The following is a 144,179-nucleotide window of genomic DNA, read 5'->3' on the forward strand; positions in this document are numbered from 1 at the left end:
AGAAACGTCCTATCTCCCTTACATAAATTCATTATTATATATGAAACAAAAGAAAGCAGTTTTCGTTATGACAAGGAAAGAATGGATAATGCAGCTTCTTCTGATAAGAGCCTTCATAGATAAAAGTTCAGTAAGTATACTTCGGATGATGCTTTCAGGGCTGGATTCCATTTCCTTCGTCTAACTTCTGGCTCTTCTGAGCCTTATCTATTGATGGCGTCTTTCCAGTTCTTTAGTTTCATTTCTATTTTCTACAGGAGATGGATACCAAAAGAAAGCAGTTTTGTTCCATAATGCTTAAGACACCATTTGTACCAAAGTACATAATAATTAAGAGTTTAAAATGAATTTTAATTAACGCAATAATAAGTAAAATCTACTTAGAATCAGCATTAATATTCTAAGCTAATATAATAATTAAGAGTTTAAAATGGATTTTAATTAACGCAATAATAAGTAAAATCTACTTAGAATCAGCATTATTATTCTAAGCTAATATAATAATTAAGAGTTTAAAATGGATTTTAATTTTACGCAATAATAAGTAAAATCTACTTAGAATCAGCATTATTATTCTAAGCTAATATAATAATTAAGAGTTTAAAATGGATTTTAATTAACACAATAATAAGTAAAATCTACTTAGAATCAGCATTATTATTCTAAGCTAATATAATAATTAAGAGTTTAAAATGGATTTTAATTAACGCAATGATAAGTAAAATCTACTTAGAATCAGCATTATTATTCTAAGCTAATATAAGAATAGTTTTTCATTGCTGGATTTTATTGATGTGGAAGGACGTATATTGCTGGAACTAATAATTTTCAATAGTTAAATAAGGTATTTTTTGTCAATAATCCTTAAATATATAATACTGCTCTTCTCGCAAAAGTAATTTTAACAGTTAATTTCGTATTAAAATTATTTAAGAACAAAAAATGAATTCGCATATGTCATTTGTACATATCCATCCAATAAATCAATAAACTGGCAATCAATTTTAAATTAGTTTTTTTTTTTTTAAATACAGTACACTCCCGATTATCCGCGGAATTGGGTGGCGCGGCCGCCGCGGATAACAAAAATCGCGGATAATCCGAAAAAAGCTAAAAACGGGTATAGCAAAAAAGAAAACAGTCATTACAACTTTGAAAAATCGTTTTATGTACAATAAAACGCAAAATAAACAGCAGGAAATGTTTAACTAACGCTTAATCTTTTAGTATATCACTCAAAACTAACCTAAAATGCATTTTGTTAATGAAAACAGAAAAGTGCTTTGTATTTACGAGAGGCGTCAAGGATGCACAGAAAAATTAATACATATGTACTGTTTTAATACTGTAATGTATTATCTAACTACAAAAGCATAACTGTAAAACTGCACCTTTTTGAAAAAAAAAAAAAAAAAAAAACTTTGTGCGGCAGGCGCGGATAATCCGCACCGCGGATTACCCGCTCGCGGATAATCGGGAGTCTACTGTATTAGGAATTTAAATTTTTTAAGCGATGGTAAATGCATTTTTAAAATTTTTTATAATATTTAAAGGAATGTGTTAAATATTGCTTGTCATGCTTTTTTTTCAAATATTTTTGAGATTTAGAAGTGCATGGAAGAAGGGATTTCTTATTTGAGATCATCCATTGATAATTTTTTTTTTCATATGAAGAAAGTTTACTAATTATGTCGAACTTTTATCTTCAATAAATTAGTCGAAAGTATAGAGTGAACACATGTTTTCATGATACATATAAAAGGCGCTATACCATGTGAATTTCACTACTTCCTAGTAAAATCATAAGAAACCATACGAAAAGATACAATGCAATACAAGTAGTCGAATGGCATGATCATTAACGTCTGTTACTAAGTAAAAATACAACCGTTTTTCTTGAAAACTAAGAGCTTGAAAGGAAAGGACTTTATACAAGTTTTTGTGTAAGTTTTGATATAATTTTTTAAAAAAAATTTAGATGTGTATGAAGTCGTGAAGCAATCTACTAAAAATTTGAGTTTGAAATGTTTAAAACTTCTGAATTTGTTTCAGATTTTTTTTTGTATTGATATACAAAAAAGGTGAAGAAATTATTAAATATTTCCATTTAAACACTCTTAACAAATCGGCTAAATTACTGATTAAAATAAAATTTATTTTTGCTTATAAATATTTATATTTTTGTTTTCGTATCTTTTTTTTACAAAAAAGACATATGAATAAAAACCAGATTAAGAAGTCTTGATATATAAAATTTATTCTTTCATGAATTTTGCAAATATAAATAACTTTTGCTGTTTTGTTTTGGGCAATCTAACCTAAAATAAGAAAAAATCTCTTATTAATAATTCGAAGTTGAAAGAAATCCTCTTTCTTTTCATAAGATCACCTATAAAATATATTAATACATATAACCTTTTTCGATTTTTTTTTTCGTTTTGATCTTCATATTATTATCATATTTTATTTGCCCTTGCTTTCAAGTCCAAAACTATAATTTCCCATTGAGAATGATCATTGTTATTGCTCCTTTTGTAGTACATGCTTTAGCTTCCCATATTCATCAAATCATATTTGTTTTATTTTACATATTTTGAGATTATAAAAACAAATAAATCTAATAAATGAGACTTTTTATATTAAAATCTATTATATTTTTATCCTTTACAAGTGAATAAAATATAGATATTCCGAGTTTTTTGTATGATAAGGATTTCTTTTACGTTTGTTGAAATAAAAATTGTAAAAAATCATTTTTGATTGTTTTGAAATTTTGTTAATCAAAAAGAAGCAACCTCATCTAAAAACCTGGAGCCAATTAATGTTTGTAAAAATATCTTTTCTTTGTTTCAATTTATTTTTATCTTTGATAAAACTCCAGAGTTATTAAAAAAAATAACTCAATTTTAGATATCGTAAATATCAACAGCAAAACTCGAATCTTATTTATGATTTATTAAAGCCTTTTTTTTATTTTTTTTTTTTATTTTCTTTTTTAGAACTTATTTGATAGAAGATCTACCAACTTTGGTTTTTATATATTTTGTTCTTGTATTTTTAATATCCCTGCTTTGGTTTCATTTTTGATAGAGTTGGCGATCTTCAGTTCTTTTCTCATTTTTCATTAGAAGCGTTTTTTTAACTCACTTTATACCTTTCTAAATATATGCGAATTCGTGCACGCCTGGAAAGATCTTTCATTACCGTATTGTAATTTGTTTAGCAAAATATTTGCTTTTCCTATTTCGTTTATCAAATTACAAGACCCGAGTGCAAAATATCTTATCTTATATTTATATGAATTGTTGAGTTATATATGTATTTAATTTAGATAATATAATTAAGTTTAAATAATTCAATTAAAATTATTTTTTAAAAAATGAAAATTAATTATCAATATTAGATAAAATTAATTAAGATAGATTGATTAGATAAAATTTAATTTAAGATATTTATTTTAACTAATTTAATTATTCATAAATAAATATATGTTAATAGAAAAAAATGCCCAACAATAGTAAGAATACACTGATTTTTTTAAAGACACGTCTACCGCCATAATTAAAAATTGTTTTAAAAAATAAATTTTTCTTTTATTACTAAGCGAATTCCATTTAATCCTTGCTTTCGCTGGCTTAAATACTTACTATTCTTTCTGAATGTTAATAACATCTAGCGTGTTTTAAATATTTAATTATCGTGTTTACTTTCTAATCAAAATATAAAAGCAGTTAGAATGACGTGAGAGTTTGCTGTCACCATGGAATGTAAAAAAGAGAATCTCGAGCTTCGGGAATCAGAATCTTCAGAAAAATTTATTAGCAGTGACATTATAATACTGAAATCCTAAAAGTTATGCGAAAAACGATATATTTTTATTGTAAAATGAGGAAAATTTTTACAAACAATGATCCATTTTAATATGAAATTATTATGTATTTATATTTATTTATATCTTATTTAAAATTTTGCACTGTATTGCAAAAAGTTTAAAATATTTGTTATAGAAAACGCTGTTCCAAATATTCCTACTTCATCTAAGAGCAATTTCAATTTTAGACTCAAATATATATCATATTTTATTTAGAGCTTTGATTAAAAATTTTAAATTACTAGAGTCGAAGAAATCGGAATTTGTCTTTGTGAAAGTAGTTTGGGGTATTTTTATGGCGTATTCTTGACATAATAATATTTTGAATATTATGTATGAAAGGTATCATGAATTACGAGCAATGCATGCTTCTCAAAATAGTTCAAAACTCTTAGTATGATAAGTATTGAGCTAATAACTACCGAATTAGATAGGTAATTACTTTTTGGGTGGTAGATTATCACCAAGAAAGGCTTTTCATAGTTTCCTAAATTTTTTCATATAAATCCATTGAAATGTTAGCATATTGAAGGAGAACAAATTTGGACTACGATTGCCCAAAAGCCTTTTTTAACTCTTTTTAAAAATCAAAACTTAATCTGATGATTATTTTCACATTTTTTTTAAATTTTAATAAACTAAAAATATGTTAAATATATTTTACAACTTTTTTTTAATTCATCTAGTTTCTGCATTCATACACAAGTTTGTTGCAACAATATTAAGTGCATTTTTTTATTTCATACAATCGTTGTCTTAGTAAAGATTATTTTTTAAAAGTAATATAGAAAGTTTTGGATCAAACTTGAAAAATTATAATGCTATTGCTTTTTTAAATTTTCGCTTAGCAAGGCTTTAAATATATGCACTATGCTCTTATTGACAATTTCTGAAATATATAAATTAAAATATTCAATTATCTTATTCATTGGTCACAAGGAATTCTTAGCTGGATTGCTTTTATGAATGTATTTTTAAGACTCTTTTTCATATGATTTTAACATATTTAGCATATATTGTTCTGGAATGTAATTAATTTGTTGTTATTTCTAAATGCCTCATAAAATTTATCTGCTTTCCTTTTGCTGATTCTTTTGTTTACACGACTTTGGTATTGACGTCATACTTTATGAAAACATTGCAATTAATAAGAAAATTTTCCCAAGAAATAAATATTTACAGATAATGATCAGTCTTTATTATTAATAATAATATGATTGTTCAGGTACTCAAACTAGTTTGTAATGTAACTCATTTCAATTATGTTGTTTTCTCTAGCAATATAGCTCCAGAAATTAATCAGTGATATTACGCATAATACCAGTTTCTGGAAAAACAAAACTGTCTTCTCGAAGAAATGATTAACTGTCATTTTTCTGAAAGCGAAATCTGTAATCTGATCTGAAAACTACGCGCTCGCTTGCAAACAACTCATGCAAATTTCTCTTTTCCAATTATCTTTCTTGATGTCTTTCACTCAACTGATACTGTATTTTTTTTTTTAGTTTGTTTGTTTTTATGAATTCACTCGAATAAAGAAAAGGTCAGATTTTTTATTTAAAAAAATTCTAAAAAAGATTAAGTATTAAAGCAAATAAATTAAACATGAGAAAAAAAGGTTTATGCTTCACAAGATAATGTATATTTTTGCATTTATAAAATGGAAAAATATCGATAGAAATTATGGCTAGTTTACATTTGTTATTCTATAAAATATTTAAAAAAAATTAGATGATAAACTATAATTTTGTGTATAAATTCATATCTGCATTTCATTGAAAATGGAAATTTAGAATTTCATTATAGTAGTAATAATATGTAATTAATATGTAATTATATGTAATTAAGGTGTTTGATGACTTTTTATATTTTAATATTTAGAGAAGAATTTTAGCGATTTACATATCGTGTATTCAATAATATCTTAAATATTTTGTAAGGGTTTTTACTATACTTTATTATTTCTCATGAGAAGGGCTGGCATATGTTGCAATTTTTGAGAGATATTATGTGAATTTTGTCAGGTCATTATCCCCTCTTGTTCTTCAAGTTTCAATCCATTTTTCCTAGTTTTAAATTTAATTTGTTTTAAAGGCATATTAAAACGAAATAAAAAATAATAAATATTAAAAAAATAAATAAAAAAGGATTAATATTAGAAAAAGAAGAAAACCAAGGACATAATTTAAAACAAACTCTAAAAACTAAATTTATAAAAAAAGCTTAATTATAATTTTAAAAAGAATTAGATTATTTTATACTTAAAAATACACTATTCGAATGTATATCTGACGATCATGTTAGAAGAAAGGCATTATTACGAATATGTAATGTTACTTCCTACCACAGTTGGTTCCATCGAAGGAAAGATAGTTTTATGGACGGCTCTATTGGATGCTAAATGGATGTAATGCAATGGACTCCTTACTTGGCGCCTATTTGATGACAAAATGGATGATACTAGAATTTTCTGGAATTTTGGCAATAGAACCAATAAGAGCAGAGTTATGCTTGATTGTTCGAGAAACTTCTTTGTCCTGCTCCAGAAGCTATAAAATATTACAATTTCAAACCGTAGTCAGTCATATAGAGTCACATTGTGAGTGTGTTGAAATAATATACGAATTAGCGGGATCAGATCAGCAAAGCGCAAGCTTTAAGTGGAGCTCAAGCGATTACTGAATTGAGAACTGAGACACGCAATGAATCTTGGAGTATTGAAGCAACATCGAGTAGCGTGAAAAGCTAAGTGAATCCTCTCTTCCTACTGAGTTCTGCTAGTCCACTTTGTGTGCATCTGTGGTTATTTATTATCGATAACTACTTGTTTGTTGTAAATGTTGCGTGTATTATTTGTGCATACGTCTCGACTGTGTTTTGTCTTTTGTATATCGTGTCTTTGTGTTAATAACCGGTGCTATTCCTTATCGGGGCCAGTGTTACACCCTACACCCATTACATCTAAGAGGTTTGAGTTTTAGCGAAATTAATTTTGTCCGTTACAGTATATACAATTAATTATACATGTTAAAAATTATAAAAACTCAAAATTGACTTTTTGAATCCTTAATATGTGTCAGTTGTTCATTGCAATACGTCTTATATTATCTTTTTAAGGTGAGTTAGCCATTATCTTTTTAAGATGAGTACTACTGGGTAAAATTAAGCCTGTTGTATTCAGAGAGATTTTTTTTAAGCAGGCAGGATATACTTTGATTCAGATAATTGCCCGAAAAACCACAGCCAAAGATGCATACTCTGGTACATCAGACCGTTCAACTTAGGACCATGCATGCAAGTAATTAATAATTAAAGAATTGCGAAGATTTAATTTATTTTATTCTAAAAAATTTTCAATACCTGAAGTTGTTTTATGTATTATTTCGTAAATCACAAATTTTTAAACAGAAAACTTATGTTAGTTATCAGTATATATTTTAAAAGAATATATGCATAGAAATATTTTTTCTTATTTCTTTCTTATAATAGCCTATTTGTGACGAAAGTTGATGAAAATAAATGCGTTCTAATACTGTCACTAACAGATAATATCGATCTGAACAAATCCTCTTTTCTTCTGTCCGGAATCATCTTTCACAGATAAAAGAGACGGATTGTTTAATCAAGCATTAACATCATAATAAGAAGAAAAGAGATCCTAATCATGGCTAAAGAGGCATGACCAAATATTGAAAAAGATTACTTATTTTCCATTTATTTGTAATTCTATAAAAATAAATCTTTAAAAAACTTGCTTTAATTTTGACGATAAGTACAAATAAATTTTAAAAAAATACAATTAATTAATTTGTTTTCTTGAGATGCTTTTAAAATATATTATGGATCTAATAATTTGACCAGATAATGTACATTTACAGGTAATCATTTCATTCACATTTAACAAAATATTTTGCAATTCTCTGAATAATTTGTAAATCTAGTAATCAAGTTGTTGTTGTTGTTGTTGTTGCTGATGGTACTTGTCATAGAAAAGCCCGCTGGCGAAATAAGCGATTTTAAGCCGAGTTTTAGCGTCCCTTGTTTTAGGAGTGCCATATAGGGCCAAGAATGCGTTTTAGGTACTCACGCGTCAGAGCCCTTTTCAAGGTGTGATTTTCATTGACTCATCCACAGATCGTAGTTCAGATCTGAATCAGAGAACGATCACTTTTGATCCAGTACCTCCAGTGGTGTTGTCTCGACTTGGAGAACTTTGTGGCTACTACAGATTTATAAATGCACCAGTCACCATGTACACGGAGAGTCTTAGGCTGGCTGGGTATTCATGTAAATATTCAAGTGACAATCAAGTAAAAAAATTGTATTATTTATTGATCTTTCAACAAGAAAAAAAACTGGAAATATCGGTAAAAGGCATTACAGAACTTATTTTTTTTTCTAAAACTGCAACTTTAAAGAAGCTTGATTAAGCAAAATATCGATAGTTTTTTTTATATAAATAATGGAGAACAATACAGAATTACCCTTTAGAATAATTAAAAATACTTTAAATATGTATTAATGTATTAGCTATTCCAACTGAGTTTAATCAACAAAAGTAAAATCTTCTTAATTTTATTATTTTCTAATTGATGATAGGATTATTCTAACTTATTCGAAAATAGTACACACATAAGAATGAAACAACAGACGAACTTAGTTTTTAATGTAGTATTTAACAAGTAATAAGGTACAAAATCGTGCATCTATTATGAAAAATTTGATTGAAGTTACAATATTTGAAATAGGTCTGATATTTTTTATAATATCAAAGAATGGATTTTAAAAATAGCAAAAATTTGTAAAAAATGCTTTATAAGGAAACTTGAATCTACGGATTCATTTGAACTATAAAAATAAAAACCTTCGTGATATTTGCTGGACATGAAAAGAATTGCTGTTCGACGTTTCTCTAATAGAATTTCTGAGAAAACTTCGTTTTCAGCTGAAATAGCTAAATCAAAATTCTAGGAAAAACATCAAAAGAAAGCTAAATGAGAATTTCTGTAAATGAAAATACTTCAGTTAGGAGTTATTCATATATATATTTAAAATTACAGTGACTAAACACGTTTTGTGACAAACATCATAACAACCAAATTTTTATGCGTTATATTTAAAAAAAAAATAATGTATATTTCTACAAGAGGGGTAGTTGTTTTATTGCTATCCAAAGATTGTTGAAAGAATTTTCAGAAACATTTTTTAATTTTGTTTTATATAGTTTTCATATCAATTTTTTGAAGGTTTTTATACTTTACGCGATTCATTTTTTTCTCATTATGTCATCTACTATGTTTTTAGCAGAAGATATTTTCCTCTATTCCATGTTTGATTTATTTTTCCGTTTTAAAACTTCTTAATATGAAATAAAATTCAATATCATATAAACCAAATTCAAAATATTTCTTTTATTTACATACCTTGATAGCATATACATTCACATTTAATACTGTTCGGTGTGTTTCTATGAAATATCATCAGATAGCGCTAATAAGTTTAAATAAGTATTTCCTTATTTCTTGCTTATAAATAATTAATCTTTTACCATAAAGAATCGCGAAAATATCGTTTGATATTTTTCGAACTCGTTTTCAGTTTGATTATCGCATTCTTGAAATCAGTAACTTATATTTATTGTTTAATATTTTTTGTATACCTTTTAAATACAAAACTCTTAAAAAATGTGTTCCTCAAAAAATCTATATGTATAATGTAAATATTAGAATATAATTTTTAAATCAGGCTGCATTATATTTATTGAATTTTACCGCACAAACGATATCTTCTAGAATATTTCAGTAATAGCAAATATATTGAATTATTACTATTACTTACTAGTTGTTTCTTTGAACTATCCCAAAGCAACATGAAATACAGAACATTTAAAGTGTAGTCCTTTTATTATATATATATATATATATATATATATATATATATATATATATATATATATATATATATATATATATATATATTTTCAAATCGAAATGACTTGCTTGAAATAAAGTTCTGATAATCTTCAATATAAACAATTCATCATATTTTGTAATATTAGCACTTAGTGTAAAATTTGGTTTGAAAACTTTGTTGAGCGTAAATCATTAAATTGTATCTATGTTTATTATTCGAATAATTAAATAATAATGATTTAAAGTACATTTCTTTACTTTAAAATAGTATCGAATAAACATAGCAAAATTTTCATGAATTTCAGAAATGAATATTTCTTTTATTATCATTCACACATTCAATAACTTAACGCTTTATATATTTAGATCGTTAATTATCATTTCAGGATAAGAAAATTCCAGTAAAAAAAGGGCTAGATAGTTATCAATAATGAATAAAATATCCCCAATAAATAATAAACCTCAGATAGTAAATTTTAAAATGGTTAAAATTTAACAAAATGTGAGGAATTTTAAAAACACACACACACACATATATATATATATATATAATATGGGTAAAAAATATGATAATACATTATATAAAACAAATATTACAAATAGCAATGAAATTCTGCATAATATAAGCAAATCTTAAAAGAATTTTTAACCGTGTATGCGAGTAACTAAAATTTAATAAATATTATAATGAAATAAAAACTGTAGCCCCTAAAGCAAACATAATTTTTTTTCTTTTATTAAAAAATAATAAAAATGGAATATTAAATGAATGCAGGCGTTTACTTTTTAAAATTGCTAAGAACTTATAATTTTCATATCATGTGAAAATTCTCCAACAAATATAACAATCATGTGAACAATTTTGAGAAAAAATTTCATAAACATTGATATCGTCTAGATAAAAAAAGCCAAATTCTATGCCTTAGAGAAAATACATTCTGTGGTGTTTACTATCGAAGAATGCATAAAAGGAACAAATGCAAATTTTTCGAAAAGTAAAAGTTTCTTTTCCATTTTTTTAATCAACAAATCATTCCATATTCACCCCGGAATATAATATAAAGACGCACAAAGAATGAAAATTTCAAGTGGGTTCTTCATAACTTCAACATTTCTTAAAGAACAAAAAAAAGCTTTTGCTGATAAAGAAAGAAAGAAATGGTGTTCGGTTTTGCACACAGAATGAAGATGCGCTCATTCTAATAAAAATTCAGCCATTGATATTAGAAATACGTTTTTTTATCTATTCTTTGGTTCTTGGCATGAGTGCTCTTAATGGAAATTCTACACATTTTTATTTCATCACTAAAAGAAGAATATCTAAAATCAAAATAGAATATTTTTCATAGTATGATAACGCTGGGTTTGTTAGATTGTAAAGACATACGATTATTCAAGTTTTGGAAATATAAGTAAAAAATTAATTAACAAAGTAAATACTCACCATACTTCTTTTATCTCAAACAGAGAATGATATTACTTATTTTTATTGAATTTAAACTTTTCATACAAAGACTTCTTATATTCTCTCCTCTAAAGAACAAGATAAAGTATTATCAATAATCATTATAATTAAAATAGTTCATAAAATTTTTTTGAATAAATTCTTGAAATTAAATTCTTTTTTATCTGTAATTCAAGAATAAATTCTCTTTTCTTATTTATTTTTGGTTATTGAGTAGTGGCACACAAAATTCAAAATTGCAGTCACGAACACTATTTTGCCAAAACAATTGCTTAATTAAAAAGAAAATTAAGAAATCATTTGTAATAATAACTCTTTTTCGTAACAAATAGTTTTGTAAGAATGCCTTTCAGTGTTCAGAAAAGAATGCATTAATGTTAATGTTGAATCTTAAGAATAAAAGAAAGATAAGAAAGAAGTAGACCTTCTATTCGGATGCATTGCAAATATAATGAGGACTTAAGATGATATTATTATTTGGTTATGATTTTCAAAGAATTTTCAAGAGCAAAGTCATCAGATTTTAATTTTTCCTACTTGAAGCTAATTTCAAAGTTTTGCATTAATGAATTCTTGTGTAGAAATCGGTTCGATAAGGGGAACACTTAGGTCTAAACTTTTGTGTAAAAATAAAATGAGCTGTAAAAGGATATACTAACTATCACAAAGAAGGCTATCCTGGATAGTCTAAATGATCAGTAGTCTTCAGTGGTAGGTAGTAGTAATAATTAGTAGTCTTCAGTGGTAGGTAGTAGTAATAATTAGTAGTCTTCAGTGCAGGCAAAAACAGAGCTTGGAATCTATTGTCAATTACCTGCCTACTTCACTGAGTGATATATTCTGCCACTGAAGTGGAGGTGACCAGATTCCACATCATAGTTATATTCGCTAGAGAAACAAGAACTTTATACAATAACTTCTCTCCAACTTAAAAGGAATGCTGAATAATGTGATCGCAAATTTCCAATAATCAATTGTTCTACTGTAAAAAATGTATTGTTGACTCAAATATCGCTCTCGTTCAAATTTACTTCGATCTCATCTAGTTCATAATTAAAAATTATTCTGGCAAACAATGTCATAGCAATAAAAAATTACAGAAAGAAGCTGGAAACTGAATATTATTATCCATTTTTATAACAAGCTTCATATATTTGATATATATGATAAATATATTTGACGTATAAGATAAATATATTTGACGTATAAGATAAATACAACAAGGTAATTACTGTTTACAGTAATAAGAATTTAGAATAGATGGGCTGTTCATTTTAAACACTACAGATTTGAATAATGAATATTTTTCTTCGATGATCTACACATTTCATGCATAAGCTAGAGGTGTTTATATGGATTTTTTGAAATAAAGTTATGTGAAAATAATCGTGGGACAGTTCAAAAATAAATATTTATGTTACAAATGATGTTCAAAATGACATATATTACATATATTTTTTCGTCCCTAAAATTAATCTTTTTTCCACTGCCAAAAGAGTACTCCTTATGCGCAGAAAATTCCTAGCAAAAAATGTGAAACGTTTTCTAAATCCTTTAAGCTTTTAGTCTCTAATGTGTGCATTTTAACAAATGCTTACCTATTCTTCATTTACCGCACTTTTTTCCAATCTAATCTTGGGCTTGGAAAACATAAACTTTCTCGTCTTTCGTAATTGGTACCCTTGCTAATTCTTTTTAGCCTTTTGTGTCATGTCTCAGAAAGTAATTACACAAGTTCCTTTATTTTATTTCTTTTTCATTCTCATCTTCACATTACGTCACATAGGAAAATGATTTTTTTTTTAAATGCTACGTTTTTTAACTGCAAATTTTTCCAAAGGGAAAATGGACAGTTTAAAATTAACAATAAAAGTTTTGCGTTAATTCCTTTTTGAAATTATCTACGTTTATATTATTAAGTAGAGATAGTTTTAAATTTTTAGCAATATTTTATTTTAAAAAATAAAATGATTATTTATGTTATTTCGTAATACATTCAATAAACAAGCAATGATAGAATTCAGAATGACACACCCCATGAATGTAAGCAAATTGAATAAAAAGTGAAACGCACAGTTACTAAAAACATTTTAGATGTAACTACAGTTAATATTAAATGAAATATTTAACTAATTGTGACGCTTTTTTATTCTCTCATTTACTGCTAAAGGCAATCTATAAGTAAGATCTTACACCAAACGATTAATAAGTATTTTTGTTCTGTTTAGTATTGCATAATTTAGCAACAATTATATTCCTGCACTTTTATAGTAAAATGTAGGTATGTACTCTAATAAGCAAAATAGCTTTTCAAAGCATATTTACTCTACTTTAATTTAGCTATTTTTCGATATTATTCTTGATTTTTTTTCCATGCAAGAAAAAAAAATTCGAACTCTTAATAAAAATTTTAACTAATTGCTTTTATGAGATTAAAATTATTAACTTATTCTTTTTAAATTAATAAAGTACGCGTATAATTATCAATTTTTTTATTTCCAAGTTTTATTTTTAAATTTTATTTTTTAATAAAATAATTAAAAAAAAACTATTTACTTAATTTAATTATAGTCATTGTTAAAAGTTTTTGCTCAAAAAATAAACTTAATTTTTTTAAATGTTTTTTTCTGTGTTCCTTTTATTTATCATAAAAGTGAATAGAATATGATTAAGCTAATAAATTCTTTTACTTCTATAGTACTGATTCTTGTACATTTTTGCTTTCTTTTAAATAATTACTAAGTTAAAAATGTTTTTTTTATAACAGTTAAATGGCCAATTCTTATTTTAAGCAGGAAACTCTCTGCAACTTTAACTATCTTTAAAAATGATTTTACTATAGGCATTGTATTTAATTTATTTATTCTGATTCGTTTTCCTGCATATAAAAAAAGAATAATTTTTGAATTCATTAAGTCACTTAAACTGAAATGTGAATTAATGAAATAAAAGATTTTAATTAACAGTTACATAACCAATATTTAATTATGCAGCAAAATCTCAACAACTTTAAACATCTTCAAAAACAATTTTGTTGTAGTCATCGTATTTAATATAGTTCTTAAAACTTTATTCTCATTCGGTTAACTGCATTGAAAAAGAATAATTTTTGAGTTTCCTTAATTGACTTAAACTGACATTCGAATAAATGAAGCACTCAAAATCGATGCTAATATCTCAGTTCTCACATATTTATAATTTCTTAAAAAAACAAAGGAGGACGGATGACCAAGATAAAGTTTGTTTCCCCAAGCGAAATCCATTTCCTTTCACCAAAATTGTAAATTTCATTATATTTTGTTCTCGTGGAATCGATAGAATAAACAACTTTTCTCTCAAAATACACGTGAAGATTTATCCACAATAAAATAAAACAAAACAAAATCTATTGAAAGCATTTTAGATTCTGTAATTGCAGACTCTGTTTTATTTTAACGTACTTAGAAATTCTTAAAAGTGAGAACATTTTGTAAAATGTGAAATGCCATTCTCGGCTTTCTTATTGTGTTCAGTGCCTATTACATAATTATTAAGTTGAAATAATAAATCCATTTAAAAATATTCTTTTTATTTATGAATAATGGCATTTTACTTGCATACTCAATTAGGATTAGTTAGATAATTGGGAAAAAATTTAAAGATTTCTTTAGCTTCTTATATTTGGAGGGATTTTATGATATTAAAATTGGGCCATCATTTATGTGAGTTCATAATCATATTCTGGAAGGTTTATTAAGCATTGCCTTTTTTTTTGAGATTACTTTATTAAGTAGCCAGTCTCAGTTACAACGATATTTATGATTACACTATATCCTTAGTAGCAGACAAATATTGTGTAATACTATATGACACTGATCAATATCGCAATATTGTTTAATATCGTATAAAATCGTACAACATTGCACATTATTATGCTACAGGCTGTGCTACATGGAACTTATCTAAATATCCTAGACACTATATTGTATTATTGAACGCGAGATTTGACTTCTGATCACATTAAGACAATATATTTATATATATAGACGATGAATATATATCCAACACAATATATTTAAAATGGCAAAAATTTTTTGCTTATTGCTTTAGAATTTTTTTACCGCCCATTTGCTACTCTCCGAAAGTATTGCACCTTTATTGTTTACTACTAATAATAATTCTGTTTCATGAAATGGTATGATATAAACTATTTTGTGCCTCCAGTTTGGAGTAATTTATAATCATTATATCAACAACTTTGTCGGAAAAATTTGGGAATATGCCTTTAAAAAAACAGAAATAGCTGGATTTTATGAGACGTGAAAAAGAAGCGTTCAAAACTTTGAAATACACTTTAAATGAATACAGGCTTGTAAACCATTCCATTAGTAAAATTATTTTAAAAGAATATATTTAAAACGGCAAGAAGCTATTGTTTATTGTTTCAGAATTTACTTTACCGTCCGTTCTCTACTATTCAAAAGTAGTGCTTCTTTATTTTTAAACAATATTAATATATTCTGTTTCGTAAAATGGAAGATATAAACTATCATAACTATTTTGTATTTTCAACAAAGGTAATTTATAATCATTATATCACCAACTTTATCGTAAAACGCCAGGTATATAAGTGCTACTCTTTATTTAAAGAACACAGAAATGACTGGATTTTTGAGACGCAAAAAGGAAACATCTAAGGCATAGAAACACATCTTAAGATGAGTAAAGACTTGTAGATCACTTTAAAAGTAAAATGTACTCATCTATATGCAAGCAACACGTTCAGTTTCCTATTAAAATCCTCCTCCTCCGATAGTTCCTTTACATAAAAAGCTTACTTATTCTATGGGTTCTGGTAGAATATCTTTTACCTGAATTTTGGAAATCACAATTTATAGTGAACCGCTAAAAAGATCTTTTTAATGAAATTAGTACGCTTAAAACTTATCAAATTCAAATGACCACCAATAATTCCATCAATATACAAATCATGTGTATTAATGCTGATACCGTCAACACAATCGATCAAAATAAGCATTTTTGCTGAAAACTCAATCGTATATGGTCCCGGGCTACTCCGTTCCTTTTCACAACCTTCACTTCTTATTATGAAGAGCCAAAATCATCATCTTCAGATTCCTGCATCAGTATCCTATTCTTTCCTCTCTCGACCATAGTTTTCTTGTTTTCTTCCATACTTCATAGCAAAGAGCATAAAATCATTACCAATAACCAATTTTTATTTGTAAAAGTTAATATGAGTGTAGATCACATTGTCGTTTTTCTTATTACCAATTGTTGTTGTGACATAAATTAATGAACATTATTGGCAGAATAAGACACAACTGCGTTCCTAAATGTAATAAAACTTCCTATTATATTATAAACTAGCCGCCTTTGGCGACCAGACGGTTCGCAAATCTTAATGTTCGTTTAAATTTTAATAATTAAATAGGTTGAACCGGAGTTTAACCCCCTTCTTCGCCAAGTTGCGATAACGCTCCAAAGCTGGCAATCTTTATTATGCACTATAATTGAACATCTTCTCCTTTGCTTTTGAACATTTCGCAAGGTCGTTGTTGGCGATTTTTAAAAATTGCTCCAAGCAGGAGGTTAAACTCCGGTCGTACCATTAAATATTTTACGCAATTCCAACTTTAATAGATTCTTCGGCAAAATATTTTAAAACTTCAAATTTTGATAGCAATATAATTCACTCATAATATTATAAGGGCCTTCAGTCAGAGCCTGATATGTATCTCTCTAATTTTCTGTTACCCCTCGTAGAAATTATGCTTTAAATTAAAATGTAAATGATTAATCTGCAATTAATATAATAATATTTTTTACTGAAAAAAAGCATTTTTTTAATACTATGATTACTGATAATAGAGTCACTGAGCGTTTAGACTTTATGGGCACTAAAGAATATCTTTCTTAATTTATGTAATATCTCAAGAATTTGTCAACAAAAATTTCTCAGATTCATCATGAACAGATCGATTCATTAACAATGTTTAATTTTAAATGCATCAAACACTAAAAAAATAAAATGAATCGTTTAAAATAATCGGTCGAAAACAGGTTTAAAAAAATGCTTAAAAAACGATGTACTTAAAACTATAAGCATATACAAAGAAGTATATAACTAACATAAATACAATTTAATTACAAAAGCATCCAATTAACCTAAAAATAATTTAAATCATTGAAAATAGGTTAAAAAAACTACTTAAAAACGATGTACTTAAAACTATAAGCATATACAAAAAATATATAACTAACATAAATACAATTTACTTAAAAAAGCATGCAACTATCCTAAAAATAATTTAAATCATCCGTTGGTTGCCATGTCAACAGTCAGAAAACAATGCGCATGCGTGAATTTTCTTCGCCAGTTACGTTAACGCAAGTGAGTGAATTTTTCTACGCCAGTTGGGGTAACGCTATGCAGATTATACATTTTTAATTTCCTTTATTCTGTGTTATTTTAATTCAAAAGTACTTCAGAATGAATGTGAAACATGGATTAATTAACAATGTTTAATTTTAAATGCATAAAACATTAAGAAAATAAACAGAATCGTTTGAAATAATCCGCCGAAAAATGTTAACCCTAGCCTCAATTCTGTTGGGAGAAAAAAATAACTGAAAGTTGGCGGTGGGGAAAATGGAAGATTTTTTTAGCGGAAAAGATGGCGGTGGGGAAATGGAAGATTTTTTTGGCGGGAAAGTTAGTTTTTAACTAATAATTAAAATTCTAATTAAAATTTCAAAAAAGGGACCCCAGGTGCACATTCCCGACCTCTAAGGTATACATGTACCAAATTTGATAGCTGTATGTCAAATGACCTGACCTGTAGAGCGCCAACACACACACACACACACACATTGAGCTTTATTATAAGTATAGATTATTCGAAATGCATGAAAAGTGTGGATTTTTTTAATTACTATAAAAGTTTTCTCCTGATTACCCCACAATGAAATTTGTCAGCATATACCCTTTGCCGATAACCCTGAAAATAACCAATGTATGGAATGAATAATGGCATTTAGTATTTTTTAAAGTGTTTTAAACATGGCACATGGTTTCCAACTCTCTAGTACTTCACGAGACATATTGTAGCCAACTTACCCTTCCTGATCTTATTTGTATTCAATAAAAACTTTATTATTCATTGTCGTCTTTTTTTTTTTTTTGAAATGTTGTTTCAATTTTTTGTATAAATTTTTAAAACAGTTAAAACGATTGAACAGTTTAAAGGAAAGGTATTTTTGTTTCTTTTTTAAGTTTCTCGTCCACTGTTTTGAAAAATCGAATTTTAACTGATTTAGTTTAAGGGAAATATAAAAGCTGTTATTTTAAGAACAAATTATGCCAAATTAAATTATATATATCTTCTTCTTTCGTAATACTCTAAAATGTAACTCTTTTTATTTGTAATGAAATTTCTATATAAAATGATAAATGTCTAAGTTTTTTTTAAATTGAGAAACAAATTATTTTTTTCACTCAATTAAAACAGTTAATTTTTAAAACAGTTAAAACGATTGAACAGTTTAAAGGAAAGGTATTTTTGTTTCTTTTTTAAGTTTCTCGTCCACTGTTTTGAAAAATCGAATTTTAACTGATTTAGTTTAAGGGAAATATAAAAGCTGTTATTTTAAGAACAAATTATGCCAAATTAAATTATATATATCTTCTTCTTTCGTAATACTCTAAAATGTAACTCTTTTTATTTGTAATGAAATTTCTATATAAAATGATAAATGTCTAAGTTTTTTTAATTGAGAAACAAATTATTTTTTTCACTCAATAAATTACATAAAATTAATTATAGTCCAGACACAAATGATAGTTTATAGAAATATGTAGCTAATTAAATATATTTTTTCTTAAATTAACTAATTAAAATGTACATTACTGATGGTTTTGTTGCTTAATTAAATGTTATTTTATCGTTGATAATTCCTGTAATTGATTAATATAAAATAATTGTTAAAGTAAAGTACAGGAACAATTCCAAATTGCATTACATTATTAAATCCGTTTAAATGTTTAAATACGAGAAACTAGTGAATATTTTAATAAACATCATTATTATTAAGAAAAATGTTTGATAATAATTTTGGCGATTATAACAATGAGAATAATAATTCTTTATATTTTCATAATTACTGGTTAAGGGAATATCATAATTGGTGTATTAATTAAACTACTTATGTGAGATATTATTTTTAAAAACATTTCCTGACGTTGCATTATTACTGAAATATAAATGAGGATTTTAAGGAAATAATTCTATGACAAATGTTAAGATATTAACTTGGAATAATAAAACCTCAAGAAGAATAATTACAATAATATGATTCTTATTTCCCTACAAGAATACTGTTAATAATTTGTTTTAAGTCTAATGTTGCCAAAACTCATTCTTATCAGCGACATGGTCATAAGATTTTCGAAAGTAAATTTCATTTCCCTTTCAAAAAAAAATACCTCATGAAACTCCATTAAATTTTTCATTTAAAAGTAGAATACACGCCACGTTAAAGTGAAAAACTAAAATAAAATTCTACAATTTTTCCTAAGGATTTGCTATCTCATTGACACTAATATATCGCGCTCCGAGAATATAGAAAATTATTCAATTTAATTTCATTGGAATTAAATTAAGTCTTTAATATATATTCATGATCGAAAATAAAATTCAGAAAATAGGTACAGCAATTTACTATAGCAGTATAATAAGAACTTTTTGCTGCTTAAGGACGAATGCTTTTAAATATAATTTATTTTATATTTACCTTATTCATTCTCTACGAAAATTTAACTTATTCATTGCATGCTAATTAGATATATGAGTAGAAAAATTTATTTATTCTTCGATTAAAACTTTTACAATTATGTATTCAAATGCACCAATTACTCAGTTTAACGACTTTCTTGACTTATATGAAAATGGGCAATTTATTGATTTTATGCAAATACTGGCAATTTATTCTTCTGATCGTTTATATTTTTATAAAAAAAAGGAAGATCAGAATGTAAGTAAAAAATATTCGAGGTCAAAAAAATCTTTCCTCTCTACTGATTTTTCCTTCTCCAAAAATATTTGCAATTGCAGAGAGTATAATAATGTGTTAGGGAAGAAATTTCCTTTCATTCATATAAGAGCTTCAAATTTAATAATTTAAAAAATAACATTAGATATCTAATAAAAAATAGCTCAAAATAATTTTTTTTATTATATAAGAGCTCCAATAAATTAATAGCTTCAATAGCTTCAAATAATATATTCATATAAGAGCTTTTAAATTAATATTTTAAAAAATAACATTAAATTTCTAATAGAAAATAGTTTGTACAACTTGGATTACACTTCATATGCAGTATTATTAAATTAATTAAATGAATTTATATCAGTAAGTATTTTGCCATGTAACAAAGAAAATCCCAAAATTAAAGCAAGATTTGATTTTGCCATCATTCGTTCAGAAAAGTGTGTACAACCTTATTTTATATATATATATATATATATATATATATATATAACATTCTACAACTATTTTTAGGTATAGTAAAAATGGAGCGTTACATGATAGAACAACGTGCTAACACAAAGTTTGAATTAAATAAAAAACACATTTTCTTTTCTTTAAATTGTTATATTTTTAATTTACAGAATAGGGTTATGTGTGGAATAACACATAAGGAAAATGGCCTACAGGGTTTAGCTGACTTTTGTCACTCTGTTCTCGAGATTTTCCATAACCATTTTGCATAAATGTAACTGAATTTCTTTGACGCAACGTTGAAATTCCCCCTTCAATGCACTCGTGCTTGTTGGCTTGTTGGCATAGACCTTTAACTTCATATAATCCCATGAAAAGAAATATAATGGTGTTAAATCCCACTATAGTGGCTAATTCTCAAATTTTTTGCCCGTCAGACCTTCATTATTTTTTAAATATTGTTCAACGATGAAAACATGTTGTTCTATTGTGTAATGTTTCATTTTTCTAACCCTAAACTATCAGCTAGCAAATGGTTATTTTTTAATATTTTCACCAACACTTTACTGCACGAATGATGGCAAATTCATAATTTTGAAGCACCCTTTATTATTTAATTACATATGTTAATAAAAAATCAGAACTTCGTTAGATATTGACAAGACACATTGAATTAAGTCGCCCTTTCTTTAGTATTTAATAACAAAACATTGACATTTTCGTACGAAGCGCAGTTCTGTAATATTATAACATTCCAATTGTTTAAGATTCAAACCGATTAGTCAAACTATCATTTCATTAAGAATTTTTTTTGTCATGCCAGTGGTCTCAGTACTTTATGCTCCAAACTTTTAAAATGAAGGACTTACTATGTAGAAATCTAAAGATTTCTAATAAATTTATTGATGTATATAAAAATCATTATATATTAAATAGATAGGGTTTTAAAAATTTGTTTTTCTCTTATTTCCCGCATTTGGCCGATGTTTGAAATGAATCCTTTATTTTCAATTTGATTTGATGTTTAATTTGAGATAAATCCTTAATTTGATATTTGGAGCATCACAGTCCACCTAAAATAACAGCGCATATCATTTCTACTCATATTTGATATCACTTCCATGATGCCCGATTTCATCATTTGAATAGAACTTCACCAAATAATGATGAAGTATAAACTCATTACTTAGAAAAAATACTAAATATTTTGAAATTTTATATACAAAATTGTGCAACGAGAATTGCATACATTTTCTCAGTTTTCATTCGAAAATAATAATAATTTCATTCTAAATATTCAAGAAATTGTATTTTCCTTTTATTCTATTTTGATTATATAACTTTTCAGAATGAATCTTAGAGTCTAAATACTGTCTAAAATTAATTTTCCAACATTGTATTTCAAGAATTGTAATAAATAAAACATTTTCCAGAAGTATCCAAATCAATTTCCGTTTCCAAAATAGATTGCAGTTAAAAAAAATTAATGCAAATAATCACGCTACACTTTCATCCCACTATATTTAGTTTGATAAATATAAATGCAAAGTAAAAAGGGTAAGGAAAACTAGCAGGAGGGCTCTATCTTTGGAAGAAACGTATAAATAGTATTCATGAATTGATAATGCAAAAGGGCTTCAAGAAATGCAGTAATAATAGCACTAAACTAAATAAAGTTTATTAATAGAATCTCTCCAGGCAAGCATTCTGTTATGAATAATAAACGTCAATGATTAATTTACTTATTACCTAATGATGTTTTAGCCCCTTTTAAACTTTCATAAAAGAATTTATCTTCCAAAACTAATAATATTCTATTTCAGTAATATTAAGTTGTACATTATGTCAATAAATGTTTATAATTTTATGTGTTTGTAATTTCTGCATTTCTCTAGGTGAGAATCCAAATTCTAACTCAAGATGATACAGACTATTGGTGCTATGAAAACATTAAAATTAGATTTAAAAAATTTTTAAAGCACTCATCATTTAGTATTAAAGTTAGTACAAATATCTTATTTGGTAATAAAAAATTTCACGCAGAAAAATACGTAAATAAATTATATGTTTTAAAATAAGACATTTTGGCATTAATTTTTTAAAATTAGAAATTTAAATAAAAATTATTGAAGAATTATTCTTATTTAGACAATTAGATCTAAAACCCTGAAATTTCCAAACAAGGGTTTCTTTAGAAATCCCCTCAATTTTATCTCCAAATTCTTACTTAACCATCTCTTGCATGTCTTTCAATGGTGTTAAATTATTAATTTCATATTTATGTTTTCAGGACAAACTTTTCTGATCTTTTCTTTTTTAAATAGGAATATTATAAAGATTTTAATGTAACCTTAATGTGGAATATCACATTATGTGTAATGTTGGGTCACATGAGATTCATATGTGTAATGTTGATTTGAGGGGGAACATTTTAACAAAACAGAATATAATTTCATATAATTAATCTAAATAATTTTTTTTATAATTAAGTATTATATTATGCGAACTAATTAAGAATTTTTGAGGTGACAGAACAGATTTGGTTTATATTTATTGCACAATCAACTTTAATTTCATATGTTTTCGTCATATATTTATTCCTGATGACGAATTCTAGTAACGAGGCTCGATTTTTATATCTAGGAAATTCAATTACCACAAAAAATTAAACTTATCAGTTATAGCAATATCACAGATTGAATTATATGAAATTATTCCTCTTCCCAACAAATAACTCTACTGATATTCCAAAAAAACTAGAAACGAATGACCGTTGCGAATGATATTTATGAAAATAAACAGAAGATTATGAATTATTTAAAATCACTCATATCTCTGATTTCATCGCTTTCTCATAAACAGAAGATTATGAACTATTTAAAATGACTCATATCGCTGATTTCATCGCTTTCTCATAAACAGAAGATTATGAATTATTTAAAATGACTCATATCGCTGATTTCACCGCTTTCTCATAAACAGAAGAATTGTTCTCTTCTGATAGTCTAAACCAAATACTGTATCACTAAAATTCTTATTTTGCAAAAAATCTGTTACCTGTTCACCTTTAATTTGCTTCATTACACAATCCCATTTGTATATTATGTATTCGTAAAATTTATTACTGAAAAGGAAAGCGAATTGGTAACCCTCAAAGGTAGTAGAGTGGGATCAAAAGGTTTTGAAACTGCTCTTGAGCTCATGTAAAATTTAACACTAGAAAGGAAAGAGAGCCCAATGGTAGTAGAGTGGGATCAAAACGTTTTGAAACTATTCTTGAGTTCATGTTAAATTTAACACTAAAAAGGAAAGAGTGCCCAACGGTAGTAGAGTGGGATCAAAACGTTTTGAAACTGCTCTTGCGCTCATGTAAAATTTAACACTAAAAAGGAAACCAACGGTAGTAGAGTGGGATCAAAACGTTTTGAAACTACTCTTGAGTTCATGTAAAATTTAACACTAAAAAGGGAAGAGAGCCCAATGGTAGTAGAGTGGGATCAAAACGTTTTGAAACTACTCTTGATCTAATGTATAATGAAAAATGTATTACTAAAAGTGAAAGAATGGCGATAACCCCCAAAGTTAGAAGAGCGGATCAAAACGCTTTGAAATTGCTCTTGAGCTCAGGTATTCTCTATCTGATAAGTATAGATGCAAGTGGAAATCGAAAGATCTCAGAAATCTTGTTATGTATTATTCTAAAAACATGAAAAATGCTTTCCACCGCATTTATATTTCGAGAGAATATTTCTATATACCATTTTCACGTATTCTGAAAGTAATGAAAGAATTAGACAAATTAAAAAAGAGTATAGGAATTTGGAAAATTATTGATATAAAATAATTTTAGTCTTAATGCCTATGTCCTCATGCTTTTTATGAATAATGCTTAGAGATTAAATATTATCTAGAAGTTTATATTCCTTTAAAAATCTGTATACAGTATTCTAATGTTATACTCTATTTGATTAATGTAACCTCTAACTTTAATAATTTAATTTATAATTAAAGTACTATAATTATTAATTTATAAGTAATTAAGAATTTTTGAGGTAAAAACAATATTATTTTGTAGTGCAAATTCAACTTTAATTTCACGTGCAATCTTGAAATATTTAATCCTGGTGGCGGATCCTAGTAGTAATGTTCAATATTTATATGGACTCCAACAACGAATTAAATTTATCAATTATAGTCATATCACAGCTAAAATTTTAGTTGTATAATTTTCTAATATATTATTTTATATCAATATTAATTGAAGTTACTCTAATATTTTCTTTATCACCGAAAGCAGAAAAGTTTCCTGGAAAGTGAACTCAGCATTTTCTCAGCGATCGATCGAACAGAATTGATACCCTAATAAGAAGTCATTATCTTTTCTTTACGATCTCAATTAAACCTCTGATAGCTCAATTAGGAGGCCAAACCCTAAGAAGAGTTGAAAAATTACCTTCCCGTGTTTCAAATTGACATTTAGAAGAATTATGCCTTTTAGCATGTAAAAGATATCTTAAAATATATTTAAAACTTTTAAAAATAGCTAGCTATACACGAGAAAGAAAATTTAAATCTTGTTGTATGAAATATTATAATGTTTCCAATAACCTCACATTACAGCCATTATACATGATAATAAAATTAACAATAAAACAGTATGCATAGCAAAAACCAAAATTAGAAGGGGCATATTTAAGAATGAACTACATGAAATATCATAATATCATCCAGAGTTAATGTATCATGAGTACAGTATGATATATCATCATGAGTTATTGAATCATTATGATATATCATCCGGAGTTAAAGTATCATTATGATATATCATCATGAGATATCATCCGGAGTTAAAGTATTATTATGATATATCATCATGCGATATCATCCGAAGTGATTGTATCATTATGATATATGATCATGAGTTAATGTATCATCATGATAAATCATCAAGAGTTAATGTATCATTATGATATATGATCATGAGTTAATGTATCATCATGATAAATCATCAAGAGTTAATGTATCATTATGATATGCCATCATGAATTAATGTATAAATGATAGGACAAATCGTTTGTATTTAAAACTTTTTTCACTTTTAGACTTCAATTTTAGCCTATAAAAATTTTTTCGAACAACATGTTTTGCAATAAAAATTGTTTCTTTAATCTTCCTAGTTCAAACTATGAGTTATTTCCTTCCTTAATAATATAAATAAATTATGTTAAAATAAATAAATTAACATTTAATTAGTAAATTTCACTTTATGCATTTTTTTTCATAATTTTTGTAGTCTCGAAATGCATTCTTTAATGATTTCTTTTATGAAAATTTAAAAAAATATATATATATATACAGTTTTGGAAGAAAATGGAAATTCTGAATTCATGGTTGAAGTATTAATTGCTTTATTTCAATATTCATCGGTCATTGTGTTCATAACAAAAGAAGAATAAAAATACAAACCGTATGTGAGCAAAACAAGCCAATAAAATGGAGAATATGGCAGGGAACACCAAAAAGACTGTTTACCAACACTTGAGATAAATTTCAGCTGAAGTTTCCTTCTGCCCATGGAAAATATGCAACATCTCACGAATAAATCGGTGGATATGGAAACATTGCCAAAATTATCCCCGTCGCATCTATAAATGCCCATGAAATCATAGATATTATTAAAAAAAAATCAGCAATAAAAAAAGACCTGGCTATTAAACAGTAATATGGAATACTAATTACTTTCATATATATATATATATATATATATATATATATATATATATATAATAAAGAGTAATATAAATAAAGAGCTCATATTGGTTATTTTGGCATTTCTGAGTATCCTCTGAGTGGCCTATAATGACATTTATTCCTACATGATTACAAGTTATTTTATTCTTTCCCTCTCATCTAATAATTAGCAGAAGAAATTTTGAATCACCCTGCATGATATTGAAGAAGGTTTTGTTCTAATTAATTATGAAACAACTGCGGAAACTGTTTTTGGTAAAATCTTGGTCGATCAAATGTGACATACAAATACCTTATTTCATAAAAATTTCTTATTCTTAAAAATAATCACTTTATTTTAAAGGCCATCACCGTTAATTCAAAATTTTAATATTCAATTTAAGCAAAATAAACTTATATATTAATTTTGTATTTTTCAACAAAATACAAAACATCATAATAAATATATATCTTTGAAACATAGAAATACTTAATGAATAAATGAGAAACAAACAGATTTTTATTATTCCAGGAAAAATAGCGAAAGAAAAAAGCAATACTTGATAGAAAGCTTCTTTCAAAAGAAATCACAAAAGTAAGCAAACAATCGTCATCTGCGAACCATCAATTTTAAGTGCAGTTTCATTTCTCCTTTTATATAACAGCAGAAAAAAAGTAAAATTTTCTATCTCTATTACCGCGAGATTGATAGAAGCTCAAAAAAAGTTCCGGAAAAAAAAAGGTAAAATCTTTTGGTGAAATAGAGCAGAAATCTTTCTCTCCTCACTTGCATGAGTAGTTGTTCAAAATGCGTGTCGAATTCAAAGCAATCGAAGAGCAGCTGAAAATAATAGACTGCATTTCATTACTTTTCTCTACATCTGAATGTTTGCATGTCAGTAATTTTTCTAAAATATATCTGAATTTCTGATACCTTTTAACAAACAAATATATACTGAAATCAAAAAGGCGAAAATTTTGAAATCAAACTGGAAAATTTATTATTTTTGTTTTCCAATTTGAAGAAATTGTCTTTTGATGAAATAAACAAAACTCAATTGACAATAGAAGTTTTTTCATGCAGTCCTGTTAATCATTGTGTAGAAAAACCAGGCTCTGATTCAGCGACTTCTCTAAAGAAATAGAGTTTTGCAAAAGAAATTTAATCATTCATAGATTTGAATGTATTTATACAAAACTTTGCTTAGATAGAACTAAAAAAAGGGCGACTCAGTAAGCCAGATTCGTTTAAATACCTTTATAAATCGCGAATTAATGTTCTACAAAGTAATTTTGAATTTTTTTTTCCGAGTTTATAATTGGAGATAAACATTCCAAAGGTAATTTTTCTGATATTTTCTTTTTTTTTTCAGAGAATATCACAAAATTAACGTCATTCGCGAAAATATACTTTATTTCAATTTTTGTTACTCTTGTTTTCTGCAATACCTTAAAATGATTTTAACACTTGGGTACTAAACAAATGGCAACAATTTCAACCACTTTTGTTCCCGGATTCAGGTTTGTGATAAATTTCGAACTAATTCATAATATAATTTTAAATTATCAAAAAATAAGAAATTAAGATATTGCAGATTCATATCTAAAGACATAAAAATAATGAAAAATTAAGATTAGTCCTAAGGAAGCGCATTCTTCGTTTTAATATGGACCGATTAAAAGTTCGTATTAAAACTTCGTCAACTTATGTTCGCTCCATCACATTTGTGGAAGGACACGGTCTCGGAAAGAAACATTTAGTGTTTTAATATTCATATAATCACGACTAATTAGTTTATTTGTACTAGTATCCCGAAAGAAGCAACACAGGTCTGTTTTGAAATCTGTTGGCTGTTCAAATATGCATTTCGCTGGAAATTTCTTTCCATGTATTCACATCATAACAGCTGTAAAAAGTTGGGAAATTACTTACATACAGGCTCACGCACTTCACGTATTTTGGGAGGTCGGGTTTCGAACATGAAATTTGCAATCTTGAAACTGAGATTATCGTCCTAGTTTATTAGTTTGGAAAAAAAATATTTCTTGTCTAATGTCAGTTCAATCAACAATTAAAAATACAAAGATATTAAATTCTTTATCAACCTAAACAAATCTTTCCAGACACAATTGAATACATGGTTGAACTCTATTTTTCACAGGAAAATTAAGCAAATCAACGTTCATTTATATGATTGTAAAATGGACTTGTGTTTTATTGACAAAGTATGATAATATAAATAAATATAAGTGCTAAAATAATTAATTTTTGTTGTTCATTTCCTCGTCATATTGTAATAAATATCAAGAGAAGCAACTTAAGATACAATGTAAATATCCGAAAAATTCTAAATAACTTAAAAGTATCATTAACATATAACATAAAAAAAACGAAACATGATCTGGAAAATATAATATTTGCCATGAGTGTCATCATGTTATTATCATTTTATCAACTGGTATCACAGGGAAGGGAATAAAAAGTAAATACCAAAATTGACTTGAAACTTTTTTCTTTTTTCTCTGAAATCTGGAATTTGACATCAATTTGGTTTTATATTTCTAGCCGTTGACAGCTACTTGATAGAAACAATATCGTCTTAGAGTTATTTAAAAATGTAAATCATTATCCAATGATTCACCTAGTTCGTTAAAGTCGTCTGCATCACAAGTTTTTAAATATATAAAGATTAATTATCTTGTAATCAGTTTAATTTATTCACTGAAAGAAATCGTCAAATAACTATAAAGCTTGAATCTATATAGAAAAAAACTTCCTTTGCTTACATTTTAAATAAACTTTTTTAAAAAATTAATGGAATAAACACTTTATATTTATGAATACCTGAATTAAGAAGTAATTTAATTCCAATACCTCAAACTTAAAACAATTTTCTGTGGAAAGGATAATTGTAGCATGTGTGATGATCAATATAAGTTTGCATATAAAAAGTTAAAAAGGTATTTTTAAAGAAGATGAGATGTATTCAAAGAGACTCAAATATGAATCATAGTTTCATTATAATTATGATTTGTATTCGTTTATTTTAAATTTATTTCTTGTTTTAATTTAGAATGATATTTATTTATTAAGAATAGCTTTTCTGTTAATATAAATTTAAAAATTGTAAAATATTTCCTATAAAGGAATACAATATAAACGCTTTTTGAATATACTAACGTTTAAATTTACAATGACATAAGAAAATCGTTTAATTGCATCTATAAATCAATTAAAACTATAGTAGAAGTTGAACATGTAAATCCTGAATAAAAATTATTTTAAGACTAATTATTTTTTAAAGAATAACACACGAGACAATTTTTCTATGTTAAAAGTGAATTATGAAGTAGGTAAAGGGAAGCAGTAAACTTATCAAGACTTCTTTAAAAAAAAAAGAGTATTTTTCACTTTAGATTTGGATTCAAGGAATAAATTCAATTTCCATTTTTCTGAAAGCATGTAACTAATATCTCCTCTGAAATTATATTTTATTTTTGAAGAAGCAACAAAACTATTATAATCCTTTTACAAGATGTCATAATAATTTTTTTTTCCTTGAAATGGCTTAGCCATTCTCACATTTTAGATTTGAATACGAAGAAGAAATCTTTCATGAGAAATAAAAGATGTCAAAGGAGTATCTAAATGAAATACAGATATAAAATCATGCAAGGTCAACAATATGTAAAGGTTTCAGATAGTTTTTACTTTAGAAAATGAGACATCAGAGCCTTTCTAGGCTTAAATTATTATTAACAATTGCTATTTTAAAACGTTTTACAGAATTTTTAGTGAAATACACTACTTTTACCCTGAAACTTTATTGACTATATGTACTGCTGTAATTCCCTGTAGAATATTATAAAGATATAAATAATGTACACAAAAAGATTTAATTATGCAGTTAAAAAGTTAGTTTACGTGTTTAGATTATCGCACATGTTAGACATAATATTTTATAAAATTATTTTAGATATTAGATGTAACATTTAAAAAAATTACTGTGCATATTAGCTGTTACATTTTAGAAACTTATTTTACATGCTAGAACAAAATGCAATAAGAATCTTTGAAGAACTGAATTTTTATATTCGACAGAAAGTCTTGGCGGCAGTGAACACGAAATATAATAATTTTGTGTTCACTGTCATCGACAACTGAATTGAAATATTATCGAATTTTGCACTGACTTAGAGAATACACGAATAGTATTTCAGTGGATTTGATGTGCAACCCATTTAGAGAATATATTCATGTAACAATCGCAATTTGTGATGATCGGAGATGGCACTCTGCTTCAAAATTTTTCTTTAAGGAACATAAACTTGTATACCTGATTAGGCCATCATGGAAATGCTGGAATCAATAAATACTATGCAAAGTCAGTCAAAGAAGTATTTGAACGCTATTCATAGATATATTTTATATTAGAGTATTTTTATCGATAACGCACAAATATAAGAATTTTAAAATTTAAGCCTATTAGGAAGTGGGTGAAAAAAATTATGAATATTAAAAGCATGTGGGAACAATTTAAAAATACCATCTATACTAATCTGAGAATAAAATTATAAATAAAAGTGTTTAAAGAGATATATTTCAGCATAAGTGGAATCAATTCATTTAAAAAATATGCACTAATATATTTATTGAAATAAAACTTTGCTGAAATGCAAAACTACGTGCATACATATACAAATGAAAATTGAAAACCTAATAAGAAAAAGGAATTTGAGGCAATCTAATCGACTTTTCTGCTTATGATGCATATATCCAATACGGAAAATTCTGAAGAATTCCATTAATAAATGGCTGCTAAACGTGATAACAAAGTGAATTTAAAATAATCAGAAGTGGCCTCAATCATCTTCAATTGATTCATGGTGCATGTTTTAATTCTGAAGGTATCTTAATAAAGGATGTCCCAAAATTAATGTTGGATTTGAATTTGCCACCATGCATGTAGTAAAGTATTGGCAACCCTATTAAAATAAACGTTTGACAGCTAACAGTTTAAGGTTAGTAAAATTGGAGCTTTACAAGAAAGAACAATGCGTTTTCATTGTTGAACAATATTTCAAAAATAATGAAAATCTTTCAACCTCATTTCGAAAATTTGAGAATCGGCCCCTTTATCGTGTGATTTAACACTATTGAATTTCTTTTTATGAGGTTATTTGAATTCAAAGGTCTATACCTACAATCTCACAAGAATACGCGCATTGAAAGTGGAAATTAAAACCGGAATCAGTGAAATTCAGCCACATTTATGCAAAATGGTCATGGGAAATTTTGTCAAGAAAATACGTATGTGCCAACATAGCCGTGGAGGCCATTTTCCCTATGTGTTATTCCATACGCAAGCATATCCTGTGTACTTTACAATTCAATAAAAATGTAACAATTTAAAGAAAAAACTGTTTTTTATTTAATTTAAATCTTGCGTTAACACGTTGTTCTATATTGTAAGGCTCCATTTTTCACTAACCATAAATTAGCAGCTGTCAAACGGTTTTTAATAGAATTGCCAACATTCTACTGCAAAAATAGTGGCAAATTTAAATCTTGCGTTAATTTGGGGACACCCTTTATATTTAATGTTTTATTATGTATTTCCTTTTCAATAAATCTTAATAAAGCTTCACTTTTAAACAGTCATTCTAGAAAACTTTATTTACTCCAGTATAGTTTCATTTAAGGCAAGTTCCCATGCATATGTGGGCAGTAGTTCACTATTATATTTGTTTTTGCCGCTCCAACTGGGTTTTGTTTCTTTGATGCTATTCCTTAAGAAGTTTGTCAATCTCCCAGGAGGTCTCTAATTTAGTTCTTTTGTGTTAATGCCAGCTTTGGAGGTGCTTCAAGATTAATTACGTTGTAAGCTCCGAGGACTTAGTTTGAAAGCATTATTCGAGCAGCAAAGGTTGGGAAATTTGCCAGAAAAGTGGAACCATTTTACCTTTCTAAGCTTCCTACATATTTGAGGATTTATTTCGAGTTTTTTCAGATAAAGTATAAAAATGAACTTTCAAATTAATTAAATTTAAGGTTTATTGCCCATAAAATTTATTCAAAGTATATATAGATACATCTACTATAAAAGCGATATCCGGCACGTTGGATTTCGTCATATTTTTACTTCATTGGAACTGAAAAACTAACGTTGTTCAATTAAATCGTTTAATTGTAGCAAGTTTAAAAATAGAATTTCTTAAAGACGTTGCGACAAATAATATATGTAAATAATTACTTAGCACTAAAATGTAACAAATCTAACATTCAAAATTATCTTTAATTCGGGTTTTCTAAAATTAATATAATAAGTTTAACTTTTAAAGCTATCTTTAATTCTTTTTTTTCTAAAGCCATTACTTTGTGAAAGGAAATATTTTTTTTTTTTTTGTAATAAAGTAATTTGCAAAAAAATCTTTTTATTTGATTTTTATTGTAAAAAAATTCCTTTCTTTTTTTATAATTTGGTCGTCACATGTTCGTTGATTTTATTAACATATTGATATGGTTTTTATATCCAACTAACATCATCTCACGCTGTATTTTGACACTTCTTTATTCTTCCTTTTTCAAAATACACGATGTATTATACCAATAAAATGTGTAATATAATTCTGAATAACTTATTGTGACTGGAAAATACTCTTTTACAAAATTCACAAAATCTTCCGGTGGTAAATATATCGGTTTGGATGTTTATACGTTGTGTGACATGGAAAAACAACTCGTTGAAGAAAAGATTTATTTGACAAAATCTATTTTTTTATATATAGTATATACGAATCAAGAAATACTTTTTTGAGCATATTGTTTGACAATAATAAGCCTATTTACTGAATATTTCCAAGTTTCATTTAATTAATGTTTACTCGAAACCGAAATAAAAGAAGTGAATATATGATACTTTTGAAAAAAAAAACAGTTTATAAATAAGAATTCTAAAAATTAATTAAATTGCTCTCTTAATTTGTAAATTGTAATTATTTTAATCAAAAAATTGTTAGCCAATATTTACCATTTAAAAATATTAAGAACTCTAGAGTCAATTTATATTTTCCACATACTTATTTCATAAATAGAATATTTTTTCATATTAATCTTGTATTTTTATTTCAAAATAATCTTATATTGAATGACTATAGCATTAATAGCAAAGAAATATATTTCATCATTTTAATCTAAATGCATTAAGGATTGAGCAAATAGTATTAAGCATCTAATACGTTCGGATTAAAATGTAATATCCTTAATACTTATAAATAATATCTTGACCTTTTATATCTTTAAGCGTTATGAAAATTATAATCATTTATGGTATTAGATTAATATTAAATATCCTTAATACATTAATATGAGATTATATTAAATTATAATATCCTTAATACATTAATATGAGATTATATTAAATTATAATATCCTTAATACATTAATATGAGATTATATTAAATTATAATATCCTTAATACATTAATATGATATTATATTAAATTATAATATCCTTAATACATTTTAATCTCAATGTCATTAAGAATATTTGATTAGAAAACATTCCTTTTCTTAATCGAATATCGCATTTAACATCAGGATTCTAATAATGCTCAATGTAAGGCTTAATTGCACTCAAATTACGCAATAAATCAACAAGAATTCTCGTATGTCTCATATCCCATAAAGATTATCGATACACAGCAGTCGAAGAAGAATAAAAAGAACATTTGGAAAGAAAAGAGTTTCGCAAAAGAGGAATAGTTTGCATGCGTAGGTTGTTCCACACTTTTTTCTGCCTCTGGCTCAATGCTATTTCAACTGGAAAACCTCGTTGAGCACTGGCACCGAGATGATGAGGAATTCGCGGTAAATGCTTCCCGATATGAAGATAGCTGGTAAAAAATGGTGAAGCAGAGGAACGCTGAAGGCTGAACTATCGCGTTTGTGGATGCTTATGTAAGGATTCATCTTGGATAAAGTGGAAATATATGTACTATTTATGACTTAGGATATGCTTTTCAAAATGAAACTAGATTCTCAGATTGTCTTGAGTTGTAAGTTGAAATATATATTTAGTAGAGACCTGATTATAGATGGTTATCAATAGTATAAACATTGTTATTCAACTTGACTTGTAATTAAGGTATTTTAACAATTAAATGCATGCTTATTTGTTTTGAATTTTAAAAAATAGTATTGTAACATTCCCCGTTTCCGAGTACTGATAAGACATTTACATCTAGCTGTGCCGTCGCTGTTACTTACTAAACTCCCCGAGATAGCCAGATGGTGGATCTTTTCACCTGGGTAATCTCGCATATGTTCGTTAGCGACTACAGTGAAAGACCACATGTGGAATTCTTCGTCCAAGAGGTATTGATAGTACCTTCAAAGAGAAAGGGGTGCCCAAACATCTTGAGGTTAGATATTTTCTCTTTGTGAAAGGACCTTCCCACGACCCACTGGCGCCGCTGAGAGAGCATATTACTGATGCCCGATTGGCCGAAAGAGAGCTGAAAGGATTAATGTAAATTAAGAGGTGGAGATTGTCGCCGAAATAAAGCGCGGAGATTTTTGTAGGAGGAGAGACGAAACGAATTGCAAGAGAAGGTTGGATTACGCCCACGAGTTCGGAGTCTGAGAAACTACCCCTGGAGTGGTCGTGTTGACGTGATGGGAAACTGAGTTTCAAGAAAAACCTTCGACTTTGACTGTTGTATATCCTACTACAGGTGTAAATAACTATTTATTTAACCAAGATCCGAACAAGCTGTTATTTGTATACATGGTGCTGTAAAATAAAGAATTGTCTGGAAATTCTGCTTCATTATGTGATCAGTCTAGATCAGGACATTACAGTATATTATAGAAATCATAGGTTAAGCAAAAAAAATAAATAAATAAAAATAATAAATCCAGGTAATAATATGGTATATTTATTTAAAAAAAAGCTGTATGTAGACTTTTGGCACATGCAGCATTTTCCAAAAATATAGCTTGTATCTAACATAATTTTCAAAATCAACATTAGACATTGATAACTTGCCTGACAACCGATGAGAAGTAATTTTTGAACAGTTAGATAGGTCACTTCTTTATAGGGAACTAGACAATAGAAGCTATTTGTTCAGGTAACAGACTAAACTTTATCACCCACCACATTCAATTGTTAAAAAAAAAAGTTTATAACTTACCCGCCAAAAGTGATGTCAACTTTTTTCTTTCGCACGTGATTTATTGTATATAGTTATCAATGTGCGTTGGGAAACGGACATACTCAGATTTTTTAATGAAATTAACCCCTTGGCTGCCACGGGCATATATATACGTCTCCCTAAGTCAATGTTTTAACTGCCCCTGGGGTATATATACGTCTCTTAACTATATACGTATATATACGTGGCACTGGGAACCGAATCTCGGAAGTTATTCTCGGTAGGTAAGGGGTTAAGTGAAACTGGATAGACAATTGGCAACAATATGCATTTTAGTGTTAACACACAAAAGCTAATATTTTTTTTTAATAAAACGAACTTATAATAAATTCAACATTGTATTTATAGTACTTATATAAAGTTCTTACAGGGAATAAAAAAAATATTAAAACATATTCGTGCTAATGCGTTTTTTTTTTCAGTCAAATTGCAGATTATATATGGTATTCGTTAATCCGAGATTATCAAGAATCGCGATTCTGTAGATAAGTGGAACTTAACAATCGTTCTAAGATAAATTAAGCGCATTCCGAATTTATAAATTGACTGAATTTCTTAATGCCACTTACTTTTCTGCAATGGTAAATAACTCCCAGAATTTGAAGACTGCTTGATTCAAGCATGTTGTGACTGACCACCCATCGACTAAAATAAAACTAAAAAGGAAACTAATTAAGATAAACTGATTACACCTGTACATTTCTGGTAGCGGTAGTTAAATTATTTGATACTTTTAACTCCCTCTTCAGCTGTAAAAAATATCCTTCATTAATATTTATTTAACATACTAGAGGATGTTTTAACTATTTTATCTACTTCTTTTAAAACTAAAAAATTGTTGAAGAAAAAGAAAAATGTTCTCCACCCTTCTCAGACTTTTAGAAATAAGATATTCCCCCATTTTGATTAATCACAAGGTAGAATAATTTTGCTCTTATCTCATTAAAAATAAATGTAATGAACACACAGGAAGTAAAGAAGCAAGGTAAAAGAGCAAAATCTTCTACAGAAGAAGGAGATCGATTATGAATCAAATAGGAGAAAAGAGAAATCATTTGGTGATTCAGAATTGTATGAAGCCATTTCCAGCAGGCAGATGTCTAAGTACAACTGATATACTATAAGTGAAAAAAATTCATTAAACATAATAGAGGAGATTTGTTTTTGAAAATGTAATTTTATACGTTTTGGTCCTTCAGTGCAGTAAATTTTTGTCCCAAATACCGGAAACTCGGTTCTCCTAAGTAAATAACAAAGTTTTCTGGAAAGTAAATTTAAAATAATCTAGTTGTTCTCGTGAACTTACTAATAATGTGTGGTTTAACGTTACCAACAAAATTGTGACAATAGTTTTCACATTATTGGAAAGGAATGTGCATCGGAAAGAGTGTTAGCTTATGAGGTTTTTAAATAGTGTTTTATTTAAAAATAAAGCTTTTTTTCTAAAATTATGAAAAGAAGTATTTATTTTTTCATATATTTTCATTATCATATATATATATATATTTATATATATATATATATATATATATATATATATTATTTCCTTTATCGTATATTTTAAAATATATAACTAAACATTAATAAGTATATTTGTTTCGTAATTTTTTCAACTTTGAATTTTTTATATATACTTATTAATTTTTATTGCAAATTATCGTGAAATCTGTTTCAGAACTCTTTCTTTTCTTTAGATTCTTCAAAAATGTAGAAGCCTTTTTTTTCTAAAGACTTTATTTATTTATTTTTTCACAGTGAAATTGAAATTATGTAACCATAAACCTTTACGAGGCCATTTGTTAACTAATTTCTTGTCCCATCTAATCATTCCTATACATATATTAATATATATTTCAAAATTTCAATAAAGATTCCTTGAAATTCTTCCTTTGAAAACATTTTCTTAGGATTATATCAAGTGACGCTATAAAAATTATAATTCGAAATCTTCCTTTTGCAACGAATACCCCATAAAACATTATTACTTTAAAAGCATTGTTTCATCAAAATTCCCTTTTTTTAATTCACCTTCAAAGTACAATATATATCTTTAAAATCTTTTTTTGATGGTTAAAAAAAATGAGAGCAGTTTCATGTATTTAGATCTATAAAAACAAAAGTTTGCATACCTGTTAGTGGACGTCGCTTTCTTTTCTCTCCCTCTCTCTCTTAAAATATTTTGCCTTTATTGTAGTATTCAGCTTTGTTTAAAAATATTTGTTAATTACCAAAGCTAATGTAACCGTTTTTATTCAACTGAATCAGAAAAATATACAAGATAATTTAATTCAATTTCTTCATAATAAATGCTTTTAGAATTTGAAAGAATTTACAAGCTAAACAACAGACAAAATATGTATATGTTCTATATACAGTTTTTTTTTCTTTTTATAATTTTCAATATACTTAATAACACTTAATATTTGTGTCTTATTTTTTCATTTAAAGTTAAAATGCAACGATCAACAATCATTTCTTACATCAGTAGTCACAAAAAAAAAAAAATGAATCGCACAGGGTTTTTTTTATGGTGAAATAAGTAAAGAACCTATTTTTCTTATTTATCACATTTTCCTAACCAAATTTCTATGTTCTAGTCTATATATTAATGTCAATTTACTGGTTCTTATGCCGATTTTGCAATTAAGATAAATTAAATTAAAATGATATAATTCTTTCATTGCAAAAACGGAAAACTATTTTTCTTTTCTTGGCTTATTTTCCCTTTACAAATTTTGTTGCTAAGGGGATATAATTATATTTTTCAAAAAAAAATATAAAATAACGTCATTCTTAGTTATGCATCTCTTAAATTTTAAAATTAAATGTAATAATGTCGAATTTCATTAACATAGTACATATAAATTGTGTATATTAAAATTAATATACAGACTAAAAGTTATGGTAAGGGTTAGTGTTAAATAAAAACAAAATTAAATTTTAATTATAAAAACGCGTATTTAGCAAAATAAATAAATAAATAAAATAAAAAATGTGGACATTTTAAAAATCAAATATTACTTTTTTCTGTCCATATCTATCGATTGGCACCTTATACCAGAAAGTAAAACACTTATATAGAAAACACTCAGCAGGAAAATATTATACACATTAAATTTTTATTTGAAAAAAAAAAATGTTGCTCGAAACCTATTTGGTTCCAAAGTTCTCAAAGCCTATTTTGATTATCTAATTAAACAAAATTTTTAAAAGTTTTTCGAACTATCATTTCAATGAAATTCCAGATTATTTTCATAAGCTAGGTAATATTGTAATGTTTGTCTTTTAAATTAAAATCTAAAATTATTTATAATGGATTTCCTTTTATTTAAGCAAATTTAAAAATATTGCTGTGAAAAGTTACAAACACTGCATTCATGCTACTTAAATAAATTTAAAGCCATTTCTCCAATGCCAAAGTTAGCTTTTTTATAATCAACTCAGTAAGATTTATGTCTCTTAGGTAATACGGTAATGAAACTCTTTCCATTAAAAAAAGATTTTTTCCACTTTAACTAAAATGTGGACATTTTAAAAATCAAATATACCTTTTTACTTGATTATTTTCATAAGCTAGGTAATATTGTGATGTTTGTTTTTTAAATAAAAATCTAAAATTATTTATAACGGATTTCCTTTTATTTACGCAAATTTAAAAATATTGCTGTGAAAAGTTACAAACACTACATTCATGCTACTTAAATAAATTTAAAGCCATTTCTCCAATGCCAAAGTTAGCTTTTTATAATCAACTCAGTAAGATTTATGTCTCTTAGGTAATACGGTAATGAAACTCTTTCCATTAAAAAAAGATTTTTTCCACTTTAAACTCATTTACTGTTTTTTAACTTGATATTTTCTTTTCTCCAGACAGTTGGCATGTAAATAAGATTAAGTTCACCATGCTGTTGATGAACGTTGTAATTGCTTTAACATCTTTTAATCTTCTTTTCAAAGCATGTTCCACTTCATGAATTCTCCACTGATTAATTTTTTCTTAACTTTTTTCCTAGCCTTTAAACCTAAATAAAATGGGTAATTAAAAGGAAATTAATAGCATTTAAGAGCATGAGGAAGCGAGTAAATTGCAAATGTTTTTACTTAGATTGTGGTGAATTTGTATGTATTTCACGTAAGCTCAACAGGCTTTTCAGAAAAGTTATAATTCACAAATTTAATTAATTTTTTTATTTGAGAAAATAATTTTAATATTATCTTAAATGCAAAGATCTTCTGTTTATCCTTTTTTGACATTTATGTTAATTAAGCACCAGCTAAAAATTTAATAAGAACATAACAATATTAATCACAAAGATAAATAATTTTTAATGAGTTCCGCCCCTGATACTGTTCAAAATGCAGTTTTAGCAGATGTGATTTCAAAACTTCCAAAGAATTATTATTTAAAAAAATTTTGTTTAGATAAGAATCACAAAAGACTTTCATGTGATGTTTTTCGCGCATGAACAGTAGTAGAAAATGAATTAAACTTTACGTCGATTCTCAAACGTGTTTAAATAATAGAAATAATATTTTTTTTAAATTACAGAAAGAACAATAAATAAATTTTTTGATACATCATTGGTCTAATCTCATTTTTAGTTTAGCATTTTATAAAAATTATGTTATCTTTCAATGTGACCAAATTGTGCATCATAATAACTTAAGCTCGATTTCCACCATTTTTTAAAAAATTATTTTAGAAAATACATAATTTTTTAATAAATATCCAAGTATTATTTGCTAATTTCATTTATTCGTATGTCATTCGAGTACTTAGCAATGAAATTTGATTATCTCCATGTGATATATGAAACTCCAATTCAAATACTTTGCAATTATTTTTGGTTATTTTCATTTCACAAATGAAACTTCAATTTAAATGCTTTACAGCATAAATTTGATACCTTACACTTAATATATGGAAAATTAATTAAAAAAATCTCGCATTTTGTTTTGGTTGGAATTTTTAAAAAGTTTTTTTTTAAAAATATATTTAGTATGATTTGCAATTATTTTAAAGAATTTAAATATATTCACTAATCAGATAACATTAAATATCTTATTTACATTTCATACGAGAAACTTCAGTTTGAAGGCTTTCTAACATAAATTTAATACCCTGCACTTAATATATGAGGAAATAAGTAAAAAATCTCACATTTTTGTATGACGTAGTTTTTAAAAAGAAGTTTTTATTAAAAAATTCTATTTATTAAGATTTGCAATTTTTCATAGAATTAAAGTATATTTTTTATCAGATAACTAACTTTATGAAATATTTAAATAAAAAATTTAAATGCCTGAAAATTCAGTTTAAAGATGCAAAAAGAGATTACATGTAAATGTAATGATACACCCAGAATGAAAAGTATGGATTTCGTATTGAATAGTAAATAACAAATGTGTCAATATTTTTTTTCTTGTAAAGTGTATATATGTTTAATTTGCAATATTTTTTCATGTCAAATAAATTTAACTATCAGGGAATAATATCCTTTTCGTGCAGTATATTTGTTATGAGAGCAAATATCTTTTTTTGTCAAAATGTGTGTGATCAAAACTGAAATGGATACATTTAATAAAGATTTATTTTTCATTTAAATGCGTTATGTACACAGGAACAAGTTCTTTAACATTACTTTTGCAACACATAAATAAGCTGTAATAAAAAGAAGCATGTTTTTTTTCGTCGATTCGCATTGAAACTTCATATTCAAATTAAATGTACCGGTAATAAATTTCGACAATGAAAAAAAATCATTTATTTTTCATAGAATGAGTAGAGAAACAAAAATGTTAAAAACTTTATGTGAATTCACTCTTTTATGAGTTATTTCAAAGCACAGTGAAAAAAGTCAAAATGCGATTTTCTTTTCCACATCTAGTACTTGATGCAGATTAATTATAACTTAAGAGTTAAAAGGCTAATTTCATTGTTATAACTTATTTCGTAAGTGCACATATATAGGAATAAAAAAAAATCTCTTATGTTAGTTTCTTTACTATGCTCTCTTTCTTCGTGTATGGCAAAATAGAAATAAGAACTTTTCTTAGTGACCAATGTCTTTTCTTAATGACATGCTAACGAAATATCATATCATTTATTTATTCTGAAGAAATCTCCAAATAGATCTCCAAGTCTCTTTGACTCTTCTACTTATTTGTTATTTCTTATATCTGATTAATATAGTATGAAAAGAACAATGAATGTTGAAAGCAGCTGACCATTAATCCATGGTCAAAATAAAAAAGAATTTAGCATTGCCTACAGACATATGCAAATTTAATCAAACAAATAACTTTTAAAAATAAAAAAACAACATTTATAAAAAATATATTATTATTTTTGAAGAATATAGAAGCCTTTCTTTATCAGATATTTATAAATGTTGATTTTGGAATAATGATTTATAGTTTTTTAATAGTACAACTGATTTTTTCCAAATTCTGCCAAATTAATTAATTTCACAATTACGTTACACTAAATTAATTTTTCGAGTTTGCCGGATTTCAATCAAATTTTATACGTTTAGATTAACCACAGATTTCAAACATTCATACTATTATATTAAAATATACATTTAATTTAAGTAAAAGTAGTATTAAGCGACATTTTTCGAAAGAAGTTTTTAAATTCTTTAAATATTAAATATTAGAATTCTTAAATGAAGAATTGAAATGATTTTACAATAAAAATATTCTTGCAACATTTTAGAAAATAAATTCGTATTCAAACCAAACTGCATTAAAATTTAGCATAAATTAAAGATGAATCATCAAATGCTTTTATAATAAATTCGGTTTGTTTTTCTAAACGAAAATCATTTCAGGCTAAAATATTCATAATTTTTAGCTACAACTTAATGATAAAATTTGCTCAAAATTGATGCAAAACTGCTCTTTATTTCTATTAAAACTCTCATATAAATTTTTAAAAAAATGTGTTGGTATAATCTTTTTAATTAAATAAAAACTGTAAAAAGAATTCTGCAATTATATACCTTTCAGAATGAAATAATACCAAAACAAGAAAAACTCTGCTCATGACGTTTATAACTTAAAAAATAAATAAGAATTGAGCCAAATGATTTGGAATACTTCCATTCCAACGACATTATTCCAAGAAATTTAAAACATTTTCACAAAACCTCAGCAAATGAAAAGGAATGAGGCACATGAAAAAAGTTCCATTATGGATCAATGATCAGTGATTTGTTGGGCCATAAAAAACGATGCAGCCGCCATCGCAGTAATTGGTATCCACATATCGGTAAACCACCGAAGCACAGACTCATTATGAGTTAATGCTGATATATGTGGAGTGCTTTTAGGATCAGTAAAAGGAGAAAGATACAAATATTCACTTTGGACCTAGGTAGCATAATACATTCAGTAATTTTAATATAATTTAAGCACTACCAATACGGTATCAATCAGACAAGTTACTTCTTAATATTAACTTATATTCATGTTTTGATAATAGTTTCTAAGAATAATAATCATAACCGTGATTAAAGTTAACAAAAAAATTGTGAATATGATATTTTTGAATTCTGAACATTACATCTATTTTCATTTTTATCGTTATTTAAATTCAGGAAGTTCATTGACTGTATAAATCAACATTGTCAAACTGTAAATAGTTTAAATAATTTAATCTAAATTTAATTAGTTTTAAATGTTTAAAACTCTAATCATTCATATGCTTAATAAAAAAAGCGAAATTCTCAGATGGGATAACAACGAATTAGTATTATCTCAAAATTGTATCATTCTTTATGGTGATATTGAGGAATTTCATTGACTATATAAATCAACAATGTCAAACTGTAAATAGTTTGAATAATTTAATTAGTTTTAAATGTTTAAAACGCTAATCATTCATATGCTCAATAAAAAAAACGAAATTCTCAGATGGAATAACAACGAATTAGTATCATCTCAAAATTGTATCATTCTTTATGGTGATATTGAGGAATTTCATTTACTATATAAATCAACAATGTCAAACTGTAAATAGTTTGGATAATTTAATTAGTTTTAAATGTTTAAAACTCCAATCATTCATATGCTCAATAAAAAAAACGAAATTTTCAGATGGGATAACAACGAATTAGTATCATCTCAAAAATGTATCATTCTTTATGGTGATATTGAGGAATTTCATTGACTATATAAATCAACAATGTCAAACTGTAAATAGTTAGAATAATTTAATTAGTTTTAAATGTTTAAAACTCTAATAATTCATATGCTCAATAAAAACACGAAATTCTCAGATGGGGTAACAACGAATTAGTATCATCTCAAAATTGTATCATTCTATATGGTGATATTGAGGAATTTCATTGACTATATAAATCAGCAATGCCAAACTGTAAATATTTTGAATAATTTAATTAGTTTTAAATGTTTAAAACTCCAATCATTCATATGCACAATAAAAAAAACGAAATTATCAGATGGGATAACAACGAATTATTATCATATCAAAATTGTATCATTCTTTATAGTGATATTGAGGAATTTCATTTACTATATAAATCAACAATGTCAAACTGTAAATAGTTTGGATAATTTAATTAGTTTTAAATGTTTAAAACTCCAATCATTCATATGCTCAATAAAAAAAACGAAATTTTCAGATGGGATAACAACGAATTATTATCATATCAAAAATGTATCATTCTTTATGGTGATATTGAGGAATTTCATTGACTATATAAATCAACAATGTCAAACTGTAAATAGTTAGAATAATTTAATTAGTTTTAAATGTTTAAAACTCTAATAATTCATATGCTCAATAAAAACACGAAATTCTCAGATGGGGTAACAACGAATTAGTATCATCTCAAAATTGTATCATTCTATATGGTGATATTGAGGAATTTCATTGACTATATAAATCAGCAATGCCAAACTGTAAATAGTTTGGATAATTTAATTAGTTTTAAATGTTTAAAACTCCAATCATTCATATGCTCAATAAAAAAAACGAAATTATCAGATGGGATAACAACGAATTATTATCATATCAAAATTGTATCATTCTTTATAGTGATATTGAGGAATTTCATTGACTATATAAATCAGCAATGCCAAACTGTAAATAGTTTGAATAATTTAATTAGTTTTAAATGTTTAAAACTCTAATAATTCATATGCTCAATAAAAACACGAAATTCTCAGATGGGGTAACAACGAATTAGTATCATCTCAAAATTGTATCATTCTATATGGTGATATTGAGGAATTTCATTGACTATATAAATCAACAATGTCAAACTGTAAATAGTTTGGATAATTTAATTAGTTTGAAATGTTGAAAACTCCAATCATTCATATGCTCAATAAAAAAAACGAAATTTTCAGATGGGATAACAACGAATTATTATCATATCAAAATTGTATCATTCTTTATGGTGATATTGAGGAATTTCATTTACTATAGAAATCAACAATGTCAAACTGTAAATAGTTTGGATAATTTAATTAGTTTTAAATGTTTAAAACTCTAATCATTCATATGCTCAATAAAAAAAACGAAATTATCAGATGGGATAACAACGAATTATTATCATATCAAAATTGTATCATTCTATATGGTGATATTGAGGAATTTCATTGACTATATAAATCAACAATGTCAAACTGTAAATAGTTTGGATAATTTAATTAGTTTTAAATGTTTAAAACTCCAATCATTCATATGCTCAATAAAAAAAAACGAAATTATCAGATGGGATAACAACGAATTATTATCATATCAAAATTGTATCATTCTTTATGGTGATATTGAGGAATTTCATTTACTATATAAATCAACAATGTCAAACTGTAAATAGTTTGGATAATTTAATTAGTTTTAAATGTTTAAAACTCTAATCATTCATATGCTCAATAAAAAAAACGAAATTATCAGATGGGATAACAACGAATTATTATCATATCAAAATTGTATCATTCTATATGGTGATATTGAGGAATTTCATTGACTATATAAATCAACAATGTCAAACTGTAAATAGTTTGGATAATTTAATTAGTTTTAAATGTTTAAAACTCCAATCATTCATATGCTCAATAAAAAAAACAAAATTATCAGATGGGATAACAACGAATTATTATCATATCAAAATTGTATCATTCTTTATAGTGATATTGAGGAATTTCATTGACTATATAAATCAGCAATGCCAAACTGTAAATAGTTTGAATAATTTAATTAGTTTTAAATGTTTAAAACTCTAATAATTCATATGCTCAATAAAAACACGAAATTCTCAGATGGGGTAACAACGAATTAGTATCATCTCAAAATTGTATCATTCTATATGGTGATATTGAGGAATTTCATTGACTATATAAATCAACAATGTCAAACTGTAAATAGTTTGGATAATTTAATTAGTTTGAAATGTTTAAAACTCCAATCATTCATATGCTCAATAAAAAAAACGAAATTTTCAGATGGGATAACAACGAATTATTATCATATCAAAATTGTATCATTCTTTATGGTGATATTGAGGAATTTCATTTACTATATAAATCAACAATGTCAAACTGTAAATAGTTTGGATAATTTAATTAGTTTGAAATGTTTAAAACTCTAATCATTCATATGCTCAATAAAAAAAACGAAATTATCAGATGGGATAACAACGAATTATTATCATATCAAAATTGTATCATTCTTTATAGTGATATTGAGGAATTTCATTTACTATATAAATCAACAATGTCAAACTGTAAATAGTTTGGATAATTTAATTAGTTTTAAATGTTTAAAACTCCAATCATTCATATGCTCAATAAAAAAAACGAAATTATCAGATGGGATAACAACGAATTATTATCATATCAAAATTGTATCATTCTTTATAGTGATATTGAGGAATTTCATTGACTATATAAATCAGCAATGCCAAACTGTAAATAGTTTGAATAATTTAATTAGTTTTAAATGTTTAAAACTCTAATAATTCATATGCTCAATAAAAACACGAAATTCTCAGATGGGATAACAACGAATTATTATCATATCAAAATTGTATCATTCTTTATAGTGATATTGAGGAATTTCATTGACTATATAAATCAGCAATGCCAAACTGTAAATAGTTTGAATAATTTAATTAGTTTTAAATGTTTAAAACTCTAATAATTCATATGCTCAATAAAAACACGAAATTCTCAGATGGGGTAACAACGAATTAGTATCATCTCAAAATTGTATCATTCTTTATGGTGATATTGAGGAATTTCATTTACTATATAAATCAACAATGTCAAACTGTAAATAGTTTGGATAATTTAATTAGTTTTAAATGTTTAAAACTCTAATCATTCATATGCTCAATAAAAAAAACGAAATTATCAGATGGGATAACAACGAATTATTATCATATCAAAATTGTATCATTCTATATGGTGATATTGAGGAATTTCATTGACTATATAAATCAACAATGTCAAACTGTAAATAGTTTGGATAATTTAATTAGTTTTAAATGTTTAAAACTCTAATCATTCATATGCTCAATAAAAAAAACGAAATTTTCAGATGGGATAACAACGAAATTATTATCATATCAAAATTGTATCATTCTATATGGTGATATTGAGGAATTTCATTGACTATATAAATCAACAATGTCAAACTGTAAATAGTTTGGATAATTTAATTAGTTTGAAATGTTTAAAACTCCAATCATTCATATGCTCAATAAAAAAAACGAAATTTTCAGATGGGATAACAACGAATTATTATCATATCAAAATTGTATCATTCTTTATGGTGATATTGAGGAATTTCATTTACTATATAAATCAACAATGTCAAACTGTAAATAGTTTGGATAATTTAATTAGTTTTAAATGTTTAAAACTCCAATCATTCATATGCTCAATAAAAAAAACGAAATTTTCAGATGAGATAACAACGAATTATTATCATATCAAAATTGTATCATTCTTTATGGTGATATTGAGAAAGTTCAGGACAGATGCCGATGTTGGATATCGGGAGAATGTGTGAGTCAAGGTAGATGTTTGCTTCATCTTCGTATTCACCAAACTAAGATTGGACGAGTCTTTCATTCATTTCATTTAACAGAACCATTATCATCTTGGAAAATTTTGCTTCTTGCAGAAAGCAAAATTTGCATCGTAGAATGAACTTAGTTAAAAACGTCTTTACTCCGCCCCAATGATCTTTCCCTTCAGGACTACAACTGGGCCTGCAGAAAACTATCATACTGATGCCCATCTTCATGCTTGACAATTGGAAGGAGACAATCATGATCATATGTATTAGAGAATATCTATTCACAAACTTATACCCATTCTGGTGGGTGGAAAAGTGCGGAAGAATATATAACTTTCACCCATCAATTCACCAGGATTTCACTCATCAGTTAGTTATGGCACCACTGTGGACCTATCAGTCTCTTTCATTCAGCTTCTCATTTCGCCATTTTGCTTGATCGAGCTTATGTTACCATATGGTGTCTATTGTGATTGTAGACACCTAAAGGTTGCGGTGTTTCGGATAGACTTGTTCCATCTATTTGGCTTCCTACAATTTGGTCTCTGAAAGTTTCTGATACTTAACACTTTCGACAATAGGGTATATACAATTTCATTAAACTACCGCATACTAACATGACATATGCCTTTTATACTTAAAAATTAGTAACTAGGATTATATTTTAATGCTCAAGAAACGAATTCTTAAAAATATCTTTCATTCACTTGTTTTTTTTTTCTTTTTCATTATTTTCATAACCACCTGCATAAAAAACAGCTGAAAGCTGCTTGGAACATCCTAAGAATGTATTATGCAGTGTATCTTTATAGTTAATTAAATTTTCAAAACTTGGATCCAGTTTCAATATAATTATTCACTTCACAGAAACACACTTTCTGAGAAAAATCGCTATTACTCATAAAAAAATGAGCCGGTATTATTTTAAATCAATAAATATCTTTTTGATTCTTTTATTTAATTTCATTACTTTTATCAAAAAAAATAGATCTCTTGACATTTGATATTTAATCTTAAGAGAAAGATTACATGAACATTTGTTTTCATAGATTGAAGTGGATTTTAAAAATTACGAGAGCAATTTTTTATTTAGCCTTAAAAAGAATTGTTAATCTAAATACAAGAATTCGATACAGGAATTTCACTTTGAAAAATTGATTCAATAGGAAATGAATATTTAGAAAATGTATCGGTTTACTTCTTTGATTTTGTTTTCAAGCAAACATCGTTTACCATTGCATAAATTCAAATTTCGAATTGCATTTGTTGTGGGAGAATACCGATTGGGATGTTCAAAAAGCAGAAATTAGAGCTTTAAAATATTGTCCCAAGAGTGCACTTTTTTTTTGTTTCTAACTGAATCCAATATTTTATCATTTTCTCTTCTTTTCAAAAGAATAAAATTTCACTTTGGAAAATGAATTTTTTTTCGATTTCGAGTTTCATTGCATGTTTAGAAATAGTTTCATTACTATTTATTAGATATAAAATCGTTTGAACATTTTCCATCTAAATAGTTAAGATAAAAAATGTTAAATTATATTTGGTAAATTTTAATAAGATACCGTCTTACAGAGCTGAAATATTATCTGCAATTTCTTTGATGCGACATCAGTGATTTGACATTATAAGGGAAAATAAATGCTCATTAAAACTTTTGAAAAACAGCTTCTCAAAAGTTTAGTTACATTTTTAATTAAAAATTAAGTATCATTTTCATTTTTTCCCACAACACTTCGATTAATATTATGCGCAAAAATGCTTTTAAAATTTAAAAATAAAAAAAAAATCTGCTTTTCAATAGTTTAGTTTTATTTCCATTAAATGCTTACATATCTGTGAAAACAAAGTATGTAGAAAATATTCTCCATTACGCTCCTCCTAAATTGTTGTTTAATTATTTTTTCGACAACTTTTCCTTGTTTTTATAAAATATAATTGGCTAGTTTACACTTCTTTTTTACACATTCAAATCCCAACATTAAAAGTGTTTTTACAGATTTCACGCAATAAAGGACCAGTTTACCATTAATTAAATAATCACTAATATTCCCATTCCTCGGAGAATGCCTCATGTATTTTCAAAGCTACATCTAAAGGAGATATAAATTGTTTCTCATCAATCATTTTCCGAATCACCTGGAAAACGTATGTTATATAATATTTAAATATTTGTCTACATTTTCACAAGCAAACCACTGAAAATATTTGTTGATGTTCATCAAAATTATTATCACTTCAAATCAACTTTTACAGATAGTTTAAGAAATTCCATTGGTACTTTCTATATTTGCATCGTTTTAGGTTCTATAATAGCTTGTAGAAATCATTTGTTTTACTCCACTTTTACAGCAGAAGTAATTACCATATAAAAAAATTTATCGTTCAGTTTTTTCTACAAGTAACTGTATAATATATACAAATTCACTGTGCATTCTAAAAATCTCTTTCATTTTTATATCCTTACGTCCCTCTTTTGCTTTTCAACAGTTTTGCTTTGTGTGACATGACGGCTAGATTAGCTACTATTTTTTAGCCAACACAGAGAATGTTTCTGGATAGCAAGAAATATATCTGTTACATTTTACATTTCCAATGGCAAGTTGTTTAAAATACACACATTTGTGACAAGCTTCATACTATTTGGCCAACAATAGATCTCTGGTTTACATTACTTGGGAGAAAATATTTAACAAGGTTAAGAATTAATCACTCCCAATTAAGTTGTTGTTCTGGGAAACTACATCATTTTTCTCGTTTGCAGTTATTCTGTGTCTGTGTTAAGCGTTTAGACTTCGCGTTTGGTCCTAAAAAAAATTCTAAACCAACTAATGAATTACTTTTTCGGCTACTATATTTCCTCTCTATAAGTAAATCTAATTAAATAGATCCTTTTATAATCATGTTGGAATCATAGTCTAAAATATCGATTAATGAATATGATTTAAAAAAAAGAATATCATGTGTCTATTATTATTATTATTATTACTTTTTTGCATACGAGGTATATAACTAATAATTTGATCGTCAAAAAATTCGAACTCAAGATTTTGATTAATTTTTTTTTTTGAATCAGACCTCTCCGAGATTAAAAAAAATTTTGATTTACGTATTTTTGGTATTGCGTCTGTCTGGCTATGACAGAGATCACTCAAAAATGTTTGATCGGGCTAGACTGATGAAATTTGATTTACCGTCTTTACATCATATATATAGATTTCTGTCAAATTTTGAAAAAAATCCATTCAGAGTAAGTCTATCTGCTCGAGTGTTCGAATATAAGTTAATACGATAACTACAAAACGAAAAGAACTAGATGAATAAAATTCCATACGCAAATCGAACATCTACAGTGTTGACATCAAATTTTGAGCCAAATCCAACAAATGGTTGACCATCTGTCGATCTGTACTTACTTTCAGAAACACGAAAGAGCGATAATTCAAAAATGACTTAAATGTATCAAATTCGTTGTGTGATCTTTGCAACTACAAGTGTATATCAAATTTTGTTCCAATCGATTGAGAATTAATCGATATTACTATACCAAATTTGTGTTTCAATCGGTTGAAAAAATGTGCTTAAAACCAAAATCGAATTTTGTATACTGTTAACCGCATGCCAGGGATTAATCTCTAAAATATAAGGCAAGGATCACATGGCAGATTCTATAAGAATTCTAAATCCACTCCATATGTAAATATTTCGTAACTATTGTAAATGAATGCCATTAAAAGGATTATCTATGATAACACCGTTATTAGAGAGTACAGGAGTGAGTTTTGGGAAAAACACTCTTTGGTTTATTTTCCAAAAATGTAAATTAATGAAAGCAAGTGATTTGCCTGTATTTATAAGATTCGTAATCATCCCAATCCTCCCAATTATAATGGCACTAACCTTTTCTTAATGGGCAACATAGATGTTGAGTCAGTAGAGTTTTAGTTTATTCCTAATAGCCAACACATATCTTACACAATTAAGGCATTAGAATTTTATTTCAACTTCAGTGTGACTATCTATTGAATCTATAATTAACTAATAGACTGTTTTATTTGCGTTCTTGTGTGTGACGAATTATTAGGGTAGATAAATTAAAGATAGTTTTAAAGAAGCCACGCATTTTATCTCTTTGTGAGTCGAAAAAAGTAAAAGCAACATAATATAAAGAAGCTGAAATCCCATTTAAAAAAAGAAATTTCAGATTTCGTTTAACAATAATTCGAGATTGAACTTAGATTTTCTGATTAAAAGTTTTGAAATATATAATGCGGGTAGAAAATATAATGCCATTTCATGGTCATAAATCTGCAAATATCTTAATAAAAACTTTTGATGGCCCCTACTTTTTTTCTACCATTGAAAAAATTAATTACTTACATTTATGTTAGTCATAATTCATTTTAAAATCTAATTCATGTCATTCTACATTTTAATACCAATCCGAATATTTAAATTTGTTCATTAATCCATCGAAAAAATACTGAAAATTCATCTAATAATTTTACTAAATATTTATACTTTTTAAAACTATTTCTAAAAAGTGTTCAACTAAAATAGCACATATTTAAAGCAACCTTTCAAAAATATAATTTAAAAAAATATTCAATCGTGAGACAACCTTTTGTGACATTAAATATTTGTTAAAATAGATACAGTTACTTCTGCTCCTAAGCTTCAACCTTTTTCTTATAATTATAGGTATTTAAAATAAATTTGAAGATGAAAGAAAAACATTGATCTTGTTTAAAAATCTATGTGTAAGTAAAATCAATTCACTACAAAATCCCAAGCAAAGAAATTGCTTCATCATATACACGAATTCTTTCAAAATTTAATTAAAGAATCTACTTGAAGAAAGTAATATGCTTATGTAAATCTTATACGATTTGTCTTGTTTCATTACATTATTTCATTTTTTTTTTAATTTTAATTCGACATCTTAAACAATTTAGTATTCGTATTTTACTTTCAAATTCAGCGCTTCTGAAACTTACTTTGAGGGAAAAATTAGAAATTTGAACACACAATATTAGAAATTATTCTTATATTTGCGATTCCTTTATTAAGAAAGTTATTTTTCGATATTTACTTTAGCTTAAATAGAATAATTTTCAAAGCTTCTCGAATATTATTCGACTTTTTGCGCTTATTTATACGTTCCTCATACCACATTTTTATAATTATTTCCTCTTTATATTTTCCAGTATTCATTTCGTAAACTTGAGTTGAATAAAAAAAGAAGGGAAGGGATTTACGTTCTAAAATAAAAATATATGTTTTATTCTTTTCAATAATATATTCTTGGTGATTTAAATTTCTGAAACGAAGTACGTTGATTCCACCTCAAATTAAATTGTAACCATGCATAAATGTGTATTTTCTATCAGTCCTTTATTTATTTTATAAAAAATACATAAGGGTTTGAAATATTCAAACAAAAAAATACCAACTCTATTTTCCTAATTTTTAATATTTTGTTGCAAGGTGACTTTTAAATCCTGATTAATTAAATGTTATTCGCAATTGTAAGTAGTATATAAATGTATAACTCTGCATCACTTTGCAAAGTGATACAGACTTATACATAATTTTTGACGAGAGAGCTCTTATGAATCGCAAGACCAGTGTATTCATAGTGAGGGGAAAAAAAATATCAACGATCTGTAAAGCGGGGTTAAAGCGTTAACAGCGATGCGTTATTTGGGATCTGGCTTTCCATGTGGGAACCCAGGAGGCCGCAGCCAGATATCCCCACTCGTATTTTTTCACGAGGTTTCACCCAAACAATCATAGATTGCTTAAGTCCTATTCCCCGTTCTCACATTTGCCGAATAATATAGATATTAAAAGTTTAAAATTTTGAACTGCGTTCAGCTGATGTGAAATCAACTGAAGCAGCAACTCATCCATTCCTAATGAAAATCTAAAAATTAAATTTTGAACTGTTTTAGCTGCTGAGAGGACAACTGAAACAGTGTTAGATGTTAGTAATTAGTAAGTATTCGCGACCTGAGGACTTGGAAGCTCAGTTAAATTAACGTGTAGCAGCTTCCATTATTCTACACGAGAGTGTTTTAGGAAGTTTAACGCAACAATTCCCAAAATGTAGAAATGAAATGTGGCTTCCTCAGGTTTGCTGCTACCTGGGAAAAAAATGGCGGAATACGATAGAAAGCAGCATATAAATGGAAAACACCACCTAAGCAAATATACTTCGAAAGCATGATGAAAATGATAGCAATTTCAATTTTCTCACTAATAATTCGCATAATTGGATGTTTTGCGTTTTGAATTCTTCTCTATTCGATAATGTGGTAGCACAGCTCTTGTTCAATACAGCTCATGACAATGCAGTTTCAAAGTTCGCCTCATCTGTTGTTTTGGATTCAGTTCTCTGTTGATTCGATTCTTTTTTCATTCGTAAAATTTTGCTAATAATGATGATGATGATGAGAAACATTAATGATTCTATTAATGATAAGCATTTTAATACTTGCAGGGTTTTTTTTCCATTTTTTTATCAATTTTTTTTAATAAAAAAAGCATTTTGATTAAAGCAATCACAAAAAGCTAGAGCTTTTTTCAGTAAAAATTGCGATTTAAAAGGCAGCTGACCAAAAAAAATGGGAAACCAAAAAAAGAATATAATCTAGGGAGGAGAAGGGATATTTAGCGTTACTATATGCCCATAAGCTCGCGTAGTTATTCCATCATCGCAAACGTACATTTTATCGTAGGCAGCATTAATAATTTAGAGGAGGAGAAAGGATTGACTAAAAATGATAATTTTTTCTGAAATAAATACTGGGTTTCGGGGTTTTAACCGTACTTTAAGAGCTGAAATAAATTATAGAAGTATAGATTCTCTGTATACTGACATTAAATTACCTATATTTCGAATTTTAAATACCTCACCAGTTTTACGCTTACGTTTGGTGATATGTGTTCATATTGTCTTTGCAAAAATTTTGCAAGACCACTTAGAAGCAGAAGAGCTAACTCAAAACTTCTACTTTTACAGTAATGCATTGCGCATACTATCATATACACAAATTTATCCTGCTATTGATAAAGGGTTTCGTAAAATAATCAATTCTGTTGAAAATTTTGTTAGAAATGGTAGCGGATGGTCAATCAAAAAAATTAATTACATTGATTTACATATTGGCAATTATTTAGAACTGAGAGGGGGTTGCAAGAATGCCTCATTACCAGCATCGCTGTTCAATAAAAAATGCCTCCTAAAAATCAATTGCGATGACGATAAATGTTTTTTATATTCTATTTTAGCAAGTTTGTATCCTCAGAAAACTAATGCAAACAGAGCAATGAAGTATGATGAGGCATGAGTGGTGTACATGGACAGCTATGAAATGCATCACTACTCCTAATTAATAAATACTAACATTTTAAAAATGAATTAATACATTTAAATAAAGTTTCATTTAGACATATTTAAGGGCTACCTTCGAAGAAATTTGAAATTTAACCTTCAAATCGTACTTTTCCCTCAGGGGCGTCGTACTTTTCCCTCAGGCATCTACCTTTCCAAATATCCCTGTTCATATATATATATATATATATATATATATATATATATATATATATATATATATATATATATATATATATATATATATATATATACAAAAGTATTAAAATCAAGTTAATAGAAAAAAAATTAAACCAAAAAAAAATTATAAAAATATAAAAAAGAATCCGGCCAGAAGACTTTTTCAAGGGTCACCCTCAGGCAGGGATTCAAAGAAAGGCATTTTTTCTGTGACGGAATGCAGACATTAGTCTAATAATGATTCCTCGGGACCCGAAAATCCCCCTGAAATTAGGCGCAAGAGATATACCATTTTAACAGAAAGGAAAATACAAAACCACAAATTAGACGAACATAACCACTACAAAGTAAAAATACAATAGCAAAAATAACAATAAAAACAAAAAATAGCACTAAAAGAAAAAAAACGAAAAGGTCGAACGCTGCAGTTGGAAACTGCAAAGGAAAAACGAAAGCTGCAGTTGCGCTCTCTAAATACTATGAAGTTCTTTTTTGGTTTTAGTTTGAATAGGTAATAATTTTTAGTTTCGATTTCGAAACTGTTTTGTTTCGTTTTCAAACTATTTCTTACTATAGATTGGTTATATATATATATATATATATATGTGTGTGTGTGTGTGTGTGTGTGTGTGTGTGTGTGTGTGTGTGTGTGTGTGTGTGTGTGTGTGTGTGTGTGTGTGTTGGTGATATTTGTACCATTTTGTAGGGCATGTATTGGAAAGGGTTTAGTATATTGAATTCATATCAAAATAAAAAAAATGGAGTTTAATAATTGTGATTATATAATTATTTTCTTACTACGATTCCCGCATGCGTAAAACGGCAGTATCTGTGTTTTGCACTTAGGTAAAAAAAAAATATTAGTTTATGACACCAATTGTGGATATTCTGCATAATGGAGCTTTACTCTTACAAGAGAAACCATTTGATTTCTTGAAAATTTTTTCAGTATCCTTGATACACATTGAAATACATGTGTCAATCAAGTGTGTTTAATATGCTTGCAGAATTTTGCACACTATCATTCCTTGTTATCAATGATAAATATTCTATTTGAAAAATCGGTTCTATCATTCCAGAAGAGATACTATGAAGTCGTCATTCTGTCACATAATGCACACTTAACGATTAATTGGAAATGTCGATTTTCAATTTTTGTGCTGTTATCTTTAAAGTATTTCACGTTTCGCAGATGGCATCAGCTCATTTATTTAATTTTTCAAAAACTTGGATGTTCTTCGTAAAGATGAATTAGTTGTATCAGATAATTATTATAATTAGTTGTATTACTTAATTAGTATATATATCTTATTGTATCATTAAAATTACTCCTTGCAATATTTTATTATCATTTGATAAACAAACTGCAAAGAAGTGTATACTTCTCATCGTAGTTTCGTTTCTCTTTAGAAGAAATATTTTATATCAAATATTTTTTTTTATTTGTAATCTTAATTTGTTTTTATTTGTGATGTTACTCTTCTACTTTGTAATTAAAAAATATTTTAATATATTTAGGAAAATAGCTATTGATAGATTAGAAAATGGCATTTGTTTATAAGTAAAACATCTGCTAAAATATCAACTTTTAAATCCCTTATAAATTTATATTTTCATAACTCTTGTGATTAATCACTGGTACCCCAGATATGTCATATAATTTTTATTGTCATCGCCTGAAAGATAAATATTTTTATAAAATACTTTTTATATTGGTATACACTACTTTAAAGATTTTTTATAAAATACTTCTTAATTCGGATTGAAGGCTTGTACCCACGTAATTAAATTCAAATTCAATACACACTTATTCTTAAATAGCGACGTGGAAATTATTTTTTATGAGTCCATAGAATTCATGTGAATTTTCTGCTGTATCAATAAAAAATTCAGAAAATGTACGTCTATACTTGACATACAACAAAATGTGCAAATATAATCCTTTTACTACAAAAGCCAAAGGCCAGACTACACATTTATCATGCCTTTACTCTATTTATCGAATTAAATGAACCATTTTTAAACAGATGACCATATGGATTCAATTAGGGAAGATTTCATTCAATATTAAATAGGTTATCGCAATTTATATGGCCATGAAAACTTCCTTTTATGGCCATTTTTCTTTTCCTTTCAAGAGTAATATCATTGAATTGAATTCTTACTAGAGAAATAATTTGAACTGAATTTTTTATTTGTAATTTCATCTCATGAAAAGTAAACATATATCTCTATAGAAATGAGAATTTCATATCATTTTTATGTCCCGTGATCTTAAAAATCTCCAAAAAAGCAACAATTTTTTTTAATGTCCTTGCCTCCTTTTCTTCACAGCTTCCTTCGATTAACTTTAATGTGAAATATTTTGAATTCATAAATATTAGCTTTCTGGTATTCAAGTAAAGTAAAGCATTTTATATTTACATTAAAATATTATTTATTTAACTTTAAATTATCATTTGTAATAAATTTAAATTTATTTACTTTGCCATGAGCATTGAATTACTTACGTAATTCATTTTGCGATAAAAGTAATCTTCATGTCATATGAATTTTAAACCGATTTAAATACATATTTATATTCATTTCAGGATTAGAGTGATTTTATCGGCGATAAATTAAAATCTGAAATTTACTGACATTATCGTGAATTTGACGACGTATCTTGATTATTTACAAAATAAATCGCCGTTTCGTCACTTATGCCCACAATGCAGAAGTTAAAAGACGACTGATTCAAGTTTTTTTAATTCTAAGAATTTAACCGGAACCTTTAAGTTTAACATTGAATGAGATTGTACCTGACATAATTAAAATTAATATTTTTGAAATTTTTTTATAGCGATATTTTCTTACATCGTGTTTCATGAAAAATTATTTCTTTATATTTATTGTATCTTCTCTCATTATTTTACTACAAAAAATTGTTCTATTATTTTTTTTTTCTATTTTAGGATCGGTGTTCTGTTTATTTCCTAAAGACCGTTTTACTATCATGAAACATTAAAATGCCCTTCAGTGTAAGCTATGAAGCGACACGCCTCTAGTGTAAATTATGAAACGATACGGGGCCTTTTTTTCAACCTGAAATGTTCATTTAAATTGGTCATACCCCCATTAGGAAATGGGATTTACAAGACTTAACTTAACTAAGGAAATTCGATCGTATCACAAGATTGAACAAAATTCTGTTAACAAGTCTTCTATACCGTTTCACTGTTTTATTTTAATGGCTACATACATTCCATGCAACCTTTTCAAATATAATATCCATATAAAATCATTAAATAAAATCTTTGCTTTAAATCCCTTGATAATTCTATTATCGATAATGTCACACGGATTCATCGAACAGGAAAGGATTAATATACACACCCTTCCTTCATTCATTTCTTACCTCCACCCAACACCATCAACAGTTATGCTTAATCATTCGGCCTTATACCCTTATTTGTATGGAAGCAGAAGATTTTATTCAATAGTTTAAATGAATTTTTAATACGAAGATTGAATAATTATGATTGAACATAAAGATTTGACATAGCTTATCAGAAATCAATGCCTCCTGGAACATATTTGATATATGCATTTAAATTCGAAAATTTATTACAGTCATTCGTAATAAATAATAATGTTAAAAAAAATCCCTCATTGGAGAGAAAAAAATATTTTGTGTGAATCCATACCTTTTCTATTTAGACCGGAGCATTAATGTATTTTTATAGTAAATTACATTTTATAATTAGCCTGTAATGAAAATGGTATCCTTAAAAGATTAAACGTCTGCAAGTTAATGTAATGTAGTTAAGTTCAGCTGCCATCACTTGAAACAACACCCGAAGTATTTTTAAATGCCTGTAGGCGTTCAACGAAAATGGTACATGAGACCAAACATCCATTTATCATTCTGTGAAAATATTTGATCTTCAATTGTAGATTTTATTTACAGAGAACACACATTCACAGAAAGCTTTAATTAATCAGTTCTTGATCAAACGATTTCAGATAAATTATACATATGTTTGTAGAGAGGAGTTCCTGTTTCCAAATTCGGAAAAAATAGATTTAGGGATTCCATTGATTATAAAACTTGTGTTTATTGATCTAAATTCTATTTTTGTTTTAGTAAACAAAACATCAGTAAAAAAAAAAAAAAAAAAAAAAAACATCTGTAACAATGATTTTTATTCGATGTAGAAGGGGTGTTCAAATGAAAAGGTACGAAACTCCACTATGGGTATGAATGGATATTTTATTCAGTGTATATACCATAGGTCTGAGCACATCGATCCCATTGATTAAAGAGCTGAAGGATTCATTGTTCCCAGAATTCCTGTGGCTGCGATAGACCCAGTCCTTCACAGAGTTCTTGAGTTCGTTGTCCGAGTTGAAGCGCTTCCCTTTCTGATGTTTTTACAGGGAACAAAACACATAAAATCGCAGGACTACATGTCCGGGCTGTAGGAAGGTTGGTCAAGCTCTCCCACTTGAAATTTGCCAGTTCCGAACGGTTGACTCTGAAGACGTGTGGAAGCGCATTATCCTTAACCACACCCTCCGTGAGTAGGCCCGGTGTTTTGTTCTTGATGGACCTGCGTGGTCTTCGGAGTGTCTCACAGTACGTATCGGAGTTAATGGTTCTTATCTTCTCGAGGAATTCAACATTAATATTCGATTGGACGGCGCTCTTTATAAGAGCCTCTATTCTCTCCTGCGCATGCGGACGCTCAAGCAATCTCCGATCTACACCGGAGACTCCAATCGCATCCCTAGATATCTCGCTACGCTCTCCAATAGCAGCATAGGCAAATATGTTAACGGTTACGTTGTTATGACGTTTCTCACCTTTTCATTTGAACGCCGCTTGTAGTTAAAACTGTTAAAAACTTCCCTTTGTCACTTATTTGTGAAATTGTTTCTTCATAATCCAATGTTTTTTTTTCTTAATGTTATCCATTTTACTTATAATCTTCATAAACATCTCCTCCCTCCCCAAAAAGTGAAAATAATTACTTATAATCTAAATTTGCTCTTTTTGAAAATTTTATTATTTGCGTCAATAATTTTACAATTTCTTTAAAGAATGCAGTACATCAAAATGATATAAATGACTCAGTTTGAAACAGAAAAATGATTATATGTAGATGCTAAAAGAAATAGAAAATTTCTGTAAATATTGAATGAATAGATGTATAAGTACAAATAACTTAAATTAATAATAATTCATACGATTTTAATATGTTCCTCTACAACTGATCTATAGTCCAAATCACATTTCTTTGTTTTTTAAAGCAAAAAGCAATTTAAAAAAATTTCCCGCAATAATAGCTTAAGCCAAGGTACGAACCATGAAAAAGTATTTAAAAATTACTTTCTATTTCTAAATTCTAAACTCAAAACGGTATTGCATATTTAGAAAAATAAGTGTTAAATAATAATAATAATGTCGCATAATTTTAATGAGATATTTCTATATATTTGTCCATGAAATCTGATAAAAATGCAACAAAACAAATGACAAATTCATTTTTAAAAATAGTGTCATAATAACAATGTTGAGTTAACATTGCATAATGTAAATTTATAACAATGCAATCGAATTACATAAGGTAGAAGTTTAAAGATTACTTTTTTTTTACGTAAATTCACTTTTTTTCCAGAAAAATTTTAAAAAATTATTTCAGTTTTTTCGTTGCAAAAAATTAAATCTTTTTTCACAGGGAAGCAGAGAATGAAATTATAAAATCTGAGAAATAATGTCTTCGATTTTTATTAAAACTTTTTTATTAAAAAAAGTGTATGATTTCATACAACTCAACAAGAAATATAATAAGCAGAAATGTAAGTTCCATAATTTCATTGCAAATTTTATACTGTGTTCAGCGTGTTAACAAAAATTATAAGACTTAAAAAATGTATTATTTTAAATTAATCCTATTATTCTTCTTTGATGCGTAAAAATTTTGAGGAAATATTTTAGACATTATATTAAATTTTAAAAAAATAATCATATTTTAGTTCTTTCTTCACATGACGTGTTATGCGTAATACACAGCATCAAACAAAGTTAAAATAAAGAAGTAGCTTAATGCAAACCAAAATGCGCATAAATCGCATATAAAGAAACATTTGACCTTTTTGAGAAAACAAAGATTAGAACTCAATAAATTAAAAGAAAAAGTTTGCTTTTAATTTCATTGAAAGAAAGAAATGCTGAGATTTTATTGTGGTGACAAAATTCTTTTTTTTCCCGCTCAGTGACGATTTATCCATCAACGCTTGTCTTTCCTGTTGGTAAATTAAATAAAATCTCATCAGGCCAGTGCCGCTTCATTTACGTCAAGAACAATTTCGAAAACAAAATTCTTAGACTCATTTAGCTCGTTAAATAGAAACAACAAATGATAATTTGTAAAGGTTTAAAGAAAAAAAAATTGACATTTTACAACTAAATGAGTATAATTCCTTTGGAGGAAATTGTTATTTCCATACTATTTAAAAGAATTGTGAAATATTTTAGAAAGTAACCGAATAAAATAAGAGTAAAATATGAATTCATTGTATGCAGCCATAAGTATTCAATCTTATCCTCAATAATAACCGAGTATATTTAATGACAGAGAGATATTGTAAGGTGATAAGTGTATTTTGGTTTATTACAAAATGGCCATCATCATCACCAAACGAGTGCCGTGTAACCATACTCAACTATTTAATCTTAATGAAAGCTAAACCTGCTTATCTTCTTATAGAGAAATATCTATATAATTGAATGATGAGCTTTAATCTTGTATTATTTCATAAAGAAACAAGCATTACAAAGGAATTGCTTGTTTAAAAAATAAGATAATTTGGTAATTTTTGTTGGGTAATTCCTAATTGTGATTCAATGTTTTCAGGACTGAAAGTGCTTTGATGTGCCCTTGATGCTAGTGAGGAAACTATTTATTGCCAAATGATGTTTGGGTTTTCAATTTTATTGGGAAAGTTCTCTTTTCTTTTCACAATTTTTCCAATAAGCTGCGTTTTTGGACCTTTTTTGCTGTCGTGACATGCTGATAATAAGTTAACGCTTTCTTTTCGCCTAATAGATTTCTAAAAATGAATTTGAATTCAATAACACTGACGACGAAATTAAAACATTGTCATATGAGAACAAACGTGCTTGAAGGCATAAACACCTGTTATCCACCAACCTTTCTATTTCCTTATCTCCTATGGCTAAACTGTGACGGTACCGGTAAATGAATAGATGCATAAATGCAAATACGTAAATTAATAATTGATAAAAGTTTAAGATGTTCTTCCACAGCCAATCTATTGCTCAAATTGTGTATTATAATTGAATTTTTAATGTGGAAGTGATTATGGAACAAAATGCTTATATCCTAAGAAGAATCTCAACAAATCATTTTAATATTTAAAAAAAAATAGTTACAATTAAGTCCGTCGATTAGAAATCAAGATATCAAATATTTAAATGGAATAGAATGTGTGAGAGCCACTAAGCTCTATCCTTGAGTATCAGACTCTATCTTGGTCAATATAATGATAATTTTTACATTATAATTTTTTAATGATTAATAAGCTCAAAGATATCCATAACTTCAAAAATTATTTTCGGAACTCTTCTTAAATGACTAGAGAGTATTAGAATTTTTTTTAATAAATTTTCCTTTTATAGTCTCATTATAAACAAGTTTTCGATTTAATAAAACGTAACCTATGAAACAAAATGCATTAAATAACTCTTGTCTTTGCATTCAATTTAGTGAGAAGAACCTAAAATCTTATGGTTCAAAAATTAATAGTTTTTCCCCTTAACAAAATATCAGCGATGTTTCATTTTTTAGTCTAGTGGAATAAAGACGTCTTACGAGGTGCGCCTAAATTAATTATGTTTCAGAAAAGAAAAGCAGACAGGGTGCCATTCGAAGTTCGTAAAAAATGGTGAAAGCTCCACACAGATTTTGTCAGCACTTTTATTATTCAGTGAATTCGAAAAAACTGGTTGATTTTGTAAAATCAATTACGTTGACATAAGAAAGAAAACTTTAAATATTACTCCTTTTGAATTTGCAATGAAACGCGACCGTCATTCCGGTTTTAGAAAGCAATTTTCCACAGTTATTTCAAATATTTATATCCGTATTTTTAAGAATCTCATTTTTTTATTGTAACATGTTTTGGTTCTTGAACAAATATCGTAATCTTTCTGAATATTTTAATAAAAGAGTTTTTCATTTTAATTCCTTTAACTAAATTTCATCATCTTAAAAAGAATAAGAGATTTGTTTTTAAAAAATTAATATATTTCTGCTGATGCACTATTATAATTCTTAATTTCTCATTTCACTGTAAAGTTATTTTTATACAACTTAATAGGAAAATAAACTTTTTAATAGATTAGCAGCCTTTGACGATCAATGTTTTCGCCCTGATTATTGGTTTTTTAGACTGTTAAAAGATTAATACGGGATGCATTTTTCTTCATTCAGCATGTTTGCTATGACTTAAAAATTCAGCATGTTTGCTATGACTTCTTTATATAAATTAAATAAAGAATTTAATTAAATTGTCTGAAACAAAGGGCAAATAATTGAGGGCACAAATTAAATGTACGTATAGTGCAAAGTAAAAGCAGAAGTGAAATTCCTATAATAAATGTCCAAAGAAATCAATTTTTTCATCTTAGTTTTAGTATTTGCAAAGGCACGTGATATAATGTTTGAGGAGATGTAGTTGAATTTCATCGTTAAAAGCACCCTAATTTCATCATTAAACATTAAAAATATTATTAGTTTATGAACTAAATCTGAGAAATTTATTAAAAGTAAAGAAAAAAAACTCTACAGAAATAGAACCGATATCATTAACGATGCAACTTTTAGAAATTTGATATAATGCAACATTTTCGTGAGATTAACAGTTTCGGAAAATATGGCCATCAATTTTTGTATTGAAGTCAAAGCGATTATCCATCTAGTAACGGTGAAGCATATTTTCGTGCTCAAGTAAATTTTCTGTTTGATGCCTGCTTCTATTTCAATCTTTCTTCTGTTTTAATCTTCTTTCTTCTGACTGAATGAAGGGATTCGTCTTCGATCAGCATTTATGACATTTTAAAGACAGATTAACTAGAGAAATATTGCATGAAATTCAGTTATAAAAACGAAGCAACTGAAAACGAAACAATCTGACATGTTTGTAAATGAATTTGTTTACATTTGACTATTGCCATTTCACAATAAGTAATAAAAGCGATTTCTGTGTCACGTATGGTAGCGTTATATATACATATTAAAATCTAATTTATACTTAATTAACTTCCAAATTTTTTAGCTTTCAGGGGAATCACAGGGATGTTTAAGAAGTATTTGTTTAGATCAGTAATTTTTTATCTCTTCACTCGGAGCGTGGGAACCGCTGGCGAAAGCATTTTTACAAAGCTACAGTTGAATTAATTAAGTAGAGAAAGTGGAATGGCATCAGGAATTAAGAGAATATTTTAGAATGACTTTGATATGGGCTGCATTAAGCTAAAAAATTAGGAAGTTAATTAAGTTTACATTAGATTTTAAAATACCATTACATATCTACATATATAAAATGATTACGTGGACGAAAAATCAGGCCGAAATTGTTAATCGCTGTTTGGCAACTCTTGATACCGCCAAATGAATAATGCTTCAGTTTTTTTCCCGCGCTAAGGAGGTTAGACGTAACATGTTTTCGATCGATTATTTCAAACGATTCCATTAATTTTCTTACTTTTTGATGCATTTAAAATTAAACATTATTATTTAATCAGTCTTTCGGATTCATTCCGAAGTACTTTTGAATTAAAATAAAAAAAAATAAAGGAAATTTAAAATTTCTAATTGCGTTACCCCAACTGACGTAGAACCTATATATATATATATATATATATATATATATATATATATAGAGAGAGAGAGAGAGAGAGAGAGAGAGAGAGGGAGAAAGAGAGAGAGAGACGCGGACAACGCACGCACGCCACACAGCGCGGCACAAAAGCAGAAGTAAGGAAGGAGAAGCGCGAAACAAATGATGACTAGTCTTAGATCACTTTCACTTGATACGTAAACTGATGGCGCAGTACTTTTTACACAGCTTCAGTTGAATTAATTTGATCAGGAAGTAAGAGAATTAAATTACTATAGGCTAAAGTAAGATAAAGCGTTATATATATATATATATATATATATATATATATATTCTTGCATCGGTTTGAAAATTTTTTACGATGTGTTTAAGTCGTGACGTATCGATTTTAAAAAGAAATCGTCGTAAGAGAGATGAAAGGTCGAATGAAAATGCTCAAGATTCGTTCATAATGAGATCTAGTCATAATGGACGAGATAGGGTTAAACGTTTATGTGTATGGAATGAAGTTTCCTACATTAGCATAGCTGTCGGACTATAATGTCAAATACACAAAATGTTGACATCATAAAAAAAAAATGTTTTGGAACATCTGTTGAATTTATCATAAATATTGAAAGACTTGCTGATCAGTGATTCAATCGAAGGAAGAAGCTATCGGAAGCATACAAGAGAATATAATTCTGCTTTAGCTTTTGCTTCCATGGGAGCCTGGAACAGGCCATATTGCTATAGGATTCATGTTTAGATATACCACATGGTTTCTTCTTCATACAGTGGTCATAACAAATCAGGTCAGTTATATGTGTATGATACCAGTGAAGACACTGAAAAACGCATGGAGAGAAATTAAAGATGTTTGCTCTCTGTTATGGAAAGATTGGATTCTATGTTGAGAGCAATCAATTCGTTCATCGATTGTTACCTGCAGATGCATCGTATAATTGTAGAAAATCCTGCTACAAATATCAGGATGGTTTTCATGAAGATCAGAAATTTAGATATATGTAGATACATATTACAAAAACAGAAATTGTAGCGATATTTGTTGGAGATAATGGTGAACCACCTACTAATCGAGACATCTGTATTTATCCTGGAGGTGACAGCTGCAAAAATATTTATCCTTTGAACCAATGTTATGACCCCATGGTCTATCCCTTGTTGTTTCCAAAATGAGAATTTGGTTCAATTTTCGAATGTACTTTTTGTCTCTTTATGTCTGTTTATTTCTTTCGTTGTTTTATCTTATTTTGGAAAAGACTAAATTTGAATTTGAATTCAGACACTTTTTTTAGTAAATATTAAAGTTTTATTCTGTTTCTGTAGTGTAGCTTCCAAATTTGAACAATTATGAGAAGAGCACATTTTTTTTAATTTGCTTTTTTTGTAAATATCCATTATGTATTCTCTTTCTATGGTATAAACCGCAAATTTAAAAAATTGTGAGAAAAGCACATTTTTAAAAAAAATTTATTTCGTTGATGGATGTATATGGTTATTTCAATGAAAGGTTATTTGTATCTTTAAAGAACTTTGATAACTTTGATGCAGATAATTTTTGAGAGTGTATTTTTTTCTTACATTTTTTTCATTGTTTTATCATTTTGTAATCAATTGAATCTGGATATAATTGTTTCTAGACTAAAGTTGTTTTGTAGATGGCGAGCGAGCGAAGCGATCCGAGAGGAACTGCATTAGCAGTTCCTGGGGGTGGGCGATATCCAAAAAAATTCCGAATTTTAATGAATCAGATAAAATGCTCTTTTTTTATGAAATTGAAATTTTATTTTCCGTTTTATAAGAATTTACATTTTCTGATGAGATTCCACTATTTGAATTTACTGATTTTTGTCCTCTGTTTAATTAGCCTTCGAGTTCATTTCCTATTTTATTATTGTATCAAAATGATCATTGGAATTCTCAAGTAGAGATTCGCTATATTCCAGAAAGTTATATAATATTGTTAAATAGTAAAATGTAAAGATAAAAAAGGAAGGTTACTGTTTTAATATAATTTCTTGGTGCTATTAAATATCTAAGCAACAGGTACATGGTGTGGTTTAATTTTTGAAGATTCCTGTTTATTTGTTCAATATACAGAGGGTAGTTTTGCATTTTCAGAATGATATCGATAAAGAATGTTAAAAAAAAACACATGTTTAGAAATAAAAATTTCCAGCTACAATTTATTATTTGATATAAGAAACACCGTCTATTAGTTTTAAAATCGTTCTTATTTCAAAGTATTAAATGTAAACAAGAAAATTAAAGGATATGATTTATTCTTTTTGAAGAAAAAATATTCCTATTCTATAATTTAAAAACGCTATGAAACAATTGGTATTAAAATTTTTGAGTGCAAAATAAGCAATAATATTTATTGGAAAGAAAAAAGTCTTCTATCATTGATTCTGTATGTAAAGAAGATTAAACAAATACTTGAAAAAAGAACTCATCATTTCAAATATCTCATAGAGAAATCACTATTAACGGAAGAAAACCAACCGACACAGCAATCAATTGCATATTTTTAAATATATCTGTAAGAACAATAAACAAAACATCCAACTGAGATAAACAACCCTGTGTAAATATTTTCAAAGGGAGATAAATGAAAGTACATTTTGATTCTTAATAATGCCTGACTTTATCTAAGAGACCACAACAAATTTATTTGCTATAGGAAACGAAGAGAAAAAAAATACAAATCTAGTTCCGTCAATGCAAAGAAATTTCAGCAAGGAATTTCTGATTGTCTCATTGTTCTCCTGAGAAATAAAAAATAAGAAGAATGGAAAATATTAAAATCAACTCAACTTAATATGAAGAAAATGTTTTTGTCCATTATTTACAGAAGAAATTTCAACTCTTATTCGAAATGTATTTTGAAGAGTGAACCTTTATCAAGACAAACCTACAACCCATAAAAAATATAATCACATTCCTTGAGAAAATGAAGGCATATATGATACAGATTTATACCTTTTCAACGCATTCTTGGAAAATCTCCTTAAAGTTTCACTTATGAACTATTTTACCCTTGATCTTCTTTCTAAGCCGAAATTCGTTATAATTCATGGACTTCGGAATATAATTAATAAAGAATGAAAAGCAATAATTCCTGAGAAATTTACTGAAAGCCTTTTTTTTCATGTAAATCACAATCTACGTTTGTAATTTAGTATTTATTAATATTATAACTAATCCAGAAAATAATCACCATTTTGAACATTTAAAATAATAATCTTCACATTTCAAGCATTAATTAAACATCCGAAAACGTTCGAAAATATGCGTTAAATAAATGGTTCTTTTGTTTTTGCTTTAATACAATTATAATCAGATTAACTGTGTTCACTAGGATATTCCTAACACGTTTAATTGTATATAAAATAGGGATTCATTAATTATTCACAAGAAAATATATTATATATATATTTTCTTGTATCAATACGCATTAATTTCTTTTCTTCTGTTGCACATTATTCGTTTCTGCATCATTTCTAGAGATCTTTAAGCCTATAATTGCAGAAACGCAGCAGGTAAAGGATCCTGTAAGCGTTACTAAATTACTAAGCATCCATTTTCAGGTTTCCTAGGATACATAATTAACTATTCTCTCGTGCATAGTAGTAACATTAATACTTAGAGCACTCAGCAGTGAGGCTAACTTATCATCCTTATATGCTATTTAAGAGCTTATGAAACTTTTCATATTAAGATTAAACTTAAAAAGAACTTTTATGTTTTATTATCAAGCAACTTATGCAAAACATTTTAATGAATTTCTTTTTTTCTCGAATGTAGTAATGCAAATAAAGAGAAAAATGTTTTTGTTCAAGAAATCAGTATAAAAGATAGAATCCTGAGATTACAATAAACCCAACAATTATATGTTTAAAATCCTAAATTATTCATATTATACAGCTTTTAGTTATACATAATATTGGAAAGGAAGAAATAAAAAAAACAAATAATTATTTTTATTTTAAAATTGAAATTTTTTTTAAATCCTTTTCTTCTTTTGTAAGTTTGTAATTTAGAATTCGTTATTTAACTTTTAACAATAAACACGTTTTTTTTCTCTACATCATATTTTTTCTCAAAAATTATTTGCAAAACGGTTTTTTCTCAAATTTTTTACTATATGGTCCAGGAGAATGAAATTAATTAAATTAAATAATCTATTAATTATTAATATTAGGTATTAGTTAATAATTAATTTTCTGCTGCATTATTTTGCTTTGATAAATAATTATTCATTAATCGATTCATTTAATTATGAAAATATTGAAATAATCTATTGTTGTAGAGAAGGCTCAGCTATACAAAGTTTCAAATCTCTGTGGCATCAGGAGCTGAGTGAAAAATGGATTACAAAAATGTATCGTGATAAATAGAAACAATTCAAGTTAAATAAAAATGTGTAAAATACTTGCGTATGCTTTTGAAAATTAGTTACTAACAACATCGTATCGACGCAAAATACTTTCGGAGAAAGTTATGACTCAAGGAACATTAAAATAAATATATAATAAAAGCAACGCTTAAACAATAAAAATTAAATAGAACACCTTATATTATTACTTCTAAAATTGTTATTTGTTCACGGCTACAAACTTAGAAATTCAGTTAAAAAAGAAACATAAACTAATAAATTTTGAATCTCAAACTTTAAGTGCGAACTTTAAATCCAAACTATTTTTTTTTCTGTCTTACTTCCAAACATAAAATTGGTAGAAAAGATATATGAAGTAATTTCCATCTTTGAGTTTGTAACATACAGCTTAAGAAATTCTAATGTACAAAACATTTACAATATATTGAAATGTATTGTATTTTTGTATTCATTATTAAAATTCAAAAAACAGAGAGAGCACTTTAAAGACACTACATACATTCAGGTTAGAATTAGCATGTAAAGAAGATATATTACTGCTGTATAAAGTAATATAAAGTGGTATAAAGATATATAGCACTTGATGTTGTTGCAAAAGAAAGTAAAATAAATAACAGTAGTGTTAGATATTAATGTTTATCTCGCTTAGAGAAATTTCTAAAGGTTAGCTGTTAAGTAATAATGGAACAAATATAGATCATATACTTAATGTTTCTATATTATTATATGCACTGATACTATTTAGAAAATAATAGCATATTGTAAGTAATTGTAGTCTACTCTTTAATAACAAGATGTCTCGTAATTTCGTTGAGATGTATAGGTATGCCATTTGGCGAAGCAAACAGACAGAAGTATCATGATATAATTCACATCTAAATTATAAATGCTTACTTTGAAGTTTCGTTTAAAATGCAATGCATTATATAAACTATAGATTTCAGAATACCGTTAATGTTTTAACTTATAATAATGCTATAATTTTTGTTGACCTCCAAAGAATAAAACCTCCTTGTTTCTTAAAGGTTTTAATTAATAGATGAATTTTCTGAAGAATTCCTCTGTGATTGATTAAAATTTGCATTGTTTCGATGATCCAAAGTAAATTAATATAATTTTGGAAGCTAATAATGTCTTACAGTAAATTGGTTACTTGAGTAAAAAAAAATCCATCATACCACATTTTTTTTTCATTACTACACAGAAAATACTTATCATTGTCAAAGAAAATTCACTTATAATTCAGTATTTTCTTTGTCTCACATCAAAAACAATAACTTAAAATGTCCAGAAAAAGTAAATATTAACTAAATTTTCTTGGCAAATCTCTTTATCGACTCTATCTGTGATGTCATTTCTTTATGCCCTAAAATTCGGTTTTAATTAAAATTCTGAATAAATGCAATACGGAATGACGGTTAAATCATGTGAAATAAAGGAATTAAGTTTTTTGAATTAACAACGAAAATTACGTTCCCTTAATAGAGAAAAAAGCTCATTTTTAATTAATTCAGAAAACTAATGCGTTACTCTTTATCCTCAAAAACAAGATAGTTAACAGTACTTTTTTAATAAAAAAATCTATCGATAAAAGTATGTTCTTCGGGAAATGCATTTGGACTTCAGTTTTCATTGCCGAGTTTAATTCTTCCTTTGAATGATAATGGCTTATTTCATCTTTCCATTCTTTATGTTCTTTCTTCATTTTCAGCAAAAGACAGTTAATGGAAGGATAATAGATACGTTGTTTAACAAACTTAAACCTCATTAATAGATCAGCCATACTTCTGAGCATTCAGATTTTCCGTGTTCCATTCCGTAGGTAGGAATAGTTGTCTATTGTTACATTAATAATGAATCTTATATCAAGAATTAATCAGTCATGGAGCAGCAATGACTCTAAAAAGCTCATGACTTTTTAACTCTAAGAGCTATGAAGACTTGTTAAAAATAACTTGTTATTTACTCTTTTTCAAGAATTCTGTCTATTAAATAGATAGTTTAATTTGTACCTACATTCAAATTTTATATATACAGTGTACGCAAATTGTTCATATGAAATAAAAGGAAATTTTTCATTTTTATGATAATTTATATATTTATATAATTAATATTATAGACTGATTGACGAGTAGGAATTACATTAACCGAAAATGCAATCATTACAAACAAAGGCAGTAAATCTCCTTCGGGAGAAATAAAATTGCAAATTGCATGTTTCGTTCTCATTTTTGAATAATTTAAATCCGTAATGTAAACTTTTCTTTTATTATCTGAAGTAAATACTAATGGTAAAACGTTGGAACCAAAGATTGGTTTTTGCCTTCATTATTTCGTCTGTCAGATTTATTAATGCTTTTTTTATCCCTTAAATTTTTTTCTATTTTTTTCTTGTAGTTTATTGCTATTTGTTGATTTGTTCTGATTTGGAAAGTATCATTACGAATCGTGAATCCCCATTAGTCATGGGGAGTTTTCTTGTCAATGATATGCGTTTTTCTTCTAACCCCATTATTTCCACTTTGTTCACTAGAATTTTGTATTTTTTATTATGAAAATCAATCAAATAAATGAATTTTTCTTCTTCTTAATATGCAGTACTTGTTATTATTTCCAATCTGGCAACACATGTGCAATTATAATGTTTATTATTTTTTATCTTATTCCGCTCAGATAGCATTGAGAAAGATAAATTTTTTTTAAAAAAATTATTCATATATTTTTGAGCTTTCATTAATGATGCAGAAAACTCCTCTACCACTAAAATTACATTAATCAGTGTTTTCTAAAATAAAAACTTTCTTCTCTTTCTTTTAACATTCTAAAAATTGCATGATATATTTTTCTAAACATTATACATTAGGAACAATTCATGACCCCAAAATCCTAGTCAACTGACAATAACAAAATAATTATTCTTTAAAGAAGTATTCTTTTTATGTTTAACTACAGCATTTGATTTGATTTTTGATGGACTTTTGATTTTTGTTTGTTGATACAATACAATACAACAATTGATACAATATCTTATATAGGTATTCTATCAAATGTTTAGCCCTATGTTCATCTACTCAATTTGTTCTTCTGTTTTTTTTTTTTTTATGAAGATACACAAGATCAGTTTTGAGATTCCCTTTAAATATTAATCCGATTAATAGTATGACAATTGAGACTGTACCCTACTCTACAAAATTCTAGCCACATCAATACAGAAACATTTATCAGCATGCTCGATAATTAACACATTCGCCATAATTTTGTACGAATCCCTTGAATCTTCCTCTCCAAAATTGAGAACGCAATCCATCTCAGAACCACTTTGGAAAATGATTTACTATTATCTTTATAGCTATTTATTAAGTATAAAGTTGTTTTAGGATAATTTGCTGTATTAAATTGAAAGGTACTTGTCATTATTAAATACGTTTAGTTACTCGACTTGTCTAAAGCGTACAAATATGGAATTTTATAATAGATTTTTCTTTAAATTTCTGATGTTTTCAAATTTTAGGATAATAGTAATATACTGTTCCGATATTTTTAAAATTTAATTCTTAATTAATGACATTCTTTTATTACGATTACAAATGAATAAAGCCATCATTTCTTTAATTTGAAATATATATATATATATATATATATATATATATATATATATATATATTAATTTTCCATTATATTAAGTCCATTTCTCATATGAGTTTCAACTGGCACTTCTTCTGAAGGATTTCAAAATTTTAGATAATTAATATCAATAGATATTCTTGGTGCGCTTGTAGATACATATTTGTTTATTATTAATGATGTTCTTTTATTTTGCAATCACTTTCGCATTACCACAATGGCATTTCAGAGTGTCATTTTGAAGCTTAGTTATAGTTCAGTTATATTAGTTCCCAAGTTTTAAAGTAAAGCTCAGGCTATATTGGGACGGACCTCGTAATTTTGATCCGATGACGAGAACGACACCTGAACTGACAACCCCCTTGTCAAATTTTCCACCACACCTGCGGGAGTGCGTTTGTCCCTAGCAGATTTAACGTGCATCTTATTTGACGGTTCTTCGGTGGAATCGGGTTTCAAAGCCGAGACCTTACCACTAAATCATTGCGGTTATGTCAATCTGTAATCAAGTTATGTTGTTAATTTTCTAGTTTTAAATTAATGTCATGCCAGATCAGTACTCCTCTTACATCTTTAGTGGATAGCATATTGGTGACGACGCATGGAAATGTTTTAGATCAAGGTCCAGTTCATCTCTCCTCTGTCCCATGTGCTCAACTAGCATGATTTCATTCCTGTCAATTAATTCATCTGTTTCTATTCACAAACTGATAAGAAAACAAACATATTAATTCTGATAGAAATGAAATCCTGATACTTTGATAATACAACACTCAAACTAGCCTATACGTTGAGAGAATGGCAATGTTAATTCATCTTTCATAACGTCCGAATGAAAAAAGGAGGTGTTTTTCATAGGTATCCTTTTTTAGCTTTCATAATGGTATATTTTTCAATCTTAATAATCAATCGTAATTTATTCAATATCACAAATGTAACAGGGTTTCTTCTTTCTCTTTTCTTTAGTTTTTTTCATTTTTTTTCTCTCATCAAAGTGGCATTTGAAAAATCTGAAATGATTTTCTAAAAGAATAATACTTCCAAAAATTTAGTCACACCATTAAGTATATTTTTCTAATTTTATATAGTATTATCTTAAAATCCTTTATAAATTTGTTTTATTTTAATTTTTTTTTCCTTAGCAAATTTATTTTTTATTATTATGCAGCGTTGAAAACAATTTATATTTTTACCCCTGAAATAAATTGTTGTTGAAAATATGATCAAAAGGAAGTAGGTGTAATGTTAGGCCATTAATTTTTCATTATTCATTAATTTTATAAAGAGCACTTTTTTCTCTCTTTTCACGATACGCTCCAATTCAGTTAAGCTTTTTTTTGGTTAATTGGGTTTTACACCGGTTTTGCTTTCAAAGACCGGACAAAAAAATATTTAGTATGCATTAGCAATTTGTTAACGACAGCAAGTAAATGCATCACAAGAATAATGATGAAAAACTAGATTATAAGAAAAATATGCTGAGAAAGAATTCAAAACATGTATTAACAGAATGTTAAGGTATTTTAACAATATTTACATGCTAAATATGTTGGTATTTATCACATGATATTTTGATTGTACTTTTTTTGCTTAAAATAAGGCAGGTTTAGATTCTTACATTTCTTTTAAATAATAGTCATTCTAAATTTCCCAGCGTGTGTTTCAATAAAATAGTTAAAGATAAGCATTCTTTTATTCAAAATTTAATTATTTTAAATTTTTTTGCATAAAATTATTATAATCTGGTACAATAAAAAAAATCATTGTACGAGATTTCTTACTTTGAAATGGAAAATAAATAATTATGCCTAATATAGTTGTTATATGAACGAATCTTTTAATAAGTATTCATCGGTTCCATGATTTTTAGAATAAAAAAATATCATTGCCAAAAATTAATTATAATTTAAAACTTTAAAATAATTTTAAATGATTTACATCATCGTAGTTATTGTACCAAAAGTATAATTCTTTGCGAAAATCTGACCACGTCGTTAAATTTTCGTATAAAAATGGAATTCATTTGTGATATTTCTTAGCTTAATAACAGCATATTCCTGAGGGATCAGGATATAGAAAATACAGTTTCATTATCGAGGGAAAAAATTATTTTTATCCATTTTCGCTTCAGATACTATTTAAAAGGATTTTGTAATAAAGTATTTTATTTTTAAAGTATTATTATACTAGTATTTTATTTTTAAAGTATTATTATACTAGTATTTTATTTTTAAAGTATTATTATACTAGTATTTTATCTTTTCCCTAATTATAAGAATTAAGTTTCTGTACGAATAATATATTATATATTCTTATATAAATATGGTATTAAAATGCTAATGTTATTTAGTTAACTAATTTTTTTTTCATTAATTTAAAAATATGAACTTTCTTTCGCTCTTTTTGGAAATATAAAAAATCAGGTAAAAATTCAGGGGAAACAATTTCTTCATGAACTTCAAATTATAAAAAAAAAATGTATTATCTTTCTTCAGACTTTGATTTTATTTCCTTCAAACTCAAAAAAAAAGTTTATTTCATATTTACAAATTTTAGATTCTTTAGTATATTTTACACAACATTTTTATTAATTATTTTTTTTCTATTTAAAATTATAAGATTTTTATTTATAGAAATTGTTGTTCCCAGCAGTTTATAAAACGAAAATTAGGTAAAACTATGCTGAATTAATCTTTATTAAAAACAATAAAGAATCTTTCAACTAACTTTTATCTTGTGAAAAAAATATTTTTTGACAAAAAGAATGAAAGGTAAGCAAAAAGAATGATTCGATATAGATTAACTTTTTCAGCTTATAATTGTATCAAGAAATCCATTGAGTGGTACATTACACATTAACTAATGTTTAAAATTAATATTAATTAATCTTTATTGAAAACGTATCCAATAGAGTTCTCAAACAATAATGTTTAGTTGATGATAAGTTGAGTTGAGTTGATAAGCTGAGTTGATGATAAGGCATGCTACGATTTTTCATTCATGATTTTAGAAAAAGCTTAAAATGAAAGTGCTTTTACAGTTTTTTCGTGCAGCTCCAGGCAAAGATTCTTTTCAGATACTTTTATATAAATTTACAAATTACTAAGTTTTATTAAACGCATATCATTAAGACTATAAAATTCAATAAGAATAATCTAACAGCTGATGCTCATTCTGAATTGTATTTGGTATTCTTGTGACTTGAGAGCAAAGACACACTGAACTGGCAAGAGAATACTTCATAGGATTGCAGCTACGATTTTTTAATTGTAATCGATGTGGTTTTTATATTTATTCAAATTATTGTTACATCTCATAAATGCTGTCTTAAAGTGATCTACGTTGGAAAAATAGACACAACTTCAAGCCACCAGCATGTTTAAATATTTTTTTAATGAAGCAAGCTTTAATTTAAATGCTATCTTTTAATAGCATAATATAATTTTCCAGCAGTAATATTAAAAGATAAACAAATTTGTTCGCAAAATTATGAGATTCAGAAAACACTAGATTGACTTTCACCGCTTAACTGTTTTGTCCAAGTGCCATACGTGTATACGTTTATCGAATTTTGATAGTTGTAAGCAAAAAATAAACTAGTCACAACGATTATAATTCAATATTAAAAATTACTTGGAATCCCATAGATAAGTCGAGTCGATTTGCATTTGAATCAAAATAAGAAAATATTCCCAAAATAGAAGGTGTCATCTTATTAGATAGTGAAGAATATAAAACAGTTAAAGGGTTAATCGGCGTAAATCGTAGGATAAGTATTTGTTACTTGCAATTATTTTTAGCTTATTCACAATCACAATAAATATAATAAATATGTTTCTTTCGGAGACTTTGCACCTTTAATAATTTCCGATTATATAATTTTATACAGAAATTTCAAAAATTAATTATCAGTATTATCTGATAAGTTATTTTCTGGGAAAGAGGAATTTCTGATGAGAAAAATAATGAAGCGTCTTTTTCCTGAGAGTGAAATTTGCAATCTGATCTGAAAGTGGCACACTCGCTCATTAAGTGTCAGTAAGAGACTCAAATTTCTGGCATATAATTATAATCTTCTTTTCTCGTTGATTTTTTTCCGGAAATCTGTTTGAAAAGGATGAAAAATTAAAGCTAATTTGTATAAAATGATTACAAAAGAAAAGGGATTATTGAAAACTAATAATAAAAATAAAAATGAGAAATTTCATATGATTATATTTCCTCATTTAATTAAATTTAGCGACGATATGAATTTAGCATATTTAATTAAATTTAACATATCATTATTTATTCTATACTATAATAATATGTTATACTTTTTTAATTAAAAAAAATTATATAAAAATAAATTTTCTAAATTAAAAAAAAATCTAATGCAAATAAAACGTTATTTGAAATTTATTTAAAACGGAAAAATCAAAAATGCAATTAACGGACTAATATAAAATTTAAAATACATATTTTATAGATAAACTGAATCAAACAAGTTTGCGATAAAATTATTGGTAATTACTGCGTTATATGTAATTAAAATGATTTATTTTTATTAATAATGTCATAAAAATTTGATAAATTTTTACATAAAATTGTTGGTTGATTTTAGTGCTTTATATTGAATAGAATAATTACTTTTGTTTTAATATCACAAATCTTTGGTTATTTTTATAAAAAAAAAAAAACTTTTGGCTGATTTTATTCTGTTATATCTAAAGGACAGATAATTTTTGTGTAATATCATGAAAACAAACATAAAAGTTTTTACATATTTTGCAATAAAATTGATGGCTAATTATATATAGAAGAAAAATTACTTTTTTGTAATATCATCTTACGATTTGATTAATTTAAACATACAAATTTTGGTTGATTTTATTGCGTTATATGTAATGGGAAAATTACTTTTGTTTGATAATATTATCTACACAAAAACGTAAAATCTTTTATTATTTTGGTAATAAAATTATTGACTAATTTTATTGATTTATATACAACAGAAAAGTTACTTTTGTTTAATAATATCATTAAAACAAACACGAAGACACTGATTATTTTTATAATAAAACTGGTAACTGATTTTAATTTGTTATATACAATTTTTTTGTGTAATATCATGAAACGAAAATAAAAGCTTTGTGTATTTTGTAATAAGATTGTTGATTAATTTTTTCGATTATATACATTGAAAAAATTACTTTTATATTATAATATCATCAAAAAAATGGAAAAATTTTGATATAGATTAACATAAAATAGTTGGTTGCGTTATTACGTTATGCGCAATGGAAAAATTTCTTTTAAGGAGTAATATCATAGCACAAGCATAAAAGCTTTGATTATTTTGTGTAATAAATTGTTGGCTAATTAGATTTATGTGCAATAGAAAAATTACGTTAATTTAACAGCAGCAGCAGTTATCAGAAGTCTTTGATTATCTTTATAAAAAATCTGTTGGTTGATTTTATTGCGTTATATATATTGTAAAAAATTAATTTCATGTAATATCATGAAAACAGACAAATAAATTTTGTATTTTTAAAATAAAACTGTTGGCCAATTTTATTGCATTATATACACTTTAAAAATTACTTTTATATAAAAAAAATCATCTCAAACATAAACACCTTGCTTAATACTGAAATAAATTTCAGAAATTTATTTTATCCCGTTTGTCTAAACGAATCATTTATTTCCTTAATAGACAGACAGCAATTTTAGGAAGATCGAAATCATTTCAATTTCAATATTTCACAATATTTACAAAGAATCTACCTTGGTGGAAATAATGTAGTTTTTGTGTGTGTGTGTGTGTGTGTCTAAGCAAAATAAATAACATGCATTCAATACAAAGCCTAAAATGCAAAAATAAAGTCTACACAAACGTAATTATAAGTGATTGTATAACATAGAAGTTGTTGAAGAAAATCAGGGAAGACCGTAAAATTTACGATTTCAGAATTGGTGTTTTCTTCTGGGTCCATTTTTTAGCAGCTTTTATCAGCCAAATAATTTCTTTTAATGATTTATTTAAATATTATTCATATCTAATGAAAATAGTAAATAACAGCATTAGATCGAACTTATTTCTTTTGTACCTATCAACCCATTAACGTCTCCATGAAAAGAAATAATTCGTTTAAGGCCTCAAAGTATATTTAATAATAAAAAAAACATAAGAAACTATTTTTGAAACGTGGCTGGAACATCACTACTAAAATTAACTATAATACAAATTTATAAATAGGTAATTGCCATTTAAATTAGAAACTATGTTACATTATATAACATTTTTAAAAAATTAACCAAAGACGCTTTCAAAAAGAAAGTTTTCTATTTTGCTTTTTCTTCATTTATTTTTTCTTTGATCAGTAAGATTCTCTGACATATTTCCGCAATATAATAATACTATTCTCCAGAAGATAAAAAATGTTCATCGTTTTTTTAAAAAAAGAGTAAGAGTTAAAAAAATATATGTTTCCGATAATACTTCTTTTTTTGCGCTAAAACGGCAAAATCAAAAAACGAGAAAAGTATTGAAAGAAAGACGAATAAAAGAAGAAACACTTCATGATTACTGATCTTGAATATTGAAACATTCGAATAAGTATATTTAGTCACAGGTTTTATTAAAAAGAACTGCTTATAAACTATCTCTGTAAAAAGTGTTGAAAGAAATATTTATAACACAATGTCATTTATTGACTACCTTATATATCAATAAGAAAATAATTCTTCTTTTGGCATTTCTATTATTTTCCACTGTAGTAAATCATCCAGATTATATTTTTTACTATATTTCCATTGCTTAGTGTTAATAATCAGAAACCTTTTGATAGCTGAATTTCAGAAGCTGAAATATACTGTTAGATTCTTTTTTAATCATGGATGAGTTCAAAGATGCTCAAAGAAGAACGAAGAGGAATGAAATGAGGAAAGTTGGAATGGTCTTTCCCGCGTAACTTTCCAGCGTTATTTCTAAGACCTGGGCCCTCTTTGAAGCTGCGAATTGATGATATTATTCCTAAATCAAAACCTCACAATATATGTTTACGTTTGGTTCATAGTTCACCAGAGGTGCGATGGTTTCATGGTGATGTATCAGCTTCAAGACTAAAGAGTTGTGGTTTCAAGATTGATTCCCCAATAGTTCCATCATGCGCACTAGCAACAAATATACTTGTGCTTAAAGAACGTTCTCGTATCTTCTCTAATAAAGGTGCTATGAGAAATCCTTCGCATTACTGCATTATAGTTACGGAATATTAACCTTTAGCTTGATTTTTGCATTTTTACTGAATCTATCGTGTGATTTTTGGCGAGTATTTTGGCAATTAATCCCGTGCATGTAGATAAAAGTGTTCAAAAATCGAATTCGTGTTTGAGATTCATCTATCTGAACTGGTTGAAACAAAAATTTGACACAGAAGAAGGCGAAAAAATACTTTTAAAAAATAGTCAAAACTCTGCAAAATTTTTCAAGGTTTTTAAATTAGCATCATTAAAAAGATAATTTTAAAAATTTTGAAATGGCGTAAAATTTATTTTTGCGCAATAATATTTACGAAAGTTATCGTGAAAAAAGACCGAAATTTCGTTTAAATTAAATAAATTAAAATTTTAATTAATATTTCAAAAAATATTACTCCGAATTACAGACCACGATTTCCAAAGTATACATTTTCAAAATTTGGTATCTTCAGGTCAAATGGCCTGGCCGGCAAAGCGCCAACACACGCACATTATACTTGTAGTTACGAAATCAAGTACCGAATTTCAAATATTTAAATTATTGCACTTTCAATTTATCGCGTTTTGAATATTTCTGAAAATACTAACTGACAAACAGTCATTTCCATGTCAGATGTAGCTCAAGATTAATTTGATAGATGTATACAATGTAGATGTTAAATCTGTGTACCGAATTTTATCTATCTAGCTTTCTTCGCTTTGTTGTTATCGTGTTAACAAACAAACGTCCTAAAAATGGACTTCATTCAGATTTGAAAGAAATTTACAAATTTGGTGTAAAAATAGTGCATCAAATTTCATATGACTAACTCAAAAAGTTTCTGAGTTATCTTTGTTACAATCAGACAGACAAAAATAATTCCATAATGTATATTTCGAACTCAGTAAGTCCTAAAACGTGAAAATTCATCAAAATCTCGAGTGTTTGATTTTTTTGATGTTGGCATTACGTTCTCAGTACTTCATATATTCGTCTATTAAAAGGGTAATTAAGAGGGGTAATTATTAAGGGTAATAAAGAATATTCGTCTTATTAAAAGGGTAATTTTTACCTATCAGATTGAAATAGCTTGAAGGCGATGAATTTATTTTATATGATATTATAGCTATGCAACAGTGTTACATGTTTCAAAAAAGAATAATATGTACTTTTTATGGTTTTAATAATTAAACTTAAATTATAGAAAATAAATTTTTAAAGCAGTATTAAATCCGTCGACATGCATCATTCGTGTTATATCAATTATAACACGCTATTAAGGGATAATTTTTTTTAAAAATAGGTATTATCATTTCAAGTCTTTTAGGACATTTTTACGCAGATCAAGTTTTGATGTGAACGATTTGGTTGCATTCCATTTTCCAAAATGAATTTACTTTTACTGTAATTGTTCAATTATAACTTCTCTATTTAATCCTACATTGCTCTTTCGTAAAACTTCTTCATTTCACGTATTCCCTAAATAGTTTGTAATTTCAAAAGCGATAAAGAAATACGCCGTAGGAATTCATTCAAATATTCCTCTCCTATATCTTCTGATCCTATTCCTATATCATCTGATCGAAATATTATATGAAGTAGTACGTAAATAAATAAATTAGTATTTCATGTATCACAATTAAATATTTTATACTGAGAATTCTTCTGTACATATAATATGGTAAATCATTCTTTTTACAGTTTCAACCACTTGTTTATTATATCTCCATTGTTTTGAGAAATCTATCATAAAAAAAAACTAGAAAGTAAATTTTAATTAGTATATTCCTGTTTAAAAATATTTTTTCAAGATATATAATATTTATTAATCAACAGGTAATGAAGATCTTGATTGCTTGATTTATCTCGGTGAATTTGCTCTTAAAAGAATTCTTTCAGACTTTTCTCAAATCTTTTTGAAACATTCTTCGTATAAATCAAATCGTTTTCTTTAACCTTTTCTGCTATATAATGCAGATGCTCTAACACTTGTTATTATATTTATTTATTTATATGTTTTTCTATATTCAAGAAGAAAATACTTTAAGCGATTTTTAAAAAAACGATTAAATTTTGATTATCTCCTCATTTTAGACTTTCCAGAATCCAAAAAACACATTTTTGGAATTATGCCGCATGTAACACTGCTTTCTTTATGCATGATAATTAAAAAATCATAATAGAGCTAGAGCATTTAAATTTGATACACAGTCAATCTAATCATAAAATTATTAGATTTCTATCAATCTTGGGTGAAATCCATCACAGGAACAGCTTCTTTTAAATTAATGAGTATGATAATTGAAAGTACTATACAAATGAAATTTGGTAAACATATTTAACGTTAGAATTGTTAAAGAAATAATAAATTTTGGATTACATCTGTCCATGGAGAGGAAGATGTATTCTCCAGCTGTATTCTCTTCTGTTTTGATGAGATCACATACAAACACAATAACTTAAATAAAACATACTCATTTATAATCTAATTGCTAAAATTATTAATCTGTGTCACATTTTGGATGCAATCAGTCGAAGAGAAGATATCCCAAACTCAAACTCAGTGCTCTTTATTAAGTAATGAAGCACAAAAACCTACTTTACAATACACAGAGTTAGGTTAGAGAGATGGCTCTTATTCTTTCTTTTTATTAACAGACGTGATATTTGAAAATTATCAGCCTCTCTCTCTGATTACCCAACAAAACACCATATGTTCTGGAGAACCAAGGGAGGATAGAAATAGAAAAGGATTAATTAAAAGGAACAAAATTATCAATGCATATGAATAAGTCGATGTTTTTCCCGATTTTTCTATTTAACTCTTAACTTGGAATCAATATATCTCTTCTCTGGTCACCCAGCAGATAGTTTTACTCCTCACTCTTATTTTATATCTCTAAATTGATATTTCAATTATTTTTACTGTGCAAGGATGATGATGACGATAGTTGAGGGAAAAGGATCGCATTTTATTTTATTTTTTTAAGTTCCTTCCGAAGGGGAAGTACAATTTCCTGATTCTTCGACAAAATCCAATTTTATAAAAATGTCTGGGAATTTATCTGGAATATAAGAAAAAGTTTAAATTCAAAAAAAAAATGAAATGAAACTAAACATGCAAATTTGCGTAATACATTTTATAATATTAATAGTTAAATATTAATATGATTATTATTTAAAATAACATATGGAAGCAATTAAAATTTAAAGACATCCGAATAATGAATATTTTTTCAAATAAATATTGAAGCTTATATAATTTCTCTTTATTGCTAATCCAATTCAATCAAGAGTTGTTCTTAACAAATGCTTAAAATTTTTGATTCGTACGATTAAGTTAAATAATTTTGATGAAAAGTCAAATAAAAGAAGTATAGATGAAAAAAGAAAAATATTTGCTAAATATTCTAATAAAAAAAGAAATAAAAGAAAGAGCACGAAATATTTTTTCAATAGAAAATAAAAGATGAATAATTTTGTGAATAGAGAGAACCACTTACCTTCAAAAAACGTTTTGTATTACAAGAGGCAATTTTTTTTTAATACTTAAACTTTTTTTTACTCCGAAAATTATTAGCACAAATATATTTGTTTTATTTCAACTCATTTTATAAGTTCATTATCTTTTTAGTGTGGCTTAATATGCAACTTCTATGACATTCCAAGTCCCTTGTGTCACACCTTGGAAAGTAATTAAAACGATGGCTTTCAACTTTCTTTCGCGCTTCCTTACTTGAAGTGACTTATTAAAATTGAATGTTTAAACTATATTTTTCTGTAAACCTTAGACTATCAAACCGGAAGGTCTCATTTTCAATTTTCCCTTTCATTATATATTTTAAAATCAACACATTATCTACCTATTATTATAAATATAATTAATTCTAATACCTTTTCATACAGAAATTCAGACATTTTTGTTATCATTTATAAAATTTGGTACAATATGCCATCAAAGAGATTTTTTTGATAAATCATAGGTTGGTATATATCCATTAATGTCTATCATATTTAGTATGGAATTCACAAAGAAAGTTTTTTAATGTTTAATTAGAATGTTATTTAATAAAAATATAAGCAAAGTATTGCCTTTTCCTAGGATGGTTTCTAAAAATATGTTTCCCCAAAGTAGTTTTTGCGCCATTTTGAATTTCAAAAAAAATTTTGTGGGAACTTTTGATTTAGATACTGGTTTTTTTTCTAGATTTCGAAAAAAATTAAAATTATTTTGCTTAATTTTCATTGATGCTTTGATATTGCAATAAAATTCAGTCATTCTCTTTGTCTTACCAAATATTTAATCGAATTGTTTTCTTTAATATTGTAAAATGCTAATATTGCTTATGGTTAAGATTTTAAAATAATTAATATTTCTGTTGTAGTGAATTGATTCTGAATAAATGAAATAGTTAAGATTGCCTCAGCACTTAAACAATCTAATATACGAGCTTTAATATTAGGGTAATAAGTTTTCTAAATAGCATTCATATTTAGCATTCATATTCATATTCATATAGTATTCATTTTTAAATATGAAAAATATGAGGAAAAATGTTATGAAAATAGCTCCTAAAACTATAAAATTAAAGAAGAGTAAAGTTGTGGTAGTGTGTCAGAAAAGATCGATAAATAAAATGGGAAGTTTATATATATCTATTTGCATCAAGCTAATTTAAATTATCAAAAATAATCACGCAAATATGACACTAAAAAAATCAACTCCATTTTTAATATTTTCAAACACAATTCTATAAAATTAAATTTTTCACTTTTACTGAAATTCTAATCGTTTCCAAACTAATCAAAATTTGTTTCACGCAATAATTTTCTCATAATTATTTTAACTGCCAACACGTGAAAAGCTGATAAGATTCTGGAAGAAATAAAAATAAGACATTAATGTAATTGTAAAAATTGAGTTATTTTAGAAGAAGAGCTTATTAAAGCAATTAAATATTCGAATATTCTTTTATTATACAATTGAACATTTAACTCAATAATATTTAGAACTCCATTAAAATGCAATTATTTTCTGTCTAAAATGTCATTAACAACAAGTTTCAAATTGTGTGTTTCAAAGTGTCTTCCAAAATGTTCTTTGCCAGCAGTAAATAGTGTCTTTCCAAATTAATCGTGATTTTTTCTAGAAAATAGTTATGCGGAACTCCATTAAGTTTTTCTATTTGCTGCAACAACCGAATGACATTAGAGATTTAATGTAACGCGAAAAATAAATGACGTCCTGCAATCTCAAATAGAGGTGTGCAATCTGAATGCATAAATTGTTTATGTTGTGAGAAAATTGCTTATGATCTCCATTTTCATTATAGCATTATTAAGTATGTTACAACCATTAACTAAATTTTATTTGAGGAAAGGAAACTTCAAAAGAAAAAAAAAATGTTTACATTTAAGGAGAAGTGTGAAATGTTTAGTCTCGAATATTTAAAAAAAAATGAAGTTTGGATTTCTATTTGCAAATTTCCTCTCAAAATTCACTTTATTTATTTCATATTAATTAAATAACCCTATTAGGAAAATTCTTTATCATATTCATTGAAACTGTAATAATTATGTATTCAAATGCTCTAATTACTCACACTTTTCCTGAGTGAAATGAAATATTGCAAAGCAACGCAAATGATGTAAATTTGTATATCAGTTTTTTTTTTTATAATCTTTTTAGACTTTTTAAACGATTTGATGTTATGCAAGTATAAAATAAATGTATTCACTTTTTTAAATATTCGACTTGACAAAAAAATCCAACCTATTTACAATCTTACTTGATCTAGAATATCTTGCCAAACTCAAGATATAAGAGCTCGTCTTCGACAATTCAATTCATTTGAGCCTTCTTTTTGGTTCATCTTTCACTACTTAACAGCCCCTAAACGCGGGACAGCTTCTAAATTTTGAGTTAAGTAGATCTTTTTCTGTACCTTTCAATATTTGTTTTTAAAATCCTCCTTTTTTTATTTTTCTCCCTTTAATTAACTTCATCGTTATAGTTATGTTAATTCTCAATTATCATCTTAGTAAACAGCATTCTAATATAAAGGACTCATTAATACATTTTCCTTAATCATTTTAATATTTGGAGGTTAAGAACTACCGAGTTCAAGCACTTCTTCTATCTTACAACTTATCGATTTCTTCTAAACGTTAAATTGAACTAAGGCTCTATGTCCAATAGTTACAATGGTCATGGAAATGGGGATGTGAAACAACGTTCTAAGAGTTCTATGCAAAGGTAAATTAGAAGATATATATTTATCTCTTCGGCCGTATAATGCCATCATTCATTTGATCGCTGGAACAAAAACTATATTGTGAAATGCATTGCACAGTCAGCATTTTGAACGATATCCTTGATGAATATAAGGAAAGTTAAATCAATATCTTCTTTAGTATTTCATTTTTAAGCACAGTACTTTTACGCCTTTTATATCGGCAATTTACAAATCAGTTAAACGCTTCGTGGATGAAATGCTTTTTTTTTAACAGTAACACGAGAAATATTTAGCGAACGTTTGGTAATAATATGTTTCTAAATGGTGAAAGTAAACCAGAACCTCTAACCCCCTCCCCGAACTCCATTAATTACTATATACCTTTAGTAATAGATCTTTGAATATTAATTGAAAATTATCAGAGTCGCATATATGATGAATTTTTGACAGAATGGTTTTCGGGCTTGTGAGTCATTTATTTTAAAAGAAAATCAAAAGAAAACGCATTTTTTATAGATTCTTTGGCCATATGCTTTTCTAATGCATACATTAAAATGCATATATACTAATTTCTAAACATACTAAACATATATACTAAATCTTTATTCTTCATTTTTTATGTTACTGTTTCTTTTTTGCTTTTGAAATCCACAATAAAATTCCAAAAATTATAATTTTTAATTTTTAAATTATATTGTGTTAATTTCTGCATGTGTAAACAAGCTACTATTGTAAAATATTTAAATTATTCTTTGGAAATATTTCACAGAGTAAGGAAATCAAATTCGTTGACATAATTTATTCTCGAAATTTGTTGCTAACACTGAACTTTAAAAAAACTATACCACAATAAAAAGTTCATAATTTTAAATAAATTTTTCCATTAGAAATTATTAGCATATTTTTAATTTTTATGGTTCATATTCTGAAAGATATAGAGGAACTTAATCGACTAGCAATTCAAATGATATCAAAATTGGTTTGAAAAGCATTCAAGTTTTTCTAATGCAGTTTATACAAGATTTAACAAAAATACATTCATTTTCCTATTGCCAAATTGCAATTGACAATCCGACATCAAATCAACAAAAATAATGTAATTATTAGGTAAATTGTATTTTTGAAAGCATACTTTTGATTTATTCCAGCAAATAGTAATTATGTTTTTTCATAATACTTGTTATATCCATACGTTTAATCGTTCACCATACGCAATATCCATAGCCGAAAAGGGAAATTGCATTAATTGCATATTTATTTTCATCAATTAAATTCAAATTTTTCTTCGAAAAATAAAACCTAAATTCAGTTGGATAGTAATTTTTCCCTTTATAAAATACTTTAAAACATGATAAATAAGATATAAAATGCTTTTTATCTAATTTGAGTTGTTATGATATACTGGGAGTTTATAAATAATTTTAACATATATATAAAATTGGGTATTTTCTATTCCTGTAGCACTAAAATATTTCCTCTGTAAAATCTTATCATAATATTTTGTTATCGTTGTCATTTATTTATTTATTTTGCCTTCAAAAGTTAAAATATATATATTTTTTATTTTAGTATTAAATATAGAAAATTAGCAAAATATAATTTATAACTATTCGATATTTAATTTTAAAATAAACTTCATAACTTATCTTTATTTATAATTTTGTTTATCTGGTGTTGATCTTAATTGATGTAAGTTAAAATTTAATACATGATGAATATCATAATCGTGATTATATCAAACATAAAATAAGATACTAATTTATGCATGCCTTTCTAACAAATATTTCAAATATGTTAAAGAATAGAATTTGATATTTATCTCTCAAATTCAAGTGAAATACAAAAATTCTAAAAAGTCGTCTTATCAAAACTTAGAAAAAATACCTCATTCTTCGAAAACATACTTAAAATACACTTTATATTGATAAAATAAGTATCACCTGATGCTTATTTCAATATTTAATTTAACGTCAAAGTAAATATTCCACCAGAAAATAAACTCTTTAAAGCATGTATTATTATATATCCAACTTTATTTCATTAGTTCAAAAATAATCTCCCAAAGAATATTCATTCAGATGAATTAAGGCTCCTGAGATCATTAATAATAAATCATTGGTTCAGAAATAACAAGAACCAAAATAAACCGCAACATTGCCGCTTTGGAAATTCGAATCATTAGAAAAGCAGTATTAAAGCCAAGCTGAAGAGCAATAAATTAAGATAACACGATGGCTAAAATATGTTAATATCTTGTGAACCAAAGGTTGCACCGAAAATTTTACAATGAAGGGAATTAAAATGACTTTAGCTAAAAAGAAGTAAGAGTTTACGAACCGACGCAAATTGTTTAATGATGAAGTACTCCAAGTTTAGCTATTTTAGAAAAGTTATTATCGGACGAAGTGTTAATAATGTACTTTGAGTTTCATTTTAAAGTAGAACAAACATTAAATTATTTTTCTATTTCAAAATGATGGGTAAGGAAAGATTAAATTTTATTTCTGTATTTAGATTTTCCTCCATCTTTATAAGATGGTACTTTTTAAAAAAATCTATAAAGTTGTTCAGTTGTTTTTATTTTACTATTGTTATTTTTCCTCAATATTTAAGAAAAGTTATTTCTTTTAATAATTTTCTTTTTTAACTTTTAATAAAATAACTGCTCTTTAATGTGTTCACTACAGGACTTAATTTTTTTATAACATTATTTGATTGATAACAACTGAATCGTATAGTATCAATTATATGTTTATCATATAAAGAAAAAAGAAGAAAATAAATTCAGGTTTAGTTGCAATATATTTCAAAAATAAGAATTAAAAAAATATATTACTCGTAACTTTTAATTATCAACAATTATTCCTTACCGGTTCGCTTATACTCTTTAATAAAGGTGATGTTCCTTCGCATGAAAATTGTCGATGATGAACCAGTTTAACGCCACTGCGAATACCCGAAATTTATAATCTTTGAACTGAAGAGGGGGAATATAATGGAAGCCCAACTATCCATCCCCCGATTTGCCATAGAGTGAACTAAGGGGATATGTATTATGCTTCATATAATATTGAAAAAAAAAACATGTTTGCTTAAAGTGAATACATAGTAGCAGCACAGTTTACATAATGTGTATGCAAACCGTGTAAAATGATAACGATAGTAAATTTTGATTATAAGATTGCATACCAAATTTCATTTGTTTAGGTGCTACATTTTTGACACCACTATTCAGATACAAACGATCCAATATGTGAAATATAATTATATTTCTAATTATAAAACAGTGTACCGAGTTTTATCTGTTTCTTCACGAGTATCGCATTTTCATGTGCACAGAAAGACGCACATATTTTCTATTAATTGTTTTCGTCCAAATTTAAGCAAAATATATACGCTTGATTTTAATATTCATACCTAATTTCATCGGTCTAGATAAATGCGTTTAAAATTATCCTGCTCACAGAGATGAAACTAACTCTAAAAACATGTTTTTGCGGCCTCAGCATAGATTCGTTGTTGTTTCAACGTAGAATTTCTTGACTATTATAATACTTTTATATTTATTTGCTATACTTATTATGTGCTAAAAAGTAAAATGGTAAAATATTTAATTTCTAAATTGTGAATTTTTTTTTATTTTTTTATTATACAACATTAAAGTAACTCAGGAAGAATTTTCGGAGTTATACTATTTTGTACAGCTCTCTCATGTTACTACTAACATAAAAATGCATTTTTTTCTTAAACTCACCTTATTGTGCTTCTAGTCATTGTCTTTGTCAATTACTTGCCCAATTGTGTAACAAGCCGTGAGAAACACTCTCTATAGATATGTGCTTAAAAGCATTTCTGGATAGCACTTCATGTGATTTTATTTTCCCTTTCACTCCGATTTAGGCTTTTTTTCCTCTTATTTTTATTCCTCTAACTTATCTTTTCAGAACGGATATGGGAATCTGAAAGTTTCATAAAAATATTTCATGCCTCCATTAATAGTAAAATAAAAAAATCTTCACGTGCCAACACACAAGAAAAGAGTCCAAACAAATAAAGCGATTTAAATAGTATATATTAAAAACCGAAAGAAATATAACAGTCTACTATCAGTGTCCAATATATAGAAACTAATTTCTCGTAAATATAACTTAATAAGAAAGTCAAACATAACTAAAAAAACTGTTTTCTGACAATTATCCAGAAAATAAAATCATTTCGTGACAAACTTTATTCTAAGTTTGAGTTTAATCTAGTTTAAATTAGCTTTATAAACTTTATAAACGTCCTGTTTCAAACGCTACTACGACTATTACATTTAAACTAATAATAATTTCTAAATGTTAAAGTTTCAACATTTATAAATCCTGTCAGATGATGAGGAAGACACCTGAGTTTTCATCCTCTCTCCAAACACACGTACCACATCAAGGGAGGGGCGCAATTGGCTCACGACTTTAAATTTGTTGTGCACCGAACCCACAAATATACGGATTTTTGATGAAATAGGGTTTTGAAACTGGGGCCCTATCGACCCAAAAAAGCTTATCACTAGCTTATTGCGGTCTCTTCTCATGTTAAGAGCTATATTAATCTGTGCATAATAACAAAGGAATGAAATTTTTATGATTTTATACGAATAGAATATACAAGCAAAATTAAATTTATTATAAGAATTTTAAACTTCTAGTTCAAGATATCGATACACGATAATGCTATTATGTTAAAAAAACATTATTTAACATTTGCACTTTTATTGCCTATGTTTCTAATTCATCTCACAAACCCATAACGTTTTTCAAAATATCAGGAAAAGTCAGATACTCTCAATAAATATGATAAAGGTGCACTAACAAATTACTTAGAAATACTTTTGAAAATGAAGTACATTTCGAATGTTAATCTACTTGTTATTTATTTAAGGTTAAGCTGTGAATGCTCACAACACAGTTAAATATATTACTGAAGTTTTACAGTAATAAATGAAAAATGAAAGCGCATTGCATTAGCCTCAGAATGATAAATTTTGGAAATAAATTGTTCAAGAAAGCTTTTCGTTGTAATAAAACTGCCACTGAAAAAGATAATTTTTCTGTATTAAAGTGACATAGAAATTGTTTTTGAATGATGGAACCATAAGTCAGCAATGGAAAATGTTAATTAAATTTTAGAAACTTTAATTTTTGATTAAATTTTAATTAAATTTTAGAAACTTTAATTGTTGATTAAATTTTAATTAAATTTTAGAAAATTTAATTTTTAATTAAATTTTAGAACATTTAATTTTTAATTAAATTATAGAAAATCTTTTTTTTTGCGAGCACTGACTGCATTAGAAATAATTACGTTCAAATTTGTTTAAGTCCATTTGTCTGCTGTGGTGAGTATTTGAATGACTTTTGTATCGCGCAATTTATAGACGAGATGTCAATCCAACATAATATCGTGTTATAAGTTAGTATAAAATAATAAAATTGTCAAATTTATATTCAAAAATGCATAATTTAATTATTATTTTATTATTTTTTTGCTATATATTTCCGAATTCGCGGAAATTTTTCATTCTAGTTTTTTAAAAAGATATTTCATACAAAATATATTTTTAAATATAAGAAGAAAAATTTAGACTTACTTTTTCTACTACCGCATTGGATGGGTTTTTATGTTTTTACACAAAATTCTGAATTACCAAATAAAGAAACTTGGATTTTCCATTTGTCAGAAGGTAGAATTAAACTATTAGTAAATATTTTTCGATTATTTTCTTTTTTCGGACTTTTTTTCTCAAAATATCCTTGCAATTTTATCGTCAATGAAATTTAAAAAGGATTTTTTATTTCTGAATTTCAGTGCCAATTCTTGGGATATTTTTTTATAATATTAACAATATTTAATAATATTTATTAATATTTATTATTAGTTAATAATATTTATTAACAATATAATCATGTTCTCATTATTTAAAATATACTATATATATATATATATATATATATATATATATATATATATATATATATATATATATATATATATATATATTGTTGGACGTCTTTTCTTATAGCGAAATATAGTATATCTTGGTAAAAACTAGAATACTTCTTTTGCAGGATTATTAACAAAGAAATTAAGTATATTTAATTTGCAAAATTATATTTAATTTATTAAATATTATTAATAATAATGATTTAATGTATTCAACATTCCTCCTACTTGATAACAAAAAAAAATCTTTTTTGATCTTATCCGGAAGCCGAAAAGTGCAGAAACGTTTTAATCCTGCATGAAGTTTAGTCATATAAATAGCTGGGGGAAAAAAACTTCCAATCACAATAACTGAAAATATTAGCTATAAATATTCCACTAATGTTACTTTTCTGGTATAACATTTTGATATTAACTTTGATATTTTTCAAGATACTCTAATTATCTTTTAATTACCGCAAAAAAACTAAAGTACTATCAAGTTACTTTATTTTATACTTTCTAAATATCTGATTGGAAGGAATAAAATAAAAAGTCACAATACTTTTTCCCCCCTGAGTGAAATTCTGAAGACATAGCGTTAAGAAGAAGAAATTCCTTTAAAATTGTCATCATCTCTATTTTAACTGTCATCAGCATCTCTATATTGATTCTAAGATATTAGGCACATATTTAAAGAAAAATAGAGGGAATATTTGAAGTCGAATTCAAGAGTGGATATCAAAAAAGGTTTGAGATGATCTATTTAGCTTGAAATGTCTTGCTGAGGAGAAAAATGTGATGTTGAAGAAAACTGTAACAATGATGCTATATTTGAACTATTGTCTGCATTTATAGTTTTTAATTACCTCTTTTGAGAACCTGAAAGTCCATATAACAAGAAATGGCGTACTTATAAAACTACTTTCCATTTTGAAAAGACATAAAACTGGAATGGCAAAAACACTTCTATATAGGTAGTCAAATGTATTTTCTTCAAAAAAAAAAAAAAAAAAATAGGTGCAGACTAAATATTTTCTCTCAAAAAGTATTTTTCAACAAGTCATATGTTTTTATTATTCCAAGAGCTATGTTAAAAAAACACATGAATAAAAGATGTGTATTTCATATTAAAAGCCTCAAAACGAAACAACCAAACATCATCTGCAAACCATCAGTTTTAAGTGCAGTTCCATTACTCTACCTATGTTTCCAGAAAAGAAAAAAAATACAAGTTTCAATTCCGATTTCCACGAAATTGATAGAAGTCCCAGAAGTTCAAGGGGAAAAAAGTGAAATCGTTTGCTGAAATAGAGCGGAAATCGTTTTCGCTCTGCTCCAGCGGTTCTCCAAACTGTGTGACGAATTCCGAGTTACCGAAGAGCAGCTGAAAATAATGGTCTGAGCATTACCATTCGCTAAATCTGTGTTTATGCATGATTTAATAATTTTTCAAAAAACTTCTTGATTTTTCAAACTTTTTATAGAAGTGCAGTGCATTCAAAGTGAATTTCGAAATAAAATTGATGCAGCTAAATATTTTTTTGTCATTTAAAAAAAACAGTATCTGTTGCAAAGAAATAAAATATTCGCGATAGTTGTTTTCATACCAATATAACTTTAAGTGTTTATGAAAAACATTTCAAATTTTATTTTATTTTCCATTATATTTCCCTCTGACTTTATTATTTTTCTAAGTTAGTATTGTGATACTTAATATGTACACTCCGTCAGAAAAATACCCTTTCTGAAAAGATGGATTTCGCTATTTATTGATATTTTAATATAAATTAAAAAAACTAACGTATTCAATTCTAAATAGAATATTTTAAGCTATTTTTCCGGCTACTGGTATATATTAGATGTGTTTTTAATATTATTGTTGCTCCAAGAAGTTCTGATATGAACGTCCTCTGTTGGAACAGTACGAGAGCTATTCTGATGTGGTTCTCGTAGTTTTGAATTATGTTCAAATGGCGAGGTCAACATCTGAAAAGGCCACAACTTATCTTATTTTGGAGCCAATTCGGCAATGTGTAAAATCTTTAAATCAAAAGAAGTTTGAACTGAATACAAAATGCTAAATTATATTTTTGGATTACAATTGCGATTGATTAATAATACTGAATTACAATTGTTCATCACCAAGAAAAAGTATAACAATGTTATGGCTTAAAAATTTTAATATGTCGGTATTAAAACTTTTATCTATTTTCAAAAATTATTTCATTATTTACTTTCACTAATTTGAAATTATTTTTATCAAGATAAATTTGTAAAAATGTAAAGTGATAGAATGTCAGGTTCTTGGATTCTCTTTAGATTTATATAATTTCTGATATAAAGTGAATTCACAAAAATTATTGAATTCATATATTTAATTTCATTTTTGAAAAGTGAGCGTAATTCATTCAATATGAGTGAAAATTCATGAGATACTTGAAGAAACCTCAGTAATTTTAAATAACTACAGTAATAAGTTTAAAAAAATTAAACAATATTTTTTTCATGCCTCAAAATAAAATCAATAAAAAAGAATATATATATATATATAAAATCTGAAAATTAAAGTTATTATATTAATCACAATGAAATAGACGTAAATTCTATTGTGGAAAAAAATTAGCCAATTTTCTTACAATTTAAGGATTACCTGTTACAGCCTTTAATCCATACTTTACTGAAATATATTCAAAATTTATTAAAATTATGCATTTTACATTTTTATTTCCCTTAACAGAAAATCGATGGAAAATTGTCCACATCCATCCAGTATAGAATTTTGATAAATACTAATAAAGTGCAAACTGATCACTTCTTCTTCTGATGGAGGTACAAAGACATGCATTTTCAACAGCTCATTAAATGATTTCAAATCAAGCAATCATTAAAATAAAATAATATCTTATTTTTATTAATAGGGTGCCTGCCATTTTATAACATATTTTGAAAACAAAAAGATTTATTTTAAAACTCTGTTATTCCATCATGATTTTTAAAGACAAAATTGAATGTTAAATGTCTGTTCAATTATTTAAATGTAATATTGGGAAATATAGTTTTTAATTTCATTTGATTTCTAGCACTTCTTATAACAAAGAAAAATAATCCGAGAAACTCACTTTTTATGACGTAGTTTCCTTTTAGACAAGATTTGATCGCAAATATCTACATTAGTGTATTTTCTTTACATTTGCTCCCTCAACTATGCTACATTTGTTTCTTTATTAATCATTAAGCAGTCTGTCAATCTCAAGGGAGATTCGAGCTTAGTTCTTTTGTGTTAATAACCTTTAGAGGTACTTCGGGATTAATTATGTTGCAAGTTCAAACGAATTAGTATGAAAATAGCATCGAGTATGGAGGTTAGGAAATTATGCAGAAACTTCTGGCATTTTACCAGTCTTTACGAATTAAATCATCTTCAAACAATTTTGTTAATTAAAATAATAAATGATTGTATTGATGTAGAAAATTTTGCTTTGTACAAAAAAAATTGCCTTGTATAAAATAAAAAATTAACAAAATTTTAAGGTCTGGAATTTTCTCGATTGTTTTACAATCCATATGTTATAAAATAAAATTTAGAAATTTGCAAAAAAAAAAAAAACCCGCGAAAGATAATTTAAAAAGTTTTACTATTAGAAATGTGTATTAAAATTTATCAGCATTTGCTTTCTAAAAGTGCTTTTGGGCAAATAAAAATCAAAATCACATATAGAAAACGATAGATGCTTTCTTTTGAAATTAAGCAAATTTTTCATTTATTTTGAATGCATTTTCGAGTGTAATAAGAATAGTAATCATGTAAATACAAACACCGGTTTAATTTTCGATGCACTAATGGCGAAAATTATCAATACAAACAAGAATATCATCGCAGCCCACAATGTGACTCAATTTAAATATGATTTCTGATTCGACTAAATATTAAATCACGCAACATATTACACTTGCGAAAATATCTATAACCTTTGAAGACAATTGCTGTTGCTCCATCATGATGAAATTCTATATGTAGCACAGTCTCCCAATTATTTTCACTGATGACATTCTATCTGCATTAGAAGTATAAAGAGCCAGATTTATTAAGATAATGAAACTCAAAATAGCTTTTTTATAATTGTGTCATTTTTCTTTTAAATAAGAGATATTATTTTGATAAAATTTTAAAAAAACATTGTTTTAATATTAAACATCATTTACTTGCTGCATTTTTCAGATGAAAAGATTGTGATTAAAAAAAAGGTCTTCTAATCACGCAATAATTTGATGATGAATATACTTCTTTATAATAAGACCAAATATCATTTATTTTACATTAAATTTATATACCAAAATTCATTCGGCAAGAACCATTCTTTCTTCATTTCAGAACTTCATCTAGAATTCAAAGTGGCAACATTTAACTAAAAGGTAAAAGATGGCGTGAATAGTTCTGTACGTTTAACGCTTTACTTTAAAACGCTTCAGTTGAAATGGCAGGGAAAATATCTTTTTTCTGTCCTCATTCTTAAGGCCTGTTATAAAAGAAGGGAAGCGCTCTTCATTTCTTTTCCCAGTAGCACGTATTTCCGCCATTACTGAGATGGTTCTATCACTTACCAGTGATGAGTTAACACTTCCGGTCTTTATCGTCTTGAAATTTCGAGTGGGTTGTTGACTGCTAATAGCTACACGTATTTAAATGAGGAGATCTTCGCTTTCTCTTACATCTATATTCATGAAAAGTGTTCAAATGGCAGATACTCGTACTTTATTCCATCAAATAGAATTTTTTTCATTGCATTTACACTCAGAAAAGTGACGTGGCAAGTAACGACCTCTTATTTTAAACGTTTTCATTTAAAAGCGTCTCAAGCTAAAAAACGGATACATTAAAATATTGAGAACCTACCTTGTGAAAGCTGCAATGTATCTTAATATTTGAACAGAAAGTACATAAAAGGGAGACAGAAATGAATGTCGAAAGTGCTGTGAAATGTTCAGGTCAGCATTATTCGTTTCTAGAATTGGAAATGGGGTCAATGACTGATAAAGAAAGGATTGAGTTTGGCTGGAAACATTGCGAAAAAAAAATCCTTCCAGCTTTGTAAAATAGTAACTGCATAGAAAAAGTAATTTGATTGATCGAAATAAATGACTCTGGTAAACGCAATGTCATCTTATGCCTACAATAGAATAAAAATTGACAACATTTGAAACTTTTGCTGCCACAAATTTCTTCTAAAGTAAGAAATAGTTGATTTTACAAATTGAGTTTTCGATTCGATTTGCCGAATCCAGAGCATTATACCAGAGCATACCTCGGGAACTGTGAAACATGAAATGATTCATTCTTTTGCCTCAGTAGAAGCTAAGAACACTCCAGTGGAATAAAGTATATGTATACTAGTAAATGAGTGATTAATGATAATGATACGCAGTAAAGTCAGATTTATCGCCGTTTATTTGTTCTTATATAACCAGAAGGTCATTAGATATATCGTTCTGAATGTGTCTTGGGTTCAATAGCTTCATGGAGGTTTTTAGGGCCATATTTCGGGTAACAATGTATGGCCATTACAGCAAGACAGCAATTAAATAGAGATTGTGGTTCATTCCTCATCCAGCATGTCCCTTCTATTATCTTCCTACAGGGAATTATCAAATGTGTGTACTGAATAACAATCATATTGTTTATACTCCCAGGCGTGATCATGATTGTTCCTCAGAATCTTACTTTAGTGCTCCACAATTTGTTTTGCTTCGAAATTCATTTGTTCTTAATGTTGTTGGGAAAGTTTGGGGAGCTTGGAATGTGCAAGCCAAAAAAAAAAAATTACAGGCTCGTAAACTCAATCGGAAGGCATTTCCAGATTATATGATTGATGTTATCAGGCTTCAGGATGGCAGCATATTTGGTAGCTTATAATATGCTATCAGGATCTACCAATAAAGTTTGGATGAATTTTATCTCAAAATGTTATAAAAATACATTAAATTTTTCATTTTTCTTTAAAAAAATCAAATAGTTCTAAGAAACAAAAATATTAAAAAAAAATTCAAAAATGTATGAAAAATAAAAAAAATACCTTTATTTATAATAAAATGAGGTCTACAGCGAAATCCTGGTTTAGAAGTTCATCCAATCATTTGTTCAAATTTCGGCAGATAGCTTAAGAAATATATTACATAGTTCCTAAAAAATAATCCAAACTTTTATTCAATCAATAAATACAAAGATTCAACTGATAAATTACATGAACTTTTTGAATTTTTAAACTCTAAAAAGGTATAAAATCTTTTAAAATAAACACTTTGTTTATTTTCTAGCTCAGGAATCGTAGAACGTATTAAAAACAACTGCTATTACATATTTGAACAAAAAATATACATTAGACCAATACATGAGACTTTTCATGGAAATCATTCATTTTACAAAAAAATTATAATCTAAGAAAACCACATTTAAAGATTCAAAATAGAATTAAAATACAAGCTTCTCAAATATACTAATGAATGTATTGCTCTTTTTAAAACAATGTACTGGTCTAATATTTTAAAGCCATTACACAGTTTACTTGAATATGCTGCAAAGCAGTCTTTATAGAGTAAGAGCATCCGTTGACTGTGGTGGAATGCTTACAATGTATTGTAATGCACATAAAGATGTATTTGGTGATAGGAATGGAAAGACAATCGGGTAAGCCATTTGAACACCGGAGAGGCAAATCTCGTATCAGAATATTGACTGCATTACTAGATAGTCAGTGAATTCAGGATTTCAGTACCGTATATTCAGGAATATCCCTCCCGTTTCATTCGCATTGACATTATGCAGAGACATTATTAAATTTTAGGGTAACATACACATCAATGCAAACGGTTAAAAACACAATTATTTAAATTGAAATAATTAACTTCCAAAATTTGATTTTAAAAATTTGCGACTACATGCAACAACGTATCTTCATTAATGGAAATAAATAAATAATATAGACAGCTTGGAATGTGGCCATCAAAAAATTTATAATTCAACAGTAACAGTGAATTTTAATTTTGCAAATAAATTTTAAGAAATCTTATTAAAATTTCAAAACGCAGCTATATAATTTATAATATAAATGAAAAATGAAAAACAAATCAGCTCTGCTTAAATTGTCTTATAATCATAAGAAAATAATGTGCCTATGGACGATAGCATGATATAAAGTTATGAAATATCTTCTAGACTTTATTTCATTGATTCTTCAGAAAACTGAGCAAATTTAAATATATTATAATACTTATTAAACTTACTTAAACTATAATGCTAATAATGATTAATATATTTATCATTAATTAGCACTTAAAATACTATCAATGTAATTAGTTCTAAAATAATCAAATTTTATCAACTTAGGGCATTTCATTTATAGTTTTGATCACTCATTCTCAATAAAAGGATTTCTCAGTTAATAGTCAATTGTTTTAAATAAAAACCTTTATTCAGCACAATGTAAATAAAAGGTCTTGGAAAAAGAGAGAATTTTCGAACAGCAAGCCTTTTTGTTCTGCAGACTTTTACATTTACATTTCTCAAACGTAAATATTTACCTGCCTTTATAATCTTTAATAAATTTCTGCATTACTTTTCAACGGATTGCTTATGTTATTGCTAAGAAAAGAATGCTTTTTTTTCATTTTACATTAAAGAATCATATGTAGAAAAAAAACGGCTGAAATTTCAAAATGAAAAGTAAATTCGAGACAATATTTCCATTGAATTGGTATAAAAAACAGTACAAACCAAAATTCAGTCTTTTTTTCCATGGATCAATCATATAAATATAGATTAAAACGTTTTGTATAAAAGCAGTGAGCTATATAAGCTTCTCACAGATGGTTCCTAGACATGTTTTAAATTTTTGATTACAGAAAAAAAAACAGCCTCTATTGAACTTTAAAATTCCATTATGTCTATAAAATTTGATTAAGACATTCTTTCTATCTATAAAATAATGCATTTGAATCTTTATTTATGATGCTGGAATTTTTTTCAGACCTATTTTTGCTGTCATGTACATGCTTGATTTATTGTGACAGTTTATCTTATTTTAAATTTTAAAAAATGCTATTTTAATCTCTTTATCGAAGTCAATGTGCAATGCTGTACAGCGCACGAAAGAGCGACAAACTCTTTTGCCTCATACGATTTATGTGGATGCAGAGACGAAAGACAAATGATGAAAATGCTGGGTTTTATTCACTTATTTATTTATTCTTTATAACGTTGTTTGAAAAATAGTTCTTTTCTAGCAAATAACTCTTTTGAAGCCTTAAAATTGAAAGCATCAGATGGAATTTCTGCGAATCAGTAAATACTTCAATATAAATTCAGCAAATAACGAAAAAAAAAAAGATACTTACTGAAAATAAGTTTCTTAGAAATATTATTCTTCAATATTTGTGGCGATCAGAAAAAGTATATATTCTTAATAAATAGAAGCTGAATAAGTAAATAAACAAATAATCATAAATGGAGTTTAAAAAAATGCATCCTCCCAAAGAGAAACCGTTGAATAATGCGCAGTAATTGAAAGTTTCTGGAATTCAGAACCTGGAAATATCAAGTATTTTCTTTGTACATTTGATCAATACCAAATACATGAAAAACAACATTATTTTTGAGTTCCATTTAGTTATATTTGGATATAGTTGTGAAAAAAGTCTAAATAAACATTCAACTGCTGGTTTAAAAGATTTACAGAGTGATCTTTAAAATCCCTTTAAGTTCTTTAAATTTAAAACCGTGTCTCGTTTTAAAATGCTAGGGAAAGAATTCAGGAATTTATTGAAATAGGTTACAACATCCCTAGCGGCAAAATAAAAGAGTAACAAAATATAATAATTTTAAAAATATTGGAGATCGTTTAAAAAATCCAGTTATATAAAATGTTTGCTTTATAAAAAGAAAAAAAATCATGAAATTATCTGTAAAACTGATGAATATATTTATGTTTAAAATTATAAGCTTTTCCTGAATTGAAAAAGGGTTCCTCTTAAAATTGAAAAAATGTATTCAAATCCCTACCAGTCGATTTTCAGATTTTTTAATTATTATTTTTGTTTACTCCTCCTTTGCTTAAATTCCATTTCGCCGTTACTTAACTTGGAAAACTATATGATAATCCTGGAGAAAACTTTTATATATGTATATAGTTTTAAACGAACAAAATTAATTAAATCTTAAGAACTACTGCGAATTTTGAAATGAAATATGATATACATGTAAAAAAATCGCATTGGAAAGTATTATTAAAACATTTTGATTTCGGCAATGGGAAAATCTCGAGATACTAATTTATATGTCAATTAACAGTTTAATCATTTTATTATCTAAATAAACCTTTTTTCTTGAGTAGCATCCATTGATACTAATTTTATGAAGATTCGATAGAAAATAAGATAGTTAAGATGTTTTAGTATCTTTGTTGATGATTCATGTGGATAAGCAAAATATATCTGCTTATGTGAGTTCATTCAGGGGATTAAACAAATTGTTATGTTTGCTTTCGAGTTGATTACACTGGCTACAGTCAATCGAAAAGTGATTTTCATTGATACAATAGAAAACAATCGAATTAAAATCAATTTAATGAAAACTTTATCTTTGAATTTAAAAATCAAACAGTCCTTCAAAATTTAAAATATGTATTTTTTTTATCTCGTATGTATAAAGAAAATTAAAGGGAAGACGTTTTTAATGTTCTTAAAGTTTTTATAAAAAAGGAGCTTCATAAGACACTACAATGTCTGATAGGTTGACGGTTCGTCGAAAAGAAAGAACCAAATTAGATATCTTGGTCACCATCTAACCATGTCTCAAAATTACTCCAAATGCCTCATAAATTCAAACGGGCACTTCATCAAAGAAGTCAGTGAATCGATCATTTATTATTCGATGTTAATATTTTCCGTGACAGTTTTATTTGGCGAGACAAAAATTGTTTGTCGTCACTAGTGTTAGAACCTGAAAAACGAATGATGAAAAATGAGGCTGGTTGCCGTTGACAGAATAATCTTATGACAAAACGCTCTTTTTTTTTGGGGGGGGGTCATTCGTCATCTGGAAATAAAAAAAAAATTTATTTGACTAGTATAGGGAAAGAGAAGAAAAATGTACTAAATAAATCTTCTCTGTTTACTCATTCCCATTAAAGAGTGTTTTTGCATTTATTTCCGTTTTGCAAATGTCCAATTCTTTCTGCAAATATTTAATTTTTTCTACCTCATAAATATATGTGTATCTAATGCCAAACATTTCCGAAAATTGAAGTGCTTTTATTATGAATAACGAGATTACTATAAAAAATTCTTTATTGTTTATTTATTCATATGTATTTTTCCTCTTTCTGGTATTTGTTGGAGAGATTTCCTTAGTATGCTAGCATAAAAAGCCAAACGATCATACATAATAATTATATAATGAGCACCGTTTTGAGTTAAAAGGTACACATTTCAAAAAATAAATCTCATTTTATTAAACAATTCTTCGTTTATAATAAAACATCAAATATTTAAAATAAGTAATAAGATACTGTGCATTCGCGTATGTTTAGATTCGAACTTTAGGGCAAAAAAGATCGATCGCAATGAATAATGAGAAAATATTGTGCTGTACAATGTAAAAAATAAAGCGCAAAATAGTTTTTTTCTATTCTAATTTTAAAGCAAATATATAAATTGCATTTTTTTTCCTTTCAGTAACTATTAAAAGTCAACATATGGTATTATTTATAATTCATTTTATAATTCAAAAAGAGCTTATTATGAAATATTCATTAAATTTTCCGATTTTCATGAATTTCTGCAAATTTTTAGAATATTTGTAGAACATTTTAAAAGACCAACTTAAATGATCTAATTAAAATTAAAACTATCAATGTTCGTTGAATTTTTATTTACTTAATTTTTCTTCCATTTTTTTCAACTCATTTGGGAAAAGAACGTGTTTAAAAAAGACTTTTGTTTCGAGAATTTTTTAGTAATGAAACTATTTCTATTCAAAGAGATCCAAATCTTTTTATAAATTACTTAAAATCACTTCACTGCTCTTTTAAATTGAATATTTTTTTTCAGTTAATCGGCAGAAATTAAATAATGTAATGGTTAAAGCCTTAATCACTTTAAACTTTTTTGGGCCTTTTTAGAACATGTTCCAAATGAACTTTGAAATGATTGAATTTTTCTTACTCTTTATTCTCATCGTTAAGCACTGATGATATAAAAAAGTCATTACAATGGAAAAATACATTTAATAGAAAAATAAAGCAAATCATAGTATTCCTTAAGCCGTAATTAATTTAGCTTTATCTAGATCTATATTACTTAACTGACAATAAAATCATCATAATAATGTATTTTCTTTTACTTTCAATAAATGAAATGAATTCCGACTTTCATATGAAAATATAATAGTTATAAAACAGTGTTACAAATACAATAATGTATTATTACAATATTGTATAGTAATAATAAAGCGACAGTTCTGTTTTTTTTTATTATTAATTAGATCTTTTCAGTTTGTTGATCAAAAAGAAACAAAAAAAAACAAAGTTTTCTTTTAATTTAGAAAATTAATGATATAACCGTCAACATCATACAGGTAACGATTCGTGTTCGCATTAACAATAATGTTAAATTGTTTCTATTTTTCATCGGTGCTTCATTATTAACTAATGGAAAATCTTTATTCGTAAAAACAAGTTGCTTATTATTTAGCTATCAAATGATTCAAAAGAATTATACGAAGACGATAAATGCATATATTTTTGATAAATTATTTTTCAATTTAAGTGGAAATTTCATTAAAATTATTGTTACTAAATTGTTATCCTGTTCCACAATCATATGAACATAGATTTATGTCTTCAGAATGAATGTTATTTTTTATATATTTCTTTTGATTTATATCTGCAAATATTCCATTAACAAAAAAACTATTATAATAAAAAGAAACAGGGGACAGATATGTTTACTAATGATGCTTTGAAATATTGAAGGAATTAAAAATACAATTACTTCTTTTAAATCATTTTAAACATGTTTCTTATTTGAAGTACATGGCAGATCTGGTGAAATTTCTTGTATATCTTTTGTATCTAAATAATAATACGTGGTCGTACTTATTGCTCCTAAAAGTCTGAAGAAATAAAAATATCTTAAGAATGATTATATTTCCTTGAAATGAAGATACTAAAGTATGAAATGCCTTCATACCATAAAAACATCTAAGAAAATGATTGTGAAATGAATAAACTTTGAATCAAATGTCTTTGAAATTACATTTGATCAAATTTATCTAATTTCCAAGAACTTTAAGATTTCCTGTAAATGACGTTGGAACTTTCCAAAATCTGAATCTTTCCCGTAATAATCTGATGACGAATACGAAATGTGCCATTAAATATGCAAGATGGAAAAATAATATTCATTTTGAATAATCAGAGTAAGAAATGAGTTTGGAATTGCCTCTCATTACATTTACGTATTACCCTAAGAGTTTAAGATACTTTAACAAGTCTTCCATAAATGAATAGGAAAGAGATGCTTGAAAAAATTGCATTATGTCTTCATGGTCGGTTATTTGTTGGGCTTTAAAAAGATGCGGTGCCATCACAGTAATTGATATTGACCGCATCTCGGAGCCACGAAAAGCAGACTCATTATTAGAGAAGGCTCTTGCGTGTTGAATGTATTTCAGAGTCAGCAAAAGAAAATATGATACCAAAGGATTTTTTTATCTGTTCATGGCGCAAAAGATGCTACGAAGATAGGAAAGGCTAGTTAATAATGAATATGAAAATGACTGATAGATAACAAAACATATGTTCAAGATAATTTAACTGCTGATTTTTTTTAAAAAAAATATAAATCTCTTGTAAACAGTAATTGGAAGAAAACTGCTTGCAGAAAAATACTTCAGGTTTTGTTTCTGCGTGTAACATTTGCATTATGTGAATTATGTAGGCTGCATGGACAATTTCTATCTGGTTGCTCATTTCATTACCATCTGTAGAGGTAATGAAATGAGCAAATGACATTACATTCTGTAGTGGTTTTTGAAAATACTTGCACTCCGTTTGAGACTGCTCCATTGAAAAGCGAAGAATTTGGGAAGGTTTAAAAATTACACTAGAACACATAGGTGAATTTTGAATGCTCATTCTTTCATAGCCTAAAGAACATACAGGTAACCATTTCTCAAAGCTCAGTGCTACGAATAAGCTTTAAAGTTTCTGGGTCAATGGAGTTTTGCAGTGTGACTAAGGGAATTCATATAGGGCAATTATGATTTACAAATCAAATTTTTAAGTGGGCTGCTAATGAATTCGTTCTTCCTGTTGTATTTTACTAGAAGGATTCAAACATTTGGTGTAAATTCTTCAAATAACAATGCACATTGCGAAGTTATTGTGTTAATTAAAAGTAGCTCTGGATTTGTACAAAAATTATTAAAAAGAGATTCATGCAATTTTAAATTTAAGTTTAATTATGAGAACTTTGCTTATCGTGTGTGTGTGTGTGTGTAATTAAGAAAATATATTTCATTTTTATATATGATCTTGCAAATGTTTTCTTAACATTTGAGACATCTGAAACAAACAACTGAGATTGAACTGAGAACAAATATCTGAGATTCGTAATATTTTTTTCCTGTACAACCTTATAAGAAAAGTAAACGCACTGCAAACTATATCTATCATATTTGCGTAAACTTTAAAAAATGACACATTAATGTTTTTAATTCTTACTAAGATCATTAGTATTTTTTTATTGCGTGATAAATGTCCATTGGCAAGAACATTGAATTACAAAATAAAATCACAACTGGAAATGAAGCTATGATTGATTTTGCCTTAATTGCACATAATGGTGATCTTAATCCCAATTGATATAGTATATATTTCCAAGTCTATGCGTCGAGAAATCATGATAAAGGGGATGTCTAGAATGTTTTGGTCAGAAAGATCAAGGAGAATCTCTTTATGCCCTAATGATTCACCTAGATACATAGGATTTAAACTGCCGTCATATAAGATTTTAGTATAATTAGTACAAAGGTTTAGAGACCTTTCAGAATAGAGCTGGTTAATAACGTAACAGGAATACAGAAACTCTTCGATTCTTGTTTCTCGATAATTCCGTACTATGCCTGAAAACAGAAACAGGCTTTGATCGACTTTAAATAAATATTATCTGTGTAATAAAGAGATATCCATACAATTCATATCACAAGTTGCTATCATGGTTTTGGGCACGGAAACTAAGTTGCCTGCAACCGTCACAGGAAAATAAGATAATAATAGGAAACATCAGAGTGTTTTCGAGATTACCAGATATTCATTTTTTCAAATTTGAGAAAGAAATCAATCATTACGAAGGAAACATTGTTTCGCGAAGATGTCATTTCATACATCAGTGTGATGGTTTTCAGTCAATATCACGAGTTATAAGCAATAAACGATTTCAGTGAATAAAATCCCTGATCACCTGAGTTCATTTCTCCATTTAAGAATATGAACCCACTGGAACTAAAAAATTTTAATTATTTTTTCTCTTGCCATTTTTATGGCATTATATGGCTGATATTATAGTCTGTATTTTCTGTAGGCGATTCTAGGACACATTTTCTACCGCGTTAATGGTACCAAACAACCAATAACAAAGTAGAAAATGTGATCTTGAACCACCTACAGAAAATACACAGACTATACCATTGGCAATATTTAAAATGTGTTGACAAAGCTTTACAAAAAAATAAAGAATGAGACTAAAATCTTTTTTTTTCGATTTGATAAATAGGACTAAGAGAGTATAATGAAATGTTGATCCATTCAGCCACAAGCTAAATGCTGAGTTCGTTGTTTTTCTCCGGAAATTAACATCGTCTCAAATTAGTTACAATTTATTTCATACTAACTTTATGATAAATGCTTTATTCAAGTACTATGGGATTCATTTCTTTTAATTCTCCTCTTCAGTCAACTATACTCTTAAAAGAGAGGAACATTTATTTTCATGCTCCTTTAGGGACATCTCAATCAGTTTATTGACACAGGAAATACTTTTTCAAGTTGCTTAAGCTATGTTTATTTAAATCCCTCAAAGACTCTGAAGAGAAATTCGTAAAATCGTTGTGACATTCTACTTTAGTTTTGATGATCGTTCTATTAAGAGAAATAAAATGACCTTTTGCTTTTTTTCTTGGTAGTTTTTTTTTAATTTTGTATTTGATTGAAATAACTCTAGAATGGGCTTATTTCAAAGCTAAGACTACATGCAGAAAGCTGTTTAATACAATTTCATTTGATATTTCAGTTTTTATCACATTATGTAAAATAATTCTAAAGTATCACGAAGCAGTGACTTTAAGTTTTATTTTATGTTATTTCATATTGCCTTTGATGACATTTAAGTTGGCAGGAATTAATGACTCCTGAATATCTACAACAAATATGGCCATCTGCTTGAAAGTTCCTAAGAATGAAATTAACTTTATTGAGAGCTACATCTTCTTGATATAAAAAAATTTCAATTCAACAAAGGAGATAGGAAAGAAATTTGATTTCCAATTTACCAATTTAAATCTTAAAGCAGACAAATTTGATCATTCATTTCAAACAATGCATCACTTAAATTTCAGAACATAAATAATGAAAGCATAAATGAATGATAAAATGAGTATAAACTGAATATCTGAGTCAAGAGTTATCAGATTCCCAACCATCAACTCAGATTTCCAATAACTTCAACAGATAGTTTCGAACTGTAATTTGCGCGAATAATGGATGGTTTCTGTGAAAAATATTGAAAAATCGTTTGATAATTCGAAGCTAGATTAATATATAATTTTAACGACTTTCAATTCGTTCGCAAAAGTTTCATATATGAGACAAATTTATCTAAATAATTGATCATCTTGGTGAATAAAGTGTGCTAATCGCAATACAATAATATGATCTTTCGTCATTAATTTTTAAATCAAATAAGTAGATTTGTTCCAATGTACCAAACTATTGGATTTGGCAAAAAAAATATCAGTTGAATACATATGCTCGTTTTTCACAGGAAAATCAATACCAGACTAAAAGTTCAATCCGTAGTACTTTAATATTAAATAATTTGTTTGAATATGTAAGAGTATTGTTTCTAAAAGTTTTAATTTTTAGAAAACGGGGAAATATTGAGGATCAGAAAAAAAATGACAAATGGGAAGTATTTCATTTTCATTTCCCTGGAGTGACATCTTGATTTTATTGTTGTAGATTGATTTTGAAATTTTGTGCACAATATTTGTTTAAACCTTCCAAATTCCCTCAAGGGAAATTTGTTTTGGATATAGGGGATTTATTCTCTTTGGAAAACTACATCTGACGGCCATATTTCACTGAAAAGAAAGCAAATTATTCCACTTTTCTCTTTCTGGCTGGTTTAAAATATCTATTTAAAGTCAAATATTGTTTAGATAAAATCTTTATTCCCCAATTTAATTCTTAATCGTGGTATTTTACTCTTAACTTCTTTTAGATTCTGAAGCAGATAGCAAAAATTTATCTGTCAGAATTCAGATTATTAGAAAAAAATAGTTACTTTGCAAAGGAGATAAATTGTAACAAAGTTAATGATAACATAAATATCTCGACGACATACAAAGAACTTTAAAAAGTCACTTACAAACAACATAGACCTGAAAAAAAATGAATTTGACTTGTTAAAAATATGTTAATATAAAATATATCTAATATATTTTTAAATATAAAATAAATATATTTATTTATTATTCGATCAAATCTTCTGATCTTGTATATTTTAAAAACAGCCCTAATTATTTAATATGAGTATCAAATGGATTATTGAGATACTGAGTACACTTATTTTGGTTTCAAACTTACGATGACTTTTGAAATTAACTTATATCGTCTCAACAGATATCAAACAGCTGGGATAACGTAATTTCATTCTCATTATTTGAAATTTGAATGTGTGTGTGTGTGTGTGTGTGTGTGTGTGTGTGTGTGTGTGTGTGTGTGTGTGTGTGTGTGTGTGTGTGTGTGTGTGTGTGTGTGTGTGTGTGTGTGTGCGTGCGCGTATGTATTCGTGCATGTAAATCCTTCTTTATTTTAAGAAGCAAGCATGCAGTTCTTTAATTATGGCTTTATTTTTCCATAAAGGTATGGAAAGGGCTCAATTTTTATCTATTATCAGGGTTTCTTTCTATTAGCCATGACTAGCGTGGTGCTGGGTACTGAAGAGGAAAGCAGATAGCGGTAATTAGCAGAAGTATTTATTTGATCTAAATATAACAAATTTAATCTTCGAAAAATTGTATAGTGCCTCTTTCGACAATCCTTAATCAATACTGATTGCAAAAATAATCAAAATAATCAAATTATCAGTGTTTTGAATAATCAATAGAAAAAAGATTTGACTAGTAAAGTGAATTTTAAAATATAAGCACCTGCGAAAAATTTATAAAAAAATATTTTTCCTTCAAAAATAATTTGCCCTATTTTATCATTTTTTGAAAGAAAGAAAATGATCGGTAACTGTTTGAATAAAATTCAATTCCCAGACAAATTTTAATTAAAAAATTGTTGCAAATTAAAAGACGATAGTTTTAAATTTGTCCTCGAACAATCAAATTTTCATTTAGGATACTGTTTTTAGAATAGCATCCTACGTGTCAGCTATTCATCATCTAAAATCTTTTGCAACAGGTTCATCTATTCTACAATTTATTTCACTTTGGCTTTTATTTAATCATAGACCTTTAAATACACCTGCTTTATTCCACCTTTGCTAACAGGAAAAGAGTAGAGCTATTTAATAGGAGAAGAATAAAACTATTCAATCTATTAACGAATGAACCAAAATTCTTTCAACGCACATGACTTATCCATGAAAACAATTTTTGATATTCAGAATTACGTAAATGAATAGATTCATTAAGCTTTCCAACTATTATTCAACTTTTGTTCCAATTTAAACATTCGTCACAAACCTATTTTATGATTATTTTTTCAATGTAGCTACCATTGTTCCTTTCGTCAATTTATCCAATTAAAGACAAAGGAGAACTTATTTTTCTAAAATATTAAGATAAATGCTCTCTCAAGTTTAGTCAATTTAATAGATTTCAGTGCTTTAATATTCCCAAATAAAAGATTATATAATATCACATTCTGTTTTCAAACAATACATGAGGTATACACTTTCAGCATGTAATGCAAAAGACAATGAATGTATAGGGATATAAAGCATTCAAATGAAATTTATTTCCTGAAACGTTCATTCCACATATGCAAAAAAGAGGACAATTTAGAACATAGTTAAAAAGTAAATCTATCAAAATAATAAAGCAAGTCTATGTAAAAAATAATTCTGTTGTTAATAATAAAAAAAGAAGAAATTAATCTTCAGTATTGGCAAAATGCAATTTTTAATGATGGTGAGTAGTTTTTATATCATCATATCAAATCAAAATTATATATTATAATTTTTAGTGAAAGGAACACTCTATTTCAAAATTTCCTGACTCAAAAATATTGATTTGATAATGTTTAGTATTATTGCAAACAAAAAATACATAAAATTTCTTCCAAAATAAAGAAAAAAATTGATGGTCAACTGAAAAATTTGAGGCACATTAATTTGGAGTGAAAATCTTTTTTGCGTACTAATGGTTTCGAAACTCATTCCAAAAAAGTTGTACAATGTACATTTTTCTAACTCACTTAAATTATGCTAAATTTAAGAAAAATCGTTATGTAATCATCCTTAAAGAATTCTGGTCAAAATACTGGATCTTCTAAAAAGTCCAGACATACACACGGACATTCTCTTTTATTTTTTTATAGACATATCAGTTATATAAATATTTCTGTTTCCTCCTTCAAGATGTTTTCTTTTTTATTTCCAGATAAAAATATCGCCTGATAAAACCTCTGAGCCATCCTTTTTTGAGAACCAAAGATGATTTTAGGAAAATACACCGAATACTGAGTGACCTCAGGAGGCGTTTCGGAAATAAGGACCACATTAGAATTGGTAAGACATTACTGCATTTTATTTTATAATCCGTGTTTTAAATTCAAGCTCTTTAATAACAGTTTATAAATGATTAATCATATCCACTGTCTTGGAAAAAAATATAAAAAATATAAAAAAAGAATCCGGCCTGAAGACTTTTTCAAGGGTCACCCTCAGGCAGGGATTCAAAGAAAGGGATTTTTTCTGTGAGGAAATACAGACATTTGTCTAATAATGATTCCTCGTGACCCGAAAATCCCCTGAAATTATGCTCAAAAGATATACCATTTTAACAAAAAGGAAATACAAAACAACAAATTAGAAGAAAATAACCACTACAAAGTAAAAATACAATAACAAAAATAACAATAAAAACAAAAAATAGCACTAAAATTAAAAATTAAAAACGAAAAGGCCTGAACATACCATCATTTTTCTTATTTTAGATTGTTTACTTATATATATATATATATATATATATATTACTTTTTATTTACATACATATTTTATTTCCCTAACATCACACTATAAGTAATAATCCGAAGAGATCGTTTTCTATGCTGATAACATTAATAAAAAACTGACAGTTATTATCGAAAACCTACTCATTCAATTGGGTTATTGATAGACAATCAGTAATGAGGTCGTTTCATTTGTCTTAAAGCAGGAACCACAGCTTATATAGAGGATGTGAAAATCGTGTGATTCTGCGAAACCATAGAGAACTGTGCAGTTCAGCAAAGATAAAAGATTATTCACCTAATCCAAGAACACGTTTATTGCTTCGAAAAATAAATATTTATAATTGTTATCATATAAAAAAATGATGTTTTGGTTTGAAGATTTTGAAGCTTCAAAATGCGTAGGCAGAAAATAAAGGGCTTGAGACGTAAGAGAAATCAAATTTTGAGATGATAAAAAAAACCCATCACTTTTCTAAAAGTTGACGATTTATGTGATTATTTGAAACCAATTTAAACAAGATTTTCGCAAGGAAAAAAAGGATTCTGGCCTTGAGAAAAAAATTTTTAGAACTCAAATGATTTTGCAAGTTTAAAAAAAAAGTAACTTTTTCAAATACCGACGGATGCTTAATCTGATGGTCACGCGATTGTTTCAAAACAACTTAAACTGGTTAAAAATTATATTTTTACATGACAGCTTGAAATTTGTGATAGCAGACTATAATTGCATATTTTTTTAGCTTAAATTCCCCCCCCCCCGAAAAAAAAAATTCCTCTACATCTTCTTACCATTCTCTAGGTACTTTTTACAATCAAAATTTTTAAAAATTAAATAAATAAAACTTCAAATTAATTCACCGTCTAGAATGGTGTCTCAGAGGAGATATCCGAGTGCAAAAGATTAATAAAATTTTCGAAACATTAGAAATAGCTTGAAAATTAGGTTAGAAATTGGCAAATTCAAAGAAAACTGCATCGTTTCGAATGCAAGTGGCAGAAATGTTATGCTTTAAAAGTTAATTTGAAACAAACGTCAGTGATTTCATATAATGGAAGCAAAGCCTCCTTTTTTATTTTCTTAGATTTTATTATAGAGCCAGAGTAAATGTAGAGTCAGAAATCTAACCATGTGCAAAAAAAAGTAACTGAGATCCTTTGCTACATAGCTTTCCAAATTTCTACAATTTGGGATTCCTATACTTTACAAATATGCTTCAGCCAGGTTTAAAAACAACACAAAACTTGTGTATAAAATTATTTCCTAGTCTAAAAATACACTGGTGTAAATAAATTAAGAAATGACAGTGCATTAAAAGAAAAAATAATTTGAAGGAATTTACTGTTCGTCTCAAGATCACGAGATTAACACTTTTCGAAGCTTGCAGTTCGTTAAGGAGTGGTATGCAAGAAAGATGAACATTTATTACTGTTCTTAACTCTACGAATAATCTGAATTCACCCTATTGCTAAATTTAGATATTTCTCTCTTTCATCTTTCTTTTAACCCTTTCCAGTGCCATGGGAAGTATGTTTTCCACTAAATTCATCAACCTTTATATGAAGTTATGTAGGTGGCATAAGTTATGACAAATTTTTGAATAAAACTTGAGCTTAGATGCTTCAGTTCCTTATCTCACAAAAAAAGGAGTGTCTTGATTTGTTATATAATTATTAATTAACCAATTAATTAATCAAATTAAATTTATCTAATAAGTTAAATGAATCACTTTTCTTAAGTCAATCTCAATCCTAAAAATATTTTTAATATACCATGACTAGAAAAAAAATGGCCTTTTAAAGAGTTAAACCCTTTTTTAACGAAATAAACTTTCCTGATACATACGAAAAAGCGCGGAATGCTTCAGAATCCGAAAATGAACAGTACTTAATTCTGAAATATAAAATACAAACAACAAATACAAAACAATTTAATGTGTAAAATAGCAATTTTATAGAGATATATACAGGAAACATAAATATAAAAAGAAAATATGCAAATTTATGGTTTTAAAAGAATAAGCTTAAGGAACATAATAATTTCATTATGTTTTCTTTTATAACTTCTATTAAAGTACATGACCACCTCACATGGTTATGTATATACAACATGAATGCTCATTACAAGATTATCCAGAAGAATTTTAATTAAATTCTGCATCTCCTGCTTTAGAGCCAGAACAATTGCTTTTTAACTACGCGTTATAAATTGTTTTCAACCACATTAATCCCAAATGCTTCCAATATTTATTTTATGGATTAAAATCGGACGAGTAAGAAGGTCGCTCCATTCAATTTACGCTTTCATTTCTTCAGAAATTTGTAAGACAATATGGATTATTACCCATTATGTGTGTGTTGCGGTGTCTTATTATTATTAGGGTAAAACAAATTATGATAAGGTTGGTTGGTTGGTAGTTGAGGTTTTTTGGCGCAAAAAGCAGATTTGGCTATACTGCGCCAAGCATATGGTATTATTTAAAACTTGAAATTGAGATGTAATTTAATTTTGAAGTTTCAGCAATTGAATAAAAACTTGGATATAAAAGTTTTAAAACCTAATTAGCACAAAAGTAAAAAACAGAATCCCAGCGAATAAAATTGCATAATGGAACACGAAGAAATGTTTAAAACAAGAGTTAATTTTAGCCTAGAATTAAAATGCAAAGATTAAAATCTTCAAAGAAGGCAAAGAGATTTATATTTCGAACATTACTAAATAATTTGTTAGAATAAATGGAAAAAACGAAGTATGCACAAACAAGCAAACAATTAAACATTTTTGTACTTCGTTGGTATAATATATTTAAGCTTTTGTTTTGTTGCTTTAGGAGGAGGGGGAGAGGGTGTACTAATATCTGCAGATGTCTCCTCTAGCTCCTCATTAATGTTGTATTCCAGAATGTCCTCCGTAGCACTAGAAGTACTCATTTCCTCATCCGTTGCCAAAACTTCCGCTTTCTTAGATGCAGGATAGTTATGAAAATGAGAGGTATCTTCATCAGTAACTATGATTTTATTTTTTGGAGAATTAGAGGAAGGGTTGACCTCTTTTGAAATGGTGTTTGAAAATTGTTTGGGTGAAGTTTTCCAAAACTTAGAACTGTGATTATTATCTGAATTTAGTTTGGATGCTGCTGCACTGTGTACAGTTTTATAAGATTTCAAGGTTTTGCCCACACTTTTGGACAAGTAATTCCTATTAATGTTAGAATATATTTTCAGTTTTTTCCTATTTTGAACAGTCTTAAAATTAGAGAAGTCTGGTGTATCAGCAGTACAATCTGGAACTCCAGATTTAGATAAGCATGGTTTTTTAGCAGTATTATTTAAAGGCAAATTTATAAAGGCTTCAGCAGATTTAGGACAAGTTTCAGAAGGTATATATGATGCTTGGAATACGACGGAAACAGAAGGCAAGACCACAGGCTCCATTTGAGTGCTTTTTGTTTGAACCGTTTTTTGCACCGCCCTTGCATAACTTATTTTAGATGCCGGTAAACGGGCTTTGACATTTCGCTTTGCTTCTGCGTACGTTATTTGTTTCATAACTTTTTCTGAAATGACTTCCTTTTCAAATTTCCAAGTAGGGCATGTACGAGAAAAGGAGTTCGATATTCAAAATACAAATATATAAAGTACAAAATTATAAATGTAAAATATATATAAACAAACGCACAGAAATACAGTCTAAATAATGTTGTAAAAAATACTGTTATGTACAAAATGATGTAAATGGTGATTTGCACAGATCAAAGGCAGAGAAAGGAAGAGGCCCTGATATATTGTTTTTAGTAGACGATTTATAAGTGTACATTTTTCGGCAGTGAATTTGGTACACTTAAGTATCGAGTATTTGGCATCTTGGACTTCATCCAGTAATAAGAACACATGCCGGGAGGCGACAAACAGAAGCGTTTCAAATTGGCATTAACGTCTCCATGGCTAATCAGAAATTGGGTTAAGATTAAAGTTAGGTTCAAAATGGTTTACCTTTAAACGTCTCTGAATGGAAGAAATAAATTACTTAGGAATTAGCATTATTCGGTATTTGACTTGATTTCAGATATCACATTCATATGTAACTTTATTCTTAAAGTCATTCCTAAAATGCGATTTCAAGGATCTCAAGGGAATCAAATCAACTAATTATGTTGTCTTTTTGGCAAACCAATCAGCACGTCCAGTGCTATTAATTTCCGTATGTTCTCCGGTGAAAGAAAAAGAAAACCTACACACCTCTACTTTGAAGAAAAATTGAGATAATTTCAGTTTTAAAATAAATCGAACTTAGGAATTAATGTTATAGAGGGAACATAAAAATGAAAAAGAATCACTTCAAATCAAAGTTTTACGAAATGTTTTTATTATTACAGAGTCAAAAGATTGTTTGGGAAATGCAAACTAATTCAGCCTGAAATGCATTACATTCATCTTTTATTCTAAATTCATCTTTAATTTCAATAAAATGTTGGAAAATAAAAATTCCTAGGCGAAAGTCTTTCGGAAGTGAATTTAGTACATTCAAATATCACGTTCTTTGCATCCTGGACTTCAACACTATAGTAAGAACTAATGCCAGTAGGCGATAAATCGAAGCTTTCCAAATAGGCTTTCAAGTTTCCATGCTCAACAAGCTTAAGTTAAAGTTAGTATAAGCTTAAAGTTAAGTTCAAAAGGGTTAATCTTTAAACATCTCTGAATAGATCATATTTATAAAAATTAAACGATCATTCAGATTAACGCATATATTGACACACTGAATTGGACGTTAAACAAAATGTGCTCCCACAAACGATCAATACTTTTCGCCACTGTTAATCAATCTGTTAACGAATTCACGATGCTATTTAACTGCCTTTTTTTTCATTTCTATCACTTCTAAATATAAATAAATAAGAAAGACTAAAGAATATCAGTTTTCGTTCAAGTTTTTTAACATAAAAAGTTCTTTGTTTGCATTGAAAAGGAAGAAAATGATACTCATTAATTTTCATTCGAACTTGTTCTTATTTAATGTTTAATTTGGATTTTAAAAAATGAGACTTTATTTCGCTTTTGGAATTAAAGAAATAATTTAGATGCCTCATTTAATAGAAAGAATTCCCTCTTTCACTCTTCCTTCTTTTTGTTTAATTAAAACAAATCCCATCAGTCGTCTGATACTTTTCCACTCAACCACTCTAAACGCGTTCTCGGGAACAAGAGCTCTTGAGTCTTAAGCTCATTAAGTTGCGTGATTAAATTATAAAGCTCTTAAGAGAGTGATTTTTCTCTCCCAAGATAAATCTGTTGACTTTCGCAATTTTGACTGAATAAACTGGATGACGTTGTTTAAAGATGCAGGAAATATTTTAATTGATATTAAAAATAGCTTCTGAAATTATAGTATGCCACAAAATTAATAAAGAAAACAGTATTTAATAATATAGTTATAATATGAAACATGATATAAAAGAAATTTATTTGTTTGCAAACAAAAGGATAATTTTTCACTATTTATTCACACTCAATATAGCTAATTTACTATACAGAAAAAATAGAAGTAGTCTATGCCCATGTTACATTGAACTGTAACTTATTTAAAATAAGATCCAACAACAAAAGTCATTTTAGTATCCTTTTGGCACATGATGAGTTAGAAATAGCAATTTCAGTTACGCAAAAACCTTCTAGAACTAATTATATTAATTAATATTAAACGCCATTAATATAAATGGCAATAGTCAATTTCACAATCCTTGACCAAGACCAACCAATTCATCATCATTTTAAAGTTCTAAATACCAATTGTTTCCAATTTGCCAATTATTTTTCATTTTATTATAATTAAGAATGCGGTATATAGTTTTGGTGTCCTTTTCTACTTTCTTTATTGTATCGTGTGCTTATTCTTTCTTGATCTTTTCCAAATGTTCTTTAGAGTTTTGAGCTTTTATTGCTTTTAAGATTTTTTTCTCATAATATCTTCTGTTCTACCTTTTAGCGTCATCTATTCACATTTCAATTCAAATCTTTTTATTCTTTTAATTTTCCCTCTCCCTTCACAATAACATTCTTTGGGCTATTTCGTGTAATTGTATTTACTTGTACATATTTCGATTGTTGCTCTGAAAAGTACTATATAGATTAACCATATTTTAATATAGATACTTGAGTACCATAATGACATGTTGGGATTATCGCCAAAGCATGCAATAAAGTCTTATGGTATTAATGCCTTAATATCCAAAGAAAAAGAAGTCACCATATTTTGCTAATACCCACTAACACCCGAAGTAAGGGCTTTAATATATATATTTTTTTTAGTTTAAAAATAGGAACTTGTTTGTGCAAATATCATCTGCTTATATTGATATATTTTTACACAAACAAAAATATTAGTAATATTAATCTTTTTTTCTTTTTAGTGCCTCTAAATTAAAATTTTAAACCACAGTCTAGAATTTAAAAAAAATATTTTGAATTTATATCTCAAACTGTATTTTCAGTGATAATACACATTTGAAAAAAAGTACCTTCATTAAAAATGTATCAAAGATATGAAAGAAATATTTTGATCATATTTTAGAATGCAAGGTCTGCTTGCAATGATCAAATCCATATTGCAATGTTATAAAAACCATATTGCGGAATCTAAACAAACTTTATGAAATCAAAAAATAAAATGTTATCAAAGGATTTTCTGAATTACAACAGAAAAAATTACAACAATAAACAAAATTTAGAAGAAATTTTCAGAATATTAGCTCAGATATTACAACATTAAACATTGAAGGTACTTGTGATTACAAGTGAAGTTTTGTGCCGAATCTTTGTTTCCATCGATTGAGAAAAACTCGATAAAAGTACAAATTCGATTTCGGATACTATTAACCGCATACCAGGGATGAATCGTGAAAAAAATCGCCAAGGATGATACGATAAATTCAGTAAAAATACTAAATTCACGACAAAAGATAATAATTAGTAACTGTTGCATGCCAATGTCATTCTCTGGCAAGAAAAATTATTCGAGAGCGTGAGAGAAAGTTTTAGGGTATTAGATAATACTAATCAGTAATCTATTACTACAGTGTAATAATATCTAATACCCCAAAGGTGTTAGATAAAAAATTACACATAGGCCGCGCCAAAATTAAGATTTGGATTGATGTGTATATACGTCAAATGCACTTAACTGTTTAGTAAACAAGTAAAGATGTACAAGGCCACGATAAAGGTTATGCTTGAAAATGTTTGTAGTCACACTTGATGAAAAAATCTAATAATAGGAACTTGTATTATGTAAAAGAGTATTATGGGAACTTGTAAAAGCGTATTATGGGTTATTGAGCGAAATTATTTCATCACGGTTGCTAAAAAGTTTGATTGCTTTGCAGAATTTGTTCTAGGCCATACAAATAATACCAAAACAAATCGTTTTTCGTTTCTTAAAAAATTCAAAAGATTTCGAATGCAATATCACGCTAAGCAGAGCTAAGGATACCTCCGATAGTTTCATGAATTAATTATGATACAGAAAAGAAAAAAACCTGATAAAATGTTTTATCAATGCCTAACATAGGCACGTGTGTTGCAGCTTTTTAATTATTCAGCCAATCGGAAAAAAATAGTTTTTTTTATAAACAAATACATCTGAAGTAAGAAATGCTTTCACTCATTTTGATCCATTGAAATTTATTATTTAAAAGACATTTTTCACAATCTCTGAAGTGAATTTAAGTACTTTATTTTTGCCGTTTCAAGAAAAAGTTCCTATCAATATTATAAAATATTTAATTTATATTGAGCTATAAATTAAGTTCCAACCATCAGCTGCTTGTTTTGTATTCGTGTTTTAGCTCAATAAAATTTCTTGTATTAGTTTTATTCCTTCTAAGTAAATGCGAAATTTTGAAATCTATGTGCAAATGAAGCATTTTTATCACAACTTTTATACATAAAATAATGAGTTTCCAGGTTTGGAAAAACAGTGAAATTGGTTTCAATTTCATTACACAAAGAAAAGATAATTACAAATATTACTTAAAATATAATTTTAATTTTCTTTTAAATTCAAAGGAGAAAAAAATCACTTGAAAGTAAACCAAATGTTAATTTTGAAATTAAATGTTAATGTTCATGGTTAAGTGTTAATTTAAACCAATTTTATTAGAGGGTATTCTAGAAAGTTTTGGGAAGGCCTTTATCGCTGGTAACTAGAACAAAGAGTATGTATGTATGTTTGTTTAGGGGGAATTGCCCCCTAAAATTTATTTTTTTGGTTAGTCAACATTGAAGTCGTCTTCCATAGTGTTTTGAAGAAACAACTTACCTACATAATATGAATTTTAGAGCTAGTTCCCATAATTATTATTTCATCTAATTCATCCACTCTAATTTTTTTATGCTTTGGCATGCATCGGTATAACATCAGAAAGCTTTTACTCAACTTCCCGTAAAACCTGATCGCTAACTTAGCAATCATTTTCTTCGTGGCGTTAAATAAATTATTGTGATCGATCATAAATGGCGTCCATCCTTTTCAGAAAGTGAGTCAATAAAAGTATTCAGTCCATGTGCTTTGTCCAACACAGCACATTTTAACACTCCATCATAAATAATATATCGAGTTGACTTCTTTAGGTCACTTATCTTCCTGTATAAAAATAGTGAATGACAGTATTTTTTTAAGCATAGCAAAAAAGTATTGCATTTTCTTTCGGCATTTCTTTTCATCCGTTGGTCCCAGGCAATTTTCATTGTCGAATGAGGCATTTTATTTTATGTTATTGAGAAAATCATTATAAATGTATTTAATCTTAAATTTTGTGTTTGTTCACAATGTGAATATATTAGTGATAACTTTTTCTTAGAATAAACTTTATTCGTAAGACATTATGGTGCAAATTTGAACAGAAATTCTGTAACATATTTGAAAATGCTAAGCAACAAATAAAGATCTTCGATGTTTGTTGTGTTAGTGACGCATTATGCCATGCAGTTAAAGGAGATAGGCGATAATTTTTTTTTAATTAGTCTCGTGTGAAATTTAAGTTTATATCAAACATATGTTAAAACGTATAAATAAATATATTTTTTAATTAATTTCGTTTATCACCTATTTAAATCAATTTTATTTTTGATTTATTTAACTTTTATTACAATTAGTAGTAATGAAATAGTAAGAAGAATTACAGGAAAGCTCTTTGCATTTCGTAAGAAATAAAATTCAACTTCGTTCAAAACTTAGATTGTTCATGAAAAAGGAATTCCAATAAAAACCAGTTTAGTTTATGTGTTTTTGGTTAATAGTTTAGTTAACGATAGTTTTTTAACTTCCGAAATAAATATTGTTTGTGACTATGCACTGTTGTTCATAAATTCTCCCTTTGTTTTTTAATTAAATTTTAAACTCAGGTTATTATAACTGAATTTTTTCTTGACTTTAATAGAGTTAATATATATGTTTATAAAAGAATATATTGTAACCAAAAATATGTACTGTGAACGGACATCAAATTATATTGTATTAAATTAAATATAAAAAATCTAAAAGGATTTTAAATCTCTAAATATTAATTATAATTTTATGGCAATGCAATATTTTGTAGCTAAATCATGTTTCAAATGGATCAAATGAATACGAACTTTCGCATCAAACATTAGGAAAACTCCATGCAGAAAAAAGGTTTAGGAACTTTAGAAAGAAAAGTCATGGTACAATGACCATAAAGATTAACGATAAAGAATTTTGCATTTATAATGTGCGCGTAGAAATATGAGTTAAATGACAACTTTTATGAAAATCCGAAATCCAGTATCAAAATCCATTTCCTGCTAGTCAGTAAGAAATTTATTTAATAAATCAAAAATTATATTTTCAAAATTTTATTGATAGTTGAGATGTTTTATAATTCTTCAAAGTAAATAAAATGCAGTGTCGGTTTCTCCTTTCATGTATCTCATGATTTATTTTCGGAAAAGTGCAATTCGTGCCCAAAACAAATTTTTAGATGGATTACTCAGAGAATTAATTATCGTTGCACATTCCTTAAAGGAATATTTATAGTGACACATTCCTTATAGGAATACTTATAGTGGATCATTCCTTATAGAAATACTTATAGTGGATCCTTTCTTATAGGAATACTTATAGTGGAACATTCCTTATAGGAATACTTAAAGTAGCAGATTCCTTATAAGAATACTTACAGTATCTGACTGATTATACGAATACTTACAGTATCTGACTGATTATACGAATACTTACAGTATCTGACTGATTATACGAATACTTATAGTAGCAGATTCCTTATAGGCATACTTACAGTAGCAGATTCCTTATAGGCATACTTAGAGTAGCAGATTCTTTATAGAAGAGCATATAGTAAAAGAATCCTTATAGGAATCCTAACAAATTAAGTCATTACATATATTTATTACGTTGCTTTAACTTTACCCATGTTTTTTTTAATACAACTTCAATAACTTTTATTGGATTTGAACCAGAGTGTATAGTAGTGAGGACAAAGGATGTGTGGAATTTGATGTTACGTGGAATTTTTTTTTCAATTATCCCTTTCCAATTTAGATGCCATTCCTATCATGCCTTACAACATTAAAAATAAAACTCCTGAATTGCAAATATCTTGAAAAAAACTCTCTTGCTTCCATCACCCACAAGTAATGTTTTAGGGAAAGAGAAGAGTCTGCTTCGTGATTACTTAAGTGCGAATCTCATCGGTTTTATAATTAAAACAGTCCATCAAGGGTAACATTTTAAAAGCTTTTAATCACTCGAAGCAATTACTGCCCATAAATATTCAAAACTTCAGCTTCAAACATTTTTGTCGTGCCATTATATTATTGAAGGATAAAGGTTTTAACTCTGGCCACAGCATACAGTGTTTATTTCAGTGCTTTTGCAATGTCGTGCAGCAGTATTGAGATAATTGATCTCAAGTGTCTTTAGTATTTTGTGTGGAGTATTTCAGAATTTAAACTAATCTCATGTTTTAGTTAACCAATAGATTCCTATTAAGATATTAATTTAAAACAAGATATTGTTGAGGAAGAAAATAACTTAGATTATTCTTTTATCGAAGTAATATAAACCATAGTAAATTTGTACAGAATAACTAATTACTTTACTCAATAAATTCAGTAGAGGTAAGTAAGTAATTGAACAGCCAAATGGAAGGAATAGATTACTTTCCTAAGCATATATCATCTATTCTTTTTGCTCTTAAGGTAGAATACAATTTTGATGAACTTTCTTTGTCTTTGTATCAGACTTTTGACATAAGTAATGAAAGTATTTTAAAACGTCTATGAAATAACAATTCTTATTATAAGTTGTAAATAATAATATTTTCGCTTTATATTGTCTTATATTCCCTTTTATATATGTAGGAATTTGTTTAGTCATATTTAGAATGTTTTCTTAAGTATTGAAAGATGCACGAATCTACTCGTAAACAAACTGTGCAACTTCTTTTAGTTCCATAAGTGCAAAAGTACTATTTCAGCAAACAGCAAACGATAAGAACATTTAGCATTTATTTCAACAATTAACGTTGTATAAACAATAAAAAAATTATGTATCGTTATAAGAGATAGTATTACTCTACTATTACAAGGACTATTGACATAATAAAGTAAGTCCATGAAAATGCTTTTCGTCCATAATATTTTGTTAAAATTCTCCTTTCACTAAATAATAAAAATACTCTTTCAGATATAAATGGCAATCTCTAATTAAAAGAAAAATTACTTTTTAAGCTCAAAATTATTTTTCTATCCCGAAGCACTTATACTTCTATCTATATCATTGTTTATCAATATACAGTGTCTCACAAAAATGATGGGACACTTGTGCTTTACAAAAGGAAACTGTAATAAAATAAATAAATAAACATGTACAAAAAATTATTTGGGTATGTTTCATATTTAAAGTTAGTAACAATTATTACATAACATGCCTTTTGTCAAAATATTAAAATATTAATTTAATAAAAATGCAATTGTTTAGAACGGAGCAAAAAATGGCTCACATAAGTGATGGGACACTTACTTTTCCATCTAATATTTATCCAAAAATTTTACTTTTTAAAAGGTTTTAATATTTTGCTGGATTTCCTTTTACTTTTAAAACATGATTTAATCTTCTTGCGATGGATTCGACTAATTTTTTTTGTGATTTTACCCCATTCTTCTTGAAGCACCGATTTTAATTGTTGTTTTGAAGAAATGGTGTGTTTGCGAATTCTTGCCAAATATTCTCTATGGGATTTAAGTTTGGAGATTGTGATGGTGTTTTTATTATTTCAGGACAGTTATACAGCAGCCAGAGTCTAACGTTCAAAGCAGTGCTCTTGGGGTCGTTGTCCTGGTAGAATTTAAAATCGTTATGAAAGTTCAATTTTCGTGCTGAAGATTTCAAATTTTGCTTTAGAATGTCAATATACTTGTACTGATCAATTATACTGTCAATAAAAACAAGATTACCAACTCCAGCGGACGACATACACCATCATACCATAACTCCTCCTCCATCATGTTTTACTGTTGGCACCAAGTTCTGTTTGCGAAATTCTTCCCTGGATTTTCTCCACACCAAGATTCTACCGTCAGAACCAAATATATTAAATTTACTCTTATCAGCAAATGTAACTTTATTCCAGTAATCAGAATTCTTATTTATGTTGGATTTTGTGAAAGCTAGTTTGAGTTTTCTATTCTTTTCACTTACGAAGAATTTTTTTTCTGGCTACTCTACAGTGATATCCAGCAGATCGAATTACCCTTCTAATGGTCTCAGGATTAACAATTATTCCATATAATGCTTGCAAATCAGCAGCAACTTTAGGAGCGCTCTTTCTTGGATTTTTTTAATATTTCGAACGATAATTCACTTTATTCCATTGGATAGCTTTGATGGTCGGCCAGATATTCTTTTATCCTGAACAATATGATTCTTTTTATATCGTTTAATGATATTGAAAACTGTTGAATGACTCAAGTTAACTGTTTCAGCAGTTTTTCTAATAGTTTTTCCACGTTCAATATGCAAATTAATAACTAATTTTCGAAATTCAGGCGAAGTTAGCATTCATGGCTGCCTGCACAGAGCTAAAAAACACAAAAATTCCACAACAAACTGGAGAGAAATACTGCAGACGATTTTATAAATTATTGTCAATTGCTTTTGAGTAAAAATAAAACCACCAAAAATATTTTTATTGCTTATTTCAGACGATTTTTGTTGCATATCTAATGGTGTCCCATCACTTATGTGAGCTATTTTTCGCTCCGTTCTAAACAATTGTATTTTTATTAAATTAATATTTTAATATTTTGACAAAATGTATGTTATGTAATAATTACTAAATTTAAGTATGAAACACACCCACAAAAAATTTGTTCATATTTTTTTTATTTATTTTATTACAGTTTCCTTTTGTAAAGCATCTTCATTTGCAATGGAAACCATTTCATTCCGAATTATAATAAACAATATAGCATTTCATTACTTCAGCTCTTCTTTCTTTCTAAAAGGAAAATCCAAATAAAGAAAAGTATTTGTGTTGCTTAATAGTTTCTGATTGGCGAGTGAATTAAAAGAGATCATTTAAATAGAGAAACGTATTTGAATTCCTCAATAGTTGCGGATTGATAAGTGGATTAAAAGAGATCTCTTGAATGAAGAAATGTTTTTGAACTCCGTCAGAGTCGCTGATTGATAAGGGAATGAAAAGAAATTGTTTGGGATATTTGTGTCCTCGAGACACTGAATGAAGTTCTGTCTAAGCAACCGTTAAGTTTCTAAAGATATAAGGATACATTTTCCAAAACATTTATCGCTTCCTCTTAAATTATTCATGGTAGGCACCCAGCTTTCAGAAATGGATAAATGATATGTGCACTGAAGAATACCAGGAAATTTAAAGCTGGAAAAGAAATATCTTACATTTTATTAAATGGAATACAATAATTTTAACATCTAAATCTATGGAATATAAACTATTCGAATAAAGAAATGTAATAATTTATTAAAAGATATAAAATAAAATTTTATCGTATTCTGAAAAATAATTTTCACCGATCCTTTATTTAAAAAAAAATTGTCTTTCTGGCAGTAAAACTAAATTTAATAAAAAAAAATGCATTTATTTAAATCGTTGCTATAGTAATCATAAGTAATCATTTCATTTCTTTAAAATATTTTTCAACAGTTTATATACAAAATTCTGACAATTAAAAATATATTCATTTCGATTTTTTTTAAAAAAGAAAGGCAACTTTAAAAACATATTCTTTACATTAAAATTTTAACCAATTTTAGGGAATTTCTTACTTTCTCTGTTTCTTTATTAAACAACATTCAGTTATAAAATTCCATTTTGATTATATTCAGCTCATATTTTTTTTTCTTTTTTTTAAGTGAAAACTTTTAATGTTGGATTATTCCTTTTATTGATAAATTCTTCAAAAATAATTTATACATCTGGTTTCTAAATTTAGGATGTCAAATTTGAAAGAATCAAAAATGGTGCAGAAGAGAAAGAGACTGAAAAATATGATTACTTCCTGTAAAGATAAATCCTAATTTTGTTATATATCTTTTTTTTTTTCGCTCAAACTTTCAAATTTCGTTTGTAACAATTTACTTCACTTTAACATCTAATCCTCCAAATGGCCTCATACTCATATCTTTAATTCCAGGATCTCCTATAAACACCATATGGCAACGCTTTAAGCTTGCCGCTTACGAAAAATGCAAATTCTTTTCAAACTACGCCTACTTTATCAACAAATCATTCGCCCTTTGTGTATCTACAGAGGAAAAAAAACATTGCTGGGAAAATTGCTATGCGAGAGCTGATCTGTCCTCGTGACGTGAGAGTAATAATAAAAATTTCAAATAGGTTCTTCATGATGTCAAAAGATTCTCAGAAGTTAGGGGAAATTTTTAATTCCGAGAAAGAAATGGCGTTCATTTTAGAGGAATGTTGATTCTTATGCTAATGTGATCACTGTAGAGAAAAATTCTTTTCCCTATACTTACCTTCTTTGTCAAATTTAATCCACTCATTAGAATATTTTCCTTGTCATCAAAATAGAAATCAATTCTAGGTTTTTCTTACCTGAATTTTCAGAATATACGCTTATTGAAGTATTTTTTATTGGAATCTTTTCGAAAATAAAAGCAACCAAATATGGATGGATTTTCGAATTTGGAGCAAGTTCTTTTGCTGCACGAATTGTTTTTTACCCGAATATATGTCTAATTATGGCTAATATATATATATTTCTGTTGTTGTTTTTAATGTTTGAACATTTATCTTCAGTGCTTGCGCCACTTACAAAATTCAGTTATTAATTTGTAATTCAATATTCAGAATTATTATTTCTGACTTGCTATTTAGAAGCTCAGTTGTCTGAACACTTATAGGAGAGTCAATATGATAAAAAAATTATAATATCATAATCTTAGAATCCATTGTAACAAATTATTGTTTGCTTGTTTATTTAAAATTATATTAAAAATTCAGGATGTACATTCGAATTGTGGCTCAATAGCTTATCCTCCAACTGTTTCAGATGTGCGTATACTTCCAAGCGAAAAATGCGTTAAAGGAAATAAAGAATTCCAATTTTTTAAGTCAAGAAAGAAACTAATGAAAAGTTTACAAAGTCAAAATTTTTATACAGTGCCACATTCTTTTAACCATATATAATAAAGTATTATTGACTTCTAATATTTTAAGCAACAAAGCTTTGAATATCAATAAATTAGCTCGCTTTGGATCATTTCATTAGTCGCCATTAAGGAAATCTTACAATAAGTAGAAAGGAAGTCTTTCAATAAGGGGAAGTAGTTCTTCGAGATAGACGTTTATTCGTTTCAAGAATTAGTATTCAAAGCTTCTTAACACCACCTATTTTAATAGCGGAAGAATATTTTTTTTTAATATGAATGTGTTAAAAATATTTAAATAAATATAAATTATAGAAAAGTCTATGCTGTAATATTGTTTGCAATGCATTAACTGATTCCAGCAACTTAAATTAGAATTATGTATAATTCTTTGGAGATGCATATTTATCTCTTAAGATTTAAAAATTAGTGATAAGACGACAATTAGAGTGGACGCCGTGATATTCTTTTGATATAACATCTTTATTGTTCATTAATGGATAATCAATTTACCAGATTTCAAAGTTTAGTTATTTTAATTCATTTTTTCCTCTATTTCTACTCTTTATAAATTATTTTTCTCCTTCATTTCATTCTATAAGTAAAAATTCTTGCATATTTATTAAATATAAAAATGTCCTTATAATATATAGACGCATCTAATGTTTTTCGAGCAAATGTTAATTTTTTAATACTAATTTTGCATCTTAGATGGTATCCTGTTCCTAAGCGTTTTACTCGTCTTTAATTCGATAATTGTATGAAATGAATTCTTATTCCTTATTAAATTTCGTATTCTGCTGGAACTTGGAAAAGATGCTATTTATAATAAATTTATCTTAAAAATCCTTTAAAAGAAAAAGAACACCTTTGAAAGATCAGCTTTTGATATGTTATCGCTATATCTTTGAGGCTATACAAATAATTTTAATTTGTGTTCTCAAAATTTGTTTGAATAACAGAGAAGTAATGTAAAAATGTATCTTGAAAATAAATCAAAATTATTATTTCATTTTTAAACATGCTTCTTACTATCAAATTATAACTGTTTACACTCAATTTTATACTCTTTATTTACTTGTATTGTACACGACAAGAGAAATGACGAGTACCTACTTCTAAGTACGCTTAATAAGTTTTTGCAGCGACATCTTTCTGTCATTTACTTTCAGCTCTTTTCGAATCATCTGATGCCAACACCAGAAAACTAAACTATTCTGCTCTTCTCTGTAAATTAATAGTTATTCTTGTCTGTAAATTAACTTTCCTCCTAAGATTTACATTTTCACCTCTCCATCTTTACTTCGGCGAAAATAGAAGTTCCGCCTTAACATTTTTATTTTATTTTCTTATGTAAAATATACGAAGATAAAGTATTGTAATTCTTAAAAAAAATCGTATTTGAGATTTTGACGTATCATTAGGATTCAGACACCCTGAATATGAAACACATATTTTTGAAATTATGTCTGTCTGTCTCTTTGTCTGTTTATTAACACTGAGCTAAATGGATGAAATTTGGTATTATGGATTTAACACTAAATTTGTGGATTTTTAGTAATTTTGGATGAAATTCATTAAAAGTAAATCTATTTATAAAGTCAATCTATTTTTTTCATATAGAGATGAACTCGATAAAGGCAGAAAACGCTATATAGATAATAATAATATAATAGCTATAGATAATAGAGCTATATAGATAATTTAGCAACTAAAATATAGACTAAAAATCAAATTTGGAACCAAATGCTTCAAAAGATAATAATCTGTCAATCGATACCTTTATATAATACATGCAGATGCAATGATTTAAAAAAAAATTAATATATGATCTTTGTTTTCGATCGGGCAGTAAATAGTGGGTCTAAAATATATATTTTGTTATCTGATACTTGTGTATAAACCGCATGCCAGCGATTCATTGCCAAAATTCTCACCTCAAATTCAGTAAAAATGCTAGGCAAGTCAAAAATCAATATTTCCTATTTATTTTTCATCATTACATTACTATTATTAATACAGCAAAATCAATATTAAATGTCTTGAAAATGAAATGAATTCGAGACACTCCTTGCCTTGCCTATGATCTGCATATTTATGCTGTGAAAGGGATAGAATTCGTTTATTACAAAATATGTGGAAACATTTTGAGAAAACCAGTCCCGTTTATTATTTTTTTTCCCCTTATAACCGAAAGATCTATTCACTTCTTTTTAGTCTTTTTAGCCTGTCCAGAAAAATATTAAACAATATGTTTCCTTAAATTGTATCTTTTCTGTAGGTGGGGAATATTTAATGGCCTTACGTATTGATTAGAATCGTTTAAACTTTTAAACATTAAGAGAAACATTTTATAACTATTTAATTAACATCAGTAGATTATTTACTTGAATATTTTAAACTATGGTAATAAGATGTGCTTGCTATGAAAATAAAATTCCTGCCATGGAAATATTAAAATAAAAGCAAATATTTTTATCATAGCATAAACATTTGCGGTTATTTTTTATTTTTTTTTCGTAAATGAATATTTGAATTTGGGAGATTGTTTTGAATTTAATAAACGTCAAATATTCAAGAATATAAAAAATAGAAGGAATTTTTATAAATTGTATTTAAAATTAATTTTGGATAAAATATTGAGACTAAAGATAATTTCTATGGCGATTAAATAGGCGGGAATGAAAATATATTTGTTTGCTTTTTAAGATGATGTATAAATGAATTTTACAATGTTAATTTCAAAATCTATTCATTAAAAATTAAGCAAAAATGAAGATTTGGCTTATTTTTTTGCTATTTAGTTAAATAAGATTAAGAAATAATCGATTTTGAAAGTTTAAAATATCATAGATGATTTGGAAGTGTAACCAAGATTGGTATAAGAAAATTTAAAATTATTACTACTCTGAATTTTGATGAAGTTCATGTGAACAATATGCATGTGAATTGTTTGCATTGTTCACAAGATGACTGCTCTTATTATGGTTCATTAGCTAATTTCCGAACCACTGCAAATACATGTATAATTCAAAATAAAAAAAATGCTTTAAATGACGGGAAAATTATATTTTATGTTGTTTGCATCAATAAATGTATTTATGAAAATTTTAACTTTTTATACAGTCCTCAGGTTCCATCAGTTTTATTTAAGAGAAACTCTTGATATCCTAAAACAAATAAAAACTACATATGAGTAAAAAATTACCTCCAAACTCCATACATGTGTATTCTAAATAGAGGTTGTATAGTATTTTGTTTTAAAGGAGTTTTAAAAGATAAAATAGTAATAAATGTTTTCAATATGCAAACGATCTCTTGAGACCACGAATTAAGCTATAAAATTAGTCTAAAATAGTGATATTAAGCGCTTCATAACTCTATCATTCTAAGTTGAGAAGGAATGGAGGTTTTCTGTTTATCTGTTTGCTTTGTTTAAGATCTTATGATATCATAAATATTTTATTAAATATAGTTGCTAGAACTGAGGGATTATTTAAAAAGTTACATCCTGTAACTTTTTGTGAAATATATTTCTTGACTCCAACAATGTAAAATTCCTCTCTGAATTTCAATACTTTTCCAAATGAAACAATAAGCCTGCTTGGAAATTATCAATTGGGATAAATTAGCAAGTGAGCTATAGATTCTAAAAAGATGTATTTCTCTTTTATGTCAAATGCTAAATTTCGTAAATCAAGACTGAGCTATAGCATAATCCAATTTCGTATGCTGAATACACATTTTTTAAAAATTTTGTACTTATATAATCATAAAATCATTCACTCTACGGAATAAAAATAACACAAGAAAAACTATATATGCGAGTCCTGATTCAACCATGATACGTGAGAGATGATACAAATTTCAAATAAGTTCTTCGTAGTAACTACAGATCTTCCAAAGAGAGAAGAAAAATTTTATTCCTGGAAAGAACCGCCGTACATTTTTGCATGTGAATATCGGAAGAACGTTCATTCTAATGCTAATGCAGTCATTGTAAGAAGAAATACTTTTTTCCTGTCTCTTCCAACTTTTGTCCCTTTAGTGTTGGTCCCGCTCTTGGAATATTTCGCAGTCTTTCTTCGTCATCAAAATATAAGTCCATTTTAAGCTTTCCTTATTTGGAATTTCAGATTTCGTGTTTGTTGAAGTATTTCTTTGCCTGAATTTTTCTGTAAATGAATGCAGCTGAATTTCTGTATTCTTCGCTTCGGTATTTGAAGCAATTTGATGTGTAGAATCAATAATATTTTCTTACATGTATTCTATAGTATTTTTTTTAATTATTTAATATTTAGGATCCTGTTTATAGATATGATCGTGTTCGTAGTATTCCATTTCATGTTAGCGTTAGAAATTTCATTATATCACTCCATTATATTATATTGACTTTATAATGGCTTGATTATTTATTGACTTGCAAACTCGAAATTCCATTTCATTATATTGACTTGGAATAAATACTGTCGATCTAAATTCTATTCATTCAAGCATCTGTAGCCAAATTTATAAATGAAGGATTCAGGGTCAAAAGATATAGTAACACCTTCTACTATATCTATTAATAAGCAAATTCGGATAAATAAGCAACTTCGGAGAATTTGGAGCCACTTAAAGTAGAAAGTTGACTTAATTCAGATACGTGAAAGGTTCACTTTTACATATTTGAATTTTTCGAAAAGAAATTGTATATATTTGTGTTTTTACTGTGTCTATTGCACATGTCAGTATACCAGTTTTTAATATTGGCTACGAGGGTTGCTCTAGAAATCCTTATATAAAGTAAGAAAATAATTCTTTAGGTAGAAAAGAGATATATTTTTGAATTTAAATTCCTTTGAAATTTATAGACTCAGTCCAATGGTGCTTTTCAATTCCTTTACTGTTTATTCAACCCTTCAAAGTAGCCTGTTGTTTCGATAATCACTTACTTATGCAATGAATATTTATTTCCTGATAGCTATTTTTTCACATTTAGTATCAAACGTAATAAAAAAGATAGAAATTGAAAGATAAATTATATACTTGATTTCATAAATCGTAATGGTAGCTTGCCACTTCAAATGCAAAAGTGCAAATCTATATACTAATATAGAAAATCTTCTTTTTTTTATTTTTGCTAAATAATATCGTTTTTCCTTTATTTTAGGTTTTAAATGATCCAGCAAATAAATGTATATGGTTTCGTTGTTTGTTACGGTTTATTTTTTCGGTAATTTTTTGTTCTTTTCCAAAAACAAAATTCTAAAAAACTATACCACAATAATCCCAAAATACTATGACCTTAAATTTAACAAATGATGGACTGTTTTTCGTTTGAGGAAAGAGTGGAGTCGTAATTTCTGCTAGAAACTCATTGTTTTGATTGTTTCTTTTGGTGACTTTTCTTCAGAACTCTAAATTGTTTTTATTGTTAAATTATAACTAAACGTCAAAATAAAAAAGGTTAACCTCTGAATGAATACAGATCGTATCAAAATGAATGCCATGAATTTAAACTCTTGCTGTGCAACAATAACTTGCTCTATTTATTGTTGTTAAACTCCATTATGTTTATCTTTCAATTCAATTATTAAAAATCTACATTGTAACTAACTTTTAGCCGATAGAAAATTCGAAACTTTATATATTACCTCTTGTTGTATGCATTTTTCAAATATGGTATCTACCTGTTCGTGATATTTTTGAAATCAAAACCTGTATTTTATCTTCTCCGTTTAATCATATAAGGATAAAAAAAAGTTGCTTTGGCATAATCAATGAAGCATTTGCTTACTTTAAATTGACTATTTAAAAATTTTGGTTTAAAAAAGCTATAGGAAATAAAAAAAAAACTCTAATATTTTAAAAGTATTTATAAGATTACTGACATTATTATTAATAGGAGAGTTCTGGCACTGACAGATTCATAAAACATTTGGGTTCTTGAAAAACTCAGAATTCGGAGAAAAGTGAGAACGAAATTACGAATTTAACACTATTTTAGTGAAAAATCTAATGTTAAATTAAATTATCTTATAAGTAGCAAAATACCAACATTTCGATTCTTTTTAAATGATTCTCGTTTGTTGTTATGATTTTCGTTAACGGTATAAACTTCTTTCTATGTTTCTATTAAAGATTTTATTATATCTTTATTTAAATAACACGAATATTATAATTTTTTATTAATTTTCTCCAGCTGTTACTCATTTTCTTTCTTGTCTTTATCTATAGCGGATATTGTACAAATATTATTTTTAGGGAGGATTTAAATTAGTTCTTCTCATGGCGATTTCGAAAGTAATTAAACGAGTTTTGCTGGAATCTTGTGAAACAACTAATCTCCGTAAAATCACTTTTTAGAGAAACATTTTAATCTTTTTTCTGAAAACAAAAATTTCTCATTATGTTATCATTGTTAGCTAACCTATACAGATAACCATTATGTCACTTTAAGTCCAGTCAATTAATTTTTGCTTTTTATATATATAATCCTTATTTTATCTTTTGACTATCTTATTTTAAAATGAAGGCAATTAATATCAAGTCAAATTCCCCTCGTAAATTTATTTATCAAATTCACGTATTCTATAAGGGAGAAAAAAGACCCCACATCGCTGTGTAATATAAAACAATGCAACAAATGTTAAATGGCATGAGAAATTGCTTTTGTCATGTGACTAGTTTCATCATGTACTTGCCTTCATCATATATTTAATAAATCGACTCCATCATAGACCTATAGGTGTATACATAAAACTTTATTATAAGATGGTAAAACATACATGACTCTAAAGAAAAAAAGCAGAGAGGAGCAAATGTGTAATATCTACATTAATTAGAAAAAAAATTAAATATCTAAAAATTCAAAAAAAGCAGTTTAGATATGAATGTTTTTCAATCACTTCTTGAAAACGGATTGAAGGTTAAAAGGGCATAAGAGAGCTAATATAAAAAAATGATATAAAATCAGCAAAATAGAATGTTATGACATCCATTCATTTATATAAACCTTTAGTTTACAAAAGAAGGAAATCTCAATATATTTTTTTTTTTGAAACTGTAACTGTAATTCAGCCTCTGCAGCATGGCAGTTTCATGCTATTGGATATAAATGATGATCCCTTTCTGCGTGACTCTTTCGGAAGTACTTATTTTCGTCATCTTCTTTAATAATAAACATGTTCCAAACAGATGGTGAGAACCAATGAAAGAAAAATAAAACAATGTGTTGTATGATTTTCGAGAGAAGAAAGCAGCGAAATCAATATACCTTAGGGATATAAAATTTCACGGAAACTCTTCCACCAACAAAGAAAAGATTAATCAAAGAACATAATTTTTGCAATCAATTTAACCCTAATTTTCCAATGCTTTGTTTGCCAAGTAAAATCATATTTATTTTTTATCAAGAAGTAAATGCAAAATTATGGGTTTCAAGGGTAATGTTGACGGATAATTTAATGAAATTACTTCGAATCCACGTCAATATTTCCATCTCAAATGTTTATAACTTCTTAAGAAAATAAAGTGAATGGACGATAAAGACAAAGACGGCCTTGGGGAAAGCCTGTCAATTTAATTATGCTTCGGTGTCCCTCGATCGATTGAATCAACACCCTGAGCAGATTGCTAATCCTCTTTACTTTCAGGCCGAGAGCAGTTTGTTTTACGCAAAACAAACCTGAACCAAATTAAACAAAAGTCAAGGACTTCGAGGCCTGAAGGACTAAAGCTAAATGGACTTCAGCTTCTGTCAAAAAATTTTAGTTCTATTTGTCCTACCAGCAAAATACATTACACTACCTTACATTATTGTCATAATCATGTGCGAACGCTATGATGTTCAGAGTTTTTGTAGCTTCAAAATGCACGGACAGAAAATTGGCATTTTATCGTTTTTGAGGCATAATTCTTTCGGTTTTAGGCTTATTATTATTCCAAACCAGTTTAAACCACATTTTCTCAAAAAAAAAATAAAATAAAATAAAAAGTGGCCTAGAAATAAAATTTTGGAGCTTGAATGATTTTGGGATGAAAATTTGGGATATTGACGCATGCGTAATCTGAAAGTAAGGTGATTCTTTAAAACTGGTCTAACTGGTTTTTCAAAAAAAAAAAAAATGGCTTTGAGAAAAAAAAAAAAAAAATTAGAACTCGATTGATTTTGAGATGGTTAAAAACCATTACATTTCTAAATGCTGACCATAGCAAAATATGAGTCACGTGAGAACATGATGTTTGTTTGTCGGATTAATACCACGTGATTTAAATTATTGTATTATAATTTTGGCTCAGCTCCCGTATACGGCCTCCGCCAAATGGGCGAAAACTTTGGCGATAAACGGTAATTCCTGGCTGCCGTCTTCGGCAAACGTACTCTTCTTTATGGTAACCTTAAACCTTATATCTTAACCTTTCACTTCAACCTCTAATTTTTTAAATTTCATTCATATCAAGAGCTATTAAATTTTATAAACTATGCTTTTAAAATGAAAAAAATATGAATGTTTAATGAAAACATATTCAGCATAAAATTAAGAAATCATTTTAAAAAATCGGAGCAAAAAATAATTTCGTCATCATTTAATATTAATTTTGAGCATTTCATAAGACTTAAAAGCAAGTGAGCATTTCATCATGCTTCATTATACTTATAATTAAATAAATCTTTTCATTTGGATCTTTATCATAAATATTTCAATACCCCTCCCCTGACTTACACTCCTGTATTTTGTCAGTCTTAGGGTTAAGCCTAACATGGCTTCAAAAATTAGAGTCAATAACCACAACATTTATCTGAATTATTTTTAAAAAATGGGGGTGGGTGTTGTGTGGCAACGCAACCCCCTGACTTATAGTCAGTCTAGTATATTTTGTCAGTCTTAAAAATAAGCCTAACGTGGCCTCAAAACTTCCATATAAGAATTGCAACATCCTAAACAAACACGCATTATTGGTGACTTTTTGGCGAAAAAAATGGCGCCAATAGGCCGTATACAGAAGCTGCTCCATAATTTTTATCGTTAAACTGACTGGGTATTCGTCCAACATTGGGAACTTAATCTTTCCATGATGACAACATACATTTTCCAATCGAACTACTTCTGACTTAAAACTTAAATTCCCACAATGAAAAAATTCTTTGCTCATATCTCCAATATCTAATATCGATTCAAATTTTCACGTTTTGCTGTAACAGCTTTTCTTTTCACATTGGAAGATTCTCACTCGGTCTTTCTCCACATTTTTTTCTTCAACTGTTACTGCTGGGAGTTCCAATACTATTTTTTTAAATGAAAAGTTAACATGTTAATAAGTTAACAAACTAACAAAAGTTTATAAGCTATAGGTATTCAGATGATTGCCAGTCGAGAGACAAAAAATTTCTGTTACTCGAAAAAGGTAAAAAAAAAAAAAAAATCGAAAAGTTATTTATTAGTGTGTGGTACAAACAGTGCATCTAAAAGTAGAAAAAATAGATAATAATAATAATTTTATGTTAATTAAAGTTTTACTTTCACTTTTCTTGTCGCTATTTCACCGTCATGTGGAATATAAATCCTTGCTTCGCTGTAATAATAATTTTCATTAAATTTCATAAACAATACTATTCAAATATTATAGGTCAGGTGATTAGCTATCTTCCAATCACAAAGCTAATGAACCGCAATGTTTACATGAAATAATTTATATAATAGTTAGATTATTGTTATTATTTTATTGTTGTTGTTGCTACGAAAATGTTATATCCTCTTCAATTACATATTTTCAATAATCAAGAATAATATTTTTTTTATTTACTTTAATCCTTTATTTTATTATTATTTGTTAAAACTAAAACAGGTAAGCCATTCCTTTCTGAAGTAAGCAAATCAAGTTACTTTGGAATCTCAAGCCAAGTGTTAAATAGCACAAAACATTCAAGACCTTAAAGAGGATTTCACTCAAGGTAAACAGTAGGTACCATTGTTGGAATTAATTCACTCTCCATTACTTAATGGAGATAAGTGGATGAGATTCTTGATGTGCTCTTCATTAAGGAATAGCAAATCATCATTCCTCTCATGACTGGTAATTAATCTGAGTATTAAGAGGAATTAATTTTCTTCAATGTACGCATTTCCAACATATTACGAACCTATAATTAGCTTTATAAGTTGTTCAGGCTAGAAAAGAGAACTCATTTTATGCAAACATTTAAAACATTTTTAATTCAAAGAGAAAAGTAAAATAAATAAACTGTGTAAACATAATAATGCACAGAAAACTAAAAAATAACACTCCGAAATAAAATTATGATTCATTTTCAAGGAAGATAAGATACTCTTTTTCCACTTTTAGATGACTGATCGATGAATTCTTAAAAACTCATAATAAAATGAGGATTCTGACAGTAAAGGAAGAAGGTGACTTTGTATCAAATTTCAAAATTAATAAATTCTTTTAAATCTTTATTTTTTTATATATTTCTAAGGATTTGCAGTGCTGTTGCTGTAAAGTTTCGCTTTAAGCAACAGAGGGTCGCGGTTTCAAAACAAAATTGCATCAACAATTCCATCCTGTGCGGAAACTTGATATTTTCTATATCCATCGGTATTTACCATTCACTTTTTGTTGATGCAGTGTTCAAGTTTAGATAAATGGTCCTACTATTGTCCTCGGTATCTGCTACGCTCAAATGAGTCACATCAATCTCAAAATAATCTTTTGCCAGTTTCATAATAGGACTTTTATCTTACTAAACTAATATTGATTTGAATGTATTGATCTAATACATTCTTTTGGATAAAAAGTACTCGACTATTAAATATTGTTTGAATGTCAATCATGTAAAGAAAACATTTTTTTGTCTAATATCCAAATTGCAAATTCAGATATGTAAATATGTATTAATTAATTAATTCAAAGATTAAAACTTACTTACATATTTCACAAACATCTCAGGGAATATAATTAAGAAGTTTTAATTCGGTTAATTTTAATATGGACTTTCAATAAATTGCAATTCAAGAGAGTGAAAATTTCCGATTTATTTAATTACACCCCATCAACTAAAAGATCAGAACATTCTTTGCTTATCATGGAAGTAATTCATTAGAAAAGTATGAAAATCCTGCTTTATTTTATGTAATTTTCAATATTATTACGACAAAAATTAAACAATGAACTTATTTTCAGAAATATTAGAAAAGTACTGCTCACTTAAAAAGAAATATCTCAGGAAAGTATTAAAAGTTGAACTGCCGCAATAAAAAAATAAACAGAGGATTTTTTATATGCCTAACCATGTATATTTGAAATAATTTAATAATTATTAAAATTGATAATTAAATTATTTTGACAAGCAAACTTTATTTCAGATAATATCCTCTGGTGATATCATTTAAAATAATCTAAATTTCTTGATAAATTCAATAATTAATATTAATAAAACAGGATTAATTCAAAAAGTATTTTAGCGCAGCCTAAAAGTTAAAGACATGTGCCTGTTTCCTGAATTGATGATTTGTAATTAAAACATAAGCTTTATAATATTTTTTTAATTTAACTTTTTAATTCTTCTTCTAAAAGATGCTTTAAATCATTTATAATTTTTTTTGTTATTGTCGTTTTACCACAAGGAGCAGTAAATTACCAATTAATTTACCAAACTATTTTGAAGCTTTTATTTCATTTTTTAAAAAGATATTTTGCCTAAGTCTGATTTTATTATCCGCATTCAAGATATTACTTTCGAATGTTTTATTCATGTATATATTTAATATTAAATAAATTAGAGCTTTCCACAGAATTTTGCCTCTGTGGGTTTTCTTTTTCTTAATCAAAATTCTCACAAATTATTTTTTGAAACTGCAATCGTCTTCCATTTGTTCACAAATTTTGTTTAAAATGTAAGCGGAACTGGTAAGTTACATGTGAAACGATTCTGACTTACTTTTACATTCATTTCAAGAAAAAAGAAAAAAAAACTAAATATAAAGCAATTTTGAAATGCATAGTGTGTTTCACATTCCCGTTTAGAGATTTTTATATCTGCCCTTAATCATTAATAAATATTAAAAGAAAAAGACAAAACTTCCTTTTAACTCATGTTCCAAGAACACTTTTCCTGATCAAAACCGCCTTCGAAGCAAATTTTGTTAACTGGAAAAAACAAAACCCATCAAGAATTTCATTCCGAATTCCAGTCGTAAGTAAATAATTGCCTCTCACACCACTAGGTTTAAACAGTTACAGTTAAGTGAAAGTTTCGATTTCTGTTTACTCAGAGAAGATAAAAATTACTCCGGCTTTCACCAAAAAGTAAAACTGTTCGGTGAAATAGAGCGGACATTCTTTTTTTTTTTTCTATTAGAAGAAATCTATATCTATCTATCTATATAGAAATCTATATAGAAACCAAGTATTATACACAAATTTTCATACTAGCTGAAAATAGACTTGAGATTTGCTATTAATTTTTCTCTTATTTATTCGTGGTATATTAACTTTACCAAAAACTTTTACTTTATGTGCTTTACAACAGAAAGCACATATTATGCTCGAATTTTAAATATTCACTATGCGAGTTTTCGCTTTTAAATGTGGATAAAAAATAAAATTTTCAATACGAATCTTAGAGAATTATTGAATAACGGAATTTAATTTAATTTCAGAGTGATTCACTGAAGTAATAAAGTCAGATCATGATTATGATATGTGTTTCAAAGTTTTGGAGAACACCCATTTAACTAGTGATTTGAATCTCACAGGGAAAAACAATACGGCACGCTTTAAAAAAGTGAGTAATTAACTATTAGATGCCACGGATAGCTAACTTTATCATGTGAACGAAATGTAATATAAATTGTTTTCCTGATAGTATGGAAAACAAAAAGAACCAGAGAAGTGATCTCTCCGAAACTTTCTCTCATACTTTCCAATAAAAGTTACATTCCACTCTCTCAACATAAAATTGTCGAATGACTTGCTTTGCATGGATACCATGCATGTCAGTGGCAAACAATGCTGGTGCGATATAAATATTTGGCGCGCAACTAGCATTTTTAAAGAATCTATGATGCAAATGTGCATTTTGGACGACTTTTTTGCGAAATATTGAAACCAAAATTCGACATGGAACTGTAATTGTAGTCGCCAGATCACCTATCGAATTCAATGTAATTAAATCACTGCGTTTTGGAGTTATTGAGTTTGCAGGCATGTGAAAGAATAGACCGATAGACCGTCAACCTTATGACAAATTTGGTTCAAAATTTTATAAGAATCTATACTTTAGATGCCAAACTTGTGTATTAAATTGTCTGTACCTAGCTAGCTCTTGGGTTTTTTTCTTTTTATAGTGATCGAATTAACTTGTACTCAAACAGCCAGACAGACAGAATTCCTCTGAATGTATTAGTTCAAAATTTGATAGAAATTTACGTATAAGAATGATTTAAACTTATCCATCTAGCACAAAATGTTTTTCAGTTATCGTGTTCAAAGACAGACAGACATAATGTTTAAAAATGTGTTTCTTTCTCAATCTGAAAAGTGAAGATTCGAATTTTTTTTCAATGCTTTCTCTATTCTTTTATACTAGAAGGCAAAAAAAATTATTCTATTGAAATAAAGTCTATTGAATTTCATTTTTAAAAATTTCTTCTTAATAATATTACAAAGATAATATAAACACAAAAAGGGTATTTAATATTATCATAATCATTGTGTGTATTAATCTAGTAACTAAAACAATGAAAAGAATTATAAAATATACTTGTGTGATTTTTGTAGATTTAAAACAATTATAAAACTATTGTGTAAGAAATAAATTAGTTTAATTTAAATTGACATATAGATCATTTTTACGCCATTATATACTCCGACATTATTGCGGAAGATAGTAAATTTTATTGACTTTAAGAAACGAAATAAAAAATGTTGAGTGATTTGAATTAAAAATGAAGTTAAAACTTAGGATAATTCTTTTTATTGGAAATCTTTACTACATAAAAAATATGTATGAGCCAAGTAATTGCATAGTAGTTTTATGTTTATATTATGAAGAGTGTTTGCACAATTTTTTCAACATGCATGTCACATTAAGCATGCAGCAGTTTATACTTATTAGCTCAATCTGTAAATATTATTATGTTAATTTTTAACTGTTCTTTATTATATTATAAATATTTTAATTTCGTGAAGTTTTAAAACACAAATGAGTTGACTTTTGTATTACTAAAGTGAGAAAACACAAGCAACTGCTTATTATGATATTTCATCTAGTTCAATTGTATTATGTCTGTTTAGTGTAATATCCTTTTCCAGTCAGCAAGTCGCATTTTATATTACAAAAACTTAATTGGAACCGAACATTTAACTCATTTCATTAGAGCAAAAAAAAGAAATGCATTAACATTATAAAACTATCGACCAACTTAGGGGTTCGCCACTCGAATTTCCCATACATTTGGGCACTATATCAATTGATAAAAATAGATATATAGATATACACTATATAGATAGATATAGATCGTAAATGGAAACGTTGTGACTCATCATAGTTCCCTCCAAAGAATTATTGTAATAATGATGGTCATTCAATTTACCTCGGTCATCATGGAATGATGGTGATAACTCTTTTGCTGTTATTGACAAAGAACCCTCTTTTCCCTTTTCCTTTCTGACTCCTTGTTCTCTTGCAAAAAAAGACTTATTTCTGCATACCTTGCCCACTCTTAAAATTCTTAAAGATCTTTTGGAATGCCCTACACATAGGCTACCTAAAAATTGTAACGTCATTAACGCATTTAATTTCGAGTACTGCTTTCTGCCAACTCCAAAACAATGCACTAGAAAAGAAGAAAAAAAAGTAATAGCAATTTTATTATTCAATTTTATTTTATTATTAAATATTTACTCGCTATCGCTGAAATAAATTGACATTTTTATTACTTTCAACACATTTTTTTCAATAAAGAAACTCGCTTGCTTGATTTAAAAAAAAATTACAAATGTAGTGAAATGTAGGTAGAATACAATTTTTGACTCACACCCAAATTTTTTCTAGCATAAAATCTGCATCTTATTACTTTCGTGTAACTAAAGGACAGTTCCCATTCCTCTATCATATGACCGATTCATGTTCAATTTTCAGGATATATGCGATATTTAATGAAACATTTCGTTTGTAAAATGGAATATTGAGCCACTGATATTAATTGCACTGACCTATTTCAATCCCAGTAAATAAACAATGAGCTTCATGATCCATTCTTCTAGTAGATATAGGCAAGGTTTATTATTAAGTCCAGTTATTAGAAACGGAGTAGTCAAATCATCACTGAAAGTTTTGGGAGATTTTCAATATATTGTGACACTATTGTTAGTACTCAAACGTTTAAGAATGACCAGGAGCCTTTAAATAAACTTACACATTTACTTTGAATATTAAAAATGTTGGTGTCTCAAAATGGATAGTTGCTGATGATGTGAATCTTTAAAATTAGTTATTTTTTTAAATTATTTTATTCTGTCTTTCATCAAAGCTTTATTTATTTCATGTGAGCATTTTAAAGTCAAAATGAGTTAAAAATCAGAAATTTTATCTCACTCCGACATACATTTTGTGATTATGACCTAAATGAAAGTTTCTCTAAAAATTTATATATTTATTACAAATGTCCAAAAGATTGGCTAGTACGTCATTATATCTCTAGCCTTCCAAATATCAGACACAAGGAAAAAGGCAAAGCCATAGCTGATTTAGTATCAACCAGGGCGCACTTCTACCCCTTCACTAAAAAATAAAATTATATAAGCCAAAAGAATCTCCGAAGCTTTGATGAAAAACAAAATAACAATTGTAGGAACTTCTTTAGAAATTTTATACATAAAATATTATCTAAAATCAGGTAGTGATAATAATTCAGATGTTTATAATTTTATTGTTTATGTAATTGTAGAATTATTTTATTTTATATGAACACTAATTTGCTAAAGCAAGGGACTTCTGTCATTTGCTACAGTTTTACACTCTAAACGTGAGCCAATAGCTATTCGTTAGAGAGGAACATAGCTCGCATAAAAAAATCTGAGTACCAAATTTTAATCATATAGCTCTCTCTTTCAAATATTGTTGCTAATGTGTTGTTATTTTTTGGCTATTATCGTTAAAGCAGCTGGACAAGGCAGACTTCCTTTAAATAGATTTTGCTCAAAATTAAGGACCATATACCAAATCTAATTTTTTTAGCTTATCTTTGTTCGACAGACAGATATTTTCTAGAAACACGTTTTCCAAACTCAGGGAGATCTAAAACGTG

The sequence above is a fragment of the Argiope bruennichi genome, chromosome 5 (assembly GCF_947563725.1).
Source record: "Argiope bruennichi chromosome 5, qqArgBrue1.1, whole genome shotgun sequence".
In the NCBI taxonomy this organism is placed as follows: domain Eukaryota; kingdom Metazoa; phylum Arthropoda; class Arachnida; order Araneae; family Araneidae; genus Argiope; species Argiope bruennichi.